At 46.9% G+C, this 138,355-nt stretch overlaps 15 protein-coding genes across 20 annotated transcripts; 7 read left to right on the top strand and 8 right to left on the bottom strand.

Annotated features, from left to right (window-relative positions):
- Positions 1-5,066: 5,066 nt before the first annotated feature.
- Positions 5,067-7,179, bottom strand: LOC136497585 (cyclin-P1-1-like). The gene is made up of 2 exons (XM_066493440.1): positions 6,649-7,179; positions 5,067-5,741 (listed from the first exon to the last, which is right to left on the bottom strand). Exons 1-2 carry the CDS (start codon positions 7,056-7,058, stop codon positions 5,345-5,347), a joined length of 807 nt encoding a protein of 268 aa, XP_066349537.1. The 5' UTR covers positions 7,059-7,179; the 3' UTR covers positions 5,067-5,344.
- A 4,064-nt stretch (positions 7,180-11,243) lies between these two features.
- On the top strand, positions 11,244-18,972 carry LOC136497576 (uncharacterized). Of its 2 annotated transcripts, none has more exons than XM_066493428.1 (20): positions 11,244-11,500; positions 11,621-11,709; positions 12,308-12,417; positions 12,500-12,557; positions 12,826-12,914; positions 13,078-13,144; positions 13,228-13,290; positions 13,417-13,587; positions 13,705-13,798; positions 13,891-13,970; positions 14,066-14,138; positions 14,223-14,266; positions 14,400-14,467; positions 14,849-14,934; positions 15,020-15,177; positions 15,262-16,564; positions 16,994-17,280; positions 17,371-17,589; positions 17,674-17,830; positions 18,312-18,972. In XM_066493428.1, exons 1-20 carry the CDS (start codon positions 11,389-11,391, stop codon positions 18,620-18,622), a joined length of 3,639 nt encoding a protein of 1,212 aa, XP_066349525.1. In that variant the 5' UTR covers positions 11,244-11,388; the 3' UTR covers positions 18,623-18,972. The 2 variants fall into 2 exon arrangements, with proteins under 2 accessions (XP_066349525.1, XP_066349526.1); XM_066493429.1 differs by having other exon boundaries at positions 11,462-11,500; positions 12,381-12,417.
- Positions 18,973-19,470: 498 nt separating this feature from the next.
- Positions 19,471-23,007, top strand: LOC136496432 (zinc finger BED domain-containing protein RICESLEEPER 2-like). 3 transcript variants are annotated; one of them, XM_066492099.1, is made up of 4 exons: positions 19,471-19,547; positions 19,814-20,159; positions 20,313-22,448; positions 22,576-23,007. In XM_066492099.1, exons 2-3 carry the CDS (start codon positions 19,829-19,831, stop codon positions 22,442-22,444), a joined length of 2,463 nt encoding a protein of 820 aa, XP_066348196.1. In that variant the 5' UTR covers positions 19,471-19,547; positions 19,814-19,828; the 3' UTR covers positions 22,445-22,448; positions 22,576-23,007. The 3 variants fall into 3 exon arrangements, with proteins under 3 accessions (XP_066348196.1, XP_066348195.1, XP_066348197.1); XM_066492100.1 differs by lacking the exon at positions 19,471-19,547 and adding an exon at positions 19,558-19,683; XM_066492098.1 differs by lacking the exon at positions 19,471-19,547 and having other exon boundaries at positions 19,554-20,159.
- An 86-nt stretch (positions 23,008-23,093) lies between these two features.
- LOC136496433 (NDR1/HIN1-like protein 10) lies at positions 23,094-23,766 on the bottom strand. Its single transcript, XM_066492101.1, has one exon. It carries the CDS (start codon positions 23,764-23,766, stop codon positions 23,107-23,109), a length of 660 nt encoding a protein of 219 aa, XP_066348198.1. The 3' UTR covers positions 23,094-23,106.
- Positions 23,767-44,970: 21,204 nt separating this feature from the next.
- On the bottom strand, positions 44,971-46,904 carry LOC136498053 (peroxidase 1-like). The gene is made up of 4 exons (XM_066493984.1): positions 46,656-46,904; positions 46,372-46,563; positions 45,908-46,076; positions 44,971-45,512 (listed from the first exon to the last, which is right to left on the bottom strand). Exons 1-4 carry the CDS (start codon positions 46,902-46,904, stop codon positions 45,088-45,090), a joined length of 1,035 nt encoding a protein of 344 aa, XP_066350081.1. The 3' UTR covers positions 44,971-45,087.
- A 5,331-nt stretch (positions 46,905-52,235) lies between these two features.
- Positions 52,236-54,697, bottom strand: LOC136496922 (polyubiquitin). Of its 2 annotated transcripts, none has more exons than XM_066492702.1 (2): positions 53,844-54,697; positions 52,236-52,957 (listed from the first exon to the last, which is right to left on the bottom strand). In XM_066492702.1, the coding sequence occupies exon 2, from the start codon at positions 52,955-52,957 to the stop codon at positions 52,496-52,498; it is 462 nt and encodes a 153-aa protein (XP_066348799.1). In that variant the 5' UTR covers positions 53,844-54,697; the 3' UTR covers positions 52,236-52,495. The 2 variants fall into 2 exon arrangements, with proteins under 2 accessions (XP_066348799.1, XP_066348798.1); XM_066492701.1 differs by lacking the exon at positions 53,844-54,697 and adding an exon at positions 53,615-53,807.
- Positions 54,698-55,093: 396 nt separating this feature from the next.
- On the top strand, positions 55,094-57,622 carry LOC136498428 (APO protein 4, mitochondrial-like). 2 transcript variants are annotated; one of them, XM_066494363.1, is made up of 3 exons: positions 55,094-55,448; positions 55,583-55,946; positions 56,336-57,622. In XM_066494363.1, the coding sequence occupies exons 2-3, from the start codon at positions 55,687-55,689 to the stop codon at positions 57,060-57,062; spliced, it is 987 nt and encodes a 328-aa protein (XP_066350460.1). In that variant the 5' UTR covers positions 55,094-55,448; positions 55,583-55,686; the 3' UTR covers positions 57,063-57,622. The 2 variants fall into 2 exon arrangements, with proteins under 2 accessions (XP_066350460.1, XP_066350462.1); XM_066494365.1 differs by having other exon boundaries at positions 55,094-55,946.
- Positions 57,623-59,032: 1,410 nt separating this feature from the next.
- Positions 59,033-60,091, top strand: LOC136497568 (uncharacterized). Its single transcript, XM_066493407.1, has one exon. The coding sequence runs from the start codon at positions 59,070-59,072 to the stop codon at positions 59,856-59,858; it is 789 nt and encodes a 262-aa protein (XP_066349504.1). The 5' UTR covers positions 59,033-59,069; the 3' UTR covers positions 59,859-60,091.
- A 1,170-nt stretch (positions 60,092-61,261) lies between these two features.
- LOC136497569 (DNA glycosylase/AP lyase ROS1-like) lies at positions 61,262-71,782 on the top strand. Its single transcript, XM_066493408.1, has 18 exons — positions 61,262-61,453; positions 62,539-63,375; positions 64,697-64,903; positions 65,642-65,732; positions 65,846-66,404; positions 67,387-67,469; positions 67,866-67,950; positions 68,020-68,108; positions 68,217-68,285; positions 68,377-68,413; positions 68,502-68,584; positions 69,378-69,827; positions 69,907-69,943; positions 70,040-70,129; positions 70,649-70,714; positions 70,796-70,910; positions 70,997-71,035; positions 71,384-71,782. Exons 1-18 carry the CDS (start codon positions 61,333-61,335, stop codon positions 71,560-71,562), a joined length of 3,237 nt encoding a protein of 1,078 aa, XP_066349505.1. The 5' UTR covers positions 61,262-61,332; the 3' UTR covers positions 71,563-71,782.
- A 1,167-nt stretch (positions 71,783-72,949) lies between these two features.
- Positions 72,950-74,738, top strand: LOC136497701 (CRIB domain-containing protein RIC10-like). Its single transcript, XM_066493550.1, has 4 exons — positions 72,950-73,180; positions 73,315-73,415; positions 73,536-73,617; positions 74,349-74,738. The coding sequence occupies exons 1-4, from the start codon at positions 72,958-72,960 to the stop codon at positions 74,588-74,590; spliced, it is 648 nt and encodes a 215-aa protein (XP_066349647.1). The 5' UTR covers positions 72,950-72,957; the 3' UTR covers positions 74,591-74,738.
- Positions 74,739-100,384: 25,646 nt separating this feature from the next.
- On the bottom strand, positions 100,385-101,416 carry LOC136496153 (uncharacterized). The gene is made up of 2 exons (XM_066491854.1): positions 101,263-101,416; positions 100,385-100,779 (listed from the first exon to the last, which is right to left on the bottom strand). The coding sequence occupies exons 1-2, from the start codon at positions 101,414-101,416 to the stop codon at positions 100,385-100,387; spliced, it is 549 nt and encodes a 182-aa protein (XP_066347951.1).
- A 5,526-nt stretch (positions 101,417-106,942) lies between these two features.
- LOC136498506 (uncharacterized) lies at positions 106,943-108,212 on the bottom strand. Its single transcript, XM_066494423.1, has 3 exons — positions 107,773-108,212; positions 107,591-107,668; positions 106,943-107,481 (listed from the first exon to the last, which is right to left on the bottom strand). The coding sequence occupies exons 1-3, from the start codon at positions 108,082-108,084 to the stop codon at positions 107,308-107,310; spliced, it is 564 nt and encodes a 187-aa protein (XP_066350520.1). The 5' UTR covers positions 108,085-108,212; the 3' UTR covers positions 106,943-107,307.
- A 13,709-nt stretch (positions 108,213-121,921) lies between these two features.
- LOC136496151 (glutathione S-transferase T3-like) lies at positions 121,922-123,675 on the top strand. The gene is made up of 3 exons (XM_066491853.1): positions 121,922-122,060; positions 122,561-122,999; positions 123,085-123,675. Exons 2-3 carry the CDS (start codon positions 122,571-122,573, stop codon positions 123,673-123,675), a joined length of 1,020 nt encoding a protein of 339 aa, XP_066347950.1. The 5' UTR covers positions 121,922-122,060; positions 122,561-122,570.
- Positions 123,676-123,816: 141 nt separating this feature from the next.
- Positions 123,817-125,260, bottom strand: LOC136497580 (protein ALP1-like). Its single transcript, XM_066493432.1, has 2 exons — positions 124,944-125,260; positions 123,817-124,858 (listed from the first exon to the last, which is right to left on the bottom strand). The coding sequence occupies exons 1-2, from the start codon at positions 125,183-125,185 to the stop codon at positions 123,817-123,819; spliced, it is 1,284 nt and encodes a 427-aa protein (XP_066349529.1). The 5' UTR covers positions 125,186-125,260.
- Positions 125,261-131,604: 6,344 nt separating this feature from the next.
- Positions 131,605-132,039, bottom strand: LOC136496150 (uncharacterized). The gene has a single exon (XM_066491852.1). It carries the CDS (start codon positions 132,037-132,039, stop codon positions 131,605-131,607), a length of 435 nt encoding a protein of 144 aa, XP_066347949.1.
- Between the last annotated feature and the right edge of the window lie 6,316 nt (positions 132,040-138,355).

Raw genomic sequence — 138,355 nt, 5'->3', positions numbered from 1 at the left:
TCACACTTGCTACACTAAAGAGCTCCACTAGATGAACTTAGGCTACAAAGCAAGCTCTCAATTCTAGTTACACTAAAAAGTTTGCTACAACTAGTTTGCGGGAATGTAAATGAGTAAGTGAGGTGATTATACCGCCGCATAGAGGAGTGAACCAATCACAAGATGAATACTAACTCAATCACCGGGAGAATACCAAAGGGCAAGAGACAACCAATTTTTTCCCGAGGTTCACGTGCTTACCGGCACGCTAGTCCCCGTTGTGTCGACCAACACTTGGTGGTTCGACGGCTAAGAGGTGTTGCACGAACCTCGTCCACACAATTAGACACCACAAGAACCTACCCACAAGTGAGGTAACTCAATGACACGAGCAATCCACTAGAATTACCTTTCGACGCTCCGTCGGGGAAGGCACAAGACCTCTCACAATCACCGGGAGATGGCCACGAACAATCACCAACTCGTGCCAATCCACCACCGCTGCATCAAGTCGTCTAGGTGGTGGCAACCACCAAGAGCAACAAGCGAATCCCATAGCGAAACACAAACACCAAGTGCCTCTAGATGCAATCACTCAAGCAATGCACTTGGATTCTCTCCCAATCTCACAAGGATGATGAATCAATAATGGAGATGAGTGGGGGAGGCTTTGGCTAAGCTCACAAGATTGCTATGTCAATGCAAATGGCCAAAAGAGTGAGCTTGAGCCGGCCATGGGGCTTAAATAGAAGCATCCACGAAATAGAGTTGTTGGCTCCTCAGTCCACTGAAAAAAGGGACGTCCGGACACGCAGGTCAGATCAACCGGACATAGGACCCCAGCGTCTGGTCGCGCGACGCACGCCACGTGGCCCCTGCTTCAAATGTTGATCGCCCGATCTCAATGGTCATCAGTGCACTTAAGTTGTGATCGGACGCGTTGCTCGAAGTGACCGGACACACCAACACCAGCGTCCGGTCGTTTCCAGTAAGGTTCCACTCACGACCGGACGCGTCCGGTTGACCACGATCGGACACAGGACCCCAACGTCCGGTCACTTCCAGTAAGCTTCCAGAGGTGGAAATTTGCGATCGGACGCGTCCGGTCACACCTGACCGGACTCACCCAGCGTCTGGTCACTCATGGTCTTCTCTGTGTGCTGCCACATCAGCAGGACCGAACGTAGCCAGCCAGCATCCGGTCACGAAGTGACTCAGCATCCGGTCGAAGACCGACACCAGCGTCTTCACTGCTTCCACTGACCGGACGCTCTGGTCCAGTTGAGACCAGCGTCCGGTGCACTTTATAAAACCCTATCTTTTTTGTATGGGCGGACACTCCGCCGGTGAAGTTTCTTACCCTTGCTCCCAAGTGCTAAACACAATGTGTATCACCTTTGTGCATGTGTGTTAGCATATTTTCACAAACATTTTCAATGTTGTTAGCACTCCACTAGATCCTAAATGCATATGTAATGAGTTAGAGCGTCTAGTGGCACTTTGATAACCGCATTTCGATACGAGTTTCACCCCTCTTAATAGTACGGCTATCGATCCTAAATGTGATCACACTCACTAAGTGTCTCGATCACTAGAACAAAAAGCTCATATCAAGTTTCATATTTGCCTTGAGCTTTTTGTTTTTCTTTCTCCTTTTTCCAAGTTCAAGCATTTGATCATCACCATGCCATCACCATCATCATGTCATGATCACCATTGCTTCACCACTTGGAGTAGTGCTACCTATCTCATAATCACTTTGATAAACTAGGTTAGCACTTAGGGTTTCATCAATTCATCAAAACCAAACTAGAGCTTTCAATCTTGCAAACGTCATTGGCAATATCACACTAGGCGACATCATCACTTCGGCGGCCTAGACTTCATTGATCAACTCGGCAGGGCACGAGGCCCCCACCGCCACCTTCACCGACGATGAGGGTTTTCACTTCGAGAGCTTGGGCTTCGTTCATCATCGACTTTCATTTTTTTTTGTGGCGACACATGACAGCTTCCCACGAGACTGAGCATCCCACGACAGCGGCAGCCCTCCACGACACTCATCATACTGCGATGGATAGAGTAGCAGCCTGCCACGGTACTTGTCATTATGCATCATGACTCGGTGTCCCGCAGCATCCCTCGCTCTCCTACGGCACGACACGGCATCCCCGCATCACCTCTTGAACCCCCTTGACGGGCACTCGGCAGCCCACAGCGTAACTCGATGTTCACTCAGCCTCGTGTTATGGCACTCGGTCTTTCGCCGCCTCCTGGTGTAGTCCGTATGTATTTCTATGAGGGCCTGTTTGGCAGGGCTTCTCCCTGGCTCCGGCTCTGATTCCTCTAGAGAAGCCTTGCCAAACGTTTTGTAGGAGGAGCCGTTTTTCAATAAAAAACAGAGGAGTCGGAGTTATTTTGGAGGAGCTACAAATTCCAGAGGAGCCCCTTAAGAGGAGCTCCGCCAAACACCCCCTGAATTTGATCAAGAGAAATCTGACTTAGGAAGCTTTGTGCATTTTACAATTGAAGGTAGATATCAATGTTTTATTTTCTTGAGAACCATTACTAACGGTTCGACTCACTCCAAGCAGCGGCTGTGATGGAATAAGCTCAGTTCCGGGGGGGCGTCGGCGCAATTTGGCGGCCGGGGTGCCGTCCACGCTAAAATGGACTGAAAAGGCAAGCGGCGGCTGTTTCGCCATTTTCTGAGTCTGCCGGTGCTGGATCAGCGGTGTCGTTTGTGCTCATCACGCCTCGCTCCGCCCCTTTTGTGCACAGTCACACTGGCCCTCTTTCGGTGGCGTTTCAGCCTCTTGTGCGCCAGCTTTCCGAGACCCGACGAGCGAGCTCTCCTCGCGTCTCTCGCGGCGTCCAAGCATGCGCGCAACGCAAGCGTCTGTGCCTTCCTTGGACTCGTGCGGTACAGGGTGGGCTTAGGCCTCAGGGGGCGCGACTTTTCTTGACGCGGAGCTCTAGGCGCCACAACCTCCAACGAACTTACCTAACCCATCGTCTTTACTCTCCCCTACCAAGTGTTCGCGAGAGGCCTGAGAGCGTTGGTGAGAGGCCGATCTGTTTCAGGTAGCTAGGAATTGTGAACTATAGCTTCTATAATCCTTCTCTGAAGCAAACAACTACTTTTGTCTGCTACTGCTTATATATGCATAATGGAAGCCATGAAAGCTATACAAAGTCTAGAAACTGGGGAAAGCAGAGTGCAAAGTAGAGTTTGAAAGATCAAGCAGGTCAAATCTCGCCATGTCGGAAGACGATCGCCCTGTTTGTTTGGCTTATAAGCCGCACTTTTTTAGGGTCAACGAACAATATTTTTCTCTCACAACAAATCAGTCAGCAGTACTTTTAGTCATGTCTTATCAACCAAGCGAACATGGCTGATATTGCTAGGTTTGAACCGCTTCGCCCAATTACACAGCATGCCATTGAATGATGACAGAATGACCTTCCTTCTTCGTGCACCATCCACTTCTGCAGAAAAGATATACCAAAGAACAACACTTCAGAAGCAGATTTAGGGAGGCAGCTTCTTCTCAATGGCAATTTTTTATGAGAATTCCAAAGGGCTCAAGTCAACTTTCAAATACAAAAAGGACTAACCTAGATTCTACAGTCCATATCGCTGGATCATAACAACTAAACAATTTGTTGTGCCGGGTTTCTATTCTATCAGATTGCGACCCTAATAATGTCTATCCATGCACCTCGCCATTACATTAAATATACCGGGCCTGCGCGTACCGGTCCAACAGGCCTTCTTACTCTCTACGTCTCCCCATCTCTCTCAAAAACATGTCCCCATCGCTCTCTGCTGTGTCATGCGCTCGCTGCTGCCGTCTTCCCCGCCGCGCACCCTATCTCGCGTCGCGTGGCTCCCCAATCTAGCGCCACGCTCCATATCCCGCTCCGCGCCTCCTCCATCGCCGCACTGTGCTCCATCCTCCGTCGTGCTCGCTCCAGCTTGCTGCGCGCCGTGTCCCCCGCTGTTGTGCACCGTGCCCCGTCCCCCGCACGCCGAGGTGCTGCCGACGCCGTCGTTCCCCACCAAAAGGACATGGTCGCTATCGACGCCATGACCGCCGTGATGCGCGACCTCGGCAAGGAGATGTTGCGATGAAAGCGCATGTTGCAAGCGTATGTTTCAAGTGTTTTAGACGTTTCATAGGTGTGTTGCAATTGTTTTATATAGATGTTGCAAAGGTAGATCGGGGATGTTGCACATGTTGCATATACTGTAAGTGTTTCGGAGGCATGTTGCAAGTGTTTCCGAGGTTTGTTCGAAATGTTTCATCTGTTCCGCCTATCCGCCTTGATTCCAGACGTATATTGCAAGTGTTTTGATCTGGATGTTGCATATATTATACACATATGTTGCAACAATATGTTTCAAATATTTTAGTGGTTTTAGTCCTATGTTGCAGTAAGTACTTTCATTTTGCAAGTTGCAAGTGTTTTATCTACATGCTGCATATGTTTCACACATATGTTGCAAGTGTATGTTCGAGATGTTTCATCTGTTGCATACGTATGTTGCTTTCAAGTGTTTCATGTTGCACATCTTTCATGTTGTTCGGAGAGTCAGAGGACGCGGGGGGTGATGGTGGCATGGTGCGGGCACCGGGGAATGGGGCACGGCGAGCTGGGGCTGGAGCGGACGGGGGGCGCTCGGGGCCGCGGCGGTCGGGGCACGATGGTGTGGGGTGCGAGTGCGGGGTGGGGCGAACATCCTTGAATCAAGGCGAATAGGGTGGGCTGCGAGTGCGAGGCGAGGCGAGTCCTCTAGACACACGCGGACGCTGTGATAGGGGCGGGATGCGCGTGCAAGGTGGAAAAAAAATCAGCGGACGGGGCAGGCTGCGCGGCGCGCGGCCATCCGGCCGTCTGGACGCTAGCACCTCCGTATATGTATACATACATACTCCATCATCATACTGCTTGGCCCACACGTAAGTGAGAGAAAGAGAGGACACAAAACAGCTAGAATCCAGGGTGCCACGATCAAGAGGCTGCTTTTCGCAATCTCAACATGGAAAAAACATTGTTTTGGTGCCAATGGAGATGGATGCACATTAGTCCATAAGCATCTGCAGGGACAGGATAGTTATTTATTAGTTAATTTCGATGTGTGGCACCATCCACCATCGGCACCGGTTTTCAGTCGATGCATCATGCGTGACAGTGACTCAATGACTTGATTTACACACTATCTCAGCATCCGTACATGCATGTATGGCACAACACAGCTCTGCAGATATATACACGTTGGATTAGCACGCGCAATTGCACGCAACGCTGCTGGTAGACCGTAGACACACACACTCTTAACCTGCAGCTTGGACAGCTACTGCTAGCAATCGAAGGCCCACAGCTCTCGAAGCGACGTCATCGTGTTGGCCGCCGGCGCGCCGTTGGGCAGCTTCCGGTCGTGCTCCTCGCGGTCGCCGTCGCCAGCTTCGGCCGGACGACGACGATCCTCCGTCAGCGGCGGCAGGGGCGGCTTGTTGACGACGGACGACGCGGCCGTTCTCGGCTTGCTGGGCGCCGCGCTGCCGGGCACGGGCATCAGGCCGTAGCTGTAGTCCCTGCGCAGCATCTCCTTCTCCAGGTGCTCGCGGTACCTGTGGTAGACGCGGTGGTCGACGGCGACGGCGAAGTGGAGCACGTCCAGCAGCTCCAGCTCCAGCTTGTTCATCTCCGCGTTGCTCACGCCGCCCACGCGCGCGAAGAAGGCGTTGCTGTGGTGGCTGCGCGAGCGACGATGCAGACCAGTGTGAAAGTTTAGTTTAGTTTAATTTATTTATCATGGATGATTATTTGCAAATGCATGCATGACAGTAACTAGTACTGTACACCAGTCATTAATACTACTAGCATTTTCTGGACTTCCAAAAGAAAAGAGAAAGCTTTGTATATGCAACTTATCGTGAAGCTGCAGGCAGGGGGCAGCTATCAATCTACTATCATGCTTTGCATGCACTCCACTACTAGGCTACTTGTTCGTCTCATGTCGTTGTCAGAGTACAACAGCCAGAAGCCAATAATCAATTAATGACAAGAACCAATCGAGTATGGAGAAACAGGTACAGGTACCTATCTTTTCCCGGCTCAAGATTACTCACTAGTATTTTAATTTAACTCATCTCCATACTCTTTTTTTTTTCCTGCGGTCTGTAATTATTCTCGATTCATTGTGGTACCTATTGTTTGACAATTCTGGCCAAGATAACTGATTTGGATTTTTTTTTCCTTGCTGGATAAAAGGTCACCAAATAACCATGGAGTAATATATGACAATAACTAATCGAGAATAGAGAAATTCAGGCACCTTTGCTTTCTCGGCGATAAGTCACCATTTTGACGCCCTTTTCTTTTCTTTTTTTTTTCGCGGTGTGTAATTCTCGGTTTTATCGTGGTCGTTGTGGCGCGCTCTGCCCTTCGGATTAAGACTAATCCTAGTACAGATGCTACTGTTGTTATGCATTGACAGCTCTTGATTCTGAAGATAACTGGGTTGGAATTCCGATCGAATTCATTCGAGGCTTTGGTAGAAAATATATATACGAACACAGTACAGTTTAAACGGTGTAATCATCATCATCGACGCAGGCAAGCGCTTGGAAGAACAAGAGGAAGAAAATAAAGGGCACTCACAAGTCGTCGAGGACCTTGGAGGCGACGAGGAGGGACGCGAGGAGGAGGCGGTGCACGTTCCTGGACGCGACGGCGGCGGCGGGCCGGCGGTGCGCGGCCATGTCCACGTAGGCGTACGCGACGACGTAGCACTCGGGGTCCAGCGCGGCGTAGCGGTGCACGCGCTCCAGGTACTCGGGCACGCCGATGCGCGGCGCCGGCGCGCCCTTCGCCGCCTCGAACGCCCGCATCCCTCTCCCTCCCCCTGCCCCGCGCCCGTCCGCCACCGCGTCGTTCCGCGCCACGAGCCGCTGCACGGCGCGCGCCACCATGACCAGCTCCTGCGGCGGGGGCGCCGTCGGGGAGTGGTCGACGCCGCCGTCGCCGTCCGACGCGGCGTCCGTGGGCAGCACCAGCGCCACGGCCGTCATTCTGAAAGGCTGCCGCAGGACGGCAGGAGGGGACTCCGCTTGGCGGGTGTTTAACGCGGGCGCGGACGGCCGGGCCCGGGATGGGCGGATGCGGCGGGCCCAGTGGCCCAGGCCCCAGGGTGGGGCCGCGGCCGTCCGGTGCGGCGGGCTTCGACTGGTGGAGCTTTCCCCCGTTGGGCCGCGCGCACGACGGAAGCGGATAGGGTGTTACGGTCGTGGTGGGCCTTTTCTTCGCTTGGTTTGGATGCAGACAGATAAACACACGGCCGGAAGGACGAACAGTCTTGTTCCAGCTTGGTGCCAATTTTTGTCGCCGCATCATACCAATATATGAGAGGGTATCGACCGAATGAACACCCATGTTACACTGTTCAGAGCGTAGAAAGGCAAAGTTTACGAATAATGAAAATTGGGCCTATTCGTTTCTGCTAGAAGCTCTATCAAGCGAACAGGCTCAACGTTGTTAGCATGGAACAAACTCACTGACATAAGATTTAGAATTTCACATATGGACTGAACAGACAAATCTGGCTGAAAGAACACTTGTGCTGGATTCAAGAGTTGGGACTGGAGCATGGAACAAACTCAATGACATAAGATTCAGAATTTCAGATTTAGACTGAACAGACAAATCTGGCCGAAAGAACACTTCTGCTGAATTCAAGAGTTGGGACTGGAGACGGAGAAATTGTTGGCCCGCGCTGGGCGCAAGTACTGATTTTAATTAACGGTTATTCCATTCATCCTATAAAAAATAAATTCTAGTTTTATTCTAACCGGTCCACACAAAAATAAATCTATAAAAATACTAATATCTTTGAACAAAATAATTATCATTATATTCATCATGAATATATTTTCATATTATTTGAAGCTATAAGTATTGATACTTTTTTAGAAATATAATCAACTCTAAGAATATTTGACTCATTCGAGAAAAAAAGACTGACTCATAGAATTACACTTTTTAGGGACGAGGTAGTACATGGGAGGATATGGGTGGTTGGCGCATGACTCCCATTTGTGGGCACTGGGCAGATGGGATGATCGGCAAGACACGGTTACATATCTTGCCAAGGCAGGCTAGGTGGGCAAGTATTACCTCACCTTGCTGGGACAGCTAGGCAAGCAAAAGCTTTGATGTTTGGTTCCTGCGACTGTTCATCTTCTTACTCAGTTGCTCCTCGTTTCTCCCATTCTTTTTCTTCCTTCGTATACCCATCTGTTGCTACTGCGAACCACAAGGAAGGATGCAAGGAAGGAACTGACAAGGCAGCACACACAGTTGGTCAGCAGCACGCAACGCAACCTTGCTCGCGCGGGCAAGCCAATTTGGCTCTCCCGCATGGACAAGGGCATCCTTGCTCGAATAACAGCCTGTTCGGTTGGCTGGTTCATATCGTTGCTGGTTCGTGAAGAAGTACTGCTGGCTGGTTTGTGTGAGAGAAAAATACTGTTTCGGCTGAAAATTTACGATCGTTTACGACAAGCCATAGCCAAACGAACAGGTTGTAGGTTAGCTTGCCTAGCAAAGCAAGTTTTTGTGTGCCATACCAAACAGTTAGCCTTGCTGGGCAATGGGTCAGTTTAGATTGCATTAGAGAAACTGCGTACCACTAAGGGTGTGGTAGGACGTGACGGCTCTTCCTCTATCATCAGCGACGGTCGCGACGCTGATCGGCAGAGAGGCTCGAGCTTAAAGGTATGGTGACGCAATTCTTGATGCCAACGATGGTGGGGATGGAGGACTCCGGATGCGGGTGTGTGCTCCTCCTCTACGGCCAGCTGATCGGCGAGGGCGGCCATGGGATAAGGGCGATGGGATTATGCATCGTCGCGCCGGGCCGTGCAAGTACTGCTAGTGGAGACGTAGTCCTGTCGATTATACACCGCGTGACCACCGCTGCTCCGGAACAAAGTTTTTGTCACCTGCAAAAGAGAAGGAAAGACACATGGGTCAGGGACAAGACATAGCGTGTCAACTTGGGACGCCACTTTATAGTATGTGATAACCAACCAAGGACAACATGCAAAAGAGACCGAGAAGGGGTAGGCAACGTCACCTGCATGTCTCCTGCCTTGTGCGCCCGGTAGTTTTTGGCCTCTGACTGACTCTATTGGCTCATGGCGTCTGCTCTTCTGTCCCGACTCTCCCCAACTCGGCAACTCCTTCTAAAAACTTTGCATCCTCCCCATCTGAAGCAGGCTCAGGCAAATGTCCGTTTGCTGTTTCGTTTCCTTTCGTGGCCGCAGCAAAGACGTCGTTGAATAGGATACTTGGCTAGTTTCTGCATGCACCTGAAAGGTGCTTTGATAATCTGACATACTATGTTTGTGAACTTTGAATATAGTACCGTTCTTAGTCAAAACTCAAAACTACCAAAAGCATAACAAAGTCTGAAAAAAAGATAGCATAAGTAATTATAACATAACATAAAATAAACGTAAAAAATATTCTATTGAAATTTAATGGCACTTCTTTTATTTGTATAAACTTGATCAATTTTGAAATAGTTCGATTTGATACTACGCTAAAATTATAAAAAAAAATTGACAAAAATGTCCAATCTAGCCGGGGCCCGGGAACAATGACTGGAGTGTCCTGCTACTTACCAACCACCTGGTCCTTGGTCCTTGCACGGTCATAAAAACCACCAACACATTCAAGTTTGAACCGAGCCAACATGTAAGTAACACATGCATGGACAACATTGTGTGCTTAGCATAGATCATCATCATCATTGTGATTCTTGTTTCCACCAAGCAATTTAATTAGGTACTGTGATTTATTCTCTGCTTAGCATGGACCCATCTCAGTCACGTGCTCCAGGCCACAATCCCTCCGTGGTCGCCTGGTCCCACCCAAGCATGCGTTGGGCTGTTCTGTTCCCACCGGAAACAAACGTCCAGATCTGCCTTCCCTGCTGCCGGCGTCCTTGGTGAATGGTGAGCGGGCAGGATCCGGTCCTCGGTCATCCCCTCGCGCGCGGGTCCCGAATTTCGAGGCTGATTGATTCAGCAGCTTTACCGCGAGGTGAAGCTTCGTGCACAACCAGCGACTGGCATTATGCGTGCGCGATTCGTTCGTTGTAATGGCTTCGGATTTAACTTACTTTCAACCGAAGGTTCCGGTAACTCTTTTCCGGTGCCGGTTAGATTTGTTACTACTAGTACTCGTAGTAACACGGGCACGCGACAGCTTTGTTCAATTTAAATAGGGTCGAGATTGATGCAATTAGTATAATGATGAAGCATGTGTGGAAAAGTGACTTCTACAGTATGACCATGAGGCCAAGGTGTCCTATGTGTCGGTAGAGCGAGGGTCTATTTGATTGGTGACCAAAACTTGCCACGTCTAACCTTCGGTAAACTGTGACTGTCAGAGAAAGTTCGGCGAGCAAAATTGAAGCCACACTTGTGGCAAAGTTTGTCAAGAAAATGGGTCTATGACGTGTGGGACATGGTGCTAAAATAGTGTGGCATGCCGTAGTTGTGGCAGCAAACTAAACAGCTGCTAGAAAAATTGACATGACTAACTTGTGGCATGTCACGTTTTGGTCAGGAACCAAACCCTTGAATCAGCCTCTGTGCTCACTCCCTCAGCTAATTACACTACAAATGATGCCTTCTGTATACCCAAAAAAAACTGTCTTTTCCAAGGTTAACTGTCCACGTGATTAAACAACCTAATTGGCACCCAATTGTTTGAGTTATAGGTTATAACCAAATAGAAAGTACTTCTTATGCTGCTGATTGTTGCTACTTGCTACCTCTGTATATATTTCTCAAACAATGCACTGCAAATGTGCGATCTACATAAATAAATAAATCTAGCTGAATTATTACCATACAGTAGTAAAAAGTTACTCTCTCCATCTAGAAAAAAAAATGTAATTCTAACTTTGAAACTGGACACGCGTCAGAGGGAGTACCGAATTGAATGAGTAAGCGGTTGATCCCCCGAGTACACAAAATACCAACCTTAACATGTACCCAAAATAGATCCACAAGTAAAGGATCACACCCATACAGATGTTCCAGTGGCAGTCCTACACGGCTACAACAGGAAGGAGATATAAAAGATTTCGAGTTCCTTAATTAAAACAAAAGAAGAAAAAATAAAGTAGAAAAAAGCTTAAACCAAAAGAAAGTCCCAGTCTCAGACCTAAAAGGGCCCACCATCTCGTCTCACATCCTCGCAGTTCCACCCCCTCCACCTCCCCTCCCCCCTCCGCTTTCTCCATCTCGCCTCCGATCCGGCGGCTGGCCACCGCCGACCCGTCCCACCGCCGCGCCGCTCCAGGGGAACCGTCCGGGGAGGCGGGGGAGGATGGAGTCGATCATAGCGCGGGCGCTGGAGTACACGCTCAAGTACTGGCTCAAGTCCTTCTCCCGCGACCAGTTCAAGCTCCAGGGCCGCACCGCGCAGCTCTCCAACCTCGGTGGGTTCCCTTCGCCCCGCTGAGGCTTCCCACCCAGGATGCAGATTTCGTTTATTTTTCTTTTTTTGTGATTCGGGTGCTGAGTTTTTGGTTTTCGGTGTGATTTTGCGGGGTTCCTAGATATCAATGGCGATGCGCTGCACGCGAGCCTGGGGCTGCCTCCCGCGCTCGCCGTCGACACAGCGCGTGTCGGGAAGCTCCAGATCACGGTAAGATAAGATGTCGCCACCCTCCCGCTCGTAACTCTCTGTATATCAGCTGCCTTGCTGTTTCTCTCTCGGGAGTCGGGGCTTATGGGCCGCATTGGTGGCAGATGCTTGCCCACGCTGCAGTCAAGTTGCCAACGTTTGATATGTTCCGGTGAATTTTGTTTCCCACCTACTCTAGTTGTACTGTGGGCAGTAGAAATCAGTAATTGCGTTGAACTTGTGATTTTGAATGTCGTTGCGATAGATTATCTTCTCAGCTAAGCAAATTAGAGTTGTATATTCGCGGTGGTGGTAGCATGATAGTTCCATGAAGTTATTCTTTGTATTTACCTCGGCATTCATGTTACATTTGCTACACTTGTGTTAATTTTTGACCTGTTTTCAGAATTATGGAATTTACAGTTGGAAAGGAGGGGTTTGGTGTTTTTTTAGTTTGGATGTTTTACAGTAGCCAGGGGGTCATCTCAGCTAGATTTTGACACCTGGCGCTCAAATTGCAGTGAATTCTGAGTTTGCAGTTAACAACAACCTCACAGTGTGGTTAATAACCTTGCTTTTGTTAGTTTTGGTAACGGAATTCTTTTGTTTACCACTACAGTTACCATCTGTATCAAATGTGCAAGTAGAGCCAATTGAGGTGAACATTGACAAGCTTGATCTCGTGCTTGTAGAGAAGGACGATTCTGAAAATCTTTCTAGCCCTAGCAGGTAAATTTCATTTCTTTATGTCGTGATCTAAAACTATCGTGTGAGCAGTCCGTAATTGTACTTCTTTCTGTTACCTTTTTAGCACTGCATCATCTCCATCATCAGCAACTAAGAGCAGCGGATATGGTTACGCTGATAAGGTATGTTTCCTTGCGCTCGATGTTTAGCGCACACACTTTCCACATGTTTATGCATGTAACATCACCAATATTCTGATGTTTGCTCTGTGATAACTGGAATGCCAGCTCCATGATAGCTTAAATTCAACTTATCCATTTTCTCTGTGATGATACCTCCTCTTCTCTGATATTCTGCTGTTTTACTATTATTCCTGTTTTATACTATATAGATAACTTTGAACAATATATACTTGCAAGAACTGAACTTAATCTTCTATGTCGGGCTTAGATTGCAGACGGAATGACAGTGCAAGTAGGGATTGTTAACCTGCTACTGGAAACACATGGAGGGGCTCGCCGTAAAGGAGATGCAACTTGGTATTTACCTATATTTCAGCATTTTGGTGCCCTTCTACAGTTCTACTATTAGTCCTTTGCATATCTCTGTTCTTGTTTGTTTGTCTTAAATTTATTCCACCAAGTAGAGTTCGCTGCAATGTTTGTGCCTGGAAAAAGGAATGCTAATCCTTCTAACTATCAGGTCACCACCGCTAGCAGCAATCACATTCCGTGATCTTGTACTGTACACAACAAATGAAAAATGGCAGGTACGCAATTGTGATTTTAGAACTATAATTAATTTAGTAAATGATTTATTTGGCATTGCCTGATTTCAGTGCCATGTTTACAGGTAATAAACTTGAAAGAAGCAAGAGATTTCTCCAACAACAAAGGGTTCATTTATGTTTTCAAGGTTCAATGCTCCTTACTTGCTTCCAGAAGATTAATACCTGCTTTTACTGTTTCCTGATCTATTGCAAACTAATACTGTCAAACTCAAAGGATTTCTTATCTCACATATATCTATTAAAATTTGCAGAAACTGGAGTGGCAATCACTGTCAGTTGATCTGTTGCCTCATCCTGACATGTTCACCGATGCAAGATTTAACTCTTCTAGTAGTCAAGATAACAAAAGAGACGATGATGGTGCAAAACGAATGTTCTTTGGCGGTGAAAGATTTTTGGAAGGAATATCTGGAGAGGCTAATGTGAGTGCTTTGAGTTTTATTTTTTATAACATGTTGTGTAAAACTCTTTAACTTGTCCATTTTTACTGAACTTCCCTTTTCCGGGGTTCTTGGCTAACACGTTGTTTTGAGCGTCAGATCACGGTTCAACGGACAGAACAAAATAATCCAGTTGGGCTTGAGGTTCAGCTGCATATTACTGAAGCTGTCTGTCCTGCCTTAAGTGAACCTGGTAACCAGTTCCTATCTATGAAGCTTGACCATTCTGTTCAGTACTTCAATTTCTATTTGCAAAAATTCAAACTTAAAAATTATTTTTGACAGGCTTACGGGCCTTTCTTCGATTCATGACTGGGGTATCTGTGTGCCTAAACAGGGGAGACGTAGATCCAAAAGCTCAGCAGGTTTACTTCTGTGTGCTTTTGATATTGCATTGCATGCAGTAATATAGGTTTCATCTTTATCCTTATTCCTTTTTCTTCCCTTATTTCTCTACCAGCTTGCAGAAGCAGCAGGATCTTCCTTGGTGTCCATTATCATAGATCACATATTCCTCTGCATTAAAGATACTGGTTAGTAGTAGTGCCAAAAACTTCAAATATGTTACCTTTTGTCCTGCTATTGTGACTTGTTTGTTAAATCATTGGTGCAAACAGAGTTTCAACTTGAACTTCTCATGCAGTCTTTGTTCTTCTCACGGGTAATTTTCTCCAACTACCGTTAGATTCTACAGTATAATTTGTTCGCTGTTAATACTGTCCGCTGATGATATGCTTGATTTAGAATGCATGACCTCATAGAGGATTTAATTAAGATTTTTCTTTGTCTTAAAGGCGAGCGTTTCAGACGGCGAATGCTCAAAGAACTTGTCTTGCATAAAGGTCGGCGGGCTGTTTCTGAGGTACTATATCTGTCCTTGCTACTCAAGACTGCACAAGTCCTGATGTTTGTATCCATTCACTTTCAAATTGAGGCACTGTTACCCTTCATGCCTAAAGTATTGAATGTCATTAGACCAATATTATTTTGATTAATGCACAGCTGAGGTTCCTCACAGTGCTGAATATAGGATACTGGGACTGTCCATGTCAAAAGTATCAAATGGCATAAAACCGTCAATAGTAACAATGACTGTATCACTTAGGTTACTCAAGGTACATATGATGTTGAAAACAGGATACTTCAAAAAACAATTTGAATTAAAACAAGGGAATTTGGGATCTAAGCTATCAGAATGATTCAAGAACCTTTGCTGACCTCATGTACGAATATGTTACTGCAGAGACACCTTTTCTCGTCCTCCATGCACATTGATACAGCCGTCTATGCAAGCAGTTTCACAAGAACCTCCACCTGTGCCTGACTTCGGTGAGTACAGTATTTGTAATTCTTGTATCAGTAAGATATCCACATGAATATGGTTTGATTCTGATCTTGATGGTTTTATTATCAGGTCAAAAATTTTGCCCTCCTATCTATCCATTTGGCAATCAACTATTAGAATTCGCTGCTGGAGTTCCTTTGTTTTCCCTCTATTGTCTTCAGACCACTCCTTCTCCATCACCTCCGAAGTTTGCTTCAAAAACAGTCATCACATGCCAACCTCTTACGGTACGTCGCCTTTACATTACAGTGAAGCATGTTTGTTTGGCCTTTTCTGCTTAATTAAATATTGCCTGTGCTTTTCATTCTTAGGTAACCCTCCAGGAGCAGTCGTGCTTAAGAATTGCCTCATTCTTGGCTGATGGAGTTGTACCCAATCGTGGTGCCGTATTGCCCGAGTCTTCAATCAACAGCCTGACATTTTCACTTAAAGAGTTTGATCTCTCTGTTCCATTAGATGCTGAGGAAATCACAAGGTGCAGTGGAACCAAGAATACTAGCCCTCAATCATCCTTTTCGGGTGCACGACTTCATGTGGAAGACCTATACTTCTGCCAGTCACCATCAGCTAAGTGTTCATTGCTAAACCTTGACAGAGATCCAGCTTGCTTCCTTCTGTGGGAATACCAACCTGTTGATGCGAGTCAGATGAAGTGGGCTACTCGGGCTTCTCACCTAAGCCTCTCACTTGAAACTTCTAGCACTTCAAATGGACAGAGGGCAGTTAGGGACTCAAATATGTGGAAATGTATTGAACTAGATGATATCAGATTTGAGGCAGCTATGGTTACAGCAGATGGCAGCCCTTTGTTGGATGTACCGCCTCCAGAGGGTGTTGTAAGAATTGGTGTTGCTTTCCAACAGTTTACGTCCAACACCTCAGTTGAGCAATTATTTTTTGTGTTAGGTTTCTATACTTACTTTGGTCAAGTTGCAGAGCGTATCTCAAAGGTCAGCAAAGGTAGCAGGTCTGAGTCAGTCAAGTCATCTGCTGACAAGCCAGAGAATAAATTGCCAAGTGATACAGCTGTGAGTTTAACTATGAATAACCTCCAGCTCAATTTCTTGGAATCTTTGTCAGCAAGTGATCTACATATTCCCTTGGTTCAGTTCGGTGGAGCGGATCTGTTCCTGAAAGTTTCTCACCGCACTCTAGGTGGTGCCTTTGCAGTCATGACTAACTTGATGTGGAGAACTGTCTCAGTGAACTGTTTAGAAGGAGAAAGTGCTGTGATTTGTGAGAATGGCACTGCAGTGACTGGTGAACACAGCATTCTGGTGCATGAAAATGAGCACCCCAAGATGAGAGCAGTCTTTTGGGTTGATCATAGGAGCAAACACCAGGCTAAAGAAGCTCAGTTCCTTGATATAAACATCACTCATGTAATGCCTTACGATATCCAGGATATGGAGTGCCATAGCTTGAATGTATCGGCTAAGGTATCTGGTGTTCGTCTTGGAGGTGGAATTTCTTACACTGAGTCTTTGCTGCATCGATTTGGTATCCTGGGTCCTGATGGCGGTCCAGGGGAAGGACTCTTGAGGGGTTTGAAGGATTTATCTTCAGGTCCGCTTGCGAAGCTGTTTAAATCCTCTCACCTCACTGAAAAAGAAGGTAAAGTGTTCACAACTGTGCCATTTACTTTGTTGTATAGTTCAGGGAAACTGCCTGTGTCATGATTTGAGATTGTGGTAATCAGATAGGTATATCCAACATTCCTTGGGCACCCATGATAATTCTAACTACATATTTTAGCATTAGCTGATACCAACTTCTCCACAATATGATCATGTTTAAATTCACAAACTGATGATTTCAGATCAATAACCATTTTTCATTTCCACCATCCATGGACATGTCTCACTTGCACCTCAGTCCAAGTCTGTAATATGCTAAGTATAAGTAACTATTACTATTGAAATAATGTATTATGAAGAAAATGCTTTATCCTTATTTTAGATGCAGACCAAGTTCTCAATCTTTTCGTTTGCTGCATTTCCATTACATTAGTCATGGATTTCTTTTCTTTCCTTAACATTACAGATGAAAGGTCCAAAGTTGATGATGACAATTCAAAGTTTGATCTCGGGGTGCCAGATGATCTTGATGTATCAATTGAGCTTAGAAATTGGCTATTTGCACTTGAAGGAACTGAAGAAGTAGGAGATTGTTTTTCTCCTCGTGGAGGTGATCGTATCAGCAGAGAAGAAAAATGCTGGCATTCAACCTTCAGAAATATACATGTCTCTGGCAAGAGCAGTGATCGACTTAAGTTGGGAGGCGGAGGAAAGGTGTCGCCCAAAAAGGCTTTTCCAGTGGAACGCTTTACGGTACAACATACATGACTTGTCATAATGTTGCATTTCAGCTTGGCACTTTCTCCTTTTGTTGTTCACTTGTTGGATGCTCTGTGCTTGCAGGCTGGAATTGAAGGTTTACAGGCAATAAAACCTCGCCTGAGAGATCAGCTCACTCGAAAAGGATCATCAAACAATCATCAAATAGCCAGTGAATTTAATAGTTCAAGTTCTGTTGGTGACCAAGGAGTTGATGTTGAAGCTACCATGGTCATCGGCGAAGACGAGATTGAGGGTGCCAAATGGACAATGGATAATGTCAAGTTTTCTGTCAAAGAACCGGTATGAACACATTTTAATCACTTGTCTAAACCTGTCACAGATTTGAATCTGCTTTCTGAACTGTTTATCCATTTGATCGTGCAGATCGAGGCAGTTGCAACAAAAGAAGAACTAGAGCACCTTGCACTGCTTTGCAGATCCGAAGCTGATGCAATGGGGAGGATCACTGCTGGAATTCTTCGTCTCCTTAAACTTGACAAATCTCTTGGGCAAGGAACTATAGAACAACTACGTAACCTAGGTATGGAGCTCCCCTCAAGTAATCTGGATGATACTGTTGTACATTCTCTGGGATTTAGATTTTTTCTTTTCAGCTCATTTTTGTCCCTCATAACTGTTCGCTATTCATTTGAGGCTAGGCATGTAACACTGTTGCATTTATGTTGGTCTACTCTTCTCATCAAAAGAAAAATGATGCTTAGTGTGGTCTTGCAACCATGTCAAAACTTCAGGTTTTCAGAACATTGGCAGGGCATGTTTTTTTTTTATGCTGAAAAAACCCCTAGATATTGCAAAATCCAAAGGATTCTACCAAATTTCCGTACCAAAAGCCAAGGACTTTATTCATTGTTCTCAGTGCTGTAGCTTTCTCAATGCTTATTATTTCTATTCTTTCACTCCCATTACACATGCAACTTTTTACTGAGAAGAAAAAGGCTCTGCAACTATCCTTTCCCATAGGATCCAAATGTCCTTATGAATTGTGGATTGTGCTATTACAGGAAGCGGAGGCATGGACAATGTCTTTTCACCCAGGAGGCTCAGCAGGCAGAACAGTTTTGGTAGCATAGGCACTCCTCGGACTCCAACTATGCAAGCCATTGCGGACGTCATGGGTTCGAAAACCACACTGGAAGCAACCATTTCCTCATTGCAAGGCGAGATTTCCGAATCCAAGGCCAAATGTGTGGCACTGATTTCCCAGGCAAGCAGCACTGAGGATCAAAACCACGCCGAGGACATCATGCAGCTTAGCGAAAAGCTCGAGAGCATGCAATCGTTGGTGACACGATTGAGAACTTTGATCAATTGATCCGAGTTGTACATGGGTTTTTGTGTACAGTACACAAGGTCGTCGTTCTGTCCAAACTTGGAAGTGGCAAATGCTGCTTCCTGGTGGCTGATTGGGTTATTCTTTTGTGTACATTTATATAATCTTTCTTTGGGTGGGGGTGTATAAAGGTAGAGGGGGTGGAATAATCGGTTGATAGGCAGCTGGAAGAAAATTTTGTAGGAAGCTGGAAGTATGCTGTGTAGCACTGCATCATGATCAAACAGGTCATTAGGAAGAGTGCAGTGCCATTTGTATCATTGTATGTATAAAATGTGCACAGAACATTGCCTTTCGCACACAAAAACTTTTGTTCCTCCTGAGTCACTGAGTGTTCGTCTATGTATGCCACTTGCGTCAACTATCGAAGTGTTTCATCCAAGTGCCATATTATCAAACATTCAGTTTATCCTTGTTCGCTTTATCAGGTAGCCAGGTCGATCCGCCTTTCAAAAAAAAGGTAGTCAGGTCGATCCTTACGTTTTGTCAGCAGTAGTGTCTTAGTGACTGCATAACTTAAATATTTTTATTCATGTGGTTCATCCTTGATATATCGATCGGATTAATGAGCACCCTACATTATATTAGCATTTTTTTTTCGAGAAGGCCCTACAATATATTAGCAAATGCAAGAGAAAAAAAAAACCCCGAAAGGGCGAAAGAACAGTAAAAAGGCCAGCCTAATATGAGCCAAAGCCCACAGACCGATTAGGTACTTGAAGTGGACTCGAGCCCAATGAAAGCCCCATCCAGATCGAATCAGCCCAATACCCGGCCCAATTTAACGGATGGGTTACCCTTGCCCACCCACCCGCCCGCCCGCCCGCAGACCCAGCTCGATGCCCAAACCGTGCCCACCGGAGTCTCGATCCCCTCCCAGCGAGGACCCAAGGTTCTCCATCTCCAGGTGACCCCTCCGCCTCGATCAGCTGATTTCTCGGTCGAGCGGCATGTATGCGCGTGTTTGCGAACGATTTGAGCTTCCCTCCCGCCGCTTGTGATGCGATCCGTTAGTTTTTGGTGATTATTGTGGAGTGCTATGCGTACGCAGATCTTGCTCTCCGTCTAGCTGTCTAGTGTGTTTCGTTCGAGATTCCTTGCTCTGCTATGGCCTCTCTGTAGCTATCCGCTTGCTGGCGATGATATTCACTTGCTTGAACCTCGATGTTGCAGTGTGAGAGTGCAGCTATGGAGCACCATATAATCCAGCAAGTCGGAGAGCATGAGGAGGAGGAGGAGGAGGAGGAGGAGGATGGCATGAGAGCGGAAGCGGCATTCGAGGGGGTGCACAGTCACAGCACGTTTAGGTACAAGCACAAGAAGAGGTCCAAGGTGTGGGAGGAGTACAAGCCCGTCTTCCTGAACGGGAAGGTTCAGTTTGCAGAGTGCCTGTACTGCCGCAGCCGCATGAGCTGCAAGGACTCCAACGGAACGAGTCATCTCTGGCGGCACCAGAAGATCTGCCCGGCCAAGGAGGACGCGGCGTTTCGGCGGCTCAAGGATTCCTACTTCCCATGTGGTATGCGCTTTTGCCTATTCAGGATTCGTGCATTAGTTCCTAGATGATTCATGTTCTCCTGAGTGACTCGAGTCTATTAGTGCCGTGCTTGTTTCATTTCTTAAAGACGATTTACTTGCGGCATGCGTGTAACCATCCAGATTCTTTATGCAGTTTTGGTGAATCAGAGTGAACCGGTTACACCAAGTGATCCGGTGAATCAGATTATTTCAGAGACACTGGACGACATAAACTCAGTAATTCCCAACAGATTCAAGTCCAAGGTGTGGAGAGAGTTTTCACCAATCTATGTCGAGGGTAAACTCCAGGCTGCAGACTGCGTGCATTGCCGCAAACGCCTCAGTGCAAATAAGTTTGGGGGAAGAAGCCATCTGAGTCGACATCTGCTGACCTGTCAGGCACGAAGGGGCTACAGTAATCAGAAGGGAACGCTTTACCCTTCTAGTGCTCCTAATTTGAAGTCCATTGGGCAAGATGAGCTCTCACCTGCCTTGACAAATGGGAAGGTTCAGATAGCAGAACACTCCAGCAAACTCTTCAGGTCTAGTAGCTCTGCTGACACTTCCCCTATTGTCCGACCCATTCAAGTGGTGCCGGCACATCAACCTCTGCCATCACAAGATTTTCCAAGCCTGAAGAAACAGAGAACCTCATTTACGACCACAACTAGTGAAATGAGGAAGGTTGACCAAGGAACAGCTTATCAAGAGCTAGCCAGAATGATAGTTTCGCATGGTTATCCGTTATCAATTGTAGAGCATGAAGAAATGAGAAGATTTGTAAAGAACCTCAACCCTATGGTTCATGCAGATGCAATCTCGCACAATGATATGGAAGGACATTGTTGTGCTCTATTTCAGAAGGAAAAGGCGAAACTTAGGGATCAATTGACTCTTTCCTCCCGGCGTGTCTCTCTGTCAGCAAGCATCTGGACTCCTGATGGAGCCGAACCAACAGTAAATTACCTTTGTTTGACAGCACATTTTATTGATAACAACTGGAAAGTTCACCGAATGATAATCAAGTTTGGCATGTTTCGGTCCTCACCTACTGATATGGAAAGGATGATACATTATAAGGAGGCTTGTGTGCCAGTGTCTGAATGTGGAGCATATAATGTCATATGGGATGCCATTAGAGATTGGAATCTTGATCAGAAGCTTTTGAGCTTGACTTCTGTTGGTGAGGTTAGGAATGATGTAAGTTCCTCGAAGCTGAAGGAAACACTTGTAGAGAAAAAATGCCTTCCTATCAGAGGCAAGCTATATAATGTTGCTTGTGTGGATGATGCCCTTAACACTATTGTTTCCAAAGTGCAACAAAATATCATTCACCTTGTCGGTGACATGGTAACACAGTTTTTTGTTGCACATGCATCTTCATCGTTGAATCAACAACAGCTTATGGAAGTCATTTCACAGATGAGTTTAAAGTGTCCACAAGAAGATGCTAAGTGGTGGCACAAACTTTATTTTCGGCTTGAAGTTTTTTTGCATTTCAATAAGTCATTTCCTTCTGAAGAAGCAGCATCTCCAGAGGATGTCATAGTTGCTGAGTCTATTTGCAAGATTTTGAGGACGTTTTATCGTGTTATTGAAGTCATTTCTACCTCTAGTTCTCCGACAGCAAACATGTACTTCAATGAGATATGGAAAGTGAGAACAGTTTTGCAAGAAGAAGCATCAAGTGAGCACGCAGAAATCACTGTGATGGTTACAGAGATGCAAGAAACATTCAATGAGTACTGGCAAAATTCGTACTTGTGGTTTTGCATACCTGTTATTCTAGACCCTAGATTCAAGTTCAGTTTCATTGAGTTCCGTCTGAAACGAGCTTTTGGATTACAGTCAGCAAGCTACTTATCTGACATACACGAAACACTCCAGGAACTCTTCAATGAATACTGCAGTTCAGTGGATCAGCCGAATGGGCGTGTGCCAAAAAGCGAAGCTTTTGATATAGACTATAGTGACTCATTTGAAGATTGGGATCAGCACCTCAATGAGCAAGCGAGCAGGCAGAAATCCACGGAACTCGACAACTACCTCGAGGATGGTTTGGTTCCAAGGAAGGATGATTTTGATATCCTGAACTGGTGGATGTGTCACGCCACAAAGTACCCGACGCTCGCAGCTATTGTGCAGGACATCCTGGCGATGCCAGCATCTGCTGTTCAATCCGCAGCAGCATTCACAAGCAGTGGACCAGTAATTCCAAAGCACCACAGCATGTTAAGCATCAAGACCATCGAGGCACTTGTTTGCACTCGAGATTGGACGAGATAAAGCTGTAAGATCATACTGTACTCTGTATAATCCTAGATTTAAACATGATGTGCCCGCTTCGGAACTTCTATTCCTTATATCTTTGCCTATAAACATGATGTGCTGCTGACCGAGAAAACTTGCCACCCCAGATTGTGTACCCTTGCTGGAGTGAACTCTGAACAACCAAAGCCGGGATGCAGTTTTGTCCAGGGGATGGTCCCAACCAGTGGGTGCACATGTGGATGATCCAGTCCCCTGCCAGGGTTGGGTGGTGATTGGTGAATCAGAGATTTGGTAGGTGTAGCTGACTTGGTTTCATGTGTATATACCAGCCATGTCATTTGTTCGATGTAGTTGCAGATGTTTCTCCCGTCTCCATAGTCAGATTCAGATTAGGGTGATTGTATGTATGAGGGGTCTATCTGTGGCCCAAAACTGAGCTAGGCTAATGTAATGTTGCAGGCATGCTTTATTGCTGAACATGAACCCTTCTTCTGGAGTAGCAGTACTAGTGACTAAACCAGTTCATTACATTGGGTTCGCGGTTGAAAGAATATATATAAGGCTGTTGTTGTGCTGTAGTTGCCACTCGTTGCTTTACAAAATCACATTGTTATCACTACTACTACAGTAATAGTAGTTATTAGTAGTAATCGCCTCTACTAGTAGTGTCTGGTCCCCTAGAGGAAGTCTATGCTGCAGCGCTTCTGCAGGTACTCGGCCAGCAGCTGGCCGTCGGGTCCCACGGCCACCTCGCAGCGGACATTGAGCGGGTGCCAGTGCCGGTTGCCCCAGAACGCCAGGCGCGCGCGGATCCTGGACCTCACCTTCACTGTCATCTCCACCCTGCCGCCTGCCTCCGCAGCGTCCCGTGCCATGTCCCCGCCAGCCGCCGCCGCCGCCATGCCCTGGAACGCGAGGGGCGACGTCGTCTTGGGCGGCTGGTACAGCGGCGCCGCCGTCAGGGCCTGGTCCTTCACCACGTCGGCGCCGCGGTACTCCACCGAGAAGTAGAACCGGTCGTAGAAGAAGGCGATGTCCCGGTTCGGGTTGCGGATGGAGAGCTGCCCCGACAGCGCCACGGTGCCGCCGCCTGCGCCGCCTGGCGATGGAGCGATGCCCGACGCGGAGAAGGCCGTCACGTGGAATCGCGGCCGGTGCGGGCGGACGGCGAGGTAGACGACGAAGAGAACGACGCCGGCGATGAGGAGCACGGTGAGGAACGCCGAGCACAGCAGCCTGGTGCACCGCCTCAAGTGCGGCCGCTCCACCGGCAGTGGACGCCGGATGCGGGCGGCGACGTAGCCTGTGCCAGTCGACGAGGCGGCCTCCGGCGGCATGGTGGTGGTGTGGTGTACAGGCGGCGCTAGCTGCAGCTTGCTGGTCGATTTGTAGGCATGCGGTAGGCGTATGTATTGTATGTATAGCCTAGCCGTGAACGACGTGAACACTGGCATGGCATCCGAGGAGTGACCGTCGCCCAAGTTCACGTGACAGGTCGCCAGCAGTGAACGGCGTGAACACTGGCATGCGGCATGGCGGTTTCGATCGGTTTCTCTTTCACATGGACATGGTGGGTGATTCTTTGACGAGCACGGAGGGAACGAAAAGGCGAGGAAGCCATGCTAGCTAGGGTAGGTAGTTTTCTTCGTGTGTTGGTTGAGTGTAGGGTACATATGCTACCTTTTTGGTTGTTGCGGCTGCGATTGGAGGGACAAAGAAAGGTGATGAAAAAGGTTGGAGTGAAAATAGACCCCTGCGTTTCTATTTGGATTTTGGAGGGTGTGCATTTTTTCTCTTTGGGCGTTTGGTGGACCCACGCAATTTTCAAGTAACAATTGTACCGGGGCTTCCTCCACCAGATTGAGAAAAACTTTTTTCCCCTAAAAATTGTCATATAGAGGAACAGTAATGCTCTGAACCGGACGTTCGTCCATCCGGACGTTCCGTGTTGGGCTACGACACAAGCCCAACAACTCACGCTTCTTCGTTCAAAAAAAAAAACTACTTATTCACTTATACCTATCCCCTCATTCATCTTCCTATCGTTCTTATCCGCTTGCTTGCCGCCTTCGAGCGCACGGCCGTTGGCCCTCCGAGGCGCAGCGCGTGGCTGCCTTCGAGGCGAGCCGCTTGTCGGTGTTTCAGACCGGGGGGTCCTCAACCGACTAGTGAATTTGTTCTGCGTGCTCTCGATCCTGGATGGTGATGCAAAGAGACACAAGATTTATACTGGTTCAGGCAATCGGCGCCCTACATCCAGTCTGAGAGATCGAACTTGTATTCCTTGCACCGAAGTGCTCGTAGTAGGGGGTTACAAGCTAAGGGAGAGAGGGAACTAGTCCCAGGTCTCGGCAAGGTGTCGTGTGGGCCGTCTGAGACGTTGCTCTCAAGCGGCTGAAATGCGTGCGCGTGTATGTGTTACCAGATGTCCCCCCTCTAAGTGGCCCAAGTCCTCTCCTTTTATAGTTGAAGGGAGGACAAGGACCGTACATGTATTACTATGCGACGTCGTGCCAATAGGGGTGGCACGTCCGAGCCCTGTGGCCTGTTCCTGTGGTGGCGTGGTCGTCGGTGTGGTCCATCCTTGGAGTACTGGGGCGGCGTGGTCGTCCCATAAGATCCTATGCGTCGTGGGAGCCCCAGGAATGCCTCGGAGTGGACGCGGCGGCGAACGTGCAAGCCACCGTGGACGGACTGTGTGCGAGGCCGCGACTTGGTCGGTGTCGAGGCTTGTACTGCGGTGGGAGGGTCTCGGCAGGCACGAACCCTAAGATCGCCGAGGCCCTGGTGTACAGTGCCGAGGGCTTGAGCGGGCGGCCGATCATGGGTACAACGTTTGGACACAGTGGCCGGTAATCCCCGTCGTATCCTGTCCCAGCTGGTATGGCGCTGATCGTGGACACAGTGATAGGACACAGTGGCCGGTAATCCCCGCCGTACCCTGTCCCAGCTGGTATGGCGCTGATCGTGGACACAGTGGTAGGACACAGTGGCCGGTAATCCCCGTCGTGCCCTGTCCAGGTTGGTATGGCGCTGATGCGACCTCGGGTCGCGTCGGCCATCCTGTGGCGTTGAGCCACCGTCCGGCTGAGATTGTGGGAGTGGTTGAAGCATTAATGAGACATGACACGCTGTCGGGAGGGTCGACCGAGGCGGGGGGCGACGGACCGCAGATGAGCCGGCCTCGAGCGACACGGAGAATGAGGCCTCGTGCGAGACGGAGATCCGGCTCCTTGCCGAGGCCTCGGGCGAGAGGCCTCGCGCGATACGGAGAACGCGCCTCCTACCGAGGCCTTCCGTGGAGAGCCTTGGGCGAGGTGGAGACGACGTTCCCTGCCGAGGCCTTCCCTGGGGAGCCTCGCACGAGGCGGAGTTTGCGTCAGGATGCCGAGACCTCCTGCTCGAGGCTCGAGGCGGGGAGGGGGAGGACCCAGTGGGCTCGGTCGTGGCGGGTGAGGGTCCCACGACTTACCTTCTAGCTTTTATATTTTTTTAGATGGGACTTTAGCGACCCATTTGATGTTTCGCTTGAGGTACCCCATTCTAAGGTACCCGATAGTAGCCCCCGAGCCTCGGGGGGAGTGCGTGCACTCCCCCTGAGGGTTTGCCGAGGCTTGGTTTATACCTGCCCCGTAGGAATTGGGGTTTGTTTTTTGAGGTTCCGGTGGGTGCGCGCGAGCGCACCAGTCGGGTGTAGCCCCCGAGCCCCCAGAGGAGTGGAGTTACTCCTCCAGGGGCTTTCTTTATTTTCGTGTCTGAACGAGTAGTTCTTATTGCATTTGCCAAGCCCCCAAGCGCAAGTTTGGGTTACGGGGGTCTCGGCGAGGCTGCAGGAAGAAGCCCTCTAGCCTCCGCATGGAGCGAGAGGTTCGTCAGGGGTCCCCTGACTTTGGGTATGATCCTCACGCTTCCTTTCACTCGGAAGGAGGGGTGGAATGTGCCAGGCTACCCTCGATGGGCACGAGCGTGGACACTTCCGGTGAGCTATTAGCGGGTAGTCCGAGTGGAGGCCCGAGCCCCGTTCGCTGGGGGACGGCTAGTGGTCCAGAGACGCACTCCAAGAGTACCAGGGGGTTTCTCTAGTGGGTGCCGAGGCTATTCATGGGCCCCGGTGGCTCAGTGCCTCCCTACGGTGGGATCCCATTTGGATACTTCCCCGCCGGTCTCAGACACGACTTAGGACGCCCCGAGCGACCGTTCGCTTGGGCCTGGGCCATTCGTAGGCTCGCCCCGATGTCGTCCCTGACTCTGTTGCCCTGGGGCGGCTGTCGAAACCTTTTGGAGGCCCAGCCTTCGAACCCCTGGACCGTAACGGGCTCGGTGCCCTTTTATCGTGTTTGTAGCGAAACCTCTAGCGCAGTTTTAGACTGTTTGTCTTTGTCTTGGGTGTTCTGGCCCTTTCATCTGATCTTCACATGTCTTTTCCATTCGGACAGAGGGTTAGTTTGCCGAGCCCATTCTGGTCTCGGCAAGGTTGCAGGAAGAGCCCCTAGCCTCTGCGTGAGAGGGCCGTCGGGAATTCTCCTGACTTTTTATACGCCCCTCGCGCATGAGGGTTTGTTTGCCGAGGCCCCTTTGGGCGCAAGCCCAGGTCGTGGGGTCTTAGCATATTTGCAGGAGGAGCCCCCTAGCCTCTGCACAGGGCGAGAAGGCCGTTGGGGGTTCCCCTAACTTTTTATGTGACCCTCGCGCTTCCTTTTCACTCGGAAGGAGGGGTGGAATGTGCCTCGCTACCCTCGATGGGCACGAGCGGTGGCACTTCCGGTGAGCTGTTATCGGGTAGTCCGAGTGGAGGCCCGAACCCCGTTCGTTAGGGGATGGCTAGCGGTCTAGAGACACACTCCAAGAGTACTAGAGGATTTCTCTAGTGGGTGCCGAGGCCGTTCGTTGGGCCTCGGTGGCTCGGTGCCTCCCTACGGTGGGATCCCATTCGAATACTTTCCTGCCGGTCTCGGACACGACTTTGGGCATCCCAAGCATTTTGCTCGCTAGGGTCTCTGCCCCGTATAGGCTCGCCCACAGTCGCCCCTGACTCTGTTATCCTAGGGCAGCTGTCGAAACCCTTTGGGGTCTAGCCTTCGAACCCCTGGATCGTAATAGGCTCAGAGCCCGGTTCCTTCCTATAAAAGGAACAGGCCACGGGAAATATCTTCCCTATTGGCTTAGCCGCGGGTGGCGCGCCTTTTGAGGCGGTTTCATGGGGAGGCGAAACGACGCCTGCTGCCGTAGTGGCCAAGCGCGACGTGATGGACGGGACATAACTATCCTCGCATTTAATGCGGGAGACGTGGGCGCGTGGGCCACCGAAATCGGCTCGTGGTTAACCGCGCCGGACGGGGGAAAACCTCCCCGATTTCATCGCCCATTCGTTTCGCCTCCTCCCTGCATAAATACCCGAGGAATCTCGCCCCTCCTCGTCTTACCTTGTCTACATTAGTACCGCCTCCGTCGAGCCGTTGCCAGAGCAGCGGGTGCCTGGAAGAAGAGGAGGGAAGAGCGAGTCTAGGGAGAAAGCGAGGAAAAAACGAGAGCGTGGGAGGGAGAGAGAAAAACTCACCACCGCGATCGATTCCTCCATCGCACCCATGGCTGGCAACGTCGTCGTTGTCGAGGTGGACCCTTGGGATCCGTCGGACATCACCGAGGAGATGCTCCAGTCGCTTGTCGACGGTGGACTCCTCCGCCCGGTGACAGACCCTAGTAGGCCAGAGTGGATTGCTCCGTACGGCGAGCCGGAGCCGAGGCCCCGCGATGGCTACGTCGTGAGCTTCGTCTCCTTCCACGAGCATAGCCTCGGCGTCCCGGCGGACCGGTTCATGCGGGCGCTCCCGCACTACTACGGCGTGGAGCTCCACAATTTTAATCCCAACTCCATCGCTTAGGCGGCTATCTTTGTTGCCGTCTGCGAGGGGTATTTGGGGATCGCTCCCCATTGGGATTTGTGGCTCCACCTGTTCTGGGCGGGGCATACTACCAAGCCGACGGGCACGTCGGGTAAGAGGAAGGCATCGAGGGCCGGAGGCTGCACTCTCCAAGTGCGTCAGGACCGCCTGCACCTCTACATCTTGGCCCAACTCGCGTCCTCCAACCGCCGGTGGTACACGAGTTGGTTTTACCTCCGCAACGACGACGGAGGACTTCCCCCTTATACTGGGCAGATTGTGGGGAGTTGCCCGGAGAAATGGAAGTGGGGCGTCCCGAAGGTCGACCAGCCCAAGCTGGAGCCGCTCCTGGAGGGGCTGGCGAGGCTGCGGAGCCATGGCCTCATGGTCGCTGTGGTCGTGGCCGCCTTCCACCGCTGGAGGGTGCTGTCGCTGATGGCTCGGCGGCGGTGGCTATTCAAGATGAGGCCGGGTGAGCCCATTGAAGGCACCCGGATGTCTTCCTCCGCCCTCTCTGACGAGGAAATTCTCCGTCGGGTGGGGGAGACGGTAGATGCGAAGTTGAGGGGCAACAACCTGACCCCCTTCACGATGCGACCGTCGTGGGGGTTCCTTTCGCTGGTAAGTCGAGTGCTGCTGTGGCCTCTGAGCCTCCTCAATCTCCCTTTATCCCTTGTTTCCTTATGCGCATTTATCGTTTCTTCAGGGGATGAGGGACGTGTGTTCCTCCCCGCTGCCCATTCCTGAGGACGTAGGGCAGCGGGCGATCAACCGCGCTCACGCCGATGCGCAGAAGAAGCGAAAGGACACTAAGGCGGCGAAGCACACGAAGCACATCCTTGTGCGCGAGGCATTGGATAAGCGCCACCGTCAGCAACGGAAGGATGGTCTCCCGTTGGAGGAATCCCCGTCGACATCATTGTCGACGGAGGCCTTGGACGGGAACGACAAGGGCGAGGGAGGGCGAGGTCCCCTGGACCACCTTCCTGATGTCGTGGAGGTGGCGCCCGGGGCATCGGCAAGCAGCCCGGCACCCCCGGGAAGTGGAGGAGAAGCGAACCTGGGGCTGGCGGTTGCCTGCTCCGGGGCCGAGGCCGATACGCCCGAGGCACGGGCGTTAGGCAAATGCGCCGTCAGCCCGATAGGCTCGGCGGCCATGGCGGAGCAGGTGGCGGTGGAGGCAACGCCACCGCCCCCGCAGAGGACCAAAGGGGCGCCGGGGTCCGCTGAGGACCGACCGGCGCCGATGGGTACGGATGTGACGCCACTGCCGCCGCCTCCGCCGTTGCGGATGAGGTTTGCTGTGGCGAAGCGGGGGCCGCCCCGCTCTAAGTAAGTGTATTTTTGGCAGGGTCGTAGTGTCTTCCGTTCGCTTTTTTGGTCTCGCGCTGACCCTGTAGGTTAATTTTCTTTAGTCAGAAGCGGCCTGCAGACGACCTCCCCTTGGCGCCCCTCAAGGCGCTTAAGGCGAGCCCCGGCTCCTCTGCCCACTGGGTGGCGGAGGCACAAGCCGCCATCCAACATGGTGCGGCGTCGGTGAGGGTCGACCCAAAGGAACCGCCCGCCCAAGGAGGGGTTGTCGAGGCGGCCCCTACACAGTCGGATGGGGCCGTCGTGCCCTTTGTTGCCGAGGCTCCCGAGGGCTACGAGGCTGAGGCGATGGAGGCCCTGGCGCCTACGACCACTGAGACCGCAGTGTCCGCGGTCAGTGTTTCTACGTCTGCCGAGGCCACAATGGCGGAGGCTGGAGCCCCCGAGACCGCCGAGGCTATGATTGTAGAGGCTGAAGCCCTCGAGGTCACGACGGCCGTCGTGATGGTGGCGAGGCCATCTGTGCAGGAGGCGGAGATGCAGGCGGTGGAGGCCTCGGCCGTGCCCTTGGCTTAGGGCCCGCCGTTGTTGCGGGAGAGCGCCCGGGAGACGGATGTCTATCTGATCTCCTCCGACGATACTTCTCGGGCGCGGGAGGTGGTCGACGCCAAGGAGACCGATGCCGTGGAGTAGCCGGCGTCGCTCTTGGGCGAGGGAAGCTCGGCCCTCGTGTGGGTGCGACCCGAGTCCCGCTGGTGGGATCACCCGCGGGTACTGTGGCGGAGCCGGGACGACCCTGAGGGGGAGCCTCTGTTCGCCCTCGAGGACACGACCGAGGGCGGGCGCTGGAGTACCTTCAAGCAGTACCGCGAGCTGGCGGAGTGGTCGCTATGGACAGTGCTATCCGTGGTGGCCGATGAACTACCCGGAGTCGCCCTGGTTCGTGTTTTCCTTTCTCGCGTGACGTTGTTCTTTTCTTGGTTTTGTCGCAATCGACGACCTCTGCTTTGCCTCCTCAGGAGCTTGAGACCCGGTCCCTCGGGAAGTCGGTCTTCCTCCGGCGGGAGAGGGGAATCTGGGACCAGCTTCAGCGGCAGAGGGGCCTTCTTGCCGATGCTAACGAGCTTCTGTCGGCACGAAGCGCGGAGGTGGAGGACCTCCGCCTTCGTTGTGCCGACGCGAAGGTCGAGGCAGCCACTGCCCAGACGCAGCTTGCCCCCTTGGCAGCATGGATCAAGGAGCTAGAGGAGGAGCTTACCCGTGCCATCAGCGATCGGGATGCCTTCAGATCCTAGGCCGAAGAAGCGATGGCCTCGGGCAAGGCCCTCACCGGGCAGCTGGGGGCAGAGGAGAGTGCGCACCGGCTGACCAAAGGCGCTCTGAACGAGGCCCTTGCTGCGGTTGAGGCCTCGCAAATCGAGGCTGTGGTTTTGAGGGGGGTGGTCGAGGGTGAGTTCTAGTTCCTTTGTTTTGCTTCCTTCTCCTTATGTTCGCTCCCTAACTTCCTTGTATGACGCAGAGCTAGGGAGTGAAGCTTCCAGGGCGGCCAAGGCCTCTTAGGTCAAGGCCCAGCGGTTGAAGGAGAAAGCCGAGGCCTGTCAGGATGAGACCCGACGCTGGGAGCTGAAGGCCAAGGGTGAGTTCCGTGGGCTTCCATCCCTAACTTAGGTTGTTTTTTCATTGGCTCGACCTCATTACATTTTCCACGGTGCAGAGTCAGAGGCGGAGTTCACCCAGGCCGCCGAGGCTTCCAGCGCGGTGTAGACAGTGCTCGATACCGAGATCAAGGAGCACGAGGCGCTGAAACATGCCACCCTTTCCGCCTGCGAGGCCTTGGAGGTCGAGGGGGTTCAGTCAGGCAGCTCCCTTGGGAGCCGCTTGATTGCGCTGAGCAGCCAGATGCGCGAGCAGCTCCGAGGGGCGCTGCACACGGGTGTCAAGTGGGCAATGGCTATCATCTCCTCTCACTACCTTAGCGTCAACCTCCAGGCCATCAGTGATGGCTATGTTCTGCCTGATGATGATGAGGAGGCCAACGCGGCGGTCGCAAAGCTGATGGAGGCGGCGGAAGGCCCTGGCGCGGCGCTAGCGACGCTCTTCAAAGAGGAGGTGGTCCCCCCTACCATCTGCCGGTGCTGAAGGCCCTGAGCCTTGACCTGGGCCCCGGGTGCTATGTAAAGATAGAATAGGGGTTATTTTTGTATCATAACATTTATGGCCGTTGAGGCCTTTATTTCTGAAGTATTTGTGTTTCTTAGTTGTTTTTCTCATGTTTTCGAGCCTTTGCCCTCTATTGCTTCTGATCAGATTTTGTTTGCGAAGCGCCCCTTTAGGGCCTAAGCCGTTCCTTGAGCGAGAGGTAGTGAGGGAATGCCGTAGCCTGGGGGCATAGGCCGTCTCGCAACTCTATTGGCCTCTTGCTTAGGAAACAGACCTTGGTCCGAGGAGTCTTTACAAATGATTCGTCAGTGCCTGCTAGAGTCTTGGCGTAGGAATTTTTGTGAAAAGCAACTAAAGAATGGTGCGTGGGACCTAGGGAGAGTCCCCCATCTAGCCCCCGAGGGAGGCTTGGTTCTGCTGAGGCAGAGCTGAGTCTCCCTTGTCGTGTTTATTGTACTGCCGAGACCTACGGTGGGCTCGGGGGCTTTCTCGAAAAATAAGACCAACTAAAGAACGCTTTCTAATTGTATTTCGAGAAACGACATATACAATGCTTGGAAATTTAGGGATAAAAGCGATGTAGCTGTTCTATGTTCCAAGCGTTGGTGAAGAATTCGCCCTTTTCGTTGGTCAGCTTGTAGGTCCCGGGCTTCAGTACTTGGGCGATGATGTATGGTCCTTCCCATGGCGGGGTCAGCTTGTGGCGACCCTTGTTGCTCTGTGCTAGCCTCAACACTAGGTCACCTACCTTCAGGTCTCGGCCTCGGACGTGTCGGGCCTGATAGCACCGCAGGCTCTGCTGATACTTGGCCGAGTGTAGTAGCGTGACGTCTCGGGCTTCCTCCAGCTAATCGAGGGCGTCCTCTCGGGTGGTGCGGTTGCTTTGTTCGTTATAGGCTTGCAGCCTCAGAGAACCATATTCTAGGTCGGTGGGGAGGATGGCCTCGGCCCCGTAGACTAGGAAGAAAGGCGTGAATCCCATGGCTCGGCTTGGAGTGTTCCTCAGACTCCAGATGACCAACGGGAGTTCGGCGAGCCATTTCTTGCCAAACTTTTTCAACCAGTTGTGAATCCTTGGCTTGAGGCCTTGTAGGATCATGCCGTTGGCACGCTCTACTTGGCCATTGGTCCTTGGGTGTCCTACGGCCGACCATGCCACACGGATGTGGTGGTTGTCGCAAAACGTCAGGACTTTTTGCTGGTGAACTGCGTCCCGTTGTCGGTGATGATGGTGTTGGGGACCCCAACCTATGGATAATGTCAGTGAAGAACAGCACCGCCTGCTCGGATTTGATTCAACTGATTGGACGAGCCTCGATCCATTTGGAGAACTTGTCGATTGATACCAGTAGATGGGTGTAGCCCTCAGGGGCCTTTTGTAGAGGCCCGACCATGTCAAGCCCCTACACGGTGAACGGCCATGTGATGGGGATGGTTTGCAGGGCTAGGGCCAGGAGATGCGTCTACTGAGCATAGTACTGGCATCCTTCGCAGGAGCGTACTAGCTTGGTAGCGTCAGCGACCGCCGTCGGCCAATAGAACCCTTGGCGGAAAGCGTTCCCTACGAGCGTCCGAGGCGCCGCATGGTGCCCGTAGGCACCTGCATGTAAGTCCCAAAGCAGGGCCTGGCCCGCCTCGGCACTGATACAACGTTGGAGGACACCTGAGGGACTTCGCCTATACAATTCGTCATTGTAGAGGGCGTAGGTTTTGGCTCGCTTCGGTTCTGTCGTCAGGAAGCTCCCCCCGATCAAGCCAATCGAGGAATGGGACTCGCCAATCCGCGTCCTGATCAGTCTGTGGAGGCTTGGCGTTGACTTGCATGACCTCGGGCTTGGTCGAGGGGGTCTTAGCAGCAGAGGGGGCATCGGGCTTTGCTATGGGTTCCATAGGTGGGCCCTCCTCTGTTGTCGAGGTGCAACCGATGGAAGGTTTGTGGAGGTCTCTGGCGAAGACGTTCGGAGGGACCGGGGCTCGTGCCGAGGCCATCTTTGCCAGCTCGTCGACGGCCTTGTTGTACTTTCGCGCGACGTGATTTAGTTTGAGACCGTCGAACTTGTCTTCTAGGCATCGTACCACCTTGCAGTAAGCCTCCATTTTGGGGTTGAGGCAGTTTGACTCCTTCATCACTTGATCTATGACGAGCCGCGAGTCGCCTCGAACGTCGAGGCGTCGTGCCCCAAGCTCGATGGTGACTTGCAAGCCATTGATGAGGGCCTCGTATTCGGCCACATTGTTGGAGGCGATGAAGTGAAGCCGCACCATGTAGCGCATGTGTACTCCAAGGGGCAAAATGAAGAGCAGGCCCACGCCTGCCCCGGTCTTCATCAGGGATCCGTCGAAGTACAGGGTCCAGCACTCCATCTGAATTTGAGCAGGTGGCAGTTGGGTATCTGTCCATTCGGCCATGAAATCGGCCAAGACCTGAGACTTGATCGCTTTTCGAGATGCAAAGGTCAAGGTTTCCCCCATAAGTTCGACAGCCCACTTGGCTATCCTACCCGAGGCCTCCCGGTTATGAACTATCTCGCCCAAGGGGAAGGATGATACCATAGTCACTGGGTGCGACTCAAAGTAGTGGCGCAGTTTGTGCTGGGCCAGGACCACGGTGTAGACCAGCTTCTGGATGTGGGGGTAGCATGCTTTGGTCTTGGAGAGCACCTCGCTGATGAAATAAATAGGTCGTTGAGTGGGCAGAGTATGCCCTTCTTCCTGCCTCTCTACCACTACGGCGGCGCTGACCACTTGGGTCGTTGCGGCGACGTAAAGTAAGAGGGCCTCATCCATGGTCGGGGGTATCAGGACGGGAGGATTGGTGAGCAGCCTCTTGAGTCTATCGAGGGCTTCCTCAGCCTCGGGGGTCCAAGAAAAACACTCGGACTTTCTCAAGAGTCGGTACAGAGGCAAGCCCTTTTTGCCGAGGCGTGAGATGAAGCGGCTTAGGGCCGCAAGGCATCCCATGACCCTTTGCACTCCCTTGAGGTCTCTGATTGGTCCCATGCTGGTTATGGCCGAGACCTTCTCTGGGTTGGCTTCAATGCCGCATTCCGAGACTATGAATCCCAAGAGCATGCCTCGGGGGACCCCGAACACACACTTTTTGGGGTTGAGCTTGATGCCCTTCTCCCTAAGGCATTTGAAGGTTATCCTTAAGTCATCGACGAGGCCCTCGGCCTTCCTGGTCTTGACCACAATGTCGTCTACGTAGGCCTCAATGGTCCGCCTAATGTTGTCACCAAAGGCCTGGGTCATGCATCGTTGGTACATGGCACCTGTGTTTCTGAGGCCGAAGGGCATCGTGACGTAGCAGTACATGCCGAATGGTGTGATGAAAGAAGTCGCGAGCTGGTCGGACTCTTTCATCTTGATCTAATGGTAACCAGAATACGCATCGAGGAAAGACAGGGTCTCGCACCCTGCGGTGGAGTCAACAATTTGATCGATTCAAGGTAATGGGAAGGGGACCTTTGGACAGGCTTTGTTCAAACCGGTGTAGTCTACACACATTCTCCATTTCCCATTTTTCTTCTTGACCAACATGGGGTTAGCCAACCACTCTAGGTGGGACACTTCCTTGATAAACCCGGCCGCCAAGAGTTTCTGTATCTCCTCACCGATGGCCCTACGCTTTTCCTCGTCGAAGCGGCGTAGGCGTTGTCTCGTGGGTCTTGATCTGGCCCGGATGTCTAGGGCATGCTCGGTGACCTCCCTTGGTATGCCCGGCATGTATGAGGGACTCCATGCGAATATGTCGGCGTTCGCGTGGAGAAAGTCGACGAGCACGGCTTCCTATTTGATGTCGAGGGAGGCGCTGATCCTTAGCGCTCAGTCGTCGGGGCAGGCGGGGTTGACCAGGATGAGTTTGATGGTCTCCGCGGGCTCGAATGCCCCCACGCGACGCTTGGAGTCAGGTACCTCGCCACTGAGTTGGTCGAGGTGGGCGATGAGTGTCTCGGCCTCCGCAAGAGCCTCGGTGTACTCGATGCACTCGACGTCGCAGTCGTATGCATGTTTGTACGTGGACTCAATCGTGATGACACCACTAGGGCCTGACATCTTGAGCTTGAGGTAGGTATAGTTGGGCACTGCCATGAACTTGGCGTAGCACGGCCGCCCCAGAATGGCGTGGTAGGCTCCCCCGAACCCAACGACCTCAAAGGTGAGGACTTCCTTGCGATAGTTGGAGGGGGTGCTAAAGCAGACAGGAAGGTCGATGCGTCCGAGGGGTCACGTGCGCTTCCCTGGCACGATGCCATGGAAGGGTGTGATGTCGCCTTGGAGCCTCGACTGGTCGATCTCCAAGAGCTCCAAAGTGTTGGCGTAGAGGATATTGAGGCCGCTGCCTCCGTCCATCAATACTTTGGAGAGTTGGGTGTTGCCAATGATTGGGTCGACGACCAGTGGGTATTGCCCTGGATTTAGAATATGGTCAGGGTGGTCATCTCGATCGAAGGTGATTGCCTCTCGAGACCAGTCGAGGTACTGGGGGGTGGCCACCTTGACCAAGAAGACCTCTCGGCGTTCCCTCTTGCGCTGCTGCGCCGTAAGGCAGGCCAAGGGCCCACCGAAGATCATGAAGGTGTTGTGTACCTCGGGGAACCCATCGCCCTTGTCTTCGTCCCGGCCGCCGGCGCCCTTCTGCTTGGCGTCGTCGTCGGGGAGCCTGAGCTTGGCGTAGTAACACCGCAGCATGGTGCAATCCTCGAGAGCGTGCTTGACCGGGCCTTGGTGGTAAGGGCAGGGTTTCTTGAGCATGTCGTCGAAGGGCCTAGGGCCTTTAAAGCCTCGGGGGTTCTTCCGTTCCGTGACTACGACTAGATCAGCCTCTAGGACCTCCTGCTTCCCCAGGCGCCCCTTTTTCTTTCTCTTAGGGAGGTGGGAGGCTGAGGCCCCAGGGGCCTCGTCCCTCCGCTTTCCCTTGGTGTCGGTGTCGGGGAAGATGGCTCCGATAGCCTCTTCACCCGAGGCGAAGCTGGTGGCGATGTCGAGAAGCGCGGTAGCAGAGCGCGGCACATTCTGACCTAACTCTCGGACCAAGTCCCGACAAGTGGTGCCAGAGAGGAAAGCTTGGACGATCTCCGAATCACCGACGCTGGGCAACTCAGTGCACTGTTTGGAGAAGCGCCGGATGAAGTCTCGGAGAGACTCGTCCGGCTTCTAGCGACAGTTCTTAAGGTCCCAGGAGTTCCTAGGGCGCACGTATGTGCCCTGGAAGTTCCCGACGAAGATCCTAACCAAGTCGCGCCAGTCGTGGATTTGCAAGGGAGGAAGGTGCTCAAGCCAGGCTCGCTCCGAGTCCGACAGGAGCAAGGGGAGATTGCAGATGATGAGCAGGTCATCATCCACGCCACCTAGCTGGCAGGCCAGGTGGTAATCGGCAAGCTAGAGCTTCGAGTTGGTCTCGCCGCTGTACCTCGCGAGATTGGCCGGCTACCGGGCGAGTAAAGGAGCAGCGCGGATGGCCCTGCTGAAGACCCGAGGGCCTGGCGGTTTAGGGGAAGGACTGTAGTCCTCCTCGCTATCGTAGCGACCGCCTTGGTGTGTTTGGTAGCCTCGAGCGAGCCCCTCATTGTCGTGGCATCGTCACCTACTGACTACCTCGTGATCTCCCTGCACCTCGCGTCGATTGCTGGGGCGGTCTAGAAGCACGGGGGCCCTGTGGGCTATTGGCGCTTGGTCGGGCTCAGGACGAGCCGGGGCTTCCCTGTCTTGCCGAGGCGGTGCCGTGAGAAGGTTCGAGGCACCCCCATGCCGTCGAGAGGCGGAACTCTCGGCCTACTGAACCGCGGCGGTCTCTAGGAGATCGCGGAGCTCGCCGCGGACCCACCGCCCCTCCGTGGTAGAAGGCTCAGGCATTGCGCGGACCAGCATTGCTGCAGCCACGATGTTCTGGCTAGCACGATTGAAGACTAGGGGTTGCTCACTCCCTTCGTCGTCGTGGATGCGGTGATGCACATCGCGGGCCCTCCGTCGGGCTCCCCCACCTTCGCCGCGGCCTCGCTGCTCTTGTTCAAGAGAGTCTCGAAGCTGCTACAGAAGGAGTTGCTCTTGTTCGACCTTGGCCTGGAGCTCACGGAGCTGCTCTAGGTCTGGACGCTGAGGTCGTGCAAGAGCGACGTTCTCATTTTGTGCGGCCGGTAGGGCGATGCGTGGGGGCGTGGCGGCGCCTGCCCCTAGGCGAAGCGGGGAGTGGCTACCTACCGCCTCGTCCTCTTCGCCTGCCCTTGGCATCCCGAGCCTGACATGGAAACACTCGCGAGTGGGATCGTAAGTGCCTTTGTTGTCGGAGTCGGAGTAACCAAAGCAGTAGTCGCTTGCGGCCAAGAACTGGCGCAAAGCCCTAGAGTCACGGAGCCTAGAGAAATCCACTCCGGGCCATGCCCCGTCCTCATCCGAGGAGTCGGCGTGGGTGCTTAGGTCGAGATCGAAGCGCTGGCAGCGCTCTGAGGGATCCTCGTGAGCAGCAGCGTATGTGTAGGCGTAAGAAGCGGCGGCATTTCTCAACCTAAAGGGGTATGGGGACGGTGTCGTCGCTAGATTCTGCTCCGCCAGGGTTGGTTCTTCAGGGAGTGGTGGAGCGGAGCTTGACGACTGGGCATCGCCGCGAGCCACCAGCGATTTTCCTTTGTCCAAGCTCAGGCCAGACAGGTCCCCAGCCAGGGACCCCGTACCAATAGCTAGTTGTAGGATATCAGCGGGGAGTGGCGTGCCACCCCGGGTTCATGTAGCGTCGGGGTGGCCTTGCTCACGTCGTGCCTGGCGAGCGTGGCGAGAGCGGCCGCCTGAGCGCCGCCTGCGCCTGGGCTGCCGGTGCGTAACTTCATCGTTGGACGGTGGGGCTTGAGGAGCGAGGAGTACCATGTCGTACTCATGCCCTAGAGACATGAACTCTAGGCTCCCGAACCAAACCACGGTGCCGAGACGCAATGGTCGTACGGGGTCTACCATCCGGAACCTGTTGGGATGACGAAACTGACACGTAGAGCCCCTACCTGGCGCGCCAACTGTTGGTGTTTTAGACCGGGGGGGGTCCTCAACCGACTAGTGAATTTGTTCTGCGTGCTCCCGATCCCGGATGGTGATGCAAAGAGACACAAGATTTATACTGGTTCAGGCAATCAGCGCCCTACGTCCAGTCTGAGAGATCGAACTTGTATTCCTTGCACCGAAGTGCTTATAGTAGGGGGTTACAAGCTAAGGGAGAGAGGGAACTAGTCCTAGGTCTCGGCAAGGTGTCGTGTGGGCCGTCTAAGACGTTGCTCTCAAGCGGCTGGAATGCGTGCGTGTCTATGTGTTACCAGATGTCCCCCCTCTAAGTGGCCCAAGTCCTCTCCTTTTATAGTTGAAGGGAGGACAAGGACCGTACATGTATTACTATGCGACGTCGTGCCAATAGGGATGGCACGTCCGAGCCCTGTGGCCTGTTCCTGTGGTGGCGTGGTCATCGGTGTGGTCCATCCTTGGAGTACTGGGGTGGCGTGGTCGTCCCATCAGATCCTGTGCGTCGTGGGAGCCCCGGGAATGCCTCAGAGTGGACGCGGCGGCGAACGTGCAAGCCACCATGGACGGACTGTGCGCGAGGCCGCGACTTGGTCGGTGCCGAGGCTTGTACTGCGGTGGGGGGGTCTCGGCAGGCACGAACCCCAAGATCGCCGAGGCCCTGGTGTACAGTGCCGAGGCCTTGAGCGGGCGGCTGATCATGGGTACAGCGTTTGGACACAGTGGCCGGTAATCCCCATCGTACCCTGTCCCAGCTGGTATGGCGCTGATCGTGGACACAGTGGTAGGACACAATGGCCGGTAATCCCTGCCGTACCTTGTCCCAGCTGGTATGGCGCTGATCGTGGACACAGTGGTAGGACACAGTGGCCGGTAATCCCCGCCGTGCCCTGTCCCGGTTGGTATGGCACTGATGCAACCTCGGGTCACGTCGGCCATCCTGTGGCGTTGAGCCACCGTCCGGCTGAGATTGCGGGAGTGGTTGAAGCATTAATGAGACATGACACGCTGTCGGGAGGGTCGACCGAGGCGGGGGGCGACGGACCACGGACGAGCCGGCCTCGAGCGACACGGAGAATGAGGCCTCGCGTGAGACAGAGATCCGGCTCCTTGCCGAGGCCTCGGGCGAGAGGCCTCACGCGATATGGAGAACGCGCCTCCTGCCGAGGCCTTCCGTGGAGAGCCTCGGGCGAGGTGGAGATGGCGTTCCCTGCCGAGGCCTTCCCTAGGGAGCCTTGCACGAGGTGGAGGTTGCGTCAGGATGCCGAGACCTCCTGCTCGAGGCTCGAGGCGGGGAGGGGGAGGACCCAGTGGGCTCGGTCGTGGCGGGTGAGGGTCCCACGACTTACCTTCTAGCTTTTATATTTTTTTTAGATGGGACTTTAGCGACCCATTTGATGTTTCGCTTGGGGTACCCCATTCTAAGGTACCCGACACCGCTCATCCATTGGCCTTGCCAGAAACAGTGCGCGACCACCTCCGATTCACGACTCTCGGCTGCCGTCCCTGCCAGGCGCGACGCGCTGCTGCCCTCTCCAAGTTGCATGGCCACAGCCTCCCCACCGCTCGTGCGGCCGATGCCTCCCTTCAGCGACGTGCAGCCACTACCGCCGGCCCGCCGCCTCTAGTGAACACCACACACCGACGAGCCTCCATTATGTCGAGCAACAAGGAGATGTTGCATTAAAAGCACATGTTCCAAGAGTATGTTTCAATTGTTTTAGATGCTTCAGAGATATGTTGCAAGTGTTTCATATAGATGTTGCAAAAATAGATCGTGATGTTGCACATGTTGCAATGGTTGTACATGTATGTTGCAAGCATCCGTTCCAAATGTTTCATCTGCTTTTTCAGACGTATGTTGCAAGTGTGCTTATTTGGATGTTGCATATGTTTCACACATATGTTGCAAGAGTATGTACGAAATGTTTCAGCTGTGACAGTCTTATGTTGCAATAAGTGTTTTCATGTTGCAAGTTGCAAGTGTTTTATTTGGATGCTGCATATGTTTCACACACATGTTGCAAGTATATGTTCCAAATATTTTATCTGCTTCAGACTTAAGTTGAATTCAAGTGTTTCATGTTGCAAATGTTTCGTGTTTCAGAGGTATGTTCAGAGAGTCTAGGGACACGACCCAGGCACCGGGGGAAGGGTTACGGCGAGCCGGGGGCCGGCGGATGGGGTGCGTGGCGTGCTCGTCCTCATCTCGGCCCTAGGGTTCCGCACGCGCGGAGAGAGAGAGAGAGAGAGAGAGAGAGAGAGAGAGAGAGAGAGAGAGGAGGGGGTCAGGGGAAGGAGCAGCGGGCACAGGGCGGGGCGAGACAAACGGGGGCGGGGTACGTGTGCATTGCGGGGTGAGGCAGACGGGAAAGGATTGCAGTGATACGGTGAGAGTGCAGCGCTTTTCTGTTGGGCCGTTCGGTACCGTCCGATGGAATCCTATCCCATCGAACGTCTGAGCGCAAGCAATTCCCATAGAGAAATGAATTGAAAAACATTTAGAGAAAGGGGATGAGATAGGGGATTTGTTGTAGTATGTTTTTTTCTCACTCCATTCCCCTATATGACAATAGGGAAAGGCAATTATTTTCCTCAATATGGAGGAGTGGAGTCAATGAGAGATGAGTTGCATGTGTTTCTTCCTTCTCCACTTCTCATTACTTTCTTGTTGTTTTATCTTTCCAATAACTTCCTTTCCAACCTCATCTTCTCCTTTAGGGTGCATCATGTTGGGGGGCTTGATCCCCTGCCATGGTTGAATTTGTCCTAGCCCTCATCTCATTCATTGAAAATGTCCTTTCTCCTCTGTTAGCAGGGGTAAGCACATAACTAACTGAATCCGAGAATCGAATCGAAAGAATAGGAATCGGAACCGAAACCGAAAACCAAACCCGAACGTGATGGTTTCTCATTCGGTTCTAGATACCAAGGAACCGAAATAACCGAAGAAATTTTGGTTCCTACTCCCGGTTAACCAAATTAACGAGAACTAATCAAAATATATGAATTGTGCTTCACTTACTTGTATTTTGTAGTACTATATTGGTTTATGTGTGATATCTTATATTTGAATTGCTATATATTTGTGTTACCATGTTTATATTTTCCTTATCAATTATTTTTATCTAAAATAGAGGTAGTGTTGCCCAAATTTTCTTAGAAACTGCATTTTTTTGTTGTTTTAACCTTTGCTAAAAGTTCAGTTAGTTCGGTGAGAACCGGACCGAACGGAACCAAAAACCAAAAATGCTTGGTTCCTAAAATTTTTTAGAACCAATCAGTTTCCATATTTTAGGAACCAATTTTTAAGAAAAAACCTAGGAACCGAAATACCCACCCCTATCTGTTAGCCCAACCTTATTATGGCCAGACAAGCTTCCTACAACGCCAAAATATCATCGACACAACTATGTGTGAGAGCACATCTTATCTCCTATTGTCCATAGCGTTTGAAGGATCAAAACGGGCGACCAGAGGGGGGGTGAATGGTCGCGGAAGCCAAAAATAATTTCTAACCCTTCCCCTAAACACAAAACCTGATTAAATCACGTTTTTCAAATCTGGCCAGAACTCTATGTACCTAGTAAACCTGATGTGGACGAAAATCCGTAACTCCGACCGACCTAAAAATTTGTCAGATTAAACTAGATGAAATTACGAAACTAACCCAACTGGAATCACGTCAATCGGACTTACGGATCTTGAGATAAAAATAAAACAAGCAAACTATGTCAGATGCTGACGAGAATTGTAAAGAACCAATCGAGATGCACAAGATCAATCATTATAGATGAAAGATTAAATTGAGTAATTGAACTTACAAAAGTGCATCTAGCCTCCGCCCGAACATCCTCCCTCTCTTAATCGGAGAGATCAACAAAAACCTCTCACTAGAATTCAAACCCTAGGCTAGACCGGAGAGAGGAAAATCGAACCGGGGAACCCCGGGGCACGAGTACTGTTTATGGGTACTGTTCACGCGTGAATAGTAACTCGCCGAGAGTCCAAAACGTTCCACTCCCTTCTCAACCCTAGGTGCCACATATTTATATATCCAAAGGATGGCACGACCTATTTTCACATAACCTCCTACGCTAAATAAATCCAACGTAGGGGCGTAAATTCCAATTACGTCCTCCATGGCAAATTCCGCGATGTCCGCGATCCCTCCATCTCCGCGATGTGATCCTCGCGATGTCGCCACACGACCATCCGAAATCGTATCGCGATCGCCAGAATTTCCATCTTCGGCCAACGCACGCCGCACGAGCGTCCCGGTACGATGCATGGCTTTGTGGCTCAACCAGCGAACCCTGAATTTTGTGGCGTAATCTGGAAACCTCCCTCGACGTCCTCCCACCGTGTAGCCAGGTACAGTAGACGTACACCACACGATCGCCTGTCCCTCGAACGCAAGCCTCGATCCGCCCTTCTCCGCCCCCACGGTTCTTCGGAACGACATCCTATCCTCGTTCTTCACTCGTCGCCGCATGTACCTTGTCTCCACCTGTCACCTACAACCACAACCTGCCGAGAGATACGTCACACGCACACCGTGTTGTCAATCGCTCATCACCAAGGTACTAGCACACCGGCATCTCAGCGTTCACATGGGAACTCTATTTTGTAGTTGTTTCCATAGCTTAAGGTTATGTAGCATGTACTAGTTCTTATTAGTTCTACTAATTCTACATATTGTATGCAAAAAAAAGTCTCCTCAACTATGATATCGAAACTCTATTACAAATAAAATAGAGTAAAATACATGGGCGGTCCCTGAACTTGTAACATGATGTCATTCAAATCTCCAAACTCTTAAAATGCATTTTTCGGTCCTCGAACTTGTCTTTTTGTGTCATTTAGGTCCCAAGACTTGTCTCAGTGTGTCATCTAGGTCCCTAAACTAGTGTGTCACTTAGGTCCAAATGGATCTGATCTACTCCGCATCACAACTACACATGCCACACCAATTGGATCCACACCTCATTCTTGACCAGTTGCTTATTGGCAAAGCAATTGTTCACCTACATCTTCCGCCTACGGAGCACTAGCTTTGGCCTTGCCATCACCATTACTAATGACGTCGTGGCCTTTAATGTGGAGGATGATGAAGGCACAGGTTGGGAATTGCAGAGTTGATGACTTGATGTGATGCCATACTAGATTGAAAAGTGTATAGATGGGGAGAGCACGGAAATGGATCTAGAAGAGAGAGAGAGAGAGAGAGGGAGGGAGAGCATGTAGATGGAGCGCTAGAAACCAACATGTGGGCTAGTCGAAGCTTGTTTGGACCTAGATAACACTGTGATAAGTTTGATGACCTAAAAATGAAAATTTGAAGTTGTGGACCTAGATGACACCTTAAGATAAATCCGTGTACTTGAAAAATGCATTTTGAGAGTTCAGGGACTTAGACACCACGAGACAAGTTTAAGGACCACTTACTAAATAAAATACATTGTTCTATTGTATTTTTTTTTCAAGTTATATCTCCTAATTGTATAATTTTATATGGCTAGATGAAATAAATATGACGTGAATAGTTGGTTTTATGAACAATGTCCTTTTCTATTTTCAATTTAGACAATTAGCACTTTTCCGAAATGAAGAAAAGATTAACGTAAAATAAACAGTGCCGAATTGCCGATGAATTACTGGATATTTAGCAAGAACAACAGGCTGGAAAGTGCAACTGGGGCCTGGTGGGAGTGCGAGGCAAGGTTGAGCAGTTGACCAGTTGGATGTGGTGATCCATGCATGTGGAGGTAGCTAGCTTATTGACGTGTTCTTATGCTTCGTCCATCAGATAGGGTCGCTTTCGGTCAGAAAGCATATTTCATCCTCAAGTATCCTACTCTTGCACGCAGCCGCGAGATCGATCAATCGACTGAGGCAAAGCAACACACTGTTACAGTTACAGATGCCCAGTAATAACCAAATAAAACACCTTTTTCCTTCAAAAAATAAAAATAAAACACCTGACAATCTAAGTGAGAACAAATAAAACGCCGCTATTACATCACTGAATTTGAATGAACCAATGCAAGAAGTTTATTTGATGACATGAAAATGTTACAAACGAACTGATGAAATGAACGTACACAGGATGATACATTTTGGACACTCTGAAACTTACAGCACATGCATGAACCTTTCTTTCTACACAATGGCATTGGATAGGAGAAATAAAATTGACCACTAATCACACCAGTAATCCTCCTTACAATCCATCCACGTCACTCTAATAATCAATTAAAGTAACGGAGAGCTAAAGTACTATACATGCACACATGCATCTCTGCGCTAGTTGACGACGGCGCAGTGCCTCCGGACCTCCCCCTGCGCGCCGGTGAGCACCTGCACGCCGCCCATCTTCACCATGGACGCGGCGAAGTCGGCGAAGAACTCGGCGGGGTAGGCGCCGGCGGCGGCCACGGCGGCCTGCCGCTGGACGTAGGCCCTGGCGAAGGCGTCGTTCATGAGCGTCTGGTCGGAGGCGAAGAGCGACCGGCCCCTGGCGACGTGCCGGTAGTAGCTCGCGTCGAACGTGCGGAAGCTGCCGGGGTCCATCTCCACCAGCGTCGTCGTGTCGCCGGGGTTGCTGCACTTCCTCTTCAACCGCGGCAGGTAGCGCTTGTCTAGCGACGGGTCCGCCATCATCGTGCCGCTGAAGTTGTACAGCCGGTCCGCGAACGACGAGCAATGGGACGTCCCCAGAGTGTGCCCTCCTGCATGCATATGCAAGGGAAGTTCATATTTGAAACAAATGTATATAATGGCAGGATCAAGAAAAGAAAGTTCACATTTGTTTTTGGAATGATGAAGTGGTTTCTGTTTATCCCTGGATTCTGTGTGATGTCATGTGATTAGACCAAGAACCACGTAGTCTCGTTTTTCCCAACTCAGTTGACTTTTTTCACTAACACAAGTTGCTTCGTAGTAAAACTACAAATGGTCACCTTTATCGGGGAATGTTGCTGCTGCAGATTTTTAAAGAACAATGGGCTACAAGAACCAGGCGAGATCCAGCAGTATCAATCATGCATCCGGGTGCCATGCATTTTTCAACTAAAGATAATGCATCGAATTTAGCTCCTGGAGGATTTTATATTTTACTATTTACCTAGCAGAACAATCTGATCCTTGGCATCGAGGCCCTTGGGGATGAAGAACTGGAACAGGTTCCGACCAGCATCAAAGAAGGGCGCAGGGAGGTTGTCCAGAGCATCTTGCTTCACCGATCTTCTTCCATCTCTCCGCCCGGTTGGAACATCCCAATGAGGCCCTTTGGTCTGTTGCACAGCACAACAAACAGTAAAAAAAACCCCAGGGTTAATTTAACTACAGTCGTTCAGCACTTCAGTAGTAACTTTTACCAGCAAGAGAGACAACACTGGCAAGTTATCAGATAAAGATGCTCAAACTAACTTAGTCACTGCCATTTTACCGCCATTATCCTTGTGAACCAGCCAATTAGGGAGATTTTGTACCCAATATATATGTTTACTTATATTATCGTACTTCAAGAATTAAAGGATCACTATATCAAAACAGAAATAAATGATCAAGATTAATCCTATTTCTTACCAGTACAACAACGTCCCTTGCTACCAGAGCCAAGATATCAGCACATGACACCACTCCAGGGCAGGCCCGCTCCAGCTTCGCCTTCACACGGTCGATCGTGCCAAAGCCTCGCAAGGTGAGGTTCGGAATTGCATCCTTCTCGGTTGGTACTCCCGGTATGCTGCTATTCAGAAGAACAGAACCATCGCAACCCTGCAGCATAGCGTAGCACACTCAATATACCTACTGAACACAGCTGAAGCAGTTCGTCATCAGAACAGGCTCAAATGCATGATCACGCTTACATTCACAAAGCAGTCATGGAAGTGCATCCGGAGCAGAGGCCCAGCGAGGCTTGGGACTTGGGAGATGATCTTGGTCATTTCATCGCGAACAATGGCCTCCGCATTCGGACACGTGTACTGGTAAAAGCCAACCCTCAGCCCTGATGGCGAGGATTGTTGTAGCCCTAGTTGTAATGGATTGAATTGCGCTGATGATGAGGATTGTAGGAAGAGAGGAAAGACAAATCCGAAGAGAAGCCTGAAAACCATGCTGGGAATGATCGATGATTGATGAGAGAGTTGCTTTCTTGCTGAATTTTGAGGCGAACCAGAACTTGCAGCCTGCTTTATAGTTCAGTTGCTTAGGCTGCACATAAATGATAGTAAGCCAGCATTTTTTCTTCAGTATTAGTATATAGTGGCTCCAGAAGCCCATACGCCCTTGAAGTTGCATTCTTTTTCTTATATGATCATGTCACCATGTGGCCTAGGAGTTAAATTAGTCATGTCCCTGGGGATCAGTGTATTTCAGGAGCACAATGGCATGTGTTCCTGTATAGGATCTGAAACAATATATACGTAAGTCTTGGATCAGGCATCTGTGGAGCATATTATTACATTCGGTAGGTAGGTAATCACATGATGATTATCATATAGAGATTGAAGGCCGCTAGTTTACCAACAAATTATGCATCGCCGACGGTATTAGTTGTAGGCTGGAGATTCTTCGTGCCCAGTGTGGCCAGTGCACTTGTGTAATCCACACTTTCGAGATGATGCAGAGAGTATGGCGTGTCGCTAAAAAGTGCGACGTCAAAGACTTGAACTCTAAGCTGCTAGCTAGCTGTGATCCCGTACTCTGTATTTTTCTCTAGTCTGATATTTAGGGGGTAGATTGATTCTGATGCATTGTTCTTAGATTCAATATCGAACCAACATTGAATAAAGCGTATTCTGGTAGTTATGGAAACTCGAAGAAATATACGTAGTGGTGTAGTACAAGAGTCACGAGGGGAAATTAAATGGTTAGGTACCTTCAAGATCTTTTTCCACGAACCTATAAATAATGATCACATAATCTTTTCACTTGCATATACATATATATTAAGAAAACTTTCATTCTTTTGAAAAAAAAACATAGAAGCTTTAGGTACTGAAAACTAATTAAGCATATGGTCGTCTACTTAATGGTTTTCTGTACAGTTTCCGGATTTACTCAATAAAAGTAAAGCCACAAATTACCACTGTATTCTTCGTCATTTGTTCAGAAGAAAACTGAGTTGTGCATGCAAAGGGGAAAAAAGAAACAAGTTTTATTTCCCAGTTGAAATGAGTTAATGTATTCAACATGACAGCGACCTTTTATCATAGCCACTTCTGCCTTCCATTTCAGAATACCAAGAACATGCTATGTCTGTTAGATTATCAACCCTCAAGCCAAACAGTAATATATTATCAACAAAATGTACTGAAACAAAAATACATTGAAAAAATATTTTCTTTTTTTTTTATCCAAATAACGATGACCAAAAGGACCTTCAAGTGCATGCTGATTGTGCTTATCTCACAGAATCAAAACAATCAAGTAAAAAAACGAGATAGTCAAGATAAGATCAGTGCTAGTTGATCATTAAGCTTATCAAGGTGTTGCAGTAACAAAGTGCTACTTCATCGTGAAGCGAATTTTAGGCTAGTCAAACGTACATGTAAGTCAAGAAAGATGAGAACAAGGTTTATCAGTAACACTTCTTCAAGCTCGAAGCTTAAAAAAAAATACAGACACATACAAGAATGATGTGCAACTTAGGCCCTATCATGATTGGGCAGTCTTGGTGTACGTATTAGTCAAACCATACAATCTCCTGCTACTGATAAAATGACGTTTCCAACAAATGTAAGCAAACTTCTCCCGTATTTCTATGTCCAATTTGTTGTTGGATTTGATTGGTGAGTACGCAGCTAATTTACACAGTTAAACCAAGTAAAAAAACTAATAGTATTTCTGGTGGTTACTAGCACATGGTATGTATCCAACTGTTAATTGAGTAACTGAAACGTGATAGCTTTTGGTTGTAAGACTTGAAGCCTAAGCCATTATCAGATCATACACAATTCTTCAGATGAGTAGTTGACCTATTGTAGCTTGCAATGATCACTTTACTCAACGTAGCTATGGTACATAGTAAATTCGTTTCATGGATTGTAAATACCCTAAATACCCATTATACAATACAATTCGTTCCTGGAAAATCACAGCCTAGTTAGCGTTCAGATCCACTGAGGATTACACTTTTGGTTGTTTCCTGCATATCTAAATATTCGATAACGCTATGTGTCTTACGTCCGACATGAGCAAATCCGCAGGCGCACCACCTCGTTGCTTGCGCTTTTACCCCGCCGCTCACTTTGCTCTCGAGTTTATTAAAAAAAATCACCCATCCTTGCGGCAGCCCCATCCTAGACGTGGACGCGCACTCCCCTAGTTGTTGCCGCGCACCCCATCCGCCACCGCTTGCTCACGCCCCCGTCGCGCGTGCCTTTCGCCCCCTCCCATCGCGCGCACCGCCCGCTCCCTCCCGTCGCGCACACCGTCCCTTCCCTCCCGTTGCGCGTCGCCCGCCCGACCAACCCAAGCCCGGTGTTGGTGGCGGTGGTGCTGGATGCTAGTGCTGCTCGTGCGCCACCACTCGCCGCCGGCTTCCACCCCGACGACCGGAATTGACCGGCACAGGTGCTTCCCCTCCCCTATGTTGCAAATATATGTTTCAAGTATTTCAGACATTTTAGAGGTATGTTGCAGTTGTTTTATATGGATATTACAAAAGTAGATCGGGGATGTTGCATATGTTGCAAGTGTTTCAGAGACATGTTGCAAGAGTTTGTTCAAAATGTTTCATCTATTCCAGACGTATGTTGCAAGTTTTTTTATCTGGATATTGCATATGTTTCACACACATGTTACAACAGTATGTTCTAAATGTTTTATCTGTTCTAGTCTTTCGTTGCAGCAAGTGTTTTCATATTGCAAATTGCAAGTATTTCTATCTGGATGTTGCATATGTTTTTACACATATGTGCAAGCGTATGTTCGAGATGTTTCATTTGTTTCAGACATATGTTGCATTTAAGTGTTTTCATGTTGCACGTGTTTCATGCTGTTCGTAGAGTCAGGGACGTGGGGGAGTGATGGTGGCACGACACGAGCGCTGGGAATGGGCAGACGTGGCGTGTGGCGTACGTTGCTGGGGGCCGGCGGTCAGGGGCACAACGGGGCAGGGTGCGCCTGCGGGGCTGGGCGAACTGATGGGGACGGGGTGCGCGGATGGGGGCGGGTCGAATCGAGGCGGACGAGGCGGATTGCGAGCGAGTTGTACTAACGCGACGGCCGCACGATGCGCATGCAGGCAGGGCGAATTAGCGGGCATGGGACAGGTTGTGCATGCGAGCGTGGGAAACGGCAGTTCGACGGAATCCTATCCCATTGGAGCTGGGCGCCGCCTTTTTTACACGGCGACATTTAACCCCACAGGCAGCTGCTTGTTCGGTTGTTCCCACCTTATTTCTGAGAAAAAGTTTAAGAAAGGAGCTTAACAAGACACCTATGGTTACTCCCTCCGTCCAGAAAAAAATACAATTATGGGATCCATGCTGGTCAAACTAGCTCAAGTTTGACCAAGTTTATAGCAAATAGTATTAATTTTTATGTCTCTAAATAAATTTATTATAAAAATATATTCTATGACAAATCTAATGATACTAATTTTATATCAGGAATGTTAGTATTTTTTTTATATAATTTTGGTCAAAGTTCAAACTTATTGACTTCTCGGAAAGCGAGAATTGCATTCTTTTGTGGACGGATGGCTATTCATGGAATAGCCTGATCATGCAGTTTCTTTTCTTTTTTTTACGTTGATCATGCAATGTCACAGTGATTCCATAATAAGTTATCCCAAAACACAGCTTGAAATTGCAAGCATACATAGCACATTTGATGCTGAAGTTCATTTTGGGCTTTTAAATCTTCCAAATGTGACATGGTGAGGTAGCATCTATCGCTGTCAAACTGTGCCTTTTGAAAATATAAAAAATGGTGGTTTGGTAATCATTTCACTAAACAACAACAATAACAACATAGCCTTTCAGTTCCGAACAAGTTAGGGCAGGCTAGAGTTGAAACCCACCGAGAGCCCCAAGTCACGATTCAGGCACTTCAATAGCTGCTTTACAAGTACTCCTATTCAAACATAGATCTCTAGGTATATCCCAAGTTTTCAAATCTCTTTTTATTCTCTCCCCCATGTTAATTCGGTCTTTCTCTACCTCTCCTCATATTATTAGCTTGGCTTAGGACTCCACAATGCACTTGTGCCTCTGTAGGTCTTCTTTGAACATGGTCAAACCACCTCAACCGATGTTGGACAAGCTTTTCTTCAATTGGTGCTATCTCTAGGCGATCGCGTATATCATCGTTTCGAACTCGGTCCATTCTTGTGTGACCACAAATCCATCGCAACATACGTATTTCTGCAACACTCAGTTGTTGAACATGTCGAATCTTTGCAGGTCAATATTCTGCTCCATACAACATAGCCGGTCTAATCGCAGTTCTATAGAACTTGCCTTTTAGCTTTTGTGGTACCCTCTTATCACAGAGAATGCCAGAAGCTTGTCGCCACTTGATCCACCCTGCTTTGATTCTATGGCTAACGTCCGTATCAATATCTTTATCCCTCTGTAGCATCGATCACAGATACCGAAAGGTATCCTTCTTAGGCACTACTTGACCTTCCAAACTCACATCTCCCTCCTCCTGTACAACTCCACCAAAATCGCATATCATGTATTTGGTTTTAGTTTTGCTCAATCTAAAACCTTTAGACTCAAGAATCTGTCGCCATAACTCTAGTTTCCTATTTACTCTCGCCTAGCTTTCGTCCACTAACACTATATCATCAGCGAACAACATACACCAAGGGATATCCCCTTGTATGTTCTTGGTAACCTCATCCATTATCAAGGCAAAAGAGATACAGCCTTAAGGCTGGCCCTTGATGAAGTCTTAATCATCTCACTAAATTAAATTAAAATCAAAATTAAAATGCTATGTGGTAGCATGATATTAGCAAATTGACTAGTTCGAGCAAAAAAACATATTAGCAACTTGAGATATAAAAATTGGCGGTTTGATAATCATCTGACTAAACTAAATTTAAATTAGATTAAACACAATATGTGGTACCATGATAGCAAACTGAGATATCCACAACTGCAAAGAAAGGAGATGAGGCAATTATTATCCCTGTTGTTAGCTCTTCAGATTGAAAAGATCTTGGGCACTTGGTGCACAGTTTTTGGATTCAGTTTGCTTTCATGCTCTCCAGATACTGCGAAACACTTGGGCACAGTTTGCTTTTATGGAGAACAAACAAAAAAGTACAATCATTTTGTCATATATTTGAATGAACACTACAAACACTGCACATTATGGAAACACTGAAAAATTCAATAGGAGCACAAGTTGATGCAGAAAAACATGATCAAAACATCAATGCTAAATCATGTTACATGTCAATCAAGCATCCAAAATAAACACACAAATAAAGAGAGAGAATCACCAGATATTCAAGTAGAATTTGATATACTGTTTCAAGTAACACAAATAGAGACAATCACCAGATATTCAAGTAGAACTAGATAATATTGTTTCAAGCAAGAGACCATCCAAAAGGCTCACAAGGCCTCCACACATACTGATACTAGCACGATGACAAATGACATAGTATGCTTATTCAGCTTAACTGGAACTCGACCACACTTAACATGCAAACAACATGACCACACCTCTAAGCTGGCACAGCTCACTGACCACCACGAAGGCGGAGGACAAGGTGGAGGGTGGATTCCTTCTGGATGTTGTAGTCAGCAAGGGTGTGGCCGTCCTCGAGCTGCTTTCCTGCAAAGATGAGGCGCTGCTGGTCCGGAGGGATGCCCTCCTTGTCCTGGATCTTCGCCTTTACATTGCCAATGGTGTCAGAGGACTCAACCTCCAGGGTGATGCTCTTGCTGGTGAGGGTCTTCACGAAGATCTGCATGCCACCACGGAGACGGAGGACAAGGTGGAGAGTGGACTCCTTCTGGATGTTATAGTCAGCAAGGGTGCGGCCATCGTCGAGCTGCTTCCCTGCGAAGATGAGGCGCTGCTGGTCCGGAGGGATGCCCTCCTTGTCCTGGATCTTCGCCTTAACGTTGTCGATGGTGTCAGAGGACTCGACCTCCAAGGTTATAGTCTTGCCGGTGAGGGTCTTCACGAAGATCTGCATCTGAAATGGACATAGAGGTATGTGATTAACATGGAATTCAAATCACAAAGACTGTGCATTGACATCTGAGAGATTAGTATAAGTAGCCTGGGCAATAATCTTCGAAAAAATATAATGATTACTCTGATCCACAAAAGCTGCACCTAATAAACTAGTAACAACAAATACAATAGAGCTATTAATCATATATGCTACAGAAACAAGCCTGGGTTATGAACAAAAATAGGTAGGATGACAACAAAGGAAACTAATTTCGGGCATTGCGGTATCCAATAGATTCATATACGGCCAATGTACAAACAAAATTTTTCTCTACTAAAGAGTTCTACATATGACATGTATAGGTACAGTATTAACATATGAACAATAAAAACATCACAACTAATTAACTAAATAAATAACTAATAACTAAATAAACGATATTAAACATACAAACAATTAGGAATCCCAAAAGGCCAGACCGACAATAATCCCATCACAGTACGTAATTAGGAATCCCAAAGGGCCAGACTACTGACAGACAATAATCACATCAGTGTTCTACAGGATTTATCAATCTCATACAAATCAAAATGTAAGTAATCAGTTCTATATAAAAGTATTTACCCAGTCAAAGGCAAATGAGAATCTAGTCTAGAACTAACGAAGTATACGTACCCCAATCTTTTTCGCCAAAATCGGGAGAACCATCCCACGGAATTTGAGATGATTTGGCCAAATCGATCAAATGAGCTGGAACATGATTTGACTACAAACCCTACAAACCCACATGGATCAGACGTAACCCCACGAACCATAGCACTAACGCGGCGGCTAAAACGAACCATAGATCCGACGACCGCACTAACCCCTGACTCGGCGAAGAACTGTCAATGGGGAGATTTACCTTGATGATGAGAAGATTAGCGTCTGATAAGGTCTTTTCCTCGTCGGGATTAGATGGTGATGCCAATCAACAGGATGAGCGCCCGTGCGGGGCTCACCTTTTATAGGCCCGGTAAGGCCGTCTCCAACAGCTCATGCAAAGGGCAACCCAAATGCAAAAAAGGTTGTGCACAGTAGTTTAGCACGCTTCAATAGACGACGCATTCGCGGTACCCTACCCATTTTGGGTACGAGCCAAACCAGGACTCATTTTTGCACCTTCTCTCTCCAAGACGCAAATCGCCGGTGCTCCATCACGTCGTCGAGGCGCTGCTCCCTCTCCTTCTCCCGCTCCCGCTCCACCCTCTCACGCGCGCCGGCCGCCGGGGAAGGCCCGTGAGCAGCCGTGGGGCAGGGTCGCTAGGGCTCCCGTGCGCTCGACCGAGTCCAGATCCACCTCCAAGTCGCCGCGCCAGCCACCGGCGGCCACCGCCACCTCCAAGTCGCCACGCCCGCCCCTGCTCGCCGGTCTGCGACACCGGGGCTGGCCGGGATCTCGCGCCGCGGTGGGGAGGCGCAGGGCGGCGGCGCTGTGCTCCGTGGGCGGTGGGGAACTCGCAGGCGGGGCGAGGCGGAGGGGGACGGCGCCTTCCCTACGGCGAGGCGCGGGGAGCGAGCCCACGGTGGCGCGAGGAGGAACAGCGGGAGGGAGGCCGCGAGGAAGAGGACGGCGAGGCGGAGGCGGAGGACGGCAGCGTGAGGAGTGAGCGGAGGACAGCGAGGCGGAGGAGGAAGAGCAGGGGAGGCCGCGGGACGAGATTTGCGTTCTCGTTTTTGGTTCGCTGTTGGAGAGGAGTAAAAATTGGGTGGTGATGCATTCACTGTGTATGACCCAAAGATGTAGTATTTGCCTACTCATTGTTGGAGACAGCCTAAGGCGGTGCGAAGAGATATCAGGTGAGGTTACCGCCGCGGGCTCCCTGTGTCACAGCCAATGGATGCGGGCCACGTAGATCACAGCCGTTCGTTACCAATCAAGAAGAGAACCGGCACGCCATGTTTGGGCTGAAAGACGAGATATTGTTGTGCCAAAAGCGAAGGTTTGTGGCCCAATTGAGGCCAAGGTTAAGCAGAAGATAGCAGCAGCCCAAGTTAATGATTCTCCCAAAAAAAAAATTGCAGCCCAAGTTGATCAACGGCCCCGCATCGCCGCCGCCAAGCTAGCCGAGCCCAACTCGGTCTCCCTCTGCCGCATCGAGAGACGCCGTCCACGTCGCGCCTCTTCGTTTCCCGCACGCCGGCTCCGCCTGCGGCCGCGCCGCCGCCTTCTCATCTCCGCGCGCCCGTCGTCGTCGTCGCCTCCTCTCCTTGCTCGCGCCCCATCTGCTCGCGGCACGCCATCTCCTTCTCTCGAACGCCAACTCTCGTCGCGCTCCGGCGCCGGTGCTTTCCCGCCTGCTCTCCGGCGCCGACGAGGGAATGCTCCCCTGTTTCAGTTTCGGCGAGCGGGCGGCGACGGCAGCATAGTAGTGTCCTTAAGAGGAGCCGTCTTCAGGTGGCATAAGGCGAGTGGCTTCGGCCCTGTCTCGGGGCCGGGCGCGGTTCGTCAGATCGACCTCCTCGACTAGTAAGTTCTTCTGATCCAGTAGGATTTCTTAGTTCGAATCAACATTTATAGGAAGTTTCGATCACATTATCTGCTGGTTACCGATATCTCACGCTAATGCTCTTCGGTGTTTGTTTGACCCGCTTAACTTGTAGGCCTGCTGTATGTGTGCTACAATGGCATCTCTGGGGCGAATTGGTTTCACCCGCAGACCCGCTTATTCAAATTGAACTTGTAGGCTTGTTGTATATGTGCTACAATGGCGTCTCTGGGGCGAAGAGCCGGGAGCTACATCTGCTTGGAGCTGTGTGGCATAGCTCTGAACCAGAGGCACTACTCCACTTCGAGGGTGGATTGGAAGCAGCTGCGGCCAATGATTCTTAAGAGGATTAAGAACCGGTCAAAGGAATACCCAATCAAGCGGATGATCCCGGTCGCAGAGGAGGTGGTCAGGGCAAGGGAGGTTGTCTATGAGGGTGTCTCCAGACTGCTCAAAGTTGTTCCTGTTCAGTCATGCAAGTAAGGAAAATAAATGTGAAGTTCTTGTCCTAACTGTAAAACGATAGTAAACCCAGTATGGCAGTATTACATATAGTACTCGTTATTGATGATTTGCTGGAAGTGCTTTTTTCTTTTTTAAAAAAAAACTATAGCATCTTGAATTAGGCAAGTATCAAAAGGATTGAAGAAATGGAGAATAAAGTAGAGATACTATGAATGGATAGGTTACTGTTTTTCTTGTGTATCTTCACCATTCTAGTTTTTTATAAACACAATCCAATTCTTGTGATGCCAAGCTAAGCGTTCTCTGTGATATTTATGCCTGATTACAGTTTATTGATTTTGCCCTGAATATTTCTGCATTTTATGAGTCTGTTTAACACCTTCTGTATTGATTTGGACTGAAGGTTCTGTCCTGAAGTTCACATTGGAGCCACGGGTCATCAGATGAAAACATGCTATGGTTTCAAGCGTATGATCAAGGACCGACCACATGAATGGGATCCAGGCAACTTGAATGACATCCTTGTTCCTGTTCAGGCTTTCCACCAGAAAAACATGTTTGAGGATGAGATAAAGCATGACCAGCGGTTTGACTTCACTCGTGTCCCAGCTGTACTTGAGCTCTGCCATCATGCTGGTGCAGACATACCTGATGAGATTCTATACAAAAGTGATCAAATATCTACCACACTCAAAACCAACAATCAGCAACCTGCTCCAATCTTGCCAGATGAACTCAGATATATCGGTCAGAGAACACTAGATGCATGGGAAAGCCTGAGATTAGGTGTCACAAAACTCCTCTTGGTGTATCCATCCAAAGTTTGTAAGCATTGCTCTGAAGTGCATATCGGGCAGTCAGGGCACAAGGCCAGAATGTGTGGGGTATTCAAGTTTGAGGGCTGGAAAGGGATGCACAAGTGGGACAAGGCCGGAGTGGATGACCTAGTTCCTCAGAAGATTGTGTGGCATCGGCGGCCTCATGACCCACCGGTCCTTGTGGACGGCGGGAGGGATTATTATGGTCATGCGCCTGCTGTCATTGAGCTCTGCATGCAAGTGGGTGCAGTAGTAAACCCGAAATACCATTGCATGATGAAGACACATGGCTTAGCACCGCCTGTTCGATGAGACCATATGTCATAAAGTTGACTGCCTGGTTAGATACAGGAACTGTATAGATCAGACACCAAAATAATTTTATTTGTGAATGAAATTTCTAGAGTGCAAAAGACTGTTCTGGAAGAAGCCATCAGTTAACCGTAATGGCTAGCTGAGGAGATACGCTATTTTGAAGAGTATTACTGTTATCAGAATCCAGAAGGTGAGACTGAAAAGAAAAGATTTCAGAAGGTCAGTACCAGACACAACTATTACCTTGAAGGTCGTCAGACAATAGGGAAAATTTTGCATTGTAAAATATTAGAACAGATTACTTCATTGCCCTTCATTTGTTCAGACTCCATTCTCTAGAATGGATGTAGAGCTTTAGGAGTAGCCTACTATCTTCTCTTCAGTGACTTGGCTCAGCTACAATAATAGCAATGTCGCCATTGATTTACGTAATCTTCATTTTGCCAAGAAGATTACCTAAATTACCTTGATAGTAGTGTCACTTCAGTGTCGAGTTTTCCCCCACACTTGGATTTTAACCTTACGGGCAATTTTGTTATGTGCAAGCCACGTAAACATATAAGAGATATTGACATATTCTGTATTGTATGTACTAAGTACTACACCCTGCTGTCAAAAGTCATGAGCATTCTTTCTTAAAGCTGTAACTTTGTGCACAGATTTTTACTTGTGTTCTTTTTTGCCGTGCTGGATACTGATGATTGAGTCACATTGGCTGACATCTGTTGTCGAAAGCTGGTTCTGATCTATTTTCAAAATGTGTTTCTGCTCTTTACCAACCCTGGTCGAGCCCAGCATCAACAGCTGCTGAGTAAAGGGAGCTCTCGAAGTGAAGCTTTTTTGAATTTAAATCGTGTCACCAGATTAAACTACTCTAAATTTGTGCTGAGATTGAAAGGTAAACGATTTTATAGCTGAGAGCTGAAAAGCTAAAGGTTTTTCATAGTTGAGGACTGTAAAATGAACTTTCTCTCTCCTTTTTCCTATGACAACTACTTGTCTTCTCCAACATTATAATTCGATCACATATTAGTGTATTATTACTTTGTTTGATCTTTTGATAGTGAGATGGGTAGAAGTATTTCCATAAAATATCTCATCAAATAAAAAAAGTAATCATATTGATATCCAGAGGTTGCGAGTTCTTGTTGTCTTGTTAGGCCACCTGCTGATAGTTCATCGTCTTCCATGATCATACACTCGGCTGTTAGTAATTGCAGTTTTTTTTATCGGGTACACAATTTGGACGCATACAACCCACACACGCACACCACATGCGTGCATGTCCGTATATACGCAAAGAAAAGATTGGGAGGCGTTGTCACCTCCAGCGCGCGTGCGCGAGAAACACGCAGTACCACCGAACGCGCACATGTACCCTAAAATTTCTAGAAAAATATATGATCATCAGGGTTTGAACTCTGATGGGTAGCGTCTCATTGGAGAGTCTGGACCATGGACCCGTTCCCTGGTAATTGCAGTTACATTACACATGTATACTACTCCGTAAGTGAGTTCGTATCTAAAGTCCCTCGCTACCCTTTGACACCCGGGCCCACTGCACAGTCTGTCCATCAAGAAATCGTTGCGGTGGCGGCAGGACAACATATGCAAACTTGTAAACTATCAATCAGGACTACTAGGTGCTAATTTAATAAATGGGGTGACGGGGCTTAAGCGTAAAAAAAATAGCCGTCAGGTGAGGGGCTTAAGCGTAAAAAAAATCTCATCCCTCACCCTATTTATTGGATCAACATCTAGTGATCCTGATTTGTTAGTTTTCAAGTTTGCTCAGATTGAGTAGTTTGCACCAGACAATTGCCAATCGAAAGACCGTGGCCGCCAAGTTTTGTTCCGCCGGATCAGAAACCGTAGAGGCCGCATCACACGGCCACGGTCCAGCCGCGCACGGCACAAGCAACCCTCTCGTCCCCGACGCGCACTCCGCTTCTGTTCCCAGGAGCCGCGTATAAATCCACGCCGCCGCCCCCCGTGCAGAGCACAATGCAAACCACGAACGCCAACAAGAAGAAGATCGCATCGACCTCCAGCGCAAGAATCCCCAAAACCCAGCAAACCGCAACCGCAGCCGTGTCGTCGTCCAAGTTGGAGGCCAGCGGCGTGGCGCCGTCCGAGGTGGAGACCAAGACCGCCAAGAAGGCGCCGGCGCCAGCGCCGGGGCTCGCGTTGGAGGGGTGGGGGTTGGCGAGCTACGACTCCTCTTCCGACGTGGAGCAGGGCGCCGGTCCCGTGGCCGTACGCGCCAAGTCGTCCGCGGCGGCCAAGAAGGGCGGGGCTAGTAAGAGCGGCGGCGGCGGCAAGGGCCGCGCGCCGTCCAAGGAGAAGTACCTGCTCCCGGCCGGGAAGAAGAAGCAGCCCGACGCCCCACGCGGCCGCGAGGGAGAGGAGGACGACCAGTTCATGCCCGGCTCGGCGGCGGTCAGCATCGGCGGCGGCCTGCTCTCGCCGTTCGACCCCTTCGCGGACGCCGACGAGGACGGCGGCGTCGGCGGCGCGGGGGCGGCGCCCAAGGACGACGTGGTTCACCTCCGCGTGCAGCAGCGCAACGGGAAGAAGACGCTGACCACGGTGCAGGGGCTCAGCGCCGCCTACAACTACGCCCGGATCCTCCGGGACCTCAAGCGGGAGCTCTGCTGCAGCGGGGTCGTCGTGGAGGACGAGGAGCTCGGCAGCGTCATCCAGCTGCAGGGCGACCACCGCAAGGCCGTCGCCGCCTTCCTCGTCAAGGCCGGCATGGCCACCAAGGCCAACGTCAAGATCCACGGCTTCTGAGTTCTGACCGCCGGGCCGCGCCGCGCCGCCTGTCGTCTCATCAGTTTCGATCCCATCGAGTTTAGTTTGTTTTAGTTGTCTTCGGATGCTTTGTTTCGTGATTTGTGTCTCGGTTTAGTTGAAAGGGTGTCGATCTTGTGCCGTTGGTAATATGGACTGCAGATGTCATTTTCTAAGAAAGTCATGTGTAAGATCTCGTGTTTCCTTTTAGGATCAATAAAGCATACTTTTGCTGTCTATCTACGAATTACGATGTGCAAAAACACACAAACAGCTGATCAGACATTGCCTTCTGGTTCCAATTTCCAAGCACCTCCTCAGATGTACTCTGCAGCACATCCGCAACACCGATTTCTTAGCCAATTTCAGAAATTTGGCATGGTGCTGTGTGGCAGAGATATTCTGAATTTCCATGGATGGGACAGTTGAACGTGTTGTCTTGCACTGTTGTACACTTTTGAAGACCTTGCCTTGTTCAGAATATCATTATCGTTATGCTACCTTGTACAATCTCCTCCGTAAAAAAAAAGCAATCCTAACTTTGAACCTGGACAGAAAAAACGCAATCCTAGCTTCGAGAGTATAATTTTTCAGAATGTGCTAACTCAACCCAAATTATGTCTTTCAGTCAAATTTGGTAAAATCCAATGTGACTCGGTATCTAATTACTTCTTCTGAATCTAAAAAGGCGCAATACAAAGCCTCGGTGTTTGTTTACTCTTCTTTTTTTTTTTGAGGGGAGCGGTGTTTCTTTACTCGACCAGACGGCATGGATACATGGACTGGACTGTCATGAGCCGCTCTGAAGAAAGCCACCCGACGCCTTGTTTAGTTACCCTCCAAATTCTAAGTTTTTTCACTCTCTCTCCATCACATCAATTTTTAGCCGCTTGCATGGAGCATTAAATATAGATAAAAAAAATAACTAATTGCACAGTTTAGTTCGAAATCACGAGATGAATCTTTTGAGCTTAGTTGGTCCACGATTGGACAATATTTACCAAATAAGACGAAAGTACTACTATTCATCGGGTTGAAATTATTCACAATCTAAACAAGGCCCGAGCTAACAATTGGATTGCCCTCAAAGACGTAGGCCGTGTTTCACAGGAGAAAGCCGCGTGGGCCACGGCCCAAATGAGATCCTCGCTAGCGCTGTGACTGAGCGCTGAAGCCCAAGTGGAAAGGAACACACCACCGCGTGGGCAACCGAACCGGCGCGAGTCCAACGGAAAGGAACACACCACTGCGCGCGGTCCCCACCAGTCAGGGGCACTGCCTCGCCACTTGTCCCCTCCGCCGCCGGGACGAGCAACCGCTGCGCCCCTCCCTCTGTCGCAACTTCCCTTGTGAGTTCTGACGGACGGAGCGGTTCGAGGAAGGAAACAGAGCCCCCACCCCCTTCTTTACTCTGGCCGTCCGCAACACTGGACGGGATCAACAACAACGCCAGGGCGGAGAGCGGGGTCGTGGAATGGACTCCAAGTCCGCGCCCCGCTTCTTCTATTCTCGTCGACTTCGTCTCCAGGGCCCAGCAGCGGGCGCTGCTGCCATGGCGCCTGCAGTGGCGGAGGCAGAGTCGGCGGCAGATCTTGGTGAGTCCGCTGTGCTCGGTTCTGTTATTCCCTCTGGCTCTCGCTGGTTTAGTCTGGGTTGCCCATGCTGTTGCGCTTGTTGGTTTGTTGCTGCAATCCGCTATGGCTTCGTTGCTCAGTGAATCTACTAGGTGTCTGGAGTATATATAGTAAAAAAAAAGGTCTGCTTTCTCTTTCACATCCGTTGTTTTTTATGCTCTTGCACTTTTTCGCTCACTTGGATTTCTCGTTTTGGTGCTATGTATTTAGATATACATACATAGTAAAATGCAATGTATGTACTTTGATATACATACGTAGTAAAAGAAAAGCAATGCATCTTTAAAAGTCTTGTAAAATTTGAGTATTTGCCGGTCAATCTGCGGTGTCTGCGGTAACGGAGTCGGGGAGAGTAGCCGTTTAGCCGAGTCGGAGAAAGATCGTGTTTTTTTTTCTCTCTAAGTGTGTGATTCCTGTAGCTACTCGACTGTTCCGTCTGAGGACCGTTACTATGTCGTTTCTGTTTAATCGACCGTTTAGTCCATCTAGAAACTCGACTGTTCCATCGATCATTTAGTCCGTCTCACAGTCACAAAAGTTCCACAAGGAACGTGGCACTAGGATCGCTAATTTTAAGTTCTCGGTTCACAACGATATACCACTTCAGGATGTTTGGTTCATGGATAGGATCATGATGCTTAGGTAATTGGGACGACGTATCCGGAACGTAGAATGACACGAGGATCTTAATTTTTGTCATTTCACCTGATTATTTTTTTTGCCATTTTCCCATGATTTTTAGAATTTTTTTTGCTGCCATTACTTCACACTGGGCTGGAGGCCCATTTACGTTAGGTGTGAAGTGCTCGCTTGCTCGCTCCATTAGTCGAAGCATCGCTCCCAGGTCCCAGCGCCGCCGCCGCCGTTCAACGCCGCTTATTAGTAGTTTTTTCCCTTTAATTGACCATATATCCCTTTATTAAAAGTTTGTTTTGCCGCTTAAACGGCTACGATGGTCTAACAACAAGTGGTGACCGTCCGTTAACCGTTTAGTTTTTAAGTATAATAACACTGCCCGTAGCTTATGGATTTCTTTTCTGCATCAGGGCGTCAGGTGGGGATATCGCCGTCGACACCCGACATTGTCCGCAAGCCAACGCGGGCGTCCGGGACAACCGCCGCAGATGGCTCTTGCTGCACTGCTCTGTACACCAGCGCGGCTGCTGGCCCCAGAAAGGTGGACAGCGACTGCCTGGCCTCGGTGCCGTCGCATGCCCATGAACACTCTCAGTCCGCCATGCCGGAGGATTTGGGCCAAGTGGGCTGTGATCCGGTGGGCACGCAGGAGTCCAGCACCTTGCCTCCACTGGTGGGCGAGTCCTCTGGCAATCTTGCACAGCAAGAGCAGCAGCAGCACCAGGAAGAAGGTGTTGCTAGTGGCAGCGATGCAGGTGCTGCTTCTCCTGCCCATACTCCTATTCCGGAGAAGGTGGAGCCCGCATCTCGGAGGTGGGGGAAGAAGTCGACCAAGGGGGTTCAGCGGCTCAAAGTGGCCAAAGATACAGTGATGAAGCCCAAGGTGACCACGCCCAGTACAGTCAAGAAGAATAAGAAGAAAATGACAGAGGATGGTAATCAACGTGTTGGTGCTGCCAGGTCTAATAGTGCAAGACGCAAGTTGGATTTGGATTCATCAGAAAGTAAAACATGTTTCAGCAGAGCCGAGCTGATGGGTAACTTGATGTCCCTTGCCAAGATTCATGGTTTAAACAGTGAACCAACTACGCGCAAGAGGAGCAAGAGAGGGAAGAAGAGGAAACTGATGGTAGGACACAAGGAAAGTGGTCAGCTGGCACTTTTGCCTTACCAGAGAACTCCAACTGTTGCGGCATCCTTTGCACTTGAGCCACTTTGGTATTCAACAGAACTTGATATCCCACGCCCTCAAAATGTTATGGCAAGTGGAGCCGGACCAGGGGCCCACGCGGTACTGTAGCGCGTGGACAGTACCGGATTAGATTAGATTAGATTGGTTTGGTTTGTTAGGAAAGGGGTCAAGTAAGTTGTCTCTATAAAAGAGAGAATCCGGTATTGATTGTAATCAAGCAAAAAGAAGATCCTAAGATAGTTCCCGAGGAAGGGCTGCTATCCGGGATCTCTCTGCTAATCCATCGACCGTAGTCAATCCATATCAATTGGTATCAGAGATCAGTCCCGAGGCATCGCCATCCATGGCCGGCCTCGTCATCGATCCTGCGGCCATCAATGCCAAGCTTGACTATATCCTTGCGCAACTCTCCACCATTAACAAGCGGTTGAATTCGCATGACGAGCGCATTGCGTGCTTGGAGAAATTCCAGGAAGAGAAGAAAGCGCGGGCAGCAGCGACACCCACCGCCGCCACGGTCGTCTTCAGCCGCCCCTGCCTTCCTGTGCAGGCCTTGGAGGGTGACATGGCCATCGACGCTGCCAGCCATGCCAGCGCGAACGCCAACCTGGTAGCCGCTTCGGTGGGCGCCAACGCTGTTCAACGCTATGTGCCGCCGCACTGGAGGGACAGGGCCAGGACGTCGTCGCCATCTCCGACCCCGACGACCCATACCCTGATCCATAGCAGCGTGGTGACGGCGTACGACAACAACGACGCAGCACTGCTAGCGCCGTCCCTACAGCCCAAGGCCGTCGGCGTCGACTACGTGGACAAGAGCAAGGTGCTGACCCCCGCCGCCGACGTCCTGCATCTCCTTCGTCTGCGGCTGCCGCGACCTTGGCGAGGCGCTCCACAAGGTCCGCGAGGGTGCCGCCATGATCTGGACCAAGGGGAAGGCCGGCATGGGCAACGTCGTCGAGGCGGTGCACCACGTCCGCTCCGTCATGGGCAACATCCGCGCGCTACGCGACATGGACGACGACGAGGTTTTCGCGTATGCCAAGCGCATTGCTGTGCCCTACAACCTCATCATGCAGAACCCCTAGCAATGGCCACAGCTCGAGGACAAGCTGTCTTGGAGGGGTGGAGTAGTGTTATGGCAAGTGGAGCCGGACCAGGGGCCCACGCGGTACTGTAGCGCGTGGACAGTACCGGATTAGATTAGATTAGATTGGTTTGGTTTGTTAGGAAAGGGGTCAAGTAAGTTGTCTCTATAAAAGAGAGAATCCGGTATTGATTGTAATCAAGCAAAAAGAAGATCCTAAGATAGTTCCCGAGGAAGGGCTGCTATCCGGGATCTCTCTGCTAATCCATCGACCGTAGTCAATCCATATCACAAAATCATGGCAAACTGCAAGCTAAGGTTTTGGGCCTTACTGATGAAACATTGAGGGTGTTTGCTGTTCTGACAGAGTGGGATAGGAGTGACAGTGAGAGTTTTGAAGGGTTTGATATTGGCAGCGGACCTGAATGGGATACAACACGGCGCACGTTTGAACATTATGTGGATATATTCATTGCTGAAATGTTTGCCCTAATTGGTAATTATTCTGGCCCTTTTTATGCTTTCGTGTGTCAAAATGCAAAATGCAAGAAAGAGGATCACATTACCTTTAATAAAAAGTGAGCACAAAAAAAATGCCTTCTAATCTAACTTGTCTAAAAAGCTTAGGAAATCTTGCACTAGTGCAGGTCACTCCATAAGCTTAGTTTTTCTCCATTTGTGTCAAAAAGCTAGAATGAAAAATATCTTGTGGAGTCAACAGGAAAAATGATTTCTTGACAAAACTCTAAGCATTGTGAACTGATAAAATGAAATCTAGAGTTAAGTCAATTTCATATTTCGCAGAACAAAATAAAAAAAAATCTTGTAGATAATTTGTTGCCTAGATCAAGAAATAGTTCTTCCAGTGAGACATTAACGTCATTTGTTGAAGTTATTCACTGATATGCCACTCCTCTATTTCCCTTTCCTTCTCTTAGATTGTACACTTCTTTTAAATGTATGTTAGCTTCTAAATTGTGACCAAAGATCCAATAATGTGTGCATGAATTTTTTTCTGAGCAAACATCAGTTATTCAAACATAGACATTGGGAAGACCTATGGAGAAGCAAACACCTGTTGCATGGCTGTCAACAGTTCACATTTTTATGAACAAAAATCATGTCTTGCTTCTACAGTAGTTAGTTGTATCAGATCAGTAAGCCATACAACCTACTGTCTCTATGGGATACATGAGTATGAAATGGTTTCTAATTTCTTAATTGCTTTCGTCAGGGCCTAGAAAACATTCTCAGTGGGGAGGATCCCTAATTGATTCTGTGGTTGGTACTTTCCTTACACAGAATTCTGCTGATAATTTATCAAGGTAAAATGAGGATCCATAAATATGATTTTAGAATGTTCATATGTTTTATACCAGAACTAATTACCTCTTTTTCCACTTTCCTACATTTTTCGTTCCTTGTCCATGGAAAACAGCCAAGCTTTTATGAACCTAGCGGCAAAGTTTTCTCCAAGGAAGAGACGCTATAAAGCTAATGCAACTCCATTAGTAGACGGTGATGATAAAAACGTGAACTCAAATGAAGCATTGGATATGTTTGACTTCGTCGATTCACATTTTGATGGATACGTTGATTCTGAGGAAGAAGTTGACTATGATACAGAGGTGAAAGGGCATTATGGTGAAGATGAAGACTACAATAGACTTATAGGAAATTTCGCTGCCAGTATGAAGCAGAAAAACATTTCTACTTGGGACAGTGACCTTATGAACTTAGTGAAGGATAAATCAGGAAATCCAGTATGCACTGAAAAAAACTTGAAAAGGATCTTAGCTTCACTACAACAACCAGACACAGCATCTAATTGGAAAGAGTTACGGGAGGAAGCATATAAAAAGGGATACAGTGACAAAAGTCGAACTGAAACAAGTGATGTTGTAGATTGGGAATCAGTTCTAAATGCGCCATTTTCTGAGGTTGCAAAATGCATTGCAATCAGGGGGCAGCATAACATTTTGTGTGTGCGGATACGGGTATGTTATTGCAAGACAAAAACTGCCATCTACTTATTTCTAATATTTTGTCCAAGTTTTTTGTGGCATCACTATATTTATAGCTATCTTACCCCAAGTGATGAATGCACTCATCTTTGAAAAAGTTAGTGTTCCACATTTGTAATCCTATTAAAAAAATTGTAGCGAAATTATATTTATAAAGTTATATCCAACATTTTTGTTGCAAGAATAAGTTTCTAAAATTGTATCCAAAGTTTCTGTAGACGGGAAACTTTCTTCAGATGGAGTTGTTTCTTTTACATGTGTATTTAGTGGAATGAGTTTTGTGCATCACATGCCTGTTGTGCTATTAGAGATAATATTATAATCTAAACCTCAAGATTAAATATCAGTCTTTTGTTCTGTTCTTTCCCAGGAGAGTCACCGTGCACAAATATTTTCTGAGTTTTTTTTATTGTTGGCTGTTTTTATTAATACTGTACATATTTATTTGCTTAAATTATTTATTTCATCAAAACATATGCTTTATCCATATGTTATGATTTTTTATGCTAACTGAAGCAGGTAAATGAACTCTTATAGGAGAAAATGTGAGAACTCTAGTCTCCCTGATAGGCTGTTCAAGTGTTATAGAGCATTGTTATGAGTTTGCTGGGTCGCTGCAAAATTTGATGTTAATCTATGCATTCTAATTGGCATATACTTACAATACTTAATGTTGGAAGGCATATTACATTTTGATGCTTGGCATTTTATAAGTATGGGAATGGACGTAGTAGTATCTTTTTAACGAAAATGACTGACACATCTTGTATCATCTACAGTGGACTCTTTATTCAATACAACCAAATGTATTTCTCTATTTTACAACCACCAGATTATCACCAATGTGATTGAAATATTAGTTTTATCACTTACTAGGGTTTCTAGCCTGTCATCATGTTTATCTTTCTTTTTCTTGGGATGAAAGTGCTAAAAGCATTCTTTTACCTTTTTACAGGAATTTCTGGATCATGTACAGAAAGCTCAAGATGGAAGCTTTGACCTGGATTGGCTTAGATTTATGTCACCTGAAAAAGCCAAGTATGGCTTTGCTCATAGTACATATACTACTGCCAATTGCTTCACCATTTTGCTCTATTCTTTGTGGTGGCTGTTGTTGAAATATCTTCAAAGAATAATATTCCTTTTTATTGTATTTGTGCCTGTGAAAAATTATACAACTTTGTTAAGTATTTCTTTTATCACCTATATTATTTTTAGGAAAACAGTATTAGTGGACACAGTACAACTTAACAATTGGTTGTTTAAAACTGTATAAGAACTATCGGAGGATTGTCATGGAATTTTTAGCAGGGAACTGCTACCAGGTTATGAATCAAGAAAATCAAACTCTTCCACAGTTATATACAATCTACTTGCATAATGGAATTCCATCTCGCAAAATTTACTTATTCTTTTTATTTTTCTTGGCACTAGAAAAATTCTGCTCAGTATACATGGGTTTGGAGTGAAAAGTGTTGACTGCCTTTGCCTTTTGTCATTGAGGCATAGAGCATTTCCAGTAAGTTATACTTTGTCATTCTATAGAAAATACGGTCAAGCGCGAATGCTGACTCCACGCTTATTTCAGGTTGATGTCAACGTAGCTCGCATAGTGACAAGGCTAGGATGGGTCAAACTTCAGCCCTTAAACGGTGCTGATTTCCATATAATTAACCTGTAAGATTTGTCTAGGTTGAATATGAGAATACCATTGTAACAATTTTCTCCTTATTCTTTTGTTATAATAACAATTTTCTCCATATTTCCTTTTTTTGTTTCGTGAAGATATCCGCTCTTGGATGATGTACAAAGGTACTTATGGCCTCGATTGTGCACCATTGATAAGGAAAAGCTGTAAGTCCACAATCTCTTTTGAAGATTAGTAGCACTTCACCGTTACTCTTAGTCTCTAAGCATATCCATCTGACTACCTGTACAAAAATAGGTATGAACTGCACTGTCTTATGATAACTTTTGGAAAGGTATGCATATATTCTAAGTGAGTTATATTTACGTTTTGCTATGAATATTTTTCAACTCTGGCTGTGGTTGATTGATTTCATGATGCAGGTAGTGTGCACAAAACAAAATCCAAACTGCAGAGCTTGTCCTTTCAGTGCAAGTTGTATATATTACAATAGTTTACTTGCCAGGTTTGTTCATGTACTGTTGTTTGTAGACTATGCCTTAAGTATTTGTATAACTTTATGCCATTTAAACTTAGCATCCATTTAACTAATATATATCATAACAAATAGGTATTATCAGATACCATTAGTTTAGATTAGATTTTCAAAAATTAATTACTAACAACATAACTAAACCTATTCAAAGAACCAATCAGATGATAATAAGCCAAAAGAAAAGAGAGTGCTCCTGTAAGTTGTCACATTTGTGACAGTATGAAAGATGGGTGCTCTGAATTATCGTAAGGAATTTCAGGAAACCAGCCAGTTAAGCGAGCAAAGCCAGCCATGACTTCTCCATTCCCATGCACAGTAACGTGGGTCCACCTTTGTTACGCAGTTTGTTGCTTGACCATTAAGTTATGAGAATTAGGAAGTTGTATTCCAGAATTTTTCCAGATTATAAGGATTTCATTCCATATATTAGATCCAATGTATTAAGGTTACTTTGAGGCAAGTCATCCTCCAGCTGCCACACCTTCCTCTTTCCCAGGTGTTTTACAAACCATGTCCAGTGATATGGGTCCATGACAAGAAATATGTGACTTATTTAGGGGTGGGGGTGGGGGGACTTGTTTGGTAGACTTCATTCATTATTGCTTTCAATTAGGAAAAGGTTACCTTTCACTCAACTCTTCAAGTTGTTTTCCGTCTTAACCCTTAGTTTTAAAACAATTAATTTCTTCCTCTATTCACCTAACTCAAACCAGTATTATTGTGGCTTGTATTGCTGAGTTGGAAAGATTCTTGTTGTTTTCAGAAAGCCGCTTCCTCTTCCAGAGAAGCATGAACATGAACAAGGAGAACAGCAAGCAAGCATGGTTGCTTCTGGGAGTTGCACACCAAGTTCTCAACAAATGTATCAGTATCAAATTCCAATAAGCAGCACTACTGAAACACCACCCATCCATAATTGCGAGCCAATTATTGAGATGCCACCAAGCCCAGAATATGAATACAACAGAACACCTAATGAGCAAGAAGATTCCTACGAAGATTATTATGCATGTGATATTGAAGATTTTACTCCAGAAGGAGTACAGTATGAGTATGATGCTGAAATAAATATTTGTTCACGCAAGCATGTGCTGAACAGTAATTCTTGGACACCGAACCGTGGAAAGGACTTGGCTGTGATCAATCCAAAGGGTAGCTTTGGCCGAAATAAAAAACTAAAAAATATCGGTCGTCTTAGGACAGAACACAATGCGTAAGTAATTTTGATTTCTTGATATAATTTTGTCCTTAGAAATCAGCAGCACCTCTCTAACTTCTTTTTCTAACTTCAGATACGTCCTCCCAGATGATCATCTAATCCTAGAAGAGGTGTGCTTTAATTGTGAACTTTACTACAATTATGAGTTATATTTTTCTTTTACACTGACATTGATTAATCTAGTGACCTATTTGCTTGTGCACCAGTTCGAAGACAGAGTTCCAGAAGATAAATGTCCTTACCTACTAGTGGTTCTTTCTTGTCCTGATGACTACACAGTGGAAGGCACGGTTCTGGTGAGCAACTACTATTATGATTTCTAACCAATCCTGAAATTCGCTCCTACGGGAGTTGAACCCAGGACCTGGAGGTTCTGCTTAGGAGTCACAACCACTATGACTTTCACTCAGCTGCTTTACTGATCTTTGATGGATCAACCATGGCCTGGTTTTGATTTCAATCCAATCCCTTGGGGTTGGCTGGGTAATTAATTCGTTTTTCATCCCAACCAACCCAAGGATATTGAATTTTGTTCTCTTACATCCAAACATACCCTTCAATTATGAGTTCTTATTCTGATTTAAAATTATTGAAAAATGCGTTAAAAAATTATTGAAAAAACTTTGGCAACTCCTTATCACTTCTTTTTGTTGATGCAAATTCTTACATAGTTCTAATGACAACAATGTTCTCTCGCTCTCTCTCTCTCAACTCACCATTGAACTATTTTTCCTCGATATTGCTGATTGAAGTTGTTACGTTCCCCTCTGTTTTGTTTTGTTATTCCTGAACCATTTGCATATGTGAATATGCAGATACCATGTCGGACAGCAAATAGAGGAAAGTTTCCGCTGAATGGTACCTACTTCCAGGAAAATGAGGTATATAGCCTTTAATAATCAAGGCAAATACCATACCAGATTGGTTGAACACTAGTCCATAAAAAATATACCCTTTTGTAGGTTTTTGCAGATTACTCATCTAGCCGAAACCCAATAACGATACCTAGGGAATGTATTGGGATGCTGAAGAGAAGCGTTGTATACTTTGGTTCATCTATACACTCAATCACAAAAGGTATTATATAAGTGAAATATAACATGAAAGACAGCCGTGAAATGATTGTTGATGAGTCATTTAACTTAAATTCTTATCAACCTCAGGTCAAACAAGGGAAGATATCCAGGAATGCTTCAAGGAAGGTGTCAAGTGGCTCTGAACGTTTCTTGGTTTTCTTTTCTTTTGGCTGAGTCGTTGGTCTTCATCTCAAGGCTCTCAGCTCATAGATCATAGGTTCAAATCCCAGAATCATAGACGGAAAATCCAACATGTAATCCATCTAACAACCTGTGCAAGATAAATGAGCTTTGCGACATAGAAATTGCATGCTATGAAAGCATAGTATTGCAGACCAGTTACCCGGCCCACGGGTTTGTTTGACACAGACATGACATGCGATTCCTTTTCTGGTCTAATCTTTTTTTTTCTTTTTAGGGGAATCTTTTCTGGTCTAATCTTACAGGGCAGAACCGCTTGGTGATTTTTTGCAGGATATGTCTGTGTACGAGCGTTTCATCGGAGGACCAGAATACCACTGCGCCTATGTGCCACACTGCATGCTACCAACACCATAAAGAAACCAGCTGGTGAGAAGCCTGTGAAGCGGGGCAGGACATCGCCGGAAGGGAAGAGGAAGAAGAACGAGACGAAAGCATCTTCCACTAAGTAGGAGCTGATGGTTGCTTGACGTAGCTGTGTACAAATTTATTGTAGCTAGGAATTAATGGTCTGCAAAAAAACGAATTGTAGCTGGGAATAATGCTGAACTAGTTCTGTAACACCCCCTGGTTAGGACTTAGAAGATAATGTTAGTTGTGTTAGCTGTTGTAAACGTTAGTTATGACTTATGATGCCCGAGATTGGGAACGAGTAAATGGTGATCCCTCTTGTGTGGCGGCTATTTTATTTCTGCCTGTCTTGTGCTTTATTTTTATTAATCTTAGACTGTTTACCTTAATGTTCCTGTTATTCGCAACTGGAACTGCATAGGGTCAGAAAGAAGTGTGTTCAGGCCAATCTTTTGAGTATTGTCTGGAAAAAGTGTATTCACTGCATGGTTTGTGAAGAAGTGTAGAATTTTATATTAAAACAAAGGTCCCAAATTTCAAAGCAATAGCCAACCCCAGCTCGCAACCTTGCTTATTATAATACGTTTTGGCATTTCTAGATATATAGATTTTGCTATGTACTTAGATATACACTTATATCTAGAGGGAGTACTTGGTTAGGCTACAGGCAGTGAAAAAGAGGGAGGGAGACGGAAAACCCTGTAATTTTAGTCTTTTACGGTATTGTTGACACTACCAAACTCACAGCGGCTGGGGTTATTATCTCAAGTCAAGATACAAATATCGGGATGCTCAACAGCTTCAGAACATCCTTGATCTCTACGAGCATTGTTCTGGGCAAATGATTAACAAAGCGAAGTCTGCTGTCCTTTTCAGTACAAACACCAAAGGGCAAAGGAAGCGGGAAGTGTGTGATCTACTGTAGGTGACAAAAGAAACAATGAGTGAAAAATATCTTGGCCTTCCAGTGCGAGTGGGGAAATCAAAGACTGCAGCCTTTGCCTACTTGAAGGATAGGATCTGGAAGCGGATACAAGGGTGGAAGGAGAAATTTTTGTGGAAGGAAAACAGTGGCTTTTGAATAAAAATCTCTGCAAAATATTCCTGCCCTCACCTTTTACAAACAGTTCTCTAATTTGTTAACAAATCGTGAATCTACAAGTAGGCAGACTGTCAGCTACAAAACCCAGTAAATCGTGCTGTCTACTATCACAAAAGAAAGTGGATAAGTTGACAGGATTCTACGATGATTCAGACTTGTAATGTAAGATTATAACCATCCTTAAACTATTGCTTTCCTACACTACAGAACTGTTGCTTCCTCGAGGTCTTTCAATACATCACGGCTAGAACTCCACGAGTGGTGACAGAATTGTTGTTTACTCCAAATCTTTCACATCGCCAACAACTCTCTTGAGGTATGCAGCTAGCAGATGAACGCTTCTGCAGACACGTATCACATCACTGATCCATCATTATGCTTATGCACGCGATCGATGCTATTTCATTCTTCACGATCACAGAACCTGGTTGATGCAATGTCTTTGTCAGCCGCAGGAAAAGCCTTTGAAACTGCTGATTGCTGGCTGCTCTCGATCGCGTACCGTCCTCGCCTCTGTCTCCTTGTTCTCAAAGGGACGTGCAGCATCGATCGATCTCCAATGGCGTACAAGGTGAAAGGGATCTTCAAGGGCCTCAAGGTCTTCTCCCGGATCTTCGGTAAGCGGGCATTTTATTTTCTTTCCTGTCTGAAATCCTCAACCTCAACTTTGGCCATGCACGTACGGTGGTTCCAACATGGTCGTCTTGTCTCTTCGTCGCCCGTTTGTTTCCTCCATGGATCGTCCTTGCAGAGGTGAAGGAGCACGAGATGGAGATCGGTTACCCGACGGACGTGAAGCACGTCGCGCACATCGGCTGGGACAGCGCGGCGGGCAGCGCGTCTCCGAGCTGGGTAAACAAACGCACAAGACACCAGAATTCAGTGCATTGCCGCTGCAACTTTCTCCAAATGTCTGAATTCTGATCAGTACAGTTTTAATTGAATTTTGCTCTGTCTTGTATATCCTCGCAGATGAACGACATCATGGCGTCCTCGGACTTGTCGTCCCTGGGCAACTTTGCAGCGTTGACTGGTACCTCCTGGATTTATCAAGGTACAGTGACCACTCGTCCTGCTCTTCAGTTCAGAATGCATTGCTCTGTTTGCTGTGGTTCAGTTCAGTGGTTGTTTCCTATGATTGCACCTTTCTTAGCAAAGGTTTTGGTTCCTTATGTGATCTTGCCAGTAGGATCATTCGCATGTCTCAGCGTTTTGCTTTGCCCATACGGCCATTCCTCTGTTAGTTCCTGTACCCGTTGTCAGCAGCAGAAAACATGCTAGTAAAGAAAATGCACTCGCTTCATCAGGTTTCTGAAGCCTGAGATACCAACAACATGTCTGAACTCTGAATCGCTGTTGGTGAGCCCCCGGTCTCGTGCAGACAAACTGCGAATAACTCGATTCTGTTCGTCGCTTCACTCAAACAGTAGGAGAAACTTGTTCCAGAAATATTCTTGTTTGGTACTTGCTTCAGAAGATGGTAACACCGGCAGAGGCAAATCTGAAGCTTCCTGTGATGGGGACACGATCAGTTGGTGTCGTTCATACTGTACTTGCCTGGAGAGCAAGTGATGTCGGCGTGTGGTTGGTTGGTGTCCCGGGCGACAGCCGCTGGCCGCGGCCAGGCAATCGGCAGACATCATCCTCCGATCCGGATCACATTGCATTGCCGTTCTTAGTTTCAAGATTACGCACTTTGATTTTGCTTTCCATTCCAGGATTACGAAGGATCTTGTGCCGTGTTCTTGCCATGCGCGCGCTGCTGACACGTGTTCTGTCTGTCAGATCTCGACCGCCAGCAGCGTGTCGGCGCGGTCGTTGCCGAGGACACCGTCAGGCGGGACGATTCGGCCACGTGCCCCGACGTTCCAAGGCTGCCGAGGGAGCCGGGGACGAAGAAGCCCAGGGATGGCTCGCCGACGGCACCGTCGGTGTCGGAACCGTCCAGCAGCTCCAAGGTCGAGGTGGCGGCGTCGCCACCGTCACCAGCGGCTCATGTGGACGCTGCTGCAAATGCCGCGCGATGATCGGAACTGTGCTCCGGCCTCCCGCCCTTCCGAGTTGTGTAGGCGAGGCTACAAAGATTGCTTGTTTGGTCGTGTCTGATCGTCTCAACTTTGCGTAAGTGTGTATCAGTGTATGTGTGTATGGGCTTTTTTTAACGGTATTGCTCTATTAAGGACGTCCGTCCGTCCGTCCGTCCGTACGCTTATAGGCCACTATACTAGCCCAACGGCCCAAGTCTCCACTGCCTATCGGAACTGAAACCATACGAGTCAAGTTTCCGAGTGGGACATCCTTGCGGCGCGGCGTTGGCCACCACGGCACCATCCACTCCATCACCAATCCCACACCTCCCCAACCAAAACCCTCTCCATTCTCTTGTCCGGCGCCGCCGCCCACAGCTATGGCCTCCACGGGCCGTGGCATCATGGAAGAGACCTTCGCCTGCATCCCCACCCAGCCCATCCCCTCGCCCGTCGAAGGCTCCGTTTTTGCCACCGCCTGCTCCATCATCGGTGAAGCCGATGCTGACGAGGGCCGCATCAGCCGTTCACCGACGCTGACGAGGACCACATCAGCCGCCTGGCGGACGCGTTGCTTTCCAACATTGTCTCCCGCCTCCCCATCAAGGACGCCGCCCCGCACCGCTGCGCTGGCGCCGCGTCGGGGCCTCCACGCCGCTCATCCTCGACGATTCTACTAGCCCTTTATAATACCGTGCTGAAAAACGAATGTTACAAGCATATGTTTCGAGTGTTTTAGATATTTCAGAGGTATGTTGCAAGTGTTTAGTATGGATGTTGCAAAAGTAGATCGGGATGTTGTATATGTTGCAATGATTATACACGTATGTTGTAAGCTTTTGTTCCCAATGTTTCATTTATTTTTTTCAGACATACGTTGCAAGTGTGTTTATTTGGATGTTGCATATGTTTCACATATATATTAACAAGTGTTTTATGTGGATGTTGCATATGTTTTACAATGGTTTTCAAGTGTTTTTCATGTGTTTTTGCAAGTGTTTTAGATGCATGTTTCAAGTGTTTCATATGCCTTCAGACGTATGTTGCAAGTGTTGCATCTGGATGTTTTAAAAGTAGATCGGGTGTTGCATCTCCCTCTCAGTGTCTCCTCTTGCTCCCGGCCCCGCTGGCATCCGCCACCCCCTCCCCCTCTTTTTCGATACTGGTGACGTTCGGGACGGCTCGGGCCCTGCGTGGACGCGTGAAACGGCTGCAGGCGCAGGCGTCTAGACACCTCGTTCGTCTGGACGTCCAGGCGTTATCAAGCCTGTTTTTTAATCTTGTCTCTGCTAAGGTTGCTAAAATCATATCGTACATTTTAAATCGAATAATAGAGATTTAAATCAGACCGTATCTCTACACCTAAAAAATAAGTATCGTTATCGTCAGCGCAAAATAATCACCCTGCCCCGTCCACTCCGTAGCCAGCTGTCGGTGTTTGATGACCGGCAACTCGTCACGGGGTTACCCGGGACGATGTTCGAAGGGTTTCGACGTATACAGAACTCGATAGTAAATGCAAAGAGACGAACGGTTTATACTGGTTTGGCCCCTCTTATCGAGTAATAGCCTTTACTTCCAGTCAGCGTGTAGCCTTTTACGTTGTATTGATTGGTATGATTGTTAGGGTTACAAGGGGGTGCACCGTACATCTCTTTATATAGGGTTGAGGATAAGGGCATGTATCTAGTTCTAGTTGGTTATAAAAGAAGAGTCATAGTCCTATTACATAATTTAACTTTCATAGTAAGCCGGCTAAGTCGATCTGAAATAACTTAAAGTCCATGTCACCTTGTCTCGCGTCCTTCAATAGATCGTGGACCATCCTAGGGCCTATCCAAGTAGTATCCCCGTGGGGAACCCCTAGGACCCTGGTCCATCAAGCCCCCGAGTGTGTCATGGTTGAACTCGGAAGCCTTCTTGTTCCTCCTGGTCTTGCCGAGTAGAAACAAGTGTAGTCCGAGTGCTTTCATGAGTGAAACCATGAGGTGCTTTGTAAAGCCTCCAGGCAACGTGCACTTTTCAGAAAAGTGCACTCACTGAGTGTAGCCCCCGAGCCTCTTGTTGTTTGCAAAACAAAAGAGTTAGAGGGTCTAAAAGGAAAAACATCCGTAGAGGATATGTATCCTGCAGCCTCCGAGCCTGTGTCCGAGTACTTGTACTCGAGATAAGGATCTGAAAAGAATATACTCAAGGATGAGAGTGTCAGCGAAAATTATTATCCTGTCTGCTTGTATAGAAGCAGGTAAGACGTGTCAAAGGCACATGCGAAGCTAAGTACAATTGGTTCAAAGACGCTCGGAATATTCATAGGAATGTGCCATCAAAGGTGCTGCCGAGTGTACTGTTACTTCACATGTGCTAGGAAAAGGCTGTCTGTACACTAAAAAGGTGTAGTGAGATGCACTATACCCTTGTAGTGTAGCACGTGAACCTGTGTAGGAGTCAGTAGCTTGTCCGTGTATTGTGTGTGAACCTAGTCCATAGACACCACCAAGACGCCTATAAAAACCCTCCTGGCGAGCACTTAAGCCTCAGTTGTAGAAGAAACAAAGTGGCTCAGAGTTTGAAGCTTGCAAATATGGTGGTCAACATAGTAGACCAGCCCCCAGGAGTGCTCGGTTGGTATAACCAAGAGCTATAGTGACTAGAAGAACTCTTGTGATAGGGTTTAGAGGTAGGCTAAACCCACAGTTGTGCATAGTAGAGTAGCATGGAGCTACAACTAGAAGAAGTCTTGTGACAGCTAGTAGAGTGGCATATCCAGCAGTCCCATATCAGTTCTTCGAGAGTGCATGGCGACGTCTATCCATGAAGGGTCATACCCGGACCTGAATGTGTACAGATGGCATCGGCTGGGTGGCAAGATGTGTGAATAGCTCATCCTACATACTAGCCAGCAGGCTTCCTCTTACAGTAGCTATGCTCCCAAGGGTAGTCGGCCAACAAATGTTCGTAGCCGAATAGTCTACCCAAGGTTCTAGGCTAGGACACACTGTACTTCTGTTTCTACCCAAATGCACTACTCTTCTCCTGTTGGATCCAGGTGCATCGGGTACGAAAGTACCTATGGAGAAACATTTAGAGTATGAGTACTATGTCATAGCTGAGTAGGTGTTGTGTTTGGTATTGTCTGAAAAGATCTTGTATCTAATGAACTGTTGTTGAATAAAAAATCTTCATCCGAGTACTATGCTGTTAACTCATACTATCAAGCGATTATCCAAGTATTGCATAAACTGTCCGAGTACTTCACTGATGTGGCCATGTAGGAGATGGTCGTATCAAGGCAGGTACCTGGATGGCGTGAACCCAATAGATAAGTCTGAACATAGTGTGTCATGCTGGAAACCATGAAAAGGCGTACAACCATCGTATCAATCCGTGCGGCGTCATTAAAATGGTAGGGAAACCGAAGCGGCACACCCGTTGGTGTGATTACCAGGTCACATGGTAGTGTGATTCCTGTATAAAATGTAACCAACCCCGAGCGTCATCTTCCTCGGTCTCATTTCACTTTCTGCTTAAGCCCCCGTGCCTGCTGTGAGCGTCGTCCATCGCAAACCCTAGATCTGTAAAAAGCTCTGCTTGATGGGTAAGGGCAAGAACTCGAGCATCGCCATCAAGAAGACGGCCGAGAAGAGGGCGCTAGAAGTGCCAGAGATGGCCGTCACCGCCCAGATCTGGCCGACGCCAAGCATGAAGCCAAAGCACCTCTAGAAACTCCTCGATCAGGGCTATTTGCCGGACTAGAAGCTTGGTGAATGGAAGGCGCCTGGAGAACACTGCATTCCAAACCTTGAGCCAGGTGCGATCGTTCTCTTTGTGCCATTCATACAGCACGGGTTAGGGTTGCCAGCTTGTCCCTTTTTGCATGGGTTTTTGCATTACTACGGCATAACCCTGAACCATGTGAACCCAAATTCCATCTTGCATTTGTCAATTTTTGTCAATCTCTACGAAACTTTCCTTAGCATCCCCCCTTCCATCACTTTGTTTCGTTACTTCTTTAAACTGAAACTGCATCCAGACACAACAAATCCAAGTGTTTTGGGAGGTGCCGATATTTAGTTCTAGGTGGGGAAGAAGAAAGAATATCTCCACTATACCCTGGTCGATTCTGTGAAGAATTGGAGAGCCGAGTGGTTTTATGCGGGGAATATGTGGCTGCCGCTGGAGGTTCATAGTAACGCCACACCAGTGCCCAACGCTCGCTGGGAGAAGGAACCAATGAAAGCGATGGAGCTTGAAGGAATTCGTCCATTCCTCAAGTAGCTCTCAGCCATGAAGGATCAAGGCCTAAATGGAGTTGGAGTGGTCACTAGCTTTATGGGGCGCCAAGTGCAGCCGCTTCAGGAGAGGGTACACTATGGCTTCTAGTACATCAGGCCAAAGGATCTAGCTCGAGTAACAACTGATGAATTGACAGATGATAAAGTCCTAGAGAGGATTCAGGATATACTCCAGGCAGTGTTTTCATAAATGCTAAACGGTAAACAGTCGGTCACCTACCGTTTAGCCATTATTCGGGCAAAACGTCCCATTAAACGGGCTAAACGGCCAATTAAACGAGGTAAATAGGTGATTAAACAGAAATGGCGCACCACCGTGTAGCGTTTACACGGTGTTTAAATGGGCTAAACGGCCGTTTAGGCGAACAGTGACTCCAGGTGGTATTAGTAATACCGTACTAGTACCCTGAACTTGACCATGAACATCCACCTACTGTCGTAAGTACTCTAACCTTTGTGACTTTGTAGTGTCTTGATATTGTGGGAACTGGCTCCTAAAAACTGATTATTGTCGATGCAGCATTTGGGGTGCAATTTCAATGACTTGCCTGATTTGCCTCCGCATGTCAGCTTTGGGGGAGTTGGTGGAAGCGGGGCAGCGTGAAAGGTCCTAATGGCTAGAGGGGGAGATGAATAGCCTAATAAAAATTTCTACAACAACATTTAACAAAAGGTTAGACAATTATGAGGCGAAGCAAGTGTTGCGCTAGCCTACTTAAAATGCAAGCCACTTACCACAATTCTAGTTTAAATAGTGTCGATTCACACAAGAGGTATGACACTAACCTATGTTAGTGTTCTCTCAAAAGCTAACTAAAGAGCCACACCAACCAACCAAGCAAGCTCTCACAACTAGTTACACTAAAGAGCTTGTCAACTAGTTTGTGATAATGTAAAGAGAGCGATCAAGATAGTTATACCGCCGTGTAGAGGAGTGAACCAATCAATCACAAGGATGAATAACAATGAAGACCAATCACCTCGGAATCAAAGGATGAACACAATGATTTTTACTGAGGTTCACTTGCTTGCTGGCAAGCTACTCCTCATTGTGGCGATTCACTCACTTGGAGGTTCACGTGCTAATTGGCTTCACACGCCAAACCCTCAATAGGGTGCCGCACAACCAACACAAGATGAGGATCACACAAGCCACGAGCAATTTACTAGAGTACCTTTTGGCGCTCCACCGGGGAAAGGTCAAGAACCCCTCACAATCACCATGATCGGAGCCGGAGACAATCACCACCCTCCGCTCAACAATCCTCGCTGCTCCAAGCCATCTAGGTGGTGGCAACCACCAAGAGTAACAAGCAAAATCCGCAGCGAAACACGAACACCAAGTGCCTCTAGATACAAACACTCAAGCAATGCACTTGGATCACTCCCAATCTCACTATGATGATGAATCAATGATGGAGATGAGTGGGAGGACTTTGACTAGGCTCACAAGGTTGCTATGTCAATGAAAATGGCCAAAGATATGAGCCATAGCCGGCCATGGGGCTTAAATAGAAGCCCCCACGAAATAGAGCCATTGTACCTCTTCACTGGGCATACTACGCTCTGACCGGACGCTCCGATCAAACTGACCGGACCTTGGACTCTGTGTCCGGTCCACTGATGGACGCCATGTGTCACCAGCTTCAAACGCTGTTCGTCAGTTTTCAACGGCTATGAAGCTGACTGGACGCTCTGGCAAAACTGACCGGACGCTGGAGCCTCAGCGTCCGGTCGAGTATAGTAAGGGTTAAAAACCGGTTTTCCTCGACTGGATGCGTCCGGTCCACCTCGACCGGACACAGCCCAGCGTCTGGTGGTAAACCCTAGCCTCTGTACCACCAGTCAACGCGACCGGACGCAGGCAGTCGGCGTCTGGTGCTTTTGGATCCAGCGTCCGGTCACTTGACCGACGCTGGCATCTCCTCCATTCTCTTCACCCTTGCTCAAGTGTGCTAACCACCAAGTGTATCACCTTGTGCACAAGAGTTAGCATATTTTCACAAATGTTTTCAAGGGTGTTAGCACTCCACTAGATTCTAAATGCATATGCAATGAGTTAGAGAATTTAGTGGCACTTTGATAACCGCATTCTGATATGAGTTTCACCCCTCTTAATAGTACGGCTATCAAACCTAAATGTGATCACACTCTCTAAGTGTCTTGATCACCAAAATAAAATAGCTCCTATGGATTATACCTTTGCCATGAGCTTTTTGTTTTTCTCTTTCTTCTTTTCAAGTTTAAGCCCTTGATCATCGCCATGTCATCACCATTGTCATGTTATGATCTTCATTAGCTTCTCCACTTGAAGTGTGCTACCTATCTCATGATCACTTGATGAACTAGGTTAGCACTTAGGGTTTTATCAATTCACCAAAACCAAACTAGAGCTTTCACAGCGTCTACTGGAGTAGATAGAGGGAGCGCTGCCTCCATCGTCCCTGTGGACCAAGACGCCGAGAGCGAATCTAAAGGGGCCCCGGATGACTTCATAGTCTAGGCAAACCCAAGTGCCAGATAGGGAGCCATTGGTCGAAAATGATCATTAGAGGCCAATGTTGCCGCCGAGAGCAGGGTAGTGCCCAAGAGGCCCCGTCAAGCCTGCACACTGAGACGAGGTAAAATATAATCTTGAAGTAACTCCGTGTAGTCTAACAGTTATCATATTTTGAGCCCAATCTTGAATAGTCGTAGCTCGGGATACTGCTGATGAGGAGCTGGTGTCCGAGGAAGTAGACACATCGTTCTCTGTCTGGCAGTAAGTATGCTTCTGAATAAAATTTTATACTGAACTTTGTCATGGATATACTTGAAGATGTTGCATTGTTCTTGATAGGATGCCACCGATAGACCTTATAAGCACCATAGATGCCAACTCAAGGTGACGGGGGCGCACCCGGACAAGATGCAGACGCAGCGAGTCAATAGGCCGACTCGATACTGTCGGCACCAGTGTCCACCTTGAAGCTAGGTAGGACATCTAGCGGCATGATGCTAGGAAGGCCCTACCTGAAGAAAATATCCTCCACCAAGTAAGTGTCAAAACTGATTGCCATAGTCTTGTAGTATCCCAAGAACAACAATTTACTTCTGCGTGTATCAGGGTACAAAAAACAACAAGTACCTGGTCACAAAGCGATGAACCCCGGGTTGAAGAGAACCCGCATGCTGAGAGTGACCAAGTGGAAGGAAGCCAGGCAAGCGGGCCTATGTCCCGACCCAAAGCCACTGAAGCACCGCAACCGCAGCGTCCAACATCCACTAATGGTGGAGCAGAATAGGCGGAGCAGCCAAGTACTACTGAGCATGTGGAGGTATCATAGCCATAAGTGGCGGCGCCTAATGAGGGCAAAGCTCACTAGCTGCTAGGACTAGAGCTGATGGAGTTTGCCACCATCGAAGATGGGTAGAGCGCTAGCGTGAGTACTCCAACTCTGAGTGCGTCTGCGCCATATGTGGCGACGATGAGTACCTGACTGGTTGGAGAGGAGGAAGCCGTCCAGGTGATCAGACCGAGTACCCATCTCCGAACTTATAGTTCGGAGTTTGCTGGGTTAATGAAGTCTTGGTTTGGGTTGTTGAACCAGGCCTCTGTCTTCGATGGCCAGCTGAGGGTAAGTCCTATACTTTGTTGCTTCTTGCATGTTGATGTTTTCTAGGTTCTCATCTATGGAATAGTCATATACCTAGGACGCAGAGCTGAAGGCTTCCGTCAAGGTTTAGGAAGTCCAGGCGGAGCTCTCAGGTTGAAGGAGGAGTAGGCCAAGAAGGAGTCCGAGTGGATGTCCGTGCAAGAACGGCGTTAGGAGACTCTCCCCATCCTTTGGGCTCAAATTGGTGAGGCTGAGCGCCAAAAAGCAACCGCCGAAACTAGAAAGAATGATGCCTTTGATTCTTTGTTAAAGATGATGGGAAAGGCCGAGCTCTTTGATACCAAGCTAAAAGGTAAGAGGATTGTATGACTTTCCTACAGTTCCTGAAATGCAGTAGTTAGTGATCATGATGATGATCATGTATGGTCCTCTTTGTAGAAGAGTAGGTCAAAACCCGACGGTTGGAAGGCGAGGTGAAGGAACTGAATGAAGCCCTGAGAACCAAGCACAACCAAACTAATGAGGTAACAGAATGAGCAAGTGAAGAACTCGCTCGAGCTAAGCTGATAAGGCGAGGAGCTGATCGTGATCTGATGCAGGCTCTGAAGTCGGTGACCGACATGAAGGCCCAACTAGAGAGGGCGCAGTTGGAGCGCAACATGCTCTAGGAAGCTGTGAAGCCACTTGCCCTCCTCTTTCATAGGCTAGAAGATGGTGAAAGAAGGTGGGTGGATATAGTAAAAGAAATCCCCAACCACTTCGAGAGCTATGTACATGGAGCCAAGGTCTGCATTCAGAATGTACTTGGTACGCTCCGAGTGCTATACCCGGCTGTGGATCTCCATCAGGTAGCCACAGACTATGATGATGAAGTCCATCTTGCTGCCGTGGAAAGAGCTAAGGAGGAACTCGATGGGCTCGCAACCACCATAGCAAATGAATTACACCTTAGGATGGATGTAACACCTCGGGTGTTTAAATACTTAAATATGCCATGTCATCATATGCATAGCACATCATTCATGTGTTAGTGAAAATTTTGATATGCATACACTAAAACAAGTTTACCTTTATGTTATATGTGTTGACTTGTATGGCTTGAATTGAGTTAAAAATTCTTTGTATTGAATTGAATTTCCGAAAACCCTGATTTTCAGTATTTAAATTCTACCCTGAAAACCCATTTCAAAATCTAAGCATATTTTGGGGTTGAGCCTAAAAGCAAAAGTGTAGAGCTTGTCAAGTTGTACAAAGTTGGTTTTTGGAGTTTTCAAAGTTGTTATGAAAAATTTGAAGTAATTTGAAAAGGCAAAATTCTTTAAATTTTGAAATGGGAGTAATTAGGGGGTGGTTATAAAAGAAAAGTTGTAGAACTTTGGATTTTGAACAACTTTTATTTTTGGATATTTTTGAGTTGTTACATAAATTTGGGAGTAATTTGGATTTTAAAACGAATGGCATTTTGGTAAATAAGTGGAACAGTGCCGTCGGGCAGCTATCACCGCCGGCGGTCCTTCTTCGGCGTTCCAGGCACGTTCGTGGCATCTTTGGCTCCATGCTGGCATGGAGAAGGCTGCGTTGTGGCTTCCTTGTGTTTTTGAGCCACGGTATATGGCCTTCACCGTCACCGTTTTTTCGCCGTTCTCCGTTTTCTCATCCTCTGTTTTTCCCGTCACCGCCGCCGCTGCTCTGTCGAGCTGTGCGGTCGCCATCGCGCGTTCCCATCCTTGGCGAAGCTTGCCACAGCTCCGCTTGTTCCTTGCGCACCCAGTTGACCCACCCTTGCAGCCTGACTCCGCCTGGAAGTGTTGCTCGGTGTCTTTCTTCCTCGCGGCCGGCAGCGGCGCCATCGCGTTCGCCTCACCGTGGCCAGTGCTCCACGGTGCGTAACTGTCCTTGCTCGGTGTTGTTTCAGATTCGCCTTGATGCCGTGGTGCTTTGTGCCCGGTTAGTAGACCGTTTTGTACACCACAGTCACCGGGACACCGCCATCGACGACCGTTGCTCCGTCGTGGCTGCTATGCACATCGACCAGCGCCTCTGTTGATCATCCGACTCGGCCTTTGACTCCAACCCGTTCGGGGTGAGCTCCTGGTGCTTCCTGGGCCATTTGTTTAAGCTCTATCGGTCTCACATCGCCGGCATAGCATAGCCATGCCACCGTGTCCGCCATGGCCATCGTCAAGCTCGTGCACCGCTATAATTAGTCTCGATAGTACACTCAATCGACGCGGGGTGATGAGGGGAGTGCGTTGGTACTCTCGCTGTCGCCGTTGATCCCACCGGCGGTGAGAAATCGCTGGTCAATGCCGTCGTTGCCATGGTCAGTGCGGGAGGAAGGGGATGACAGGTGGGGTCATGGTGTCAGTGACTCAGTGATTTGAAAATGAAATTTTCCTTTTTCAGAATTGAATGAATAGTGTATGCTTTTGTTATTTTTGTGTAGAATTATTTAGAGCTCCAAAAATTATGAAAACTTTTTTGTGACCTCTCTGTGATGTATATTATTTAGAAAAATATGAAATGTTGTTTTTCAGTACTTTTTGAATGTGATAAAAATTGCTCAATTAATTAATAAATGGGTTTCTATGATTTTTCGAGGCTTATTTAATTATCCAAAAATTATGAAAATTGTTTTGCCACTTAGTTATCATGTGATGAACATTTACAAAAATTTTGAGCTCAATTGGAATAAGTTGATTTATTTCATAATTTTGAATTAAATAATTAATTCATAAAAGCAAATAGTAACCTTTAATGATTTAGGTTTTGTTTGAATTTTTGGATTGAGTGATGACCTTGGGTCATTAGTTGGTAATGATCCTTGGCAATGGAAGTAAAGGTTACAAAAAAGGTTTAGTTAGTTTGACTTGTAACTGTACCGCAAAGGAAAGTTGTATTCAAGTTGTTAATTTTGCATCCATCATCGAGCATCATATTTTTGTATCTCGCATCATGTTAAACATGGCATTATTACTACGTGTAGTGAACGAAGGTGAACACGTGGTAGTTAATCAAGTTGCGGAGAAGGTTAATCCGTCTGTTGAGGTCGGATCTGATAATTGTGGAACGTCTTAGGAACCTGACTTTTCCGTGAACCAAGGCAAGCCCTGGATGCATTTAAACATACCTTGTGTTTTACAAATTTTTATCGCTTTCGCTTTTATATACTGCATTAAGTGATTAGGAGTCAAGTGGAAACCTAATTGGTGCATTATCAACCTTGTTCTTCCATATCTACTTTGTTACCAGTTTTACTTTGTAAATGCCTAGTTATACTTAGCCATGCTTAGACAGATAAAAGTCAGGTTATTACCTGTCACCCGCGAGTTTTAAATAGATCTTTGGTTACGTTTGGTTACTTATGTTATCATGTGATACGAGCTTGTGGAATAATAAATCTAGACCGGGTGGACTCGGTGTGTGAGAGCCACAAGACATGGAGGTCTTGTGAGCGCTTCTTTCCGCCTGTGTCGATTAAGGTCCGTCCGTTGTTGAATTGCATGAGGTGAGACTTTGTAGTACTAACCACATACTCCGGTAAGCCTTAACTCGGCTATTCTATTACGAGGATGGCTACTCGCGCACTGGGAGTGGAGAGATGGTAGGAATAGCGTGTACCCACGTTGCAATGGGCTGGATTGGTGGAGTACTATATTCTCGGGTGGCGCGGACTCGTTCTTGTTTTAGGGGACCTGAGGGTAGGTTGGTATATGTAGGTCAGGGACCTACATATGTCGTGTGGTCTGGAATCCCCAGCTAGGTTTAATCGGTTCGAATCGTCGTTGCTCCTTGGTTATGAAGACTCAACTCACTGTTCATCATCGTAGTTTAATAACTGGAACTTGAGTAAGGTTTGAGAAAGTATGGGATATGAAGTTTCATGACCCCATTACGGATCATGTCAGCTTTGTATATGATCTTTTGAAGATAAAAATGTTAATATAAAGAATCTTGTTAGAGAGCTTTTATGCAAAAAGAACTTTGACTATTGCTAAAGCCATACCTTGAATCCCTGAGCCTGCATTTCTGAGTCTTCTTAGTTTTTATTCTGGTTAAGTCTTGTTGAGTACTTTTATACTCAGGGTTCGTTGACCCTTGTTGCAGGTGAGCCTCATGAGCAGGTCTGTTTTGGACCATGCTGCATGACTGTTGTTTAGGTCAATGACAATAAATGAATGCATGATCCTTGGGCAGGATACTTATATTGTGTGTTTGTATAATGTACTAATGCCACTCCACTACTACTATGGTTTGTAATAATTATCGAACTTAGTTTGTAAGGTTTGAAACAACTGGTTTGTAAACTAAGTTATCGTAAGACTTTCGCTAATTTACTCTGATGTAGATATTTGAATAAATGTTGTAATACTGCAATGACTTTGTAATGGGATCCTGCTCGGAAATCGTGGATGATTCGGGGTTCCCCAAGGACACCCGACAGTCTTCTTAAGTTACCAGGAACATATGCATAGTCATCAGAGGTCGTTGGACAGTGATAGGTGCTTGTGGGTCCTATAATTTAGGAGGTTCTACCATAGAATGGTATCAGAGCGATCATTACAAAGTCTTTGTTGTATTGTTTTATAAAAGCTTCAAAATGATTTGGGACAAATATATATAACTTGCTAATTTGGTCCAAATTGCTTCTGGCTTATCTTATTTCATTCTCACCATTCCTTAGTTGATTAAAAAGCTTTGTGTGGTGGAGTAGTAATCTTATTATGCCCTATATAATAACAACTATTATTTATGTACCTTATAAGTTTTGATGTTTTTGTTCATAAGAACGATTCATGCATCATAATTAATTCACTTGTTACTTCCTTCACTTTGAGTCTGGGTTGGGTAGTGAGTCTGGGTTGAGTATGTAATCCATCCTGGCTGCTCTTTAGACTTTGATCAGATTGTCTTACTTGGATTAATTTTGCTTCCTACAGTATGGCTTATACCAAGATAACGCCCCATAAGTCCATTGGACCTAAAGGAGTTCCTCGTCACCAGCTTGCCCCTAGGAATGATGGTGCTAGCAGTAGCAGCTCTAGGCCTGATCCCCAGGCAGAGATATAGAGGCTTACAACAGAGTTAGCTCAGGCTACTAGAGATAGGGCTGTGGATGCCATCCATGTGGGAGAGTTATGGGATAGATTGAGGTGTCTTACCACCGCTCACAAGAACTACGAACGTATGTTAGTTCATATGGTGGATGGAAGGAATAAAGCTCGGCATAGAGAAGATGTAGCTAGAGTTAGAGCTCATGAGCTAGAATTCTATGTAGAAGACTTAGAAGAATATAATATTAATCTGCATGAAGAAGTCCATAGGCTGAGTAATCTCCTAGATCCAAATCATGAACCTCAAGCAGATGGAGTGGACCCTAGCGTCATCATTGCTGATAATGATGAACTTGAAGAGGAAGAAGAAGAAGATCTAGAAGAATTAGTGATGATCGACGAAAGTGATAATGAAGGCAAAAATGTTTCTGGAATGGATACCGATCATGAGGTTTGATGTGGTCGAGGAAAAGAGTAGAGTTGTAAATAGTGAGATCTAGGTAAGTTAAGTAGTCTTGTGTAGGTGCGGGCTTGTGTTTAAATAAGTGAAACCAATGTAATGTGTTGTAGTAAGCTCTTGTATCGTTTAATAAAGGCTTGTGAGTAAAGTTTGGTTTGTTATGAACAGATGCGTTGTACGTGGGGTTCGCATATTCTTGGTACTTCACAAGATGAAGACGGTATTCCTGATCCACCACCAGTTCCTTCGAATCTGGCTGATGCTATCGCCGCCCTTGTCAATGTGAATATTGAAAATGCTCGATTGCTTCGAGAGATAGCTCAGAGTAATTAGAATATGGTGCAAGGAAACCGTGGCCGCAATCATAACAAGCAGGAGGCTACGTATGTTGATATTACAGATACAAGACCACCAGTGTTCACCAAGGCCGATGAACCACTAGAGGCTGATGATTGGCTTCGGACTATGGAGCAGAAATTTGATCTTATTCCATGCACGGAGATGCAGAAACCTATGTTTGATGCTCAGCAACTTAGAGGTGCAGCAAGTGCTTGGTGGGCAAATCTAGTGGCTATGCAACCAGCTGGCATTCCAATAACTTGGGCTAAGTTCCATACTTCCTTCAGAGCTCATTATATTCTAGAAGGAGTGATGGCCATGAAGCTGGATGAGTTCCTTGCTTTGAAGCAAGGGGATCAAATGGTTATGCAATATGTGGGTAGATTTAATCATCTATCACAGTATGCATCTAAACATGTCAACACAGATGCTAAGAAAAAGAAATGGTTTATGCGAGGTCTAAATACCAAGCTACAAACAATGATGACTACATGTACCAATGTTACTTATCATGAGGCAGTAAATATTGCAATTGCTTCTGAGGAAAAATATCGGCAGCATAAGGAGATCAAGAAGAAAAAGAGTGGGCCGTTTGGATCTTTTGGTGGAAATCAAAAGAGGCAAAAGATAATCTATCATCCAGTCAACCATTATCGTCCTCCTTATCGTCCGCCATAGTTCCAAGCTGGGCAACAATCAAATGTCCGTCCTACCACAACTTACCAGAATCCACAATAGACAAAAGCTCCTAGTCTCAATGCTCCAACGTCCTAGGGTCATAATTATCCATGTTATAATTATGGAAGGTCCGGTCATTTCTCCAGGGAATGTCCATATCCCAAACAGTATAATTCAAATTCTCAGAAGGCTCCTGCCAATCAACAATAGGGTCAAGCACAGAACAAGAACAACAATCAGAATGCTCAGAAGGGCAAAGATGAAAGGAAGATAGGACGAGTTTTCTATATTCAAGCTAGGAAAATTCTGGAAGGGGAGCCAGTGATGATGGGTATGTTTCCTATCGCCGATCACCCTATTGTTATGCTTTTTGATTCTGGTGCATCTTATTCATTCATCAATAGAACCTTTGTCATAAAACATGAAATTCCAATTGAGGAAACAAAGGAAATTTTCTTTATACAGTCGCTCGGGGGACGTCTGTGTACTAAGGAAATAGTATACCAGGTACCCATAAACCTGGGTGGGCATATTTTTCCCACTACCATGATTATTCTTAAGGATCAAGATATCGATGTGATCTTGGGAATGAATTGGATGTATCAGCATAAGGCTATTATAGATGCTTTGAATAGGACATTAAGGGTGAGTTTGCCTAATAGTAATTCTCAGCTTCTTATCCAACTTCCAACCTTAAGGAGATCAGTGGAAAGAGTTTGTGCAACTTCTGTTAAGGAGATTAGAGATATCCCGGTAGTTTGTGAATTCCCTGATATTTTTCCTGAGGATTTACCCAGTCTACCACCTGATAGGGATGTTCAGTTTAACATAGAGTTAAAACCTAGAACATCTCTAATCTCTCGAAGAGCTTATAGGATGCCTCTCAAGGAATTAGCTGAGTTAAAAACTCAGTTGCAAGAGTTGATTGAGAAAGGATTTATCCAACCTAGTTCATCACCTTGGGGATGTCCTACAATTTTTGTGAAGAAGAAAGATGAGACCTTGAGGTTGTGTGTTGACTATCGTTCGTTGAATGAAGTGACAATTAGAATAAGTATCCCTTACCTCGGATAGACTTACTTTTTGATCAACTGGCTGGAGCCAAAGTTTTCTCCAAGATTGATTTGAGGTCAGGCTATCACCAAATCAAGATTAAGCCCGAAGATATTCCTAAAATGACATTTACCACAAGATATGGATTATATGAATACTTGGTAATGTCTTTTGGTTTGACAAATGCCCCAACTCATTTCATGTATCTGATGAATTCAGTATTCATGCCTGAGCTAGATAAGTTTGTAGTGGTGTTTATTAACGACATCCTAGTATATTCCAAGAACAAGAAGGAACATGCAGAACATCTCAGAATTGTCCTGACCCGCTTGAGAGAACATCAACTATATGCCAAATTCAGTAAGTGTGACTTCTGGCTTAAGGAAGTATAATTTCTTAGACATGTCTTGTCAGCTGAAGGAGTTGCTATTGATCCAAGCAAAGTTAAGGATGTGCTTGATTGGAAACCACCAACCACTGTTCATCAGGTTCGGAGTTTTCTAGGAATGGCGGGGTATTACTGTCATTTTATTCCAAATTTCTCTAGAGTATCCAAGTCCATCACTGGGTTGTTGAAGAACTAAGCCAAGTTTGTCTGGTCGCCTGATTGTGAAGAAGCTTTCTAGACTTTGAAGAGATTGTTAACCACTGCACCGGTATTAGCCCAACCTGATATCGAGAAGTCATTTGATGTTTACTGTGATGCTTCGGGTATTGGTATTGGATGTGTATTGATGCAAGAAGGCCGAGTCATTGCCTATGCTTCCAGATAACTTAAGCAACATGAAGAGCACTATCCCACTCATGATCTAGAGTTAGCAGCAGTTGTCCATGCTTTGAAGATTTGGCGGCATTACCTGCTTGGTAATACATGCCATATTTATACAGATCACAAGAGTTTAAAGTATATCTTTACTCAATCGGATTTGAACATGCGACAGAGAAGATGGTTGGAATTGATTAAAGATTATGACTTGGAAGTACATTATCATCCTGGTAAAGCAAATGTGGTTGCAGATGCCCTCAGTCGAAAGAGTCATTGCAATCGTCTGATAATAAAAACAATGGGTTTGACTTTATGCCAAGAGATGGAAAAGTTGAGTATAGAGGTAATTCAACAAGGTAGTTTGACCAATGTAACTGTTGAAGCCACTATTCGAGACTAGATTATTGCTGCTCAGAAAGAAAACAAGGGTATAGCCCATATCAAAGAAAGAATTAGGAATGGGAAGGTGGAATGCTTCAAAGTAGATGATGAAGGTGTGTTATGGTTCAAGAATCGCTTAGTGGTACCAAAGGTTTCTGAGTTGCGACGGTCAATTCTTGAAGAGGCACATGCTACTAGGTTATCTATTTATCCAGGAAGTAATATGATGTACCATGATTTGAAACAGAGATTTTGGTGGACCAAAATAAAGATAGAAATTGCTCGGTATATAGCAAAGTGTGATACTTGTAAAAAGGTGAAAGCTATACATTTGAGGTCTGCTGGAGAGTTACAGCCATTACCTATTCCAGCTTGGAAGTGGGAGGATATCAGTATGGACTTTATTGTTGGTCTACCCAAGACATCAAAAGGTTTTGATTCAATATGGGTCATTGTAGATCGACTAACTAAGTCAGCACATTTTCTTCCAGTCAAGAGTATATATCCTACTATCTAGTATGCCAAGATGTATTTAGCAAGAATCATGAGTCTACATGGAGTACCAAAGACCATTGTGTCAGATAGGGGTACACAATTTATCTCTAGCTTTTGGAAACAATTGCATTCTTCATTGGGTACCAAACTACTGTATAGTACATCTTATCATCCACAGACCGATGGTCAGACTGAAAGGGTCAATCAAGTACTTGAAGATATGTTAAGGTGTTGTGTCCTTAATTATTCCAATAAGTGGGATGAATGTCTGCCTTTGGCTGAGTTATCATACAACAATAGTTATCAAGAGAGCATTAGGATGGCTCCGTTTGAAGCACCTTATGGTCGTAGATGCAGAACATCACTGAGTTGGTCTAAGCCCGAGGAAAGAAGGTTCTTTGGAGTTGACCTTGTGAAAGAAACAGAAGATAAGGTTAGGCAAATACAAAGTAATTTGAAGATAGCTCAGTCCCGACAAAAGAGTTATGTAGATAAATGACGTAGACCATTGGTGTTTAATAAGGGAGATTTTGTATATCTGAAGGTATCACCAATGAAGGGAGTTACCCGTTTTGGTGTTAAAGGCAAGTTGGCACCTCGATATATTGGACCATTTCAAATTTTAGAGAGGTATAGAAAGGTGGCATATCGCTTGAAATTACCAGAACATCTCTCAGCCGTACATGATGTGTTTCATGTTTCTCAATTAAAGAAGTGTCTCCGAGTGCCTGAGCAGAATGTTGAGGTTGAAGGAGTGGAACTTGAACCTGATTTGACCTATTCCAAATATCCTATCCGAGTTCTGGATCAGAAAGACCGTGTCACACGAAGGAGAACAATCAAGTTCTACAAGATACAATGGAATCAACATTCCAAAGAAGAATCTACTTGAGGATCCGAAGATTACTTGTTAGAAAAATTTCCAGAGTTTCTTGCGTCGATATAGAATAATGTTAGTTCTGTTTTGTTGTTACGAATCATGTTTGTAAAGGAACCTCAGCTGTTTTATGAGCAAGTTTTGGATGTTTTTGGACTGACACATTTCCTTTTCCATTACTTACCCTATGACTTTGAATCTTGGGGCGAGATTTCTTTTAGGGGGAAGGATTGTAACACCTCGGGTGTTTAAATACTAAAATATGCCATGTCATCATATGCATAGCACTAGCACCTCATTCATGTGTTAGTGAAAATTTTGATATGCATACACTAAAACAAGTTTACCTTTATGTTATATGTGTTGACTTGTATGGCTTGAATTGAGTTAAAAAAATTGTATTGAATTGAATTTCCGAAAACCCTGATTTTCAGTATTTAAATTCTACCCTGAAAACCCATTTCAAAATCTAAGCATATTTGGGGTTGAGCCTCAAAGCAAAAGTGTAGAGCTTGTCAAGTTGTACAAAGTTTGTTTTTGGAGTTTTCAAAGTTGTTATGAAAAATTTGAAGTAATTTGAAAAGGCGAAATTCTTTAAATGTCCCCTATTTGAATTCGAATTTGCATTTCAAAATATAGACCGAATTAGGGAGTGGTTATGAAAGCAAAGTTGTAGAACTTTGGATTTTGAACAACTTTTATTTTTTGAGATTTTTGAGTTGTTACATAAATTTGGGAGTAATTTGGATTTTAAAACGAATGGCATTTTGGTAAATAAGTGGAACACTGCCGTCGAGCAGCTGTCACCGCCGGCGGTCCTTCTTCAGCGTTCCAGGCGCGTCGTGGCTTCCTTGTGTTTCTGAGCCGCGCTATATGGCCTTCACCGTCGCCGTTTTTTTGCCGTTCTCCGTTTTCTCATCCTCTGTTTTTCCCGTCACCACCGCCGCTGCTCCGTCGAGCTGTGCCATCGCCGTCGTGCGTTTCCATCCCGACGAAGCTTGCCATAGCTCCGCTTGTTCCTTGTGCACCCAGTTGACCCACCCTTGCAGCCTGACTCCACCTAGAAGTGTTGCTCGGTGTCTTTCTTCCTCGCGGCCGACAGCGTCGCCGTCGCGTTCGCCTCACCGTGGCCAGTGCTCCACGGTGCGTAACTGTCCTTGCTTGGTGTTGTTTCAGATTTGCCTTGATGCCGTGGTGCTTTGTGCCCGGTTAATTGACCGTTTTGTACACCACAGTCGCCGGAACACCGCCATCGACGACCGTTGCTCTGCCGTGGCTGCTGTGCACGTCGACCAGCGCCTCTGTTGATCATTCGACTCGGCCTTTGACTCCAACGCGTTCGGGGTGAGCTCCTGGTGCTTCCTAGGCCATTTGTTTAAGCTCTACCGGTCTCATGTCACCGGCGTAGCGTAGCCATGCCACCGTGTCCGCCATGGCCGTCGTCAAGCTCGTGCACCGCTGTAATTAGTCTCGATAGTACACTCAATCGATGCGGGGTGATGAGGGGAGTGTGTTGGTACTCTCGTTGTCGCCGTTGATCCCACCGGCGGCGAGAAATCGCTGGTCAGCGTCGTCGTAGCTGTGGTCAGCGCGGGAGGAAGGGGATGACAGGTGGGGTCAAGGTGTCAGTGACTCAGTGATTTGAAAATGAATTTTTCCTTTTTCAGAAATGAATGAATAGTGTATGCTTTTGTTATTTTTGTGTAGAATTATTTAGAGCTTCAAAAATTATGAAAATTTTTGTGTGACCTCTTTGTGATGTATACTATTTAGGAAAAATATGAAATGTTGTTTTTCAGTAATTTTTGAATGTGATAAAAATTGCTCAATTAATTAATAAATGAGTTTCCATGATTTTTCTAGGCTTATTTAATTATCCAAAAATTATGAATATTGTTTTGCCACTTAGTTATCATGTGATGAACATTTACAAAAATTTTGAGCTCAATTGGAATAAGTTGATTTATTTCATAATTTTGAATTAAATAATTAATTCATAAAAGTAAATAGTAACCTTTAATGATTTAGGTTTTGTTTGAATTTTTGGATTGAGTGATGACCTTGGGTCATTAGTTGGTAATGATCCTTGGCAATGGAAGTAAATGTTATGAAAAAGGTTTAGTTAGTTTGACTTGTAACTGTACCGCGAAGGAAAGTTGTATTCAAGTTATTAATTTTGCATCCATCATCGAGCATCATATTTTTGTATCTCGCATCATGTTAAACATGGCATTATTACTACGTGTAGTGAATGAAGGTGAACACGTGGTAGTTAATCAAGTTACAGAAGAGGTTAATCCGTCTGTTGAGGTCGGATCTGATAATCGTGGAACATCTCAGAACCTGACTTTTCCGTGAACCAAGGCAAGCCCCGGATGCATTTAAACCTACCTTGTGTTTTATAAATTTTTATCGCTTTCACTTTTATATACTGCATTAAGTGATTAGGAGTCAAGTGGAAACCTAATTGGTGCATTATCAACCTTGTTCTTCCATATCTACTTTGTTACCAGTTTTACTTCGTAAATGCCCACTTATGCTTAACCATGCTTAGACAGATAAAAGTCAGGTGATTACCTGTCACCCGTGAGTTTTAAATGGATCTTTGGTTACGTTTGGTTACTTATGTTATCTGTGATACGAGCTTGTGGAATAATAAATCTAGACCGAGCGGACTCGGTGTGTGAGAGCCACAAGACAAGGAGGTCTTGTGAGCGGCTTCTTTTCGCTTGTGTCGATTAAGGTCTGTCCGTTGTTGAATTGCATGAGGTGAGACTTTGTAGTACTAACCACATACTTCGGTAAGCCTTAACTCGGCTATTCTATTACAAGAATGGCTACTCGCGCACTGGGAGTGGAGAGATGGCGGGAATAGCGTGTACCCACGTGGCAATGGGCTGGATTGGTGGAGTACTGTATTCTCGGGTGGCGCGGACCCATTCTTGTTTTAGGGGACCTGAGGGTAGGTTGGTATATGTAGGTCGAGGACCTACATATATTGTGTGGTCTGGAATCCCCAGCTGGGTTTAATCGGTTCGAATCGTCGTTGCTGCTCGGTTATGGAGACTCAACTCACTGTTCATCATCGTAGTTTAATAACTGGAACTTGAGTAAGGTTTGAGAAAGTATGGGATATGAAGTTTCATGATCCCATTATGGATCCTATCAGCTTTGTATATGATCTTTTGAAGATAAAAATGTTAATATAAAGAATCTTGTTAGAGAGCTTTTACGCAAAAAAATATTGACTATTGATAAAGCCATACCTTGAATCCCTAAGCCTGCATTTCTGAGTCTTCTCAGTTTTTATTCCGGTTAAGTCTTGTTAAGTACTTTTGTACTTAGGGTTCGTTGACCCTTGTTGCAGGTGAGCCTCATGAGCAGGTTTGTTTTGGACTGTGCTACATGACTGTTGTTCAGGTTGATGACGATAAGTGAATGCGTGATCCTTGGGCAGGATACTTATATTGTGTGTTTGTATAATGTACTAATGCCACTCCACTACTACTATGGTTTGTAATAATTATCGAACTTAGTTTGTAAGGTTTGAAACAACTGGTTTATAAACTAAGTTATCGTAAGACTTCCGCTAATTTACTCTGATGTAGATATTTGAATAAATGTTGTAATACTGCAATGACTCTGTAATGGGATCCTGCTCAGAAATCGTGGATGATTCGGGGTTCCCTGAGGACACCCGATAGTCTTCTTAAGTTACCAGGAACATATGCATAGTCATCAGAGGTCGTTGGACAGTGACAGGTGCATGTGGATCCTATAATTTAGGAGGTTTTGCCATAATGGAGAAGCCTGAGAATAGGCTTTGTGAGTTTGAAAAAACTTGTTGAGCATATGTGCCGGGTAGGCACATTGTAAGAAACAATGTTCTTTTGCTTTCATAGGCTATTAGTTGAATGAAAAACTTAGCCTGTAAATTTTAAAAGTAATGCGTCTTGTTGGGGTACTTAAATGCCTAAGACAACTTTTTGTATACAGTCAACTCATTTAGACTTGGTAATCTTTCGAGTAAGATTGTAGTCTGCTTAGGCTGTAAGATTGTAGTCCTTTAGAAAGGCACGTAAGACTGAGTAGCCAAGTGATCAACATAGTCGCTATTATTAGAATCATGTTAGACTCTTCTGTCGATGTTAAGTGCACAAAGTCACTTGTTCAAGGAACCCTTATAATGATTGTTTGCTATTAGGATCCCGTCTCATAGCTAATGAATCAAGTTACTTGCTTCGAGGAATCACCCTACCTAGGACGATATGCAATAGTTAAAACTAAATGTCAGTAATTGGCTCCCGACCAAGGAGATGTAAGCCATCCGAGTAGGAGGCGTATCTCGTATAATATAGCCTAGTACTCGGTATACAGAGTAAGAACTGTGTGTCAAGTAACTTTATCATATTGAGAGATGTGTAGCCGCGCAATTAGTCAGCTGTATATCTCGTATATGATGTAACAAAGGCTACGACAAAGAGAGACAACTAGAAAGTTGTGTATCTTGCATAAAAGTAAAAAGACAGATTCATCTAGCGAAGAACATTGACTCTGTATTAATAACAAAGAATCTTAAGTACAGAAGCTAGAACACTGAATTTACTTAAATAAGAAAACTACTTAATAATATTAAGTGTAAAATCTCCATAGCCGGTCAATGTTCTAGGAGTTAGGTATGGGATCATTGTCTATGATTAACTCAAAGGGGCCTGGCCGAGTAACTCTAGAGACGATGAAGGGGCCTTCCTAAGGGTTGAGTAGTTTGTGTTGTCCCAAGGTATTCTGGATACGCTTAAGGACTAGATCTCTAACTTAAAAAGCACAGGGGCGCACATTCTTATCGTAGTGATGTCGTAGGCCTTATAGGTACCTGGCAGACTGGAAGAGTGCGTTAAGCTTGATTTCTTCGATACTGTGAATTTCTAGCCACTGGGTTTTGTCTGCTTCGCCTTCATTGTACTGTTCAACCCTAGGAGAGTTCCATATCAAATCTGCTGGCAAGATGGCTTCTAAGCCATAAACTAGGAAAAATGGAGAGTACCCTATCGCTCTACTCTACTGAGTGTGTAGTCCCCAAACTACCTTGGGTAACTCATAGATCCACTTGCCGCAATAATCTTTGAGCTCATCAAATAACCAAGGCTTCAGTCTGGCTAGCAATAGCCCATTAGCCCTCTCTACTTGACTGTTTGCTTGTGGATGAGTGACAGAAGCGTAGTTGATGCTGATGCCGCAATCTTGAGCCCAACTTCTGAACTCAATAACTGTGAAAGGTGAGCCGAGATCAGTGATGATCCGATTGGGCATCCCAAACTGATACAAAATGTCTTGCATGAACACGACTACCTTTGTAGCGTTGAACTTGACGAGTGGTTTGTACTTTATCCACTTGGTAAACTTGTCAATGGCCATGTAGATGTACGCAAAACCACCCAGTGCACATTTGAGAGGTCCAACCATGTCGAGCCCCCAACATGAAAAAGGCCATGATGGATGGATGCAAATAGGTTGTGAGCTAGGACGTGGGCTTGCTTGGCAATGAACTGATAGCCCTTGCAGTGTCACACCAACTCTTCTGCGTCTTTTAGTGTTGTAGGCCAATAATACCTAGTTCTAAAAGCCTTGCCGACTAAGGTCCTAGAGGCTACGTGGTTGCCACAACACCCGGAGTGAATTTCTTCCAAGATCTGTTGCCCTTCTTCAGGCGTAATGCATTTGAGAAAAACACCAGATGATGTGCCTCGCCGGTAGAGCCTGTCTTCGACTAAGACATAGTTCTTGCTTCTACGCGTGATCTGCTCTACTTCTACCTTGTCAGTAGGCAGCTTATGATCTCAAATGTAATCAATAAATACTTGCGTCCATGCTGGGTTGACCACTAGTACCTGGACGTCAGGAGTCGGAGTACTGGTGGATGTGGAAGCTTCTTGTTTGATTGAAGGGACTTGGAGTTCCTGAACAAACATATCAGGGGGTACTTGGGCTCTATCTGATCCCAATTTGGCCAAAACATCAGCTACAACATTAAGATCTCGCATAACATGGAGTATTTCGTGGCCTTGGAAGTGTTTCTCAAGTTTGCGGACTTCTTCACAGTAAGCATCCATGGTCTCCTTGGTGTAGTCCCAATCCTTGTTGACCTGGTTGATGACCACTGAGGAGTCGCCATATACGATTAAACGCTTGATGTTGAGTGAGACTGCTACTCAGAGGCCGTGAAGGAGGGCCTCGTACTCGGCTTTGTTATTGGTAGCAGACCAAAGGATTTGTAGAACATACTTAAGCTGCTATTCATCTAGAGATATAAAGAGAACGCCAGTGCCCATGCCTCCTAGCTTGAGGGAATCATCGAAATACATCTTCCAATGGTCGAGGATAACTGTCGAAGTAGGCTGCTGGGCTTTAGTCCACTCGGCTATGAAATCAACCAAGACTTGAGATTTGATAGCCTTGCAAGAGATGAACTCGATGTTCTGAGCTCCAAGTTCGATAGACCACTTGGATATGCATCCTGTTGCATCCCGATTGTGTAGGACGTCGCCAAGTGGGAAGTCGGATACCACTGTTACCTTGTGCTCGTCAAAGTAGTGGCATAGCTTGCGTGAAGTAATCAAGAGGGCGTAGAGGAGCTTTTGTACATGTGGGTACTTGGCCTTGGATTCTGATAGCACCTCGCTAATATAATAGACAAGTCGTTGTATCTTATATACGTGCCCTTCTTTAACCCGCTCCATGACTATTGCTGTGCTGACTACCATAGTAGTAGCTGCAATGTAGAGTAAGAGTGGTCCGTGCTTCTCTGGTGGAGTAAGTATTGGAGAGGTGGACAGGCGCTCCTTGAGCTTCTGGAAGGCTTCGTCAGCTTCAGCTGTCCACTCAAACTTGCCTGCTTCTTCAACAACTTGAAGAAGGGCAAACCTTTCTCCCTGAGTCGCAAGATGAAATGATTGTGGACAGCCATGCACCCTATTAGCTTTTGAACATCTTTGATGTAGTGAGGCCGAGTCATTTGAGTGATTGCTTGAATCTGTTTCGTGCTAGCTTTGATATCTCGATGGCTCATGAAGAAACCCAATAGCTGTCTGGAAGGAACTCCAAACACACACTTTGTTGGGTTAAGCTTCCACTTGTACTCACGAAGACTGTCAAAGGTTTGTTTCAAGTCTGTAATCAGAGTAGAAGGGTCCTTGGTCTTGACGACGACATCATCCACATAGGCTTCTATATTATGACTGATCTGCTCGCTTAGGCACGCCTGGATAGCCCGCTGATAGGTTGCACCAGCGTTTTTAACCCAAAGGACATGGTCGTGTAGCAGTAGGCACCAAACGGAGTGATGAAGGACGTCTTGCTCTGATCTTCTTTACGGAGGGCAATCTAATGGTAACCCGAGTAGCAATCAAGGAAGGACAAAAGAGTTGACCCCACCATAGAGTCTACGATCTAATCAATGCGAGGTAAGCCGAAGGGATCCTTCGGGCAGTGCTTGTTGAGATCTGTGTAATTGACGCACATGCACCACTCTTTTGAGTTCTTCTTTTGGACAAGTATAGGATTGGCCAGCCAAACAGGGTGAAGGATTTCTCTAATGAACCCGACTACCAATAGCTTGGTGATTTCCTTCTTGATTGCTACTTTCTTATCTGGTGAGAACCATTGTAGACGTTGCTTGACCGGCTTTGAGCCGGGGTTTAAATCCAATTTGTTCTCAGCCAACTCTCTCGAAATACCTGGCATATCAGCTGGCTTCCATGCGAAGATATTCTTGTTTTCCCTGAGAAAGTTGGTTAGCGCGAGTTCCTATTCTTTGGAGAGGTGGGCGCCGATGATAGCTGTCTTAGAGGGATCACTAGTACCTAGATCAATCTTGATGGTATCCATCTTAGAGGGCGGTGCAATGATTCCTGCCTTCTTAATCAGAATCTCCATGTCTTCCGGCTTAGTCTTCTGTGCAAGGTTAGCGATCTCCTGTGCTTCATAGGCTTGCTGCGCTCTAGCTGCAATCTGGATGGCTTCCATGTCGTAGTCGTATGAGCGCTTGAGGTCACCTTGGAAGGAGAGCACACCATTGGGACCTGACATCTTGAGCAAGAGGTACGGATAATGTGGAACGGCCATAAACTTGGCCAAAGCAGGTGGACCGAAGATAGCATGGTATGATGATTCAAAGTCGGCCACCTCGAACTTGATGAACTCTGTTCAGACATTGTTTGGGTTACCAAACATTACTGAAAGCGTGATCTGTCCGAGTGGCATGGTAGCCTTGTCGGGTACTATCCCATAGAAAGGGATGTCAGTGGGGGTGAGTAGGCTGGTAAAGTCTAGGCCTATCTTCTTCAGCGTATCTGTAAATATTATATTCAATCCTGCGCCGCCATCGAATAGGACCTTAGGGACTCTCATGCCAGCTATTGTTGGACCTAGGACAAGTGGATAGTGGTCGGCGTTAGTCACGCTAGTCCATTGATCTTTTCTAGAAAACTAGATCGGATGCTTGGACCAGTTAAGGTACTTTGGCATTGAGGGCTCTCCTACCATGATGTTCCGAAGAGACAACTTTCCCAAGCGCTTATTTGATGAGGACGGTAGCCCTGCAAAGATTACTGTGATTTGGCCCTTAGATTGTTGAAAGGCAGGGTCAGCGTTGTCATCTCCATCTTTGTTGTTATTAGCTTTACCCTTGCCCTTGTTGCTCTTGCCGTAGAAACCCAGTTCTTGGAGTTGTCTGCACTCGGTTGCTGTGTGCTTGGCGTTCTTGTGGAAAGGGCAGGGTAAGTTCTTGAGGTCTTCGAACTTCTTGTTGTTTTTGTTAGACTTCTTGGACCTGTCCATGGAAGCAAGGATGTTATCGGGTCCTCTCTTTCTGCTGGACTGTCCACCCTGATTGGTTCTAGGGTCGTACCTTTTGTTGTCTTGTTGGCCGCGTGGGAATCATTCACGAGTACGTTCTTTAGATGCAATCATCTTCTGTACTATACGCTTGAATTCTTCGACGATCTCTAGATTATAGTCGCAGAATTTTTCAAACTGCCACTTATACTTGATCCCATTGGCGAAGTGATCTATCACCTCCCTGTCTGTGATATCATAGACTTGGGCTCGTAACTCAGCAAAGCGGCAATAATATTGTTGGAAGGTTTCATCTGGTTTCTGCTTGCAGGTTCAGAGCTCGTTCTGAGTACTTGGGTGGGTGAGGACGCCACAAAAGTTTTCACAGATTTGCGCTGAAGTTGTCCCCAAGTATCAATGGAGTTGGCTCGTAGCTTATCAAACTAGGCGAGAGGCACAATGTCGAGCGCCATGGGAAAATATAACACTTTGATGTTGTTGCCACCGCCTGCCAACTCGATAGACTAAGAGTAGATGCGCAACCATTGGTTGGGTTCTGTCTTTTCGTCGTACTTGGTATGTTTGGACGGCTTGAACTTATAGGGAAGCCGGACAGAGAGTAGTCTGTCAGAGAAACATGGAAACCTATCCGGTGAGATGTCGACCTCTCTATACTCGAACTCGCCTCTACCCTCCCTATTGCTGTACTGGTGCCCATGATAGGCCGACTGTGCAGCACCCTGATTCCTGTTCTAGTTACCCAGCGGCCCTAGACGGGAGTGGGCTGGTACTCGTTGTCCTCCTCCTTGGTTACCCTGCGGTCCTAGACGAGAGTGGGCTGGTGCCCGCGCCTCTGTTCCTTGAGAAGGGTTAGTTAGGGATGTCGCTTTTACAGCCTGCATCTAAAGGGCTGTGAATTCTAAGATGACTTTGAGTCGTTACTGGTCTGGGGTAGGGTTTTCTATGGCCGCCATCTCTTCTACCAGGGCGTAGACGTTGGCATAGGGCGTAGTGAAGACCCTGTGGCCAGCTACTTCCATGAACTCAGGCTCAAGATTGCGTGATGCGGAGGCTCTGATGGCATCACAATCTCAGTGCTATCGTTCTGCTTCTTCATCCCGTAGACGTTGTTCATATGCTGCCTCTACAGCCAAGCGTCGTTGTTCAACGTCTCGACAAGCCGACTGATACCGCTGCCACTCTTCCTTGCGGTGTTGAGTGTGGTTGTGCCGAGCCTATCGAGCTCTATTCTTCCTTTCCCTAGCCGTCTTCTGCTCATCTATCTCTCCGTTGGGTGGCGTAGTGTTCGAGGAGATGTCGAACAAGGCTTCTTCTCCATCTTGGATATCTGGTGGATTAGGCATAGGGATCTGAGGTGGTTGCCTGGCCATAAAGACTTCTTTGGAGTGCCTAATGGCCGAGCGGGTTACAGATTCTGCAGTGTCATGTTGTCCAAGATCTCTGTAGAACCGTGATCGTTGTTGTCCGCTGAAAGAGTTATGTCGTCTTTATAAGACAAGAGTTTCACCATGCCAACTAGACGAGATGGATTTGTTAAAGAAGTGTCGGGTTGAGCACCTGGCCAATGACGATGCCTCCTTCAGGTGTGATAGATAGACCCAAACCCCTCTAGACACCTGTCAGAGGGATTTCTCGCTCAGACTGCACGAGGTAACTGATCGTATCTTGATAGATTGAAGCTGAGTTCTTGAGTCCGAGTGGAAAACGAACTGGGTCTTCGTCTTGGATTTCAGATGGGATCTTCAGCCCGGACAAAGGTGATGTGTCCGAGTGGGAGTCTTGATTGATGGTGACCTCCTGTGTCCGAGTTGGATCGGAGATCGAGAGGTGCGAAAACTTCTGTGCGAGTTGATCCAGCGTGGTCGTCGAGACGTCTGGTGAAGCTTGAGGCGTCGAGATCTCCATGAGATGACTTTGGAGCTTGCCGTTGTCGTCTGCCTTGCAGATCCAAGAGCCGAAGATGAAGGTGGTACTCGCCGAGAAAATCATGTCATCGAGGTCCGCCGAGCTCTTTTGCGAAGTCGTTGAAAGCCCCTACCTGGCGCGCCAGCTGTCGGTGTTTGATGACCGGCAACTCATCACGGGGTTACCCGGGACGATGTTCGAAAGGCTTCGGCGTATGCAGAACTCGATAGTAAACACAAAGAGACGAACGATTTATACTGGTTCGTGCCCTCTTGTCGAGTAATAGCCTTTACATCCGGTTGACGTGTAGCCTTCTGCGTTGGATTGATTGGTATGATTGTTACGGTTAGAAGGGGGTGCACCGTATCTCTCTTTATATAGGGGAGATGGTAAGGACACATATTTAGTCCTAGTCAGTTACAAAAGAAGAATTCTAGTCCTATTATAGAATCTAGCTTTCATAGTAAGCCAACTAAGTCGATCTGAAATAACTTAAAGTCCACATCACCTTGTCTCGTGTCCTTCGACAGATCGTGGGTCCATCCAAGTAGTACCCAGTAGGAAACCTAGGACCCTGGTCCGTCACCAGCCCAGCCCGTATACAACCGTACAAAACCGTACGAGGATTTCAGATACGGACATGTGAACCGTACGAGGATTTCAGATACGTACCTGATCGCGGCCACCAAAACTCCTCCCAGCGCGCCGCGACTCCCTCCTCCCGCGCGGGCCGTGCCACGAGCCCACGTCTCCTCCCGCGCCCGGCTTCCCACGCAGGCCGCGACCTCCCTTCTGCTCGGTCACGATTCCCTCCCCCGTGAGCGCATAATAAGTTTCTCCCTCTCTAGATGCATCCTGGTGTCTGGCTCCAAAACGGAGGTGCGCGCCTCGGCCAGTTAGCCATCAACAGGGCTCAGCGTCTGCCTGACAACTACGGGACGGATATCGGCCGCAACGTTTGCTGGACAAGAGTTCAAGGATGCATCAACCGAACTACGTATACTTCCGCAAGTGATTTTTTTCCCCTCGATCCACCTGCAGCATGTATACTTTAGGCGACATCAGGTTGCAACTGAATTTACCTACTGTTGTCATCTCTACTAATACATGCAAGAATGAAATAACTAAAAGGATCTACTTCAAAACTTGAATTATATTCTAATCATTCATCTTTCATCAAGTCATGTATTAGTGAAGTTGTCAGACGATGCGTGAGTTGTTTCCGGCGGCGAGGTGGGCGTGCGCAAGTAGCGCCGCCCGGGCATAGGCCACTTAGCCAGCACTGCAATTTGGGTTTATCTTTGTCCAATGTAATAGCATAGATTGCAGTACGTTAGGAAGAGTCCAAACGTTCATTGCAACTTATTGACCTCCCTAGGGCATCGCTAAGGCTTATTGTATTAAATATTTTCTCTACCTTAACGTAAAGACGCGCAAAGCTTTTGCGTGTTAGAAAAAAAGTATCACGCTCGAAGTATTGTTTTTTTAATAGTACAATATTGGTGATAAAGATCAAGAAATGACCTTTATATTTTCTGTATGTAATTAGATTTGTAAATTTCTTAATATGTTCATTTAAGCCATAAGTCACGTGCGTTGCGGTATGCGTGGGCAAAAATCCACGACCCCCGTGCAACGCACAGGCATATATCTAGTAAATAAACATAAAAATTATGGGAAAATAGACTATGCTAAGGATCGGATAATTAAACAGATTTTTGTGTTTTTTAAACATAAACAGCCTTTTGACAATTAATTAAGTTCGTAAGTCAAATCATATGGCCAAATCACAGTTTTTAATAACACGATTAAGCGTCAGCCATGTGGGCCTGTTAAGCGTTCATTGTTTCAAACAAAAAGTGTCGGCCTGTTAAGCGTTGTTTTGATGGGCCAGGCCCGAGTGGGTATTTTCTCGCCTGACATTCCAGCCCGGCCCATGAAAAACCCACCCTCCTTTCTTCCCTCTCGCCGGAATGTTGCGGAGAACCGGAGCGCGATGGCAAGCCGACGGCGGACCGCCGGCGTTCCTCTGTCGCGCGGTACTCTACCCCGCTGTTGGAAGTCTCTCGACGCGCGTATGTGAGTTCCACTCTAACGCTCGTAGCAAGTAAATCCTGTTTTCTTCCCCGTATTTCCTCTTTTTTCGCGTGGGATCGCCATGGGACGCCCTCGAATTCCCGCTACCAAACTTGCAGATTGGCGAGCAACTTGCTAAATTAATAGGGTTTTGAAGAGTGGCGATGTGGAGGGACTAAAAATTTGCCTGGAGCCAAGACATTTGGAAAGACAATTACATGTTGCAATTGGATAATCGCTTCCGCCGCTCGACGGGCGTTGCGGCAGTGGGATACTCATGTGCCAGCGCGTATGGGCGCGCGTCGGCGGCAGGCTCCAGCGATGCGTGGCGCCCCCAGAAAAGTGCAAAGCTTGGAGCAACTTGCGAGGGGGAGCGAGATTCGTTCAAACGATGCACAAGGTTACAAAGTTCTAACTACTGCAAGGCTTTCTTCCTTTGTTTTATGCGCACGATTTTGCAGTTCCAACACATATGCTTGGTTGTCACTGAAAATTTCCATCGAATAGATGAATACTGAGGATACGAGTCAGACATACCAATGTGTAATGAAATAGAAAATAGTCACAACTTGACAAATAAAATAACCATGCCTTTTCCAGCCAGCTAGAGTCAGTATAAGCATCTTGTGCATTGACAGATCACAAATGCACAGAAATGTTAAAGACATCTTGTCCATTTATTTGTCTTTACAATCCATGCCGCATTAAAATGTTAAAAACATGCACTTGTTTGCCATATTTTGAGATAATTTTCAGAACTTAGTATACTGTATACACACATTCATTTCAGAAAGGCTCATGTTTTGTTTTTGTTTTTTTTTTTTTCAAAAACCTCAAGGGGTCTAAAACGGAAAATACATTGTGAGCGTAGGGGCAGATGCCCACCCTCATTCTGAGCCATCAGATCGGAAATATTGTAAATTCCAAATAATTAATGTTAAAGTGGAGCATGTCTCTATTGCACTCATTTCCTTTAGAATGACAAATGCATCATACAGTTTAGGAGAACTGAGCAGAATATTCTTACACTGTCCAGAATTCCAGGTCCACTCGATGCTAACTGTCTCCTTGTGGTAGCACATGCAAATATCTTATTTTGCTAGAGAAGTATGTATGTTGCTAGTTGCAACCTCTGCAGAAGGTATATAAATTATTGGAGTTAACTAATTCGATGAACACTTAATTACTTGTTTTGGTTTAGTCAGGACTTAGTATTTCTGGAAGGTCAGCGATGCCCCTTCTGCTTATTCTGACTGATTAAGCAGGTTCTTGGTACTAGTCACTCATTAAAGAAATGCTAGCTTCCTTGTGACATGAGGTCAATATTACAGCTTTCGTGTAGTTGGTGACCGCGTATTACTGACGTGTGGACTAACGTAAGGGAATCATCCCTATCCGTGTGGACTGCAAACTGACTGAAATAGCCAATTACTTTCTTAAACTGTTAATTTTGTAGTTCACACCCTAGCACCAAGCTGTTATGTTCTACTAGTTGGTGTTTAATCCCTTGCATTTCAGTACTACAAGGAGCATAATGGCACAAAAATTCGGTTTTTTTTTTCTGCTTAAACAAGGTATATGCACACATGTTTTCAACTTGCTTGCTGACAAGCAATTGCACTGCAGGGTTTACCTAAATTTTGAAAATTAATATGTTCCAGCTATACAAAGTTTTTCTCAGTGTCATGAACTTGAATATCCTGCTTTGCTTGTTTGTTGTTTTCCAATATAGTTGAATATGGATTTTTTTCCTATTTGAATGGTATGTATGATCAGACAGCTCAACAGCTGGATGGGACTAGGTTCTCTCAGCTGACAGAAGAGCGTGATGTATGAACTATAATAATTGTATACATTGCATTGAATATACTGGTGGTATACATGAAAAAGAATCATCCGATATAGTTTATCGACATAGAGATAGGGACCAAACAAAGCCCTTTCTTCCTCAGCTCATTACTCTCATATAGCGCCTTCTCGTTGTTACTAAAACTATTGATGGCTTGTTGATCCACGCCAGTCGCCTGTTGTTTTGAACCCATAGCTTCCATGTACTTGGCCTGCAACTGCAATATTCCAACAACACACAGGTGTAAGTACAACAAGGGGCAACTAATTAATCACCATTTCAAAAATTATATGTATAAAGGTCTAAAGGCTGTAGAGCAAGCATACCATGAGCAAGGGCATGTTGAACTCTTTTGCATCCATGGGTGCCATTTGCTTCATATCGAAATTTGCCATGGTAGCCATCTGCACAGGGAGAGTCCACAATCACGTTAGAAGACAAGCTATGTGCTCTACTGTTTGAAATAAATTAAAAGGCCTAGGCCTAACCAGAGAATATTTTTGCTAACCTTTTGGTGGCCAGCTGCAGAAGAACAGGCCGTGTCCTGTAGGGACTCATCCTCTTCGTCGTCGTCACACATGAGCTCAGACGTGATGAAGGAGGCGTCGTCGCCAAAGGAATGGAAGGAAGAAGAGAAGCCGGAGGAGAAGCTGCTGCCGCCAGAGACCGCTGCATGCTGATCGCCCATCTCTCTGATGCCGTCTTGCGGCGTCGAGGCCAGGAAGTTTGCGATGTGCATGGCCCAGCTGCTCTCGCCGGCTGACATGGTGGATGTGGGCGCTGGGCTGACGCATGAGGAGGAGGGTGATTTGTTCTCCATTGTAACCAGTGCCCGTACGTATGAAGAAGCAATAAGAGCTGTAGAAGCTCTTGTTCTTTGATGCTGTGCTTTGTTGTCTGGATGGGATGGGAGTGAAGAAAGCTCGCTAGAGTCCCTGGGTATATATAGAGGTCCAGCAGGGAGCGACTAGTGGTGGCACTGTGGCAGCAGTACATATGAACTGTGTGCGTGTAGAATACAGTTGAGAAATCCCTATCTAAGAATCTTCTCGTTAGTTGCGTATGTTATTCAGTAATGATCACTTGCTAATCGTTATTTGCGCAAGACGACAGAGCCCAGCTCTGGGTCACCGGTCACGTCGCATCGGATCGGCATGGAGGAAGGAGCTCGCGAGCACGTTCTGTGGCGTGCAGCATGGACCACGCATCTAATCCGAGGATCCCATGTATCCGAATATCCGACGCGATCACGTACGAGCGGATATCAGATTTGTTTAAGAATGCACGCGGGGCGCGCTCGCCCCGCCCCGCAAAACGTGGCTACTATAATAGTCAGCTCTAGGATTAATTTGGCGAACGTGTTCCAATAAGCGGCCGGCCAGGTTGCATTGACCATTAATCCGTGCTTTAGCACCGTCAAAAAATTTGCGTCATATAAGTAGTATTGAATTTTCCTAGATACCTTTCAAATACGTGGTTTGTGCTAATAAGCCACGATCGCTTAAAAAAATCATAAACAAATTTAGTACACATAGGTAATTAAAATTGATGATTTCTACTTTCATGCTAAGTCAAATTAACAACGTTAAGTCTGACAAAATTCTTTAGAAAACAGAACAACCGATGGCTATTAGCGGCGATAATGATTATAATCTGCCAAATTAAAAGCTATCTATGAAAGAATAGATTTATACGCACAACTTTTGTCCTAGAATAAATTAACTTCTAGGCATTTCCTCAAAGTTTTTCAGCGGTCAGCGTACCCATTTATTCCTTTTGAACATCATGCTCTAGTGGTTTATGTAGTGGGTGCAACAACATTTCATAATATTTATTTGAAGAAGCAAACCTCACTACCCCAGCTTCCTGACAAGTGGATAGAAAGGTCTTTTCTCTCTTGTCTACTAATCTGCCATAAAGCGGATAGAAAGGTCTTTTCTCTTGTTTGCTAATCTGTCATAAAGTGGATAGCCAGAAATATATTCTTTTAGGGACAGAGAGTATATATTTCTATTTTTAAAAGAGTTATTTGATTTATCTTTTTCTTCATGCGGCCTATGAAGATTAATGTGGGGGGTTTAATTTATAATTCATTATTAAAGGTCTCCCGTCATCAAGATGACGCGCGTGTCTACCAAAGGGTCCACATGTCCATCTGCCCCTAGCCATTGCTGGCTGCTGCATCTCCAATTCTCCATCGCCATCTCCTCCGCACGTCCGCGCATGCATGCTTCCTCGATGCTAGCGGCTACGACTACGATAAGAAGATTGGATCAATGCGATCGATCGAGGTGTCTTCTACATACTCTTCTTCCTCTCTTTTGCTTGATCTCCTCGCTCCAACGACTAATAACACGGCCAAGTCATCTCGTTGATACTGTCGTACACTACTGCAAAAAGCATTTCTAGGGGCGATTGGTAATCCTTTGTAGGAGCGGTTTGCCCAGCCGCCCTTACGTAAGGGTCTATACAAATCATGTATTTGTAGAGGCGGTTTTCAGGCCGCCCCTGCAAATCGATTTGTAGGGGCGGTTCGTATGACCAGCCGCCCCTACAAATATATTTGTAGGGGCGGCTTGTATTACCAGCCGCCCCTACAAATCGATTTGTAGGGACGGCTGTAGTACCAGCCGCCCCTACAAACAGGTACAATACGTTTTCCCGTAAAAAAAAATCAAATTTACAATTTAAGGTCGCGTTGCCGAACGTCCCACGACCAACGTTCCGAACCGCGTTCGCGTTGCCGAACGCCCCGCGACCAACATTCCGAACCGCGTTCGCGTTGCCGAACGCCCCGCGACCAACGTTCCGAACCGCGTTCGTGTCGTCGAACGCCCCGCGACTACAAGCACAAGAGTTTCTATAAACTACAATTACAAGTCCAATTCATAAGAATATATACAATCCATCATTAAATATATAAATTCCATACACATTGTTATCAACGTCCTAGAGCTGGCCTTTCAGTCTCACGAAGGTGTTGGTACTAAGGATTTGTACCTAACTCAGACTCTCGGTTATGGTAGGCGCCTCTGACGTGTACAATCTGGTCCAATATAAAGTTGCAAAGGTCGTCGACGAGCTCTAAGAGTTGGTCATCCTTGTATGGGTCTCTTTTCATTCCTTCCTCTTCTCTCCACTACAAGAGAACAAGTTTCGGTTTAATATTCATACCATTTACGAAGTTTTTATACTACGGGTGAAGAGGTTCAAACTTACCTTTAAGGGGTGTCTCCTGTAGCCATCAGTGTTACTCATTATAGAACATATATAGTATCCACAATGTACACTCCCAGGCTTCTGCTTGGGGCACTGTGTGTTTTGCATATGAAAATGTTAAGTAATGCTTTTAACAGTCATGTAACGGAGTACTGAAGAAGTAAGTTACACTTACCGCACATAGTGTTTTTATAGCCAGCTTTTCCTTCCTTGCTGGATCATGCCTTCTGAAGGGTCGAGATGGCGACTAGAGGGGGGTGAATAGTCTTTTCTAAAACTTAATCGCGTCGGCTAACCGATATAAATGCGGAATTAAAATAATCAGTCTAACCAAGACTATACCCCTCTATATATGTTCACTAGCACCTTGCAAAGATACTAATTATGCAACTAAGGTGCCGGGCTAGCTAGAGCTCTCCTAAACAATTCTAAGAGCAAGGTCACACAAACCTATGCCACTAGTACTTTAAACAACAAGGGAGCTTCTACACATGCTAGTAAGCAAAAGCACAAAGCTAACTAAGCTCACTAGCAATGCTCAATAACAAGGCAACCAATGTCTAATTAGAGAGCGCAAATACTTAGTTACACAAACTAAGCAATGTGACTAACAAGGTTACTAAAACCAAATTAGCCACGCAAGGGAGCTACTTCTATGCTACACAAGCAAGAAGGTAATTAGCAAGCTACACAAGCTATCTAATTACAAGAGCAACTACACAAGCTTAATATGTATAAAAGTAATTGCAAGCTTGTGTAATGGGGATGCAAATCAATGGGAAGAACAAGGTTGACACGATGATTTTTCTCCCGAGGTTCACGTGTTTGCCAACACGCTAGTCCCCGTTGTGTCGACCGCTCACTTGGTGGTTCGGCGGCTAATTAGCATCACCCGCTAAGCTCGCACGTCGGGCGTCGCAAGAACCTACCCCTTGAGTGAGGGTAGCTCAATGACACGCTTTACTAGAGTTGCTCTTCGCGGCTCCCGCGGGGAGAGCACAATGCCCCTCACAAGCACTTCTCCGGAGCGCCGCACAAGGTTCTTGCGCGCTTCGACGGAGACCACCACCAAGCCGTCTAGGAGGTGGCAACCTCCAAGAGTAACAAGCACCACCGGCTTACAACTCGATCACCTAGTGCCACTCGATGCAACCTCACGATGCAATCGCACTAGAATCGCTCACTCACACAATCGAATGATCACTATCAAGTATATGTGTGATGGAGGGCTCCCAAGCACTCTCAAGCATGGACACAAAGTCCCCCAAGGTGCTCCACACCAGCCATGGCCGAAGGCCACTTCTATTTATAGCCCTAAGGGCTAAACTAGCCGTTACCCCTTCACTGGGCAACGGTCGGGCCGACCGGACGCTCCGGTCGTGTTGACCGGATGCTGGACCTCAGCGTCCAGTCGCTCGCAGACGACCACGTGTCCCGATTCCAACGGTCACTAGACCTGACCGGACGCAGCAGCTTCAACTGACCGGATGCTGAACCCCCAGCGTCCGGTCGTTTCCAGTAAGCTCCCGAGCATGACCGGACGCGTCCGGTCGAACGCGATCGGACGCAGCCAGCGTCCGGTCACACTCCAGTTACTGCGTCACCGTACGTCAGCCTGACCGGACGCAGCCTTCCAGCGTCTGGTGCATTCAGATCCAGCGTCCGGTCAGTTGACTGACGCCGGCATCTTCGCGACCAACTCGTTTTCACTTCTAACTTCTTCACCCTTGCACCAATATGCTAACCACCAGAATTTGCATCCGGCGCAATAGAAAATAGGCATTCCATTTTCCCGAAAGCGTTGAATCCCGCCGAGCTTGACTCTACTTGCTCTTCGCCGTTGCCATCGTCCATCGGCGCCAAGTCTTGCTCAAGCTTCACCACCACGCGGTCCATCACTCCAAAGCCTTCGACTTGCCCTTCACGCTTGCAACCGGTCCATCAAGCCAAGTCTTGTCTTGATCTTCTCCACCTTGATCACATGACTCAATGTCATGTCTCATGTGCAATAAGCTCCTTCATCATCACATGTGTGAGCTTTGCAACATCTCCAAGCCATTTTCACCTTCATGGCATATGTTGCTCACACACATGTACCTGTGGACTAATCACCTGTGTATCTCACATAAACACAATTAGTCCACCTAAGTTGTCACTCAATTACCAAAACCAAACAAGGACCTTTCACCTTCCATGATGATTAGTGACATAGAACCTAAATGCCCTGTTCGAATTATTTTAGCAAATACAACTTGTTAGTATCTAAAAGTGAACGTTACAAGTATGTATACAAACATATAAGCTAATGAGGATTGTCGATATGTATACGTCTTGAGAATCGATATGAAGTCTTTGTATATCACCGTGTCCTTATCTAATGAATCAAAGACCCATACCATGCTCCTTCCGACATCGACGGCTATACAAATCCAGTGGTTGCTGCATGGATTTAATCATAGAACTAGATAAGCCCTTTTGCATCGAATAAAATATATTGAACAAAGCTTTAAGTATAGAGTTGAGCTTACTCGAAGTTGTATGGTAGCCATATAGTAGAGTGTTGCTGGAGATTTTTGAAAGCCAGGGCAATATATGCCGCAACCTTAAGGGACTCTTCCCTTAGTTTCGCTATACGGATGTGCTCTTTCTCCCAAAGAGTCTTTGCAGCAGCTAGCTCTTTGGCATCCAGTGTCCACCGTTTAGGGTAATTAAAATTTGTTTGGGCTATAGCTTGAGGGTCCACATACCCGGCTTTCACACTTGGCATTTGTTTGACAATGTGCACTTGCATTCTACAAATCACAGCGTGGGTTAGTTACAACAAAATTTAAAGATTACATTCATATCATATCGGGAGGACAAGGACTTACAGGCACCACGTGCGAATTAGATTCATCTCCATTTCTCCCAGGTGAAAGCATGTTTGCATGTCATTGAAGTCAAAGACAATTTTCCCGGCTGGGCTTCCAAATGTGCCGGTGGAGAAGCATGCTTGTATGATATCTATGCTCGTTGGGAGAACACGCAAGTACCAATCATGGAACCTTCTCATTCCAAGTGGTAGGCGCTGGATGTCCCGGTTTAGTAGGAAGGGCTTGCCTCTTTCATATGTTTTCGGGCAATCCTTTGACCATTTGATGGCATCAACATTTGGATACTGCTTTGCAATTTGGTGGAGTTTACTAGTGATGGCCTCCTCAGAACCCCATGATGGGACTTTTTTAACTTGGTTCTCAGGCTTGAACTGGTCATGGGAATACCACTTGGACACCGACGAGACGTCTTTGATCGGAACATAAACTGGTCTTATGGTGATTGGATGCTTCTTTTAAAGTTCCCATTCAGGCACGTCCTCATCTTCTTGTGCTGTAGCTTCTTCAGGAGGCACTCGTTGTTCATGTATCGGCTGTACTTGTTGAGAAGACTATGGTATCTCATGATGCACTTGCTTGGTATGAGCTGGAGAAGGTTGTGGCATCTCATCAGGCACATGCTCGCTAGGAGACGGGGAAGAATGTGGCATCTCAGGAATGTGGGGGTCACGAGACGGTGAAAATATCTCCCCGACCTCAACAACTCGCTCCAAATTTGGGAGAGGGGGAGGCGGCAAAGAAGTAGTCAATATAATGTCCCGTTTGTGCCAGAGGATGAACTGCACCATAACATCTCTGAGTAACACCAGCCCCTCGGGAGTTGCATAGTCTATCCTCCACTGCATGAACTCGGGCTTCACTGTATGCACCTCGACCCTAGTGTAATCCGTTGGTATCTTATTATTGTGGTGTAAGCCACCGGGAGGATGTGCCACACCCGTTGCCACCTCCATCACAGTGTTCTGCCGGCCACTGAGAAACACCAAGGTGCAACTAGTTGGTTCCCGTATGCGATCGACTGGGGTTGTGGCTGCAGTGGAACCTTGACTGCTAGGAACTTTCGGAGGGCTACCAACTAATGCCAGTTCTCCCAGCGGCGTCACTAATATCCGTGGCTCCGTAGACAGTCCTTGCTCCTCCAGAGCCTTCGCAACTAGAGCCTTCACTTGGAGCTCAAGACTAGTCTTTCGATCTTGGCCATGTTTCTTGTACATGTGCTTGTCCTCTTCAAATCCTTGCTTCCATGTCGTCCTTTTCCCTAGCCCCCTAGTGCGGCCTGTGTGCTCCTTGTTTCCTAAGCCAAGGCTAAGCTCGTCCCTCTCTCTGGAAGGATTGAATGAGCCCTTCTCCTTGTCTTCAGCATATTTCAGTATCCTTAGATACCGCCTCTTGGGTCTCCGGCTTATCAAACTTAAGATTACTGCCGGATGATTCTGTACTACTCACATATATCCAGTTCCTTGAGCGTACCTTCAAATTCGTCACATCGATATTTCCAGCAGCTGCGACCTCTTCGTCCATCTTTCTAAACTGCTCTTGGGTCTTTTCTCTCTTGTCTACTAATCTGCCATAAAGCGGATAGAAAGGTCTTTTCTCTTGTTTGCTAATCTGTCATAAAGTGGATAGCTAGAAATATATTCTTCCAGGGATAGAGAGTATATATTTCTATTTTTAAAAGAATTATTTGATTTATCTTTTTCTTCATGCGGCCTATGAAGATTTATCTGCCCCTGCCGCCGCTAGCTGGTTTACCTCGTGCCTTGTTGGACCTACTGTTGTGTCTCATACGCCATGCATGCATCACGGCCACTTCGTCGATCGTCGTTACTCGTCTGTCTCACTATGACAGCTAGCCTAGCCATTGCTGGCTGCAGCATCTCCAATTCTCCATCGCATCTCCTCCGCACGTCCGCGCATGCATGCTTCCTCGATGGATAACAGCGCCATGCATGCAGAAGCTAGCGGCTACGACTACGATAAGAAGATTGGATCAATGCGATCGATCGAGGTGTCTTCTACATACTCTTCTTCCTCTCTTTTGCTTGATCTCCTCGCTCCAACGACTAATAACACGGCCAAGTCATCTCGTTGATACTGTCGTACTGTCGTGGAGTAGTATCACAAAAAAAAAAGAGCTCAACTAACCCGTCAATAGGTGCATTAGCTGTCTCGGCTAATTACTCATCACCACGAGAGCACAAATGGCCGGCGCACAATCCTTTAATTTAGCTATCATCTCTCGGAATCTCGCTCCACCAACCACCTGCCATTCTCATGCATGCACACACACGCTCCTATATACTCACTTGTCATTGTAAATTCCTCACTTGTCTATTTTTAGTGGTCCAATTTGCACAGTATGCATGCAAATTAAGCTGCCCAATGACGTGTGCTCATCACAACCGTACCCTACAAATGATCTGCGCAATATGCACAAATGATTTTTAGTGTGACTACTAGTACATTTGTACTACGTCCAGCTAGATCCAACCGCGCAACGTCGGCCCAAGCTTCTGTAACCTCTAACCTCCCAAGAAAAGATTTTCAAAGGTAGTTGAGTTGGTAAAAAACCGCCCCGAAAGTCGGACATAGTCAACCACCTCTAAAAATAGTTCTTGCACAAGTCATTAAATTCATAATTAACATTTTTAAATAAAGTCGGACAAAGACAAGTTTTATATTAAAATTGATGACATTTTTATTTGAGATTATTTTTAGATATCTCGATGAGATCTAAAACTTTCTAATTAATGACTTTTTATTTGAAATCATTTATTAGAAACCCATATATATGTTTTAAGTTCTCATATATTTTCAAACAAACTAGTGAAATTTAAGTTCCTACTTCCTAGTATCATAAAAGAAGGCAACTAACCCGTCAACATCAAGCTACCTGCTTCAGTTAACTCATCACCACGAGTTTCAAATATATGGCGCACATGCAACCTGCCATTCTCATACACGCGCGCGCTCCTATACCACATACCACCATTGTAAATACTCGCTTGGAAATGTTTAGTGCTGCAAATTGCACAATATGCATGCAAATTAAGCAACCTAATGACGTGCGCTCATTGTAATCATGCAATTAAGCTAAACTAGCTAGCTAATGGTCTGCATAATCTGGTTGCACGCAGCCACGCCGCAGCGCATTGACTCCATCCGGAAATGTGCGCTTACTTCTTCTTTCTCCGTGCCTGAGATTAATACGGAGTATCAAGAGTGCTCTTTATTTGGGGTCAAACATGCATGTTTCTCGAAATGGAGAAGTATCTCTGAAAACTTCATTTATTTATTTATTTATGTGTTACCTGTAACCAGTGGCAACGTAGGCCCTGTTCGGCTTGCTGAATCTTGGTCGAAACAGTACAGTTTTAAACTTTCTCCAAATGTCTGAATTCTGATCAGTACAGTTTTAATTGAATTTTGCTCTGTCTTGTATATCCTCGCAGATGAACGACATCATGGCGTCCTCGGACTTGTCGTCCCTGGGCAACTTTGCAGCGTTGACTGGTACCTCCTGGATTTATCAAGGTACAGTGACCACTCGTCCTGCTCTTCAGTTCAGAATGCATTGCTCTGTTTGCTGTGGTTCAGTTCAGTGGTTGTTTCCTATGATTGCACCTTTCTTAGCAAAGGTTTTGGTTCCTTATGTGATCTTGCCAGTAGGATCATTCGCATGTCTCAGCGTTTTGCTTTGCCCATTCGGCCATTCCTCTGTTAGTTCCTGTACCCGTTGTCAGCAGCAGAAAACATGCTAGTAAAGAAAATGCACTCGCTTCATCAGGTTTCTGAAGCCTGAGATACCAACAACATGTCTGAACTCTGAATCGCTGTTGGTGAGCCCCCGGTCTCGTGCAGACAAACTGCGAATAACTCGATTCTGTTCGTCGCTTCACTCAAACAGTAGGAGAAACTTGTTCCAGAAATATTCTTGTTTGGTACTTGCTTCAGAAGATGGTAACACCGGCAGAGGCAAATCTGAAGCTTCCTGTGATGGGGACACGATCAGTTGGTGTCGTTCATGCTGTACTTGCCTGGAGAGCAAGTGATGTCGGCGTGTGGTTGGTTGGTGTCCCGGGCGACAGCCGCTGACCGCGGCCAGGCAATCGGCAGACATCATCCTCCGATCCGGATCACATTGCATTGCCGTTCTTAGTTTCAAGATTACGCACTTTGATTTTGCTTTCCATTCCAGGATTAGGAAGGATCTTGTGCCGTGTTCTTGCCAAGGGCGCGCCGCTGACACGTGTTCTGTCTGACAGATCTCGACCGCCAGCAGCGTGTCGGCACGGTCGTTGCAGAGGACACCGTCAGGTGGGACGACTCGGCCACGTGCCCCGACGTTCCAAGGCCGCCGAGGAAGCCAGGGACGAAGAAGCCCAGGGATGGCTCGCCGACGGCACCGTCGGTGTCGGAACCGTCCAGCAGCTCCAAGGACGAGGTGGCGGCGTCGCCACCGTCACCAGCGGCTCATGTGGACGCTGCTGCAAATGCCGCATGCCACCATTGTAAATACTCGCTTGGAAATGTTTAGTGCTGCAAATTGCACAATATGCATGCAAATTAAGCAACCTAATGACGTGCGCACATTGTAATCATGCAATTAAGCTAAACTAGCTAGCTAATGGTCTGCATAATTTGGTTGCACGCAGCCACGCCGCAGCGCATTGACTCCATCCGGAAATGTGCGCTTACTTCTTCTTTCTCCATGCCTGAGATTAATACGGAGTATCAAGAGTGCTCTTTATTTGGGGTCAAACATGCATGTTTCTCCATGACCGACTGGTGTAGTAACAGGTTTGGCCACTGCGTCCCCAACAATCTACTACACCAAACTGCAGACTACGCCTGGACACACGACACCACCAAGGGATTTTACGCGGGAACCTGTCCCGTAACCCGAGTGTGTGAGCACGTCCCCACCAACGCCACCGCAACCCAATCGAGTAAGAATGCTACGGAATTTTACACGGGAATTTGTCCCGCAACCCTCGCAGTCCTCGATTGAGTGCCAAATGAACTCGTATCCGCCGTCGATCCAATGTCGATGCTGAAACCCCAGCTGAGAAAAGATGACGTAGAATTTGGTGGAGTGGTGGGTGGGAATTGGTTGGGTTGTGGATGGGTGGAGGTGGAAATTGCAGAGCTCAGGTGAAGTGGTGCCACTGCCGGAGCGGACCCAGTTCAACCCAAAGGAGGGACCTCTGGTTCCTTCCGTCGAACACCTCGAAGGCGTTAACGGAGATCCCCTGCCCACCGGAATTACGAACTATAGATCAAGGCGCCCGGTCGTGGAACGTACCAAGATGGACGGAGCAACTGCGGCGAGGTGGGTTTAAGGTGGTAGGTTACCGGATTGTAGGGGTGGCGGCGCCGCTGCGAGACGGTCGTCGCCGGGTAACTAGCGTCGGAGTTGGCCGGTGAAGCCCACTGCCCACGCCGAGGAAAAGGAGTCTCTGATACCAACTGTCACGCCCCGTTGCCGCCGGTCAACGCCGTCGACGTGAGGAGCTTCAGAGAGTACGCGAGAGACGATGAACGGGAAGAGGAACCTTCCTCTTTCACCGAGTTCAATTTCAGAAAATGCGATCGTCCTCAATCCGATACAACGCACGCTTAAAACACCCCCTTGGCCTATGGCCCACATGCCATACTATATCTATTACAAAATTGCTCGAATACGTCTTCTGACTTCTTTAGCGTACTTCTCTTGGTTTACGTCTCCTTCAGGTCGTAGGTGTACCAGGTCTCACATATTTGTTCATACGAAAATCGAAGACATGTTGCTGTTCATGCTTTTCTGAGATGATGAAAACGAACGTTCAGTTTTATCACGTGCTCTAGCCAAATCGACTCTACTGAATGCTATTGAGCCATACCTATTCAGTAGTGTTCAGTATAGTTCCTACTGAAAGTTTTGTTCTGCATTACACCTAGGGCGTACAGTAGCATGCGTGAGATCTTTAATTAGTACGATTAAGATTAAGGTGATGCAGCGTGTACCGATTACCGAATGGTCCACAATTTCCATGTGCTGCCACACTGGCCTATATCGATTGCCCTCCCCGCACATGTACGCATATGCATCTCATCAAACAGAAACCAGGGTTTTCAATTTCGGTATTGCAAAAATTTCGGCCACCACCGAAACTACCGAATTTCGCGAAATTCGGCCGAAATTTCGGCGAATTTTTTTTAGAGACTAGCACATGAAGTATGTTTTTTCTAAAAAAACATTTAAATCTAAACAAATATTAGTATGATTTATGACTACACATCTATTGAATACAAAAATATACAATATAAACAATAAAAAATTGAGTCAAAAGTTATATAACACATGTATTAGTGTATTACAAAATTTCGGATTTTTCTTTCGGCCACCACCGAAATTACCGAATTTCGCAAAATTTCGTCGAAATTTTGAACCCTGACAGAAACACAGCTAAAACAGAAAAAGCAAAGAGGCAACTGCAGCCATGCACGCTTGCTCCTCTTTTTTATCTGCAAGACTGGCTTTGCCCCAGTGTGTGCTAGTGTAGAGGTGCAGAATCATGCTGTCTTTGTCGCATCCATGTACGCCACACACCTCGCACGAGACACTGCCATTCTCCTGCTGCGTCACGGTGAATGGAAGAGGACGGATCCTAGAAAGTGGAAAACAGTGGGCTTTTGGGAAGCTGCCGATTTTTTTTCGGCGATGCTTCTGCAGGTCCCGTTTGATATATATTATAGTATATGCTCTATTTATATCTATCTATATAAACGTTTTTTACCCAAAAAATTCTACCCGTCGAAGATATTATGCTATATTTATTTCTAGCCGCCTAATCACGGTTTGATGGGTAGATCTCACCTTTTGGTCTACCAAAATCTAAACGACGCCTAAGAAAACCTCACCCGCGCGTAAGAGTAAGACCGGTCTATTTATAGGGATTCTGCCGTGGATTCACGTTATAAACTCCCCCGACGCGTCTCCTTTTCACCGATTATTTCCGTTTTAACCCGCCCACGAACCCTCCCGCAAATCATGGAGTTCTAATTGATTGATTGAATCCGTCCTTCTCCATCAATATATACCCGCACAACAAATCCACAAATACGAAATCCCAGATTGGCGGGTAAGAGCGGCGTAGGCCAACCATCAACCGCACCGTCTCGGCGCGGGTCCTCCTCGCTCACGTAGGGTGTACCGAGTGATGCCCTGGTGCGAGTGCACCGCTGCCGAGTGCCGCTTGACGGAGCCGTGTGCAAAGCCAGAGCTGCACCCGTGCTCCACGAGGAGCCGCTCCGCGCCGCCGCCTCATGATCGCGCCGCCGTGGGTGGAAGAGAGAACGGGAAGGAGGAAATGGAGCTAGGGTTTGGGGCTGCAATTGTGCTGCCGTGGGTGGAAGAGGCCCATCGACGGTGCAGAGCTGTCGGCAGCGGCTCGGGCGAGTTCCTGGCCTCCTGCGACGTCACGGGCTCACGGCTTTGAGTGGAGCATTGGTCACGGGCTCACGGCTGCCGCGCTGGACTCCTGTGCTCCCTCTCCCTCTCCCATCTCATGGCCGCCGGTGGCCGTGAGCTCGGTTGCGCCACGGGTGTTTGGAGCGGCGCTGGCTCACGGCACCAGAGCAAGCACAAGGTCCTAATCAGCGGCGAGATCAGTAGCTTAAGACAGAAATTGGGGCCTTGTATTCATTGAATAAAAAAGTGCAATACAATATATAGGACCATAAAAACCATAATAATAATAACTTAAGTGTAGCAATGACCATAAATCCTTAATACTAATAACCAAGGTACAAATTTTTAACAACTTAGTTAGTAGCAATTTCTCTAATATAATTAAAAGTTAAGAAAGGTTACAAAACAGGAAAGGAAATTATAATATAATTTTAAGATTCTCTTGCTAGAAGAGATTAACCATTTCCTTATTCTTCACTTTGGCGGAAGGATTTTCGCTCAACAAATGTAACCAAGCAATTGTTATTTTGATCATCAGCCATTTTACTCGCTTATTCTTCACATAATTTATTGAGAAAACACTAGATTTCAACACTAGCAATGGCTACTGAAAGAATTAGCTCGAATTTAATAAGCTTGTAAACAATATCAGGCAATTCATACTTTTTTTTTTTGCCTTTATTACAAGGGAAACCAAAACCTCACGTAGATTCTTCAAAATTTTAACACCTCTCTTTATCTAATCTAAAATAAAATAACGCAAGAAAGAATAAATCAGATTTGGCGTGCGATGTGCCTTGATTTTTTTGTGGCTTTAACTAATTTTCCTTACTTAGAGCAACTCCAACAGTTTTGCAAATGAGGTTGGCATCCTTGAAAATTTGGCAAAACATGCAAAATTCCTCTCCAACAGCTTGGCAAATGAGGTTGGCAAATTTACGAGCTTGGCATTCTACCCCTCCGCGTGCGTATCTTTCCGCGCGCGGACTCCACTCCGCATCCCTCCCCCGCGCGTCGCTGGCATCGTTCCCGCGCGCGAGACGAACTTTCACCTCCTCCTTCCCGCGCCCAGCTGAGCCCTCGCCATAAAGATCGCGCGCCCGCCCCAATCCTCGCGATCCTGCATCGGCGACTGACTCCACCTCCCCTAGCGGCGACGGACTCGACCTCCCCTGGCGGCGACGGACTCCACCTCCCCTGGCGGCCGTGATCTCCCTAGCTGCATCGGCGACGCGGCATCAACAACCCCTGGTATGTGGCCGCGATCTTCCCCTGCACCATTGACGAACTTCGGCAGCTGCTAGGGTTTAGGGTTTGGTCCTCCGCTTGTGCCATGTATCGATGATGTCTAGCCCAGCCAAGTATACTAGTATTTGGATCAGATGCAAGCCGCCTAGCCGAAGACGTGAAAAACTGCCTCTGATCACCTCCAATCCAGCCAAGTATACTAGTATTTGGATCAGATGCACATATACTGGTATAGTAGTATATAGTAGTATCTCACATGCAGGATAATATATGCCGTACAGAATACAGATCATATGTGCTGCAATTGTGACAGGAGTTGGTGATCATGTTCTTGGATTAGCGTAATGATTGTATATATATATATATATTCTTTCCTGAGTATTCATTCATACAGCATATACATATTCTTTCCTGAGTTTTCAATCGGTGGTGATCATGTTGATGTGTGGGTAATTTCAATTGTGCAGTAATAGGCGTGTTCACATTTGTCATATTTTTTGTAGACTCATTGAAATGGATGGAGATGGTTTTTTGTCGGACATTCTTCTCGATGGACGTGATGCTGAAGTTGGAGGCTTGGACGACCTCACCATTCCTATGACACAAGACACTCAAGAAGTCGATGCGCAAGTGCAGCCAAGTCGCAGTACAAGTAAGGGATCGAAAAGGTCAAAAAATTTTCATTGGAAGGAAGACGAAGTTGTATGCGCCGCCTGGTTGTACGTTAGCAAAGACCCCATCAACGGGGCCAATCAAGCTCGTGGCACATTTTGGGGTAGAGTACGTGCATACTTTGAGGAGCACAAGGAAACCGAAGCTGTGCGGACAGAGAGTTCGATTATGCATAGGTGGCTTACAATTCAGCATCAAGTGAACAAGTATTGTGACTGCTACGAGGCGGTTGAGCGTAGGAATCAGAGTGGACAAACTATTCAAGACAAGGTATATATGTAATTTGTGTTCAATTAGTACCTTAAATTTGTTTTTTTTTTGAAAAGGTATATACGTTGACCAATTCCCTGGACAGATTTCAGAAGCATCGAAGATGTACACCGGATTAGACAAGGACAAAAAGCAATTTACTCTTCTACCTTGTTGGAACATATTGAAGGAAGAAGACAAGTGGAAAGCCAAGAGGATTGAAATTGCCGAGATGGATAAACAAGCACCAACCAACAAAAAACAGAAGTCCACAAAGGTGTCTAGGCCAAGAGATGAAGAAGGCACCAGCAATCAACAAGGTAAAGATGATGTTCCTCAAGAAACCCAAGCAAGGAAAAGGGCAGATGGGATAAAAAAGGCAAAAGAAAATCTTAGGCGAGGAGGTGGGGAAGCTTGCTTGGCTGCGTTGGACACGATGTGGGCAAAGAAGGAGGTTTCTGACAAGGAAAAAGAGAAAGCAAAACATGATAGGTTCATGGCGTCAATTGAGCTAGACAAGGAAGCACTGGAGCTAGAGAAGAAGCGCGCAGCAACTGAAGAGAAAAGAGCTGAAGCGGAGTTGATCAAACAGGAGAAAGAAATCATGTTTGCGGACTCGACCTCCCTCAACCCGCTGCAGCGTGAATGGCTTGAGACGATGCAGAAGGAGATTGTTGCTAGGCGTGTTGCAAAATAAATTTAGTTGGTGTCAAATCATGGTTCAAGTACCTTTAGTTTGTTTTTAGTTCATCCGAACCTTTATTTATTCATCTCATGTTTAGCTAATATTGATTTGTCCATCACTATAAAAAATAAAAGACATAAAATTATTATGTAGCTAATATAAATCTGGACGATGGTTCCATAGGTGTTCGATGAGGTCTTCTTTCATTTGCACGTGTGTTTCCTTGTTTCTGATCATTCTTTGCGCCTCAATATATTCATCAAGTGTACGAGTACCCCGGCCACGAGCAGGTTGGACATTCTCACCACCATAATCAAAACGCTCGTTAGGGTCGACCACGAATCCTTCATCTTCCACAATCATGTTGTGCATGATCACACAAGCCCTCATGATCAATGCTAACGTCTCGATGTCCCAAAAACGAGCTGGTCCTCGAACAATCGCAAACCTAGATTGAAGAACCCCAAAAGCTCTCTCGACCATCTTCCTCGCTGCTTCTTGCGCTTTGGCAAAATATTGCCTCTTGTTCCCCATAGGAAGAGTGATGGACTTGACTAAAGTAGCCCATGACGGATATATACCATCTGCAAGATAATAACCCATATTGTAGTCATGGCCATTAACGGAATAGTTCACTTCTGGAGCTCTACCTTCCGCCAGGTTATCAAACAAAGGAGATCTATGAAGAACATTGATGTCATTATGAGACCCGGGCATTCCAAAGAAGGCATGCCATATCCAAAGGTCGTTCGAAGCAACAGCCTCCAAAATTATAGTGGGCTTGTTCACATGCCCCTTGTACTGACCCTGTTTATCATATGGACAGTTCTTCCACGCCCAATGCATACAATCGATGGACCCTAACATTCCTGGAAATCCTTGTTGCTCACCCAATGCAAGTAAGCGTGCTGTGTCCGCCTCATTGGGATATCTGAGGTATTCATCTCCAAAAATTTCAACAACTCCAGCAACAAACCTACGTAGGCTCTCAAGTGCAGTACTTTCGCCAATGCGAACGTACTCATCTGTCGCATCAGCTGGAACCCCATAAGTGAGCATACGCATTGCGGCAGTGACTTTTTGGAAGCAACTCAACCCAAGAACGTTGGCCGCATTCCTTTTCTGCACAAAGTACTCATCGTGTGCTTCAACAGCATTCATTATGCGTAAGAAAAGTTCCCTAGACATCCTATACCTGAAGAAAACAAAACTAAAGTTTGACAACTCTAATAATATTTGAGCACATAAAACAAATTAATCCCAAGTTGAAGAACAACAACCTTCGACGGAATATTTCGGGGCCGTATGTTGGATTGTCCGCCAAATAATCTCGAAACATCCTGTCATGGCCACCTTCTCTATCCCGGTAAAGAACTCTATGACCTTCGACAGAGCCACCGTGTCTTCCTTTGTCATTGGAAAAGGTTTGCACAATTCGAGCAGCCGATAATATTAGGGAGTCATCATCATCGGATGATGAATCATCCAATTGTCTTCGCGCACGGGACCTCTTCCTAGGCATGATTCCCAGGACCGGCTGGTGGAGGAGATGGGCAGCACACAGGGAGGAAAAGATGCCGGCACAGGGAGGAGGAGATGGGCGGCTTCTGTTGGTGTAGGCCGGCAACGGGAGAGGAGAAGGATCGGCAACGGGACAGGAGAAGGATCGGCAACAAGAGTTCCCGTTTTTCTGTTGACCAAGCACAAAAATAGAGAAGGATCGGCAACGGGAGATCGGCGTTTTGCGTGGCGGCGTGGAAGAGGAGATCGCGACCTCTCCTTCGCGGCGGCCTCCTGCGTGCGACGAAGGAATCCAGGCGCTCGACCTCCCCACGTACCGGTCAACAGAAAAATATTGGTGGGCCCTTCTTTTTTTAGTTTTGCCAAGTCAAAAATAGGGAACTCTTGGAGATGGTCTATTTTTTCACTTGGCATATATTTTAGCAAGTTGCCAAATCACAAGATTTGCCAAGTTAATTTTGGCAAACTCTTGGAGATGCTCTTATATTAATTAACAAACGACCGGCCAATTGATGCCACCTCACTGCCAGTCAGCCACCTCAGCGCCTTATGGCTCAACCGCATGCAGGGTCGCCCGCAACGCGCACCGCTAGGGACGTCGTGCCCTGGAAGCTGGAACGCTGGAACTGGAAGCTTGGAACGAGAGATGGGGATGGAATGAACTGTAGTTGCGACCGTGTATATTCTATTTTGGTGATGGGCTTACTTGTGCACGTGTCCTGATGCGTTTTCTAGATGGACTCAATTGGATGTGTGAAGATAGACTTTGGTTGATGCATGTATATGCACTGTACAATCATGGGCAGTTCTGGTCGGATGTGGATCGGATGAGTGGGTTCTTTCATCAATGGTTAGGTGTCCTGTTCTGCGGTAGTACTTTTCAGCGAACGAACAGTGTTTTTCTTTCACAATAAATCAACATAAGTATCAACATCAGCCAAATTTCAACGAAACGAATAGAGCCGCGTCCTTTGTGGGACGATGAATGTCAGAATCTATTTTTTTCCTGGACAAAGGCTTTGACGCCGATGGTTACGTGCCCACAAAAGCATCACGCATGGAGGAAGAGATGAGAAGGTCCACGCCGTCGTCGCTGCTCCCGGCTCCGTCCGTGCCGTCCTCGTCGCGGCCCGCTCTGCCCACAACGTCACGGCCACTTACGGCCCGCATCTCCTCGTGCCTCTCCGCCCAGAAGCACTGCGCTGATTCTGGGCCACTACGCGCCACACCGCCGTTGCCGGTCCTGCCCACATCGCTGTCGACGGTCCCGCCCGCGCCGACGCGCTGAGGAGAAAATGGGCAGCAGGCGTGCGTAGGCCCATGGGAGCGAAGCGAAGCCGTGTGAAGCCGAGTATTTATTGAGCCGGGTGGAGATATAGATGTCAACGGGCCCCGTTCCCCGAATCCCTATGGGGAATTCATCCATTAGAGGACGGGGATGGTATGAATTCTACCCCCACGGGAGATTAAACGGGGCTGAAGTTATCCCCGTCGGAGATCACGGGGCGAGGATGGTATGCAGGCCCCCGTCCCCGCTCCCCGCGGGGACCCGATTCCAAAGGCCCATATACTGGCAATGCCCAATACCTATGATATATAAGCAATGATGCAACCTTAGCTCCTGTCGAAACGATCAACGGAAACACGAAACGAAAGTTACATTTTATAGTCCCGTTATATCACTTAGGGTTTTAAACCAATTTTTATTAAGCGAAAATACTATAGAACATATATGTGCTATTTAAATAAAGTTTGAAGTATTTAAATAAAGTTTGAAGTGTAAACTTTATAGATGACGATGAAATTCCTGCGACCCATGAGGATCCCCACGGGGACTAATTCCCCACGGGGATGGGGATGGAAAGAAAGTCTCCTCGTGGCACTTGATGGGGATGGGGATGCGGAATTTTCATCCCCACGAGGACGGGGATGGGGAGGCACTCCCCGATGGAGAATTCCTCGTTGACATCTGGAGGTGGAGATCGATCTCCTCCTATTGCGGATCAGACTTGGAGTTAGGCGAGGCACGCACACCAAATTTCTTTTGGACGAAAGCTCTATTTATTTTTTAATTTAATAAATTAATTAAGTAGTAACACATACGTATCTGATGGCGCAATCTACCACGGCCCCCGAGCCATGCATCGCCACCGTATCCACCCAACCTCGCCGTACTCCCCTGTTGTTGGTTGGTTTGTTCGCACTCCGGGATAGAAAAAATAATTCTTATTTTGGTTTAACCTGGCTGCACCCTCCCGTCGTGCAGACCTATTTGGATCTGGTGACACGTGTCCCATAGAATTCATCAAACGATCAGGAGGTAGAGTTTTAAATTGCCTATTTTTAGAGTATACTGAGGAGTTTTTAGTTGCCTATTCTTAGAGTACCATATGGCCATGTGATCGAATTTTTGGAACACGTGTCATTAGATCCAAGCAGATCTACACGGCGGTAGGGTGCAGCCAGGCTGCACCAAAAATTTCCCCCCAAAATAAGTGTCATTCTAGTTTGTCCTAAGTCAAACTTTCTCAACTTTAACCAAGTTTATAGAAAAACAATACTAATAGTTATGGTACCAGTATCATTAGATTCATGGTGAAATGTTTTTCATAACATCAATACTAATATTTTTCTGTATAAATTTAGTCAAAGTTGAGAAAGTTTGACTAGTAAAAACTAAAATGACACTTATTTTGAGACCAAGGAAGTAACAGTTACCATGCACAACTAAATTCCTTTTCCAGAAAATTCATGGATTTTCAGAAAACTAGATATCTGTAGCCCTAGAAATCTATGATGTTAGAGCCATGGATATATAGAAGATATTTGGTTGAATAATCATATTCTTATAATAGAGTAAATAATAACATCTAAAACCTTATACTTTATCCTACAAACTCCAACTCCATCATTGATATCAGCTTGTAGGATAAGGTTTAGGGCCTATTTGTAGCCCCTAGAGACTCTAATGAAAAATACAAGCCACATCAGCAAAAATAATGAAAACCTCCCCTCTCACCTTGCCTATAAAAAGAGGAGAGGGGGCTGGCTTCTCACTTGTTTTGGTTCTCTCTTTCTCTCTACTCCGGTCTCCCTCATTTGACAGAATAAATTCATCTTACTCAAATGTGAAAATTCAGAGATCAAACCATCATGAAGGGGCCTGGCCAAGTAACTCTAGAGATGATGAAGGGGCCTTCATAAGGGCTGAGTAGTTTGTGTTGTCCCAAGGTATTCTGGATACGCTTAAGGACTAGATCTCCGACTTGAAAAGTACAGGGGCGCACGTTCTTATCGTAGTCACATCATAGGCCTTAGAGGTACCTGGCAGACTGGAAGAGTGCATTAAGCTTGATTTCTTCGGCACTGTCAATTTCTAGCGACCGGGTTTCGTCTGCTTTGCCTTCATTGTATTGTTCAACCTTAGGAGAGTTCCATATCAAATCTGCTGGCAAGATGGCTTCTAAGCCATAAACTAGGAAAATGGAGAGTACCCTATCGCTATACTCTACTGAGTGCGTAGTCCCCAAACTACCTTAGGTAACTCATAGATCCACTTGCCGCAGTAATCTTTGAGCTCGTCAAATAACCGAGGCTTCAGTCCGGCTAGCAATAGCCCGTTAGCCCTCTCTACTTGAGCGTTTGCTTGTGGATGAGTGACAGAAGCATAGCCGATGCTGATGCCACAATCTTGAGCCCAACTTTTGAACTCAATAGCTGTGAAAGGTGAGCTGAGATCAGTGATGATCCGATTGGGCATCCCAAATCGATACATAATGTCTTGCATGAACTCGACTGCCTTTGCAGTGTTGAACTTCACTAGTGGTTTGTACTTTATCCACTTGGTGAAATTGTCAATGGCCACATAGATGTACTCAAAACCACCCGGTGCACGTTTGAGAGGTCCAACCATATTGAGCCCCCAGCATGAAAAAGGCCATGATGGATGGATGCAGATAGATTGTGAGGTGGGATGTGGGCTTGCTTGGCAAAGAACTGACAGCCCTTGCAGTGTCGCACCAACTCTTCTACGTCTTTCAGTGTTGTAGACCAATAGTACCTAGTTCTAAAAGCCTTACCAACTAAGGTCCTAGAGGCTGCATGGTTGCCACAACACCCGGAGTGAATTTCTTCCAAGATCTGCTGCCCTTCTTCAGGCGTAATGCATTTGAGAAAAACACCAGATGATGCACCTCGCCGGTAGAGCCTGTCTTCGACTAAGACATAGTTCTTGCTTTTGCGCGTGATCTACTCTGTTTCTACCTTGTTAGCAGGCAGCTTATGATCTCAGATGTAATCAATAAATACATGCGTCCATGTCAGGCTGACCACTAGTACCTGGACATCAGGAGTTAGAGTACTGGTGGATGTGGAAGCTTCTTGTTTGATTGAAGGGACTTGGAGTTCCTGAACAAACATATCAGGGGATACTTGGGCTCTATTTGATCCCAATTTGGCCAAAACATCAGCTGCAACGTTAAGATCTCACATAACATGGAGGATTTCTAGGCCTTGGAAGTGTTTCTCAAGTTTGCAGACTTCTGCACAGTAAGCATCCATGGTCTCCTTGGTGTAGTTCCAATCCTTGTTGACCTAGTTGATGACCACTGAGGAGTTGCCATATATGAGTAAACGCTTGATGCTAAGTGAGACTGCTACTCGGAGGCCATGAAGGAGGGCCTCATACTCGATTTTGTTATTGGTAGCAGGCCAAAGTATTTGTAGAACATACTTAAGCTGCTATTCATCTGAAGATATAAAGAGAACGCCAGCGTCTGCGCCTTCTAGCTTGAGGGAACCATCGAAATACATCTTCCAATGGTCGAGGATAACTGTCGAAGTAGGCTGCTGGGCTTTAGTCCACTCGGCTATGAAATCAGCCAAGACTTGAGATTTGATAGCCTTGCGGGAGATGAACTCGATGTTCTGAGCTCTGAGTTCGATAGACCACTTGGATATGCATCCTGTTGCATCCCGATTGCATAGGACGTCGCCAAGTGGGAAGTCAGATACCACTGTTACCTTGTGCTCATCAAAGTAGTGGCGTAGCTTGCGTGAAGTAATCAAGAGGGCATAGAGGAGCTTTTGTACATGTGGGTACTTGGCCTTGGATTTTGATACCACCTCGCTAATATAATAGACAAGTCATTGTACCTTATATATGTGCCCTTCTTTAGCCCGCTCCATGTCTATTGTTGTGCTGACTACCATAGTAGTAGCTACAATGTAGAGTAGGAGTGGTTCATGCTTCTCGGGTGGAGTAAGTATTGGAGAGGTGGACAGGTGCTCCTTGAGCTTCTAGAAGGCTTCGTCGGCTTCAGCTGTCCACTCCAACTTGCTCAACTTCTTCAACAACTTGAAGAAGGGCAAACCTTTCTCCCTGAGTCGCAAGATGAAATGATTGAGGGCAGCCATGCACCCTGTCAACTTTTGAACATCTTTGACGCAATGAGGTCGAGTCATCTGAGTGATTGCTTGAATTTGTTTTGTGCTAGCTTCGATACCCGATGGCTCATAAAGAAACGCAATAGCTATCTGGAAGGAACTCCAAACACACACTTTGTTGGGTTAAGCTTCCACTGTACACACGAAGACTGTCAAAGGTTTGTTTCAAGTCAACAATCAGAGTAGAAGGGTCCTTGGTCTTGACGATGACATCATCCACATAGGCTTCTATATTATGACTGATCTGCTCGCTTAGGCATGCCTAGATAGCCCACTGATAGGTTGCACCAGCATTTTTAACCTGAAGGACATGGTCATATAGCAGTAGGCACCAAATAGAGTGGTGAAGGATGTCTTGCTCTAATCTTCTTTACAGAGGGCAATCTGATGGTAACCCGAGTAGCAATCAAGGAAGGACAAAAGAGTCAACCCTGCCGTAGAGTCTACGATCTAATCAATGCGAGGTAAGCTGAAGGGATCCTTCAGACAGTGCTTGTTGAGATCTATGTAGTTGATGCACATGCGCCACTCTTTCGAGTTCTTCTTCTAGATGAGCACAGGATTGGCCAGCCAGTCAGGGTGAAGGATTTCCCTAATGAACCCGGCTACCAATAGCTTGGTGATTTCCTTCTTGATTGCTGCTTTCTTATCTGGTGAGAATCGTTGTAGACGTTGCTTGACCGGCTTTGAGCTGGGGTTTAAATCCAATTTGTGCTCAGCCAACTCTCTTGGAACACCTGGCATATCAGTCGACTTCCACACGAAGATATTCTTGTTTTCCCTGAGAAAGTTGGTGAGTGCAAGTTTCTATTCTTTGGAGAGGTGGGCACTGATGATAGCCGTCTTGGAGGGATCACCAGTACCTAGATCAATCTCGAAGGTATCCGTCTTAGAGGGCGGTGCAATGATTCTTGCCTTCTTAGTCGGAATCTCCATGTCTTCCAGCTTAGTCTGCTGTGCAAGGTTGGCAATCTCCTATGCTTCATAGGCTTGCTGCGCTCTAGCTACAATCTGGACGGCTCCCGTGTCGCAGTCGTATGAGCGCTTGAGGTCACCTCGGAAGGAGAGCACGCCATTAGGACCCGACATCTTGAGCAAGAGGTATAGGTAATGTGGAACGTCCATAAACTTGGCCAAAGCAGGTCGACCAAAGATAGCATGGTATGATGATTCGAAGTAGGCCACCTCGAACTTCATGAACTCTGTTTGAAAATTGTTTGGGTTATCAAACGTTACCGGAAGTGTGATCTGTTCGAGTGGCATGGCAGCCTTGTCGGGTACTATCTCGTAGAAAGGGACGTCAGTGGGGGTGAGTAGGCTGGTAAAGTCCAGGTCTATCTTCTTCAGCGTATCTGCAAATATTATATTCAATCCTACGTCGCCATCAATCAGGACCTTGGGTACTGTCATGCCAGCTATTGTTGGACCCAGGACAAGTGGATAGTGGTTAGCATTAGTCACGCTAGTCCATTGATCTTTTTTGGAAAACTAGATCGAATGCTCGGACTAGTTAAGGTACTTTGGCGTTGAGGGCTCTTGATGAGGACATGACACCCATGCATATGACCATGTTTGGCACATGGTATGGAGGGGTAGAAGGCCAGCAAGGGTGTCCAAGTCAAGAAGGAGGTCCGAGGCTAATTCGGTTCGAGTCCCTGAGGTGGAGGCCCAAAGCAACTCAAGTTCGAGTCTGCCTCGGCCTCCAGGACCAGTCTGCCTTAAACTGGTCACCCAGGACGCATCCAGACTCTATTTTTGATGATCCACATATGGACGGAAAGCTAATTTGATAAGGAAGACAATACAAGTGGTCTCACGTTAAAATACCTTTGGAATCAACAGGAATCATCGAAATAAGTCAGTATCCAGAATCTACCAAGGTGCTACGACACCGTCTTTTGGTCCGTTGGACCGTGTATCATGTTTGGGCCCATTAGGGGGCGTGTATAGGGGGGTGACACCCAAGACTCTATAAATAGCAGTCATCGCTCTCCTTAGGGTTTGGGTTTTATTTAGTTCTTAATTTCCATGTTAAATAAACGTTGTTTTGCTGCAACTGTACCGCCAAGGCTGCTTGCTGTGAACCAGGGCCTCTGTTCTTGATCTTGTTTGCCTGTGGCGATTAGTCCTTTCAAATAAACACTTGAACTCCTTCTTGTTATCATAAGCCTCATATTTATTTGCAATTTCAGATTGCGTTCATCCCGTTCTTGCTTGTGTTCTCGATTCGCTTGCAGGAAAGCCTTCTCGGCGAGGTCAATCATGTTCACGTGGTTGATAACCAATAAAGCAGTGGTGTAACGGTTGTGGGGGTCCAAATCAATCTTGGCTCGAAGCCTAGATCATGAACGTCGAGTCTCCACCAATCAACGCTATCATACCTTTTGAAAGATTGGACCTAGTCTACATCAAGTGGTATCAGAGACCTTATTGCCTGTTAGGTATAACTTTGTTTTCCCTTTAGATTGTTACTGTTTTTATATTACCTATAGTCCACAAAAAGCCAAAAAAATATACACCGTCACATATTCCCTTTCCTATAGCCTCGTTGTGTTGTGCAATTTTGTCTCTGTGTAGCGTGGTTGAGTTTGTGCCCTAGGTCAAGCTCTGATTGCTGGTTTTAGATCGTTTTTAGTCCAGTTTATGTTTTTCCCTTTGTTTTTCATCATAATCCATGAACACCTTCAAGTCTTGTTGTATTTCCTTTATATCCATCAAAGCCTAGTCCATGCCATTTAATTTGTTATACTTGTCTTCACTGTTTTCATCAAATCCTTGTTGCCGTGACCAATTTTGCGCATATTGTTCCCGTTTTATCCTCTAATTCGGAGTCAGTTCGTAAAACTGGTCTAGTTTTCGCATACGAACTCAGATTTTGATGTTTTATATATCAAAATCGATCAGAAATTTTTTTGGATCTGTCTATCCCTATTTTTTTGGGTTAGAGATTTTTATTTTGGTCAAAAACTGGTCACAAGATCCACTTTTCGTGATCATAAGCTTTTATCGATGTTGAGCACGTCTTCTAAAATTTTCATAGGCCACGCCTTTCACTTGTTTAAGCTCATATTTTCTGTGGTTACTTCTTTTGTGCTCCTAAGTGAAGAAAAAATATCAAAAAATAAAAATAAAAAGTCAAAGAATCCCAAAAAAACAACGACAGCACAAAAATAGAGAAAAAAGACTGGCAAAAGTAGAACAATATCTAAAGGAGCACATAGAGAGCGCCATTTGAGCTGTGTTTGCGTGTGCTGATTTCTGCCTTATTCCTAATCATATTCCTACTGTTCACATCACTTGATGCATCTGGTACTTGGAACGTGAGTAGGCCAGCAACTAAGACAAGTACTTGGGATACTTATTCAGCTTGCTATTCAGTTGCGAATTTTGCTATTCCTTGCTACTATATTGTGCCTATCCAAGCTTCACTTTCTTCTAACCAAGTACAGGTTTACCTTGAAACTGTTACACTCAAGCTACAACGATATCACAGTCACCGACCGATTACACCACCTGTTGCTTTGGTAAGAACACTTGTAAGACCGTGGTAAGATGCTTAAGAGTTGAGTGCCTTATTTTTTTCTTGTCCACAACCTAAGTAGTTGATAGGGATAATACTTTTATGTCGTCTTTTGCTGTCTTCTAACAATGATAGGTTGTTCGTATCTATCGACTTATGATGATATAGGTGCTGATGAGTACATGGAGTGGGAAATTGCCATAGATAACATATTTGCTACTCGCTTTATGTGTCCAAGGAGGAAGGTAACAAATGCAGCTAGTGTTTTGCGACATTCTGCTTTATCTTGGTGGGAGTCTTTATATCCTTCTGATAAACCTCAAACTTAGAATGATATGAAACTCCTTATGCGAGAAACCTTTGTTAATCCACCTCCTATTTTGACTTCATATGCTGAGGTGCACCATTTAGAGGATGAGTCTGTTATTATTTCTCTTGCTATGACTAACCTTTTGTAGGATAATGTACATAAGCAAGAGGATGACATAGAAGAAAATGAGGAACTCACAACCTCATATGCAAATTTAGAACCATCACTTCACAATGCACCTTTTACTCCTGCTGAGAACACAGGTAATGCCCGTGATGGTACACTCACGGAAGGTGAGAATAGTTTTAATGTACTAAATTCTTCCACAAATCATGCTATTATAGAGCAATTGTTAGTGAAACCATCTCTTGATTTATCTCCGTCCCATGATAATTTGCTTGAAGTTCATTGTGATAAAGATGAATTGATTGATGATGCCTTAGTTTTATATGTTTTGGAACCTGTCACTTGTGCTGAAAATAAATATGTTATTCATATTGCTACTAAAACTGATGAGTTCAAACTATTGTCTTCTTTACATACTTTGGGTTACATTAAATTTGATGTTTTATGTAACCTAGATTATTTGGAGGAGAGCCTATTTAAATATGTTGATTTGCCTTGGTTTTCTAAATATACATATCATGTTATTGGCAAATATAACAAGGGACAATATATGATACATCGAGTATACATTCGTAGTAATATGAATTCTCCTTTTATTGTACAAGATTATGATCGTTTAGAGGGTAGCCATAATAATACAAACATTTTCTCATGTTCCTCAAAGAATCAAGTTCACTTCCAAGAAGGGGAGCATTGTTGGTTGCTACTCTATCTGCTAGATCATCTATTCCTGCATTGTCTTTGGTTAGTTCTAATCTTTTATATGATAGTGTTGACATACATCGTGTGCATTCAGATCATGGAGTCTACATGCTTGCTGAAATTTTTATGCGAGATGACATGCTACAAACTTGGAAACATGGTCATGTTTCTTCTCACAATTATTTCAGTTTCTTTTATTTTTGCAACCCCGTTCTCCTTTATGTTGTGCAGGATCAGTTTCAAGCACAATCGACGTCGAGGACGGCTTTTCGTCAAGAAGGGGAGGATGATGAGGACATGACACCCATGCATATGATCATGTTTGGCACATGGTATGGAGGGGTAGGAGTCTAGTAAGGGTGTCCAAGTTAAGAAGGAGGTACGAGGCTAATTCGGTTTGAGTCCCTGAGGTGGAGGCCCAAAGCAACTTAAGTTCGAGTGTGCCTCGGCCTACAGGACTAGTCTGCCTTAAACTAGTCACCCAGGACGCATCTATACTCTATTTTCAATGATCCACATATGGTTGGAAAGATAATTTGATAAGGAAGCTAATCCAAGTGGTCTCACGTCAAAATACCTTCGGAATCAATGGGAATCATCGAAATAAGTCAGCATCCAGAATCTGCCAGGGTACTATGACACCGTCTTTTGGTACATTGGACCGTGTATCGTGTTGGGCCCATTAGGGGGCGCGTCTAGAGGGGGTGACACTGAAACCTCTATAAATAGCAGCTGTCGCTTTCCTTAGGGTTTGAGTTTTGTTTAGTTCTTGATTTCCTCGTGAAACAGACGTCGTTTTGCTACAACTGTACCACCAAGGCTGCTTACTGTGAACCAGGGCCCCAGTTCTTGATCTTGTTCGCCTATGGCGATTAGTCCTTTTGAATAAAGACTTGAACTCCTTCTTGTTATCATAACCTTCATATTTATTTGTAATTTCAGATTGCGTTCATCCCGTTCTTGCTTGTGTTCTCGATTCGCTTGCAGGAAAGCCTTCTTGGCGAGGTTAATCGCGTTTGCGTGGTTGATAACCAACAGAGCAGTGGTGTAATGGTTGTGGGGGTCTAAAGTAGTCTTGGTTCAAAGCCTAGATCATGAATGTCGAGTCTCCACCAATCGATGCTATCATACCTTTTAGAAGATTGGGCCTAGTCTACATTAGCTCTCCTGCCATGATGTTCCGAATAACCAACTTCCCTGAGCGCTTATTTGATGAAGATGGTAGCCCTACAAAGATAACTGTGATTTGGCCCTTAGACTATTGAAAGCCAGGGTCAGTGTTGTCATCTCCATCTTTGTTGTTATCGGCTTTACCCTTGCCCTTGTTGCTCTTGCCTTAGAAACCAAGTTCTTGGAGTTGTCTACACTCGGCTGCCATGTGCTTGGTGCTCTTGTGGAAAGGGCAGGGTAAGTTCTTAAGGTCTTCGAACTTCTTGTTGTTTTTGTTAGACTTCTTGGACCTGTCCATGGAAGCAAAGGTGTTGTCGGGTCCTCTCTTTCTGCCAGACTGTCCACCCTGATTGGTTCTGGGGTTGTACCCTTTGTTGTCTTGTTGGCTGCATGGGAATCGTTCATGAGTATGTTCTTCAGATGCAATCATCTTCTGTACTATATGCTTGAATTCCTCGATAGTCTCTGGATAATCGTCGCATAATTTTTCAAACTGCCACTTGTACTTGATCCCGTTGGCGAAGTGATCTATCACCTCCCTGTCTGTTATATCATAGACTTGGTCTCGTAACTCAGCAAAGTGGCGATAATATTGTTGGAAGGTTTCATCTGGTTTCTGCTTGTAGGTTCTAAGCTTGTTCTGAGTACTTGGGTGGGTGAGGATGTCGCAAAAGTTTTCACAGATTTGCGCTTAAGTTGTCCTCAAGTATCAATAGAGTTGGCTTGTAGCTTATCAAACCAGGTGAGAGGCACAGTGTCAAGCGCCATGGAAAAATATAACACTTTGATGATGTCGTCGCCGCCTACCAACTCAATAAACTAAGAGTAGATGCGCAACCATTGGTTGGGTTCTGTCTTCCCATCGTACTTGGTATGGTTGGACAACTTGAACTTGTAGGGAAGCCGGACAGAGAGTAGTCTGTCAGAGAAATATGGAAACCTATTCGGTGAGATGCCGACCTCTCTATACTCAAACTCACCTCTGTCTTCCCTGTTGTTGTACTGGTGCCCATGATAGGCCGACTGTGCGGCACACTGATTCCTGTTCTGGTTACCCTGTGGCCCTAGGCGGGAGTGGGCTGGTACTCGCTGTCCTCCTCCTTGGTTACCCTACGATCCCAGATGAGAGTGGGCTGGTGCCCGTGCCTCTGGTCCTTGGGAAGGGTTAGTTAGGGATGTCATTTTTGTAGCCTGCATCTGAAGGTATGTGTATTCTGATATGACTTCGAGTCGTTGCTGATCTAGGGTAGTGTTTTCTATGGCTTAGACATTGGCATAGACGTTTGGCGTAGGGCATAGTGAAGACCCTGTGGCTAGCTACCAAGGCGTAGACATTGGCGTAGGGCGTAGTGAAGACCCTGTGGCCAGCTACTTCCATAAACCCAGGCTCGAGGTTGCGTGATGCGGAGGCTCTGATGGCATCACGATCTTGGTGCTATCGTTCTGCTTCTTCATCTCATAGATGCTATTCATATGCTGCCTCTACAGGCAAGCGCCGTTGTTCAACGTCTCAACAAGCCGACTGATACCGATGCCACTCTTCCTTGCAGTGTTGGGCGCGGTTGCGCCGAGCCTATCGAGCTTTGTTCTTCCTTTCCCTAGCCGTCTTCTGCTCATCTGTCTCTCCGTTGGGTGGCGTAGTGTCCGGGGAGATGTCGGACAAGGCTTCTTCTCCATCTTGGATATCTGGTGGGTTAGGCATAGGGATCTGAGGTGGTTGTCCGGCCATAAAGACTTCTCTGGAGTGCCTAATGGCTAAGCGGGTTACAGATTCTGCAGTGTTGCGCTGTCCAAGATGTCTGTAGAACCGTGATCGTTGTTGTCTGCTGAAAGAGTTCTGTCGTCTTCATAAGGCAAGAGTTCCACCATGCCAACTAGATGAGATGGATTTGTTAAAG

The sequence above is a fragment of the Miscanthus floridulus genome, chromosome 12 (assembly GCF_019320115.1).
Source record: "Miscanthus floridulus cultivar M001 chromosome 12, ASM1932011v1, whole genome shotgun sequence".
Classification (NCBI taxonomy): domain Eukaryota; kingdom Viridiplantae; phylum Streptophyta; class Magnoliopsida; order Poales; family Poaceae; genus Miscanthus; species Miscanthus floridulus.
This window is presented reverse-complemented; position numbering and strand designations above follow the sequence as displayed.

Excerpts from the sequence above, each read along its gene's own strand:
- LOC136496433 (XM_066492101.1), bottom strand. The coding sequence starts at position 23,766 with ATGCCGCCGGAGGCCGCCTCGTCGACTGGCACAGGCTACGTCGCCGCC.
- LOC136498506 (XM_066494423.1), bottom strand. The coding sequence starts at position 108,084 with ATGGAGAACAAATCACCCTCCTCCTCATGCGTCAGCCCAGCGCCCACA. Across the intron at positions 107,669-107,772 it reads CTGCAGCTGGCCACCAAAAG|ATGGCTACCATGGCAAATTT; the intron begins GTTAGCAAAAAT and ends CTCCCTGTGCAG. Across the intron at positions 107,482-107,590 it reads TCAACATGCCCTTGCTCATG|TTGCAGGCCAAGTACATGGA; the intron begins GTATGCTTGCTC and ends GGAATATTGCAG.
- LOC136497701 (XM_066493550.1), top strand. The coding sequence starts at position 72,958 with ATGCTATTTCATTCTTCACGATCACAGAACCTGGTTGATGCAATGTCT. Across the intron at positions 73,181-73,314 it reads GGTCTTCTCCCGGATCTTCG|AGGTGAAGGAGCACGAGATG; the intron begins GTAAGCGGGCAT and ends TCGTCCTTGCAG. Across the intron at positions 73,618-74,348 it reads TACCTCCTGGATTTATCAAG|ATCTCGACCGCCAGCAGCGT; the intron begins GTACAGTGACCA and ends TCTGTCTGTCAG.
- LOC136498428 (XM_066494363.1), top strand. The coding sequence starts at position 55,687 with ATGGCGTCTCTGGGGCGAAGAGCCGGGAGCTACATCTGCTTGGAGCTG. Across the intron at positions 55,947-56,335 it reads GTTCCTGTTCAGTCATGCAA|GTTCTGTCCTGAAGTTCACA; the intron begins GTAAGGAAAATA and ends TTTGGACTGAAG.
- LOC136497576 (XM_066493428.1), top strand. The coding sequence starts at position 11,389 with ATGGAGTCGATCATAGCGCGGGCGCTGGAGTACACGCTCAAGTACTGG. Across the intron at positions 12,558-12,825 it reads GATATGGTTACGCTGATAAG|ATTGCAGACGGAATGACAGT; the intron begins GTATGTTTCCTT and ends TGTCGGGCTTAG. Across the intron at positions 13,971-14,065 it reads TAGATCCAAAAGCTCAGCAG|CTTGCAGAAGCAGCAGGATC; the intron begins GTTTACTTCTGT and ends TTTCTCTACCAG.
- LOC136496150 (XM_066491852.1), bottom strand. The coding sequence starts at position 132,039 with ATGACAGTACCCAAGGTCCTGATTGATGGCGACGTAGGATTGAATATA.
- LOC136496153 (XM_066491854.1), bottom strand. The coding sequence starts at position 101,416 with ATGGACAGGTCCAAGAAGTCTAACAAAAACAACAAGAAGTTCGAAGAC. Across the intron at positions 100,780-101,262 it reads CAAGAGCAACAAGGGCAAGG|AGTTCATCAAGTTCGAGGTG; the intron begins GTAAAGCTAATA and ends ATGTCTGAACAG.
- LOC136496432 (XM_066492098.1), top strand. The coding sequence starts at position 19,805 with ATGTTGCAGTGTGAGAGTGCAGCTATGGAGCACCATATAATCCAGCAA. Across the intron at positions 20,160-20,312 it reads GGATTCCTACTTCCCATGTG|TTTTGGTGAATCAGAGTGAA; the intron begins GTATGCGCTTTT and ends TTCTTTATGCAG.
- LOC136497585 (XM_066493440.1), bottom strand. The coding sequence starts at position 7,058 with ATGACGGCCGTGGCGCTGGTGCTGCCCACGGACGCCGCGTCGGACGGC. Across the intron at positions 5,742-6,648 it reads TCCAAGGTCCTCGACGACTT|CCACCACAGCAACGCCTTCT; the intron begins GTGAGTGCCCTT and ends TCGCTCGCGCAG.
- LOC136497569 (XM_066493408.1), top strand. The coding sequence starts at position 61,333 with ATGGACTCCAAGTCCGCGCCCCGCTTCTTCTATTCTCGTCGACTTCGT. Across the intron at positions 67,951-68,019 it reads TGAGGCATAGAGCATTTCCA|GTTGATGTCAACGTAGCTCG; the intron begins GTAAGTTATACT and ends CGCTTATTTCAG. Across the intron at positions 70,911-70,996 it reads TATACACTCAATCACAAAAG|GTCAAACAAGGGAAGATATC; the intron begins GTATTATATAAG and ends TATCAACCTCAG.
- LOC136497568 (XM_066493407.1), top strand. The coding sequence starts at position 59,070 with ATGCAAACCACGAACGCCAACAAGAAGAAGATCGCATCGACCTCCAGC.
- LOC136498053 (XM_066493984.1), bottom strand. The coding sequence starts at position 46,904 with ATGGTTTTCAGGCTTCTCTTCGGATTTGTCTTTCCTCTCTTCCTACAA. Across the intron at positions 46,077-46,371 it reads CAAGGGACGTTGTTGTACTG|ACCAAAGGGCCTCATTGGGA; the intron begins GTAAGAAATAGG and ends GCTGTGCAACAG. Across the intron at positions 45,513-45,907 it reads GGATCAGATTGTTCTGCTAG|GAGGGCACACTCTGGGGACG; the intron begins GTAAATAGTAAA and ends ATATGCATGCAG.
- LOC136497580 (XM_066493432.1), bottom strand. The coding sequence starts at position 125,185 with ATGCCTAGGAAGAGGTCCCGTGCGCGAAGACAATTGGATGATTCATCA. Across the intron at positions 124,859-124,943 it reads CCCGAAATATTCCGTCGAAG|GTATAGGATGTCTAGGGAAC; the intron begins GTTGTTGTTCTT and ends TGTTTTCTTCAG.
- LOC136496151 (XM_066491853.1), top strand. The coding sequence starts at position 122,571 with ATGGATGGAGATGGTTTTTTGTCGGACATTCTTCTCGATGGACGTGAT. Across the intron at positions 123,000-123,084 it reads GACAAACTATTCAAGACAAG|ATTTCAGAAGCATCGAAGAT; the intron begins GTATATATGTAA and ends TTCCCTGGACAG.
- LOC136496922 (XM_066492701.1), bottom strand. The coding sequence starts at position 53,647 with ATGGTTCTCCCGATTTTGGCGAAAAAGATTGGG. Across the intron at positions 52,958-53,614 it reads TTTTGGCGAAAAAGATTGGG|ATGCAGATCTTCGTGAAGAC; the intron begins GTACGTATACTT and ends TGTCCATTTCAG.